Source organism: Cyrtonyx montezumae, unplaced genomic scaffold, assembly GCF_038088225.1.
Source record: "Cyrtonyx montezumae isolate F1298 unplaced genomic scaffold, pur_monq_1.0 scaffold_1, whole genome shotgun sequence".
Lineage (NCBI taxonomy): Eukaryota > Metazoa > Chordata > Aves > Galliformes > Odontophoridae > Cyrtonyx > Cyrtonyx montezumae.
The window spans coordinates 5,435,860-5,543,263 of record NW_027071825.1 but is presented as its reverse complement, the minus strand read 5'-3'; the positions used below and the strand labels follow the sequence as shown (position 1 = coordinate 5,543,263).

Below are 107,404 nucleotides of genomic sequence, written 5' to 3'. Positions count from 1 at the left end.
CAGGCTTAGTTTAAAACCAAACTGATCTTTCCCTGCTTCCCATGAGATAGACCAGTAGCTTGCCTGTGAGAACAGACAGAAGCAGATGCCAAATAAGAAATTAGTAGCAGGATAATCATACAGTGTAATTCGTAAGGAGTTCCCAGCTTCCAGCAATGTATGTCAGACTTCTCAACTGAGAAATGTTGTCTTTGGATATAATACACTTCAAAGAATTTGCCTTCTGTGAACAACTACACTCATTCCTTCAACTCGTGTAAACATTAGCATCCAGATTGCTGCTCCCATCATGTGCTCACAGACACATGATCTGTGTCAGATGATGCTGAAGAGGATGACAGGTTGCTTCTTCTTAGTGCCCAAGGAAATCAACTTCTGCACAGACTAGCAACAAGAATCCACAGCTAGGATCATGTAGTTGTGTCTCACAAGCACATCCTTTTGTTTTTAACATTCCCAGTGCAGGGAAATCTAACTTGTTCCTTCCTGAAGCGTCTCAGTAATTAATTCACTTGGTTAAAGATCTCATTGGGAAGGTGAATGAGGCTGCTTTTAGTCACTGAATTCTGGAAGTACTTAAAACATGTGACTGAGTCATCCCTTCACTTCCTTTTGATGTGGAAATAGATTTAATGTTTTCATTTTCAATCTGAAACTCTCTTACTGGTCTTCTCTGGACCACCTCTTTCTCAGCTTCTATTAGGGAATCTGGATATCAGATTTCAGGAGCAGTTGATCTTGTGCCAGCTGAAAATAAAGACATCATTCTATATTCTTCTGTCTATAAAACCAAGGATTATATTATCCTGCTGGCCACAGCACCGCACCACCTGCTCATCTGCTTCTGATTATTTGTGATGACTCTCGACGTTTCTGAGCATTAACTTGTTATAGCATAAATTCTCCCATCCTGTAATCTTGACCTCTGCTCTGTGGTGCACGTTTTTACATCTGTCTGTGTAGAAATGCATGTTACTTGCTATCAAGCTGTCTCAGATACTCTACGTTCTGACTTGTTTTCTGTTGATCTTTATTGTTTACATCACTTGCAGACTTGGTAAATGATGGTTTTATGCTCTCCTTAAAGCCATTACTAGAGATATAATAGCACAGAACCAATCACAGTGTGACACAGAAACACGTTCTTTGATGATGCCTTCTTATTTCCCCAATTTGTAACTGCCAGTTACCCAGAATTTAAACAGTTCATTATGTGCTGTAATGAGTCTGTATCATTCTGGTTTCTTAATTAAAATGTTTCAAGTTAAAACAAGTATTTTACAGACCTACTTACCTTGATTAACCGAACTTTTAATGCCATTAAAAGATCAAATTATTTTGGCAAGATTTGTTTTCCATTAAAAGATAAAATTATTTTGGCAAGATTTGATTTTTGTTTGTTGTTGATGATGGAATGTATCTCATTATCGTCGTACTGTATTTGTGTATCACCTGGCAGACCAGAAATACTTACTGAGCTCTTCCATCTTCCAGTGTTATTGTTCACATTTCTGCTGTTTCCATCCAGTAACACACTCAAACTATCGCTGAGCCTCCTTTTCCCCAAGTTTCTGCAAGTTTTCCCAGGTACTTTAAACATTCTCCTTAATTCTCCATAGCTGTTGCTCACAGATTATTCCTGCACCATTTTAATCCTGCATCAATTGCCCATAACTCCCAGCTCTCAGTGTATGTTCAATGCAACAAATCCCCATCTTTGCATTGACCCTGAAACTCTCAGCTGCCTCCCCACAACTATGGCACCTCATGGCTTCCCCTCAGCCTTCTAACCACGGTCTCCTCATCTTCTTTCCAGTTCCCCACCCTTGTGTGAGCTGGACTCTCAGTGTCCCCAGGCTGTCCTCTGTGCCTCTTCCTTGGCACCTTACCACAAGCAGCTTGTGATAAGGGCGAAGAAGGTGAAAAACTTAGGGAGGGAGATTGGTTAACTCAATGCCAAATGTCCATGCTACCACCTGGGGTATTATTAGGCATATTTTTCTTGTCACAGCACAGTAGATGCTCACTGACATGAGGCTGATGTGCTATTATTTATTTATTTATTTATTTAGGATAGTCGTACTGAGTGTGCCAAGTAAATGGTCCATGCTTTATAGCTTTGCTGGGACTCGGGGCTGAAATTACTGTTTGCACATGATGTTTTTCATTATTCATACTCAAATTCTTCCTGTTTGGGTGCTGGCGGAGGGAGCACACTGTGGAGATGAGAAGGATGCTTTCATTCCAGGTGTCTGGCAGCACAGCTGTACAAAACAGGACAAAATTCTGATAGTGATATGACACTGAGGCGTACGTAGCCGGGAAACCACACGCGTGCACTTGGCTGGAGGGTACGGAGCGTCAGATTTCTCGCCCTGCATTTCCTTTCGGTCTGTCAGACAGGCGGTGTGCTCAGCTGTGAGCTGCTGCACGACGAGCGTTTCGAGGGCAGTGACGGTGCGCTGGGTCAGAACTCATCAGCGCGTTACAAGCCCGACACCACTAATTGCCAGAGACGGCACGCCGGGGTTAACCAGGAATGCTCCAAGGGAGAAAACAAATTCCACTTCCATTAATGTGCTGCTACCAGATAGGATTAGCGTTTTTTTATCTCCCCACCTTTTAGCCCGTGGATTCAGTTGACGGGGCCGTGTTTTCTGGATTGAAAACACTCGAAAAGCGCATCGCCCTAGCAGAATCGATGACTAAACAGCAAGAGCATCCTTTTCGTTTCCAGCGGGACGGCCAAGCCGTCCCCGACTCGCTCACGGGGGCTCGCGGCAGCGCACGAAGCGGGCGGAGAAGCCTCAGCCGCCGTCGGTTCCCTCTGCGCTACCCGAGGCCCCCGAGAGACACGTCGGGCACACGCGGGGAGACGCTTAGGGACACGCGTATGGAGACGCCGACGCGTGCTCCCGGCTGCGACTCGGAGCCATTCGCGGGCGGCACCCGTCGGGTTCCCGTATGGGCGTGCGATCCGGAGCTGGCGGGGCGGGGGTGCGTCAGGCTCCGCACTGCCTCCCCGGCGGTGCCGCAGTGCCGTGCGCTGCCGCCGGGCCCGGGCAGGGGGCGCTGCCTGCCGGGAGCTGCGGCGGCCTTGGCCGCGGAGCCAGCGAGCGGAGCTCGGCCGGCGGGCGGTGAGGGCGGGCGCCGGCCTATCCAGCGCTCGCGGGGGCTGCGGGGCCCGCCCGGGAGCGGCGGCGGCGGCGGCGGCGGCGGCTGGAGGAGCGCGGCCCCGGGGGAGGTGGGGGATTCCCCTCGCCATGCAGAGCCGGCGGCGCCCGCGCCGCCCGCCGAGGTGAGTGAGCCCGGCCCTCCATCCCCAGGCCCGGGTACCCCGCTCCCCATTTCCCCGCTGCCCGGAGCGAGGCCCCGCGGGAGGCCGGGGAGGGCTCCGACGCGTGAGTGGGGGTGGGGGGAACGCGGAGGGGACGCGGAGGCTCCGGGTGCCCCCTCGCCCCGCCGCCCTTGGTCCCCCGCGTGCGGCCGCGGGGACGGGCGCCTGGCCGAGGGGAAGGAAAGCAGCGATCCCCTCTCAGCCCCGAGCCGCCGTTCATCGCCGTCCCTGGGTGCTGCTCGCCGGCCTATCCCTCCCCCGGCACGGCCCCCGGGGGAGAACCGCTCGGCGGGCTCCGCGAGGCTCGCAGCCTCCCCGGGACCCCCTCCTCGTGCCGCTGCGTTGCTCTCCCCCGCCGCCCCGGGCCTGGCCGAGCGCCCTGCAGCCGGCGGGCCGGGGAGGGAGGATCCCCGCCTGCATCTCGTGCCCTTTTTATGGCCGGAGCCGCTGCTCTGTCCCCGGGCGCCGATTGTGACTTGCTCATCGCGATGTGTAACAAGTCCCTCCTGCAATGGTGGTGGTGGTTGGGGGGGGGTGGGGGGGGATGGGGCCGGCGGGCGGGATGCGTTTTGTAACATCTCTAATTAAGCGAAACTGTGGTCACGTCTCACGCCAGGAATAACTGGCACTTGGGGCATGTCAGACTTTGTGCGGAGGTGGGTTAGGGACCGGCTCGTAAACGTTAGGGTTAAAGAGGTGCATGTGATGGAGGGCAGCTGGAGAACAGCTTTCATCTCCTAACTGTACCGAGAACCAAGGAGCAGATGGGAATGGATAGGCTTTCTGTTTTGGCGTTATTTTGTTTATTTATAGAGATATTACTGATTGTTTTGTGACAAAGCTTGTGCTGTTGTTTTTTTTTTTTAATTTATTTTACTTTATTTTTTAATCTGTCAGAGGGATTGTTACACATGCTTTCATTCAGCTCAAATATTTGAAGTTGACTGAATAAGTAATCTCAAAATCCGGCCACCTTCATGTTAAGGGTGGTTGGATTGGATTAGAATTGCAGAATGACACTGCCCTCAGTATTTTGGTCTAGACTGAACCCAGAACTGGAACGTACACTATAAGCAAATAAAATAAAAATATGATATTCTGCTTGAATAAAAGGTTTTATTTTCTGTGGACAGCATTTTAATGTCCATGTGACATCTTAAATCTTAATTGGCTTGTATTAGCAAGTCATTTTCAGCTGCATGGAATGAATCCTGACTTTAGATACACCTTCAGTGATTAAAATAACAAAATCTGCTGTTGCTATATTGAAGCCAGTGGTGCGTTTTCTTCCTTCTTTAAGTTATGGCATGTGATACAAAGCTGTAGAGCCATCTCCTTGACTCAAGAGACACAAAATTAAAAATCCAGAGGTTTGGGGAATCTGAAATGGAAGCTGGAAAAGGACCTGAAATCTCAGGCATGCCTCCCTGTGATTCAAGCTCTGATCTAAACCTAACAAGTTACCATTTTCAGACATATTGTGGTGGGTTCTGTAATTGTCCATCGCCTTCTTTGGTTTGTGAAGAGGGAAGAAAAGATGCCACAGAGCTGCAGTTCTGAGCCCTGATGTTAGATGTTAATTCTCTGTTAGCTTTATGTCAGTTATTAGGCAAGAGATTAAATACTTTCAAATGCACGTTTCGGGATCTGAGGCCTGGGGCTAAGGCTGACATGAAATAGAGTTTATTTTAGTGAGGGAAGTCTGACTGTGGCTGTCTCAGGGAACAAAGGTAGAGACTGAACAAAGGGGCAGTATTAAAACTTGTGGTCAAGGAATGATAAGCTTTTAATGGTTGTTGTTGTCAGTCCACTGCAAACCAGAGGAGAAAGCAGCTTGCTGTTTTTGTGCTTCTATGGACTCTTTATGTGATTATTTTGCAAAAGGATTGCAGGGATGTTTTGTTGTAGAATTAATGTGTCCAAAAATAAGTGGCTTTTGGAATAAATTGCGTATTAATATTTTGTTGATCAGAGTGATCTTTCTGATGCACTAAGAATCTTTCAAATAATTTTGAGCTTCTTGACAAAAAAGAAGAGGGATAATAATTTCATCATTAATATGTCTGCTGATGAGTATGGAATCGTATCCAGAACGTTGTTGGAAGATACCAATATATTAATAGAGTACTTTGACACTTCTATGCAAAAGCTGCTGTTTTTTGGTGTGATTGAGAATAGGTCGTTGAAAGAAATTAAGAGGTGCCTGTTTTAGAGCTCTGTTTGTGATTCCTCGTGAGAGCTGAGCTTTGAAATGAACAGAAATGTGAGCTGACACGCTCGGTTTTCCCTCCTGTTGTTTGTATTATGCATTGAGAAAAGTTTCATAAGTTCATAAGTTCATAAGTTCATAAGGTTGGAAAGGACCTATAAGATCATCTAGTCCAACCATCCTCCTATCACTATCTCTACCCAACTACTAAATTAAGTCCTTTAGCACCTCATCTAAACGCTTCTTGAACAGCGCTAGGGATGGTGCCTCAACCACCTCCCTAGGCAGGCCATTCCAGTGCCTGACCACTCTTTCAGAAAAGAAATGCTTCCTGAGGTCTAATCTAAATCTTCCCTGGCGCAACTTGTGGCCATTCCCTCAGACACTGTAAGTTCACAAAGCTTTTTTATTGGTAATAAATATATAAGCAAGCATAAAAGGATGAAACCAGTAAGAGTTTTAGGGGACACGAACAGCTATCACTTCTGTATTGACTTTAAGTGTTGGTTTCTTCTTGGACCACTGGGAAAATTACATCCATTGGTGTAAATGGACAGGAAGTTTGGAAAGATGCACAGAGAATCCTTCTGCTTCTCCCAAAGTAGAGTTCAGAATACCTACCCATACCAATGAGTTTGACTAGCAGCTAGAGCAAAGCATGCTGTATTGGTGTCAAAAGAATAAGTGTGACAAATCATGCTGGAAGAGATAAGTGTGTAACGTGGACGCCTGTTTTTCAGAAATAACAGCCCTCCTACTTGTCTGTCAGCATGAAGTAGGCTGAAGATGAGAGGTAGAGAAGAACTGTCAGTGGTCACTTAATAATGACCCTTCATAATAGTTTATTTGTTAGATGCCAGGCTGCACTTCCACTTGCAGTTGTTTTTCATTTTGTAGATGTTCTTGAGGAGCAGTTACCAGTCTTTGTATTGAGTCGTTTTCAGGTGATGCTAATGGCTGTGCTCTCTGTATGCCACCTCTGTGTTGCAAATCAAATGTATAAATATCTTTGTCTTGTTTGCTGTAAACAATGCTTATATTCTTAATACTTTGATGGCAACTGAAGTGATGAATCTGCCTAATGAGTCACAGGGGTCACTTTAATATCAGTTGTTTAAGGGAATGCATTGAAGATGCAGAAGCATCTTTGTTTTTCTATCAAGAGCTGTACTGCACACTGCTAGTTTATGTTTGTTTCTGTGTTCTATACTTTTCTCCCCCTCCTTCTAATATCAACAAAAAAAGAAATATTTTAAGGAATGAATTGCATAATAAAGTGAGTAGGACTTTACAATTGGTAATAGCATTGCAGTATTTTTTCTTAAAACTGTTTTGTTGGATTTCTGCTACTGGTTTGTTGCAGTGTACTAACAATGGTGGAAAGTTTTCTTGTGGAGGCTCGAGGCATCAACTGATCTCAGTGGTGCTGAGCTTTGTTTTAGGGTATGGCTTTATATAAAATAATGCAGTATTATGTTTTCCTGTTTGTTAGTCTGACTGGAGCTGAACTGCTTTTCTCAGTAGTTACAAAAAATGAGATGAACCCTGATGCAGACTAAGCTGTAACTGTTTTTTTTTCCTGCTATTATGTGCATATGAAAGTACTTCACTGTAGATTTCACACTGATAACTATTTTAGGACCGTTTCCCAGCAATTCATGATTAGTGACAGAGGAATTGGGTATGATCAGAGATACTGGAAATGGTTTGAACCTTTGCATGTGTTATGCAAATCTTTTGCCCTGTTAAGAGCTAGAAAACAGTCTACCAAACTGTGATTATGTTTACTGGCAATGTTTCATTATGAGTGTTACTTACTGACTTCTTGTGCTTTAGTTTTGGCAGGATAGGTCTGTGGGGATGCCTAAAAAGGCAGAATGTTCAATATTGGTCTCATGTGGTGCCTTCTTTGTTGTTGTTAGTGAAATGGTGGCTGGAAGGAACCTGTCCTTCCATCTTCCCAGCACTCAGATCAGAGGTCATTTCCTACCAGGTGATGATTGGCAATTAAGCCAGACTTGTGTCAGAGATTCACACGTGCTCTTTCAATTGTGGAAGTGCCATAGTTGCCCTAGTAATACTTAATCTGCCTTGCTTCTAGATTCTTGTAGTGTTTTACATTGCTGCGATGTGAAAGTTTTAGTTGATCTCTGTGATATACTGAAACACTTCTTATAAATAACTCAATCTTTTTACATGAATTCAGCGTAAATGTTTATATCTCACTCTGAGTTTACCATTTTATTTGAGGAAATAATAGACTGAAATACATTACCAAATTCGTAGAAGATTACCAGTGAAGAAATACATGCTGATACATTTCTCTAAAGAAGTAGTACAATGAACTTAAAAGGAGTTGGTGATGTTCAGTGTAAGAAGCACATCAAAGAGCCTTCTAAATCCTGTAATAGCTTCTGCATTTGTGAGTGACACTGACTATTAGAGGAGCTTTTCTGTTTCCAGATTCAGTTTTGTAGTGTCAAAACTCTGCTTTGAACTCAGTGCACATGTTGACTTGCCTGTTTGCACTCTACATGTGATCTGGATGGTTGATTTAGGATTGTTGAGATAAGGCTGAGCCATTTGTAAGTATGAATGTATAGTGAATATGTAGCTACAATACATTCAAATTGTCAGATGAAAATGCATAAAACATATTACTTGATAAGTCAGTCAGATTATTGGAAGTCTGGGAGATGTTACAGGACAAAAATTGCAGATCTGGAGCTTAGTTACTATCTAATGTACTTAATTTTTTTTCCTTTTCATCCTGGCCAGTGAAACTGTTGTCATTTTTAAATTCTTCAGCAGCTTTGCTCCTGGTTCATATTCTTTCATCACTTTCCCCACACCATGGGTCAGTGGTTCCAGTGGTATGTATTCCTTTGTCTGTGTTGTGCTCAGACCTCATGCTGATCCTGGTGTGCTTCACAAGCATCCACCTCTGAGAGGTGACTCTGTCCTTGGGGGTGACTTGAAAGATCCCTGTCCCAGTCACCTGCTGAAGATAAATGACGGAAGGAAATTTACAGTCCCTCATCAAATGCTTCAGTTCTGACCTTTGCATTTCAGTTTAAACGAAAACAAGTTTGTTTCCACACAAGTGCAGTGACTGAAGAGGCAGCACGTTTGCTTTTTCTGCTTGTGTGGTGAAGAAGGGCAAGGGGGCTTCAGTACTCAGTCACAGAAGTGGCATGGATATCTGGTGCTGGTGATTGCTTAAATAATCATGGTATAAAACAGAAGAACTTGTGTCTTAGAGCTCAAGTTGTATTTGCTCCACCAGATGTTGATTAGGGGCCATGATTCCCTGTCATAGGACATCATAGATTCAGGGAGCATGCTGCCTGATGTCTTAGAAGGGTGAGGACAGGTAACTGGGCTTGGCTAAGCTGATGCTCAGAGCTTAATGATTTTCTAGTTTGAGTCAGTGTATCGTGTTGGTCCAGTCTTGCAGACTAATAAAGGAGCAGGTATCGCTATAGTTGAAACAGTGGGAATCTAAATCCAGATTCATTTCTGATGGCCAATTTTTTTCTGCCCGTAGGTATTCAGAGAGATTTTGTGAGTAGCAGGGAAATTCTGATTTCTAAAATGATCTGGTAATGAAGAGAACTGTTTGATTTTAAATTAGGAGATGAGCTGAATTAGTTTTGTGGTGTAAACTGAATATTATGTTGTTTGTACCCAAGTTCTTGGAGGTGCTTTGTATGAGTGTTGTTCTACCATTATTGGTTTGAAATCCTGTGGATTTAAATAGCTTTTACTTCTTAGTCTTCCCTTCCTTTCCCCTCTGCTGTAATCCAAGCATTCTCATATGACACCGTAATTCTGTTATTTCCAGGACTGTTTGGGCATTGATTGCCCAGCAGGTTGCTCCCCAAAAATGTATAGAACAACTGAATCCTGCTTGCTTTTTCTTTGGAGAAGTGCCATTTGAATTTGTTATTACTGTGAAGATATTAATTTTCATGAATGTAGTTTGTGTTGTTTTTTTTTTTTAAGACTAGTACAAAGCTAGTAAGTGGACAGTGTGATTTCACAATCTTCATTTCCATAGGAAGTCAAATAAAAAAATACAACAGTTGATAAGCGATAGTACTGACCTCAGTATGTGAGTTCTCTTCAAATGTGTGTTACTGAAATTGTGAACGTTGAGTTTTCTTAATAGGATGGAGAAGACACAGAAATTACATGTTTAGAGTATACACAGAAATTACATGTTTAGAGTAGGCCATTTTAACTATCCCTAGTGAACCAGTCATGTCAGTGTAATTTTTTATTCCTTATCTGCTCTGTAATGTAGATAAATGAACTTTTAATATGAACTGAGATTGTGTAATGGGCAAGTTTCCTCCTTGCCTATTAGGTTTTTTTTTTGAAGCTATCTGACAATCTTTTTGAAACCACGTGTTTTTCCCTATTACAGTGTAAATGCGTGCTGTTGCCTGCATCTCAGACTTGTGTTGAAGAGGGTGCAGTTATCTCATCTATGCCCTTTCTGTGGTCTGTACTTAGGTAGATAGGCAGTTACTGTTTGCTGTCCCATTCTTCAGCAGAGCATGAGTACTTACTGCATTACAGAGTTGCATCGTGAGTGGAATATTGGTTAGTTCTTAATGAGTCTTATTTTTATTTTTATTTTTTAATTTGGTGAACTTGAATGTATGCATAAAACACAGTTACTGGACCATTAGGAAATTCCTTTAAATTGCCTATATGCTGGAATAGCCACTTAACTGAAGCAGCAAATTGCATTGATTCACACTGTAGCTTTGTATAAACGATGACAGATGAATAAAATCCCAGTATACTTCATGTATTGTTCTTTCTTGATTGTTCTTTTATTAATGTAATTTTGAAAGGTCGTTACTGTAAGTGTCAGTCTACCTAAATGCTTTTGTGCTTTCAAGAAGTTACGTTAGTGCGTTGGCATAATGTCCTTTATATTTTATTTACTTTACTTCTAGTTAACACGTCACCTGTAAAATGCATTTAAGTGTATAATAGATTTGCACATATATAGGTTTTTTTGGTATACTTCTGTAGAAAGAATGTGGGTTTCAGTGTGTTGGGAATGAGAACTTCCTTATTCAGATTGGTGGCTAATATATATGTGTATATTTAGTGTCTTTGTTCCCTCATTCTGTTCCTGTACTGTCCTTTGTGGTTGTATTTGTCCCTTTTAATTTTTTTGCCATTATGTGTCATTTACTGTAGGTGCAATTGTACTTTCATCCTTGAGGAAATATACAAAAAGTGGCACTTCTGTAGTTAACAACACTTGTCCAAACGAAGGATTTTGAACACAAGGATGCCTGAGGGAAGCAGGGGTCCGTGCAGATCTTGGGAGCTGGACACTCAGTGTATGTGTGTCAAAAATGGTTCTGTTGGTGAGCATTAATTCCCTTCAGCACTGTTAAAAGGATGTTAATGGCATGCAGTGTAAATGAGAATCACGCTCAGATACAGCAGAGCAGCAGTGTTGCCATGGTTGTATCGAGTTGTATTGAGTGAGTTACTAGTTCCAGATGCCTTGAGGACTAACCCACCGTGAGCATCAGTGGTGTAGTTAGATGGTGATCACAGACATAGGAATGAGCTTTCCTGCATCTCTTAAGACAAAAACAGTTCATAATGTGTTAGAGTTCATGTGTGTGTCTGTATCTCAGTTTAACCTCGGTGTGGTATAAATAGGTCAATACAATAGGAGAAATATAATTGCTTGCAGAAATTAAAAGTTGCTTCCTTGGGGATGATTTCACATTGAAGGGAGTGCAGGAGAAACATTCATGATCTTTGAATTTATTTTCAGAGACTCATGAGAATGTAGCTGTACAAAAGATTTGAGGAATAACAGCTGTTTGCTATCTGTTAAAATGATATTTCCTATTACAGGCCTGTGTGGGAATGATTTTAGAAAACTGTCATTCGATAGCTATCAAAAGAATAAACATGACCAGAGCAGCATTGGAAAGAGGAGTGTCCAACCGTGCTGATAGAGGTGGCTTTAGTGAACAACTAAGTGATGTTCAGTAAGAAGCGACTGCAGACTTTCAGACTTCTTTTCTGTACAGATTGGCCTTTCTCTAAAGAGCAGCTGAGTGCATAAATTGTGTCTCTTCTAGCAGCTTCTCTCCCCAGTGGGTACAAGTCAGAATTGATGGGCTGGTAAATGGTAGCAGAGTGGTTTCCCTCTTTGCCTGTTGTCCTCTTAATCTGTCCCATTCTGATCATGTGGCAGTTCTGGGTTTAATTATCATGTATGGATCCTGCTATCAAAGCCTGCAAGTATCAGTCCCCCATAGTTTTATAAAAAGGGCAGTTCCTTGGTATTTAATTAGTGATTCTGGGGGACCTTAGTCAGTTTTTCCTATATTGCCCAAATCTAGGAAATACCTGAAACAGATCCATGCAAAGGATAGGAGCTTGTAATGAGGAAGGGGTTGGCCTCTTCTCCCAGGTGACAGTGATAGGATGAGAGGTGATGGCTGAAGTTACACCAGGGTGGTTCAGGTTGGAAATCAGGGGAATGTTCTTCTCAGGAAGAGTGGTCACACTGGCACAGGCTGCCCAGGGAGGCAGTGAAGTCACTGTGCCTGGAAGTGCTGAAGAACCATAGAGCTGTGACACTGAGGGACAAGGTCAGTGGGCATGGCATGGTGGGGGTGGGTTGGGGTTGGACTAGGTGATCTTGGAAGTCTTTTCCAATCTTAATAATTCTGTGAATACAGGACTAATCTACTCTGAGATATGTAAAATATACTCTGTGTTTTGTTTTAATTTTCAGATGAGTAGAAGTTAGATGACAACCTCAGGTGTTTTTAAAATGTGCAGTTAGACACTACACAGAATCCACACACAAAGTAAGAAACATGACTTCATATTGATGTCTAATATGCTGCACTTGGATTCTTTCTAGTCCAAAGCATTTTAAAGTTGGAGTTTTTAACACTTCATTTTATACAACATAGGTTTATAAAACACTAAATTTTGAAGTGAGCTGTATGAACATGTGAATAAGTTCAGGAAAGGATTTTCTCTTTTTCCTAAATTCTTCTGGAAGAACTGGCATTGAAGGGAGCACTGCACTGCAAACCTATTTTATTCACTCTTCAGGAGAGCCAGTGAAGGATACTCCTGGAGCCAGTCAGAAGTAGTTATCCAAGAAGGACGTGTGGTTCTTGTCTGCAGGTGCTGATGGCCTGCCTCGTTAGTGTGCTGGGAAAGGGTAGGTTTTTTGGCAAGATGGTGTTTTGTGCTAAGAAAGCAAATCAATTGCTCATCAAAATAATCAAAAAAGGTAGGAATTGGGAATTATGTTCTAATCCGAGCTGTTATAAAGCAGGCATCCTTTTCAGTTGGGCTGCTTATTGGGCTGCTTATTTACTGGAGGGCAAAGGTTGGTAGTGTTGCTGTAATTTTTCTTGTCTCCCTTTTACTTCTGATGGTGATACTTTCTATAAGGCTTCTTTGAAGCTGCTGCTCTTTTCGCTGCCTTACTGCTGCTCTGGCACGTGTGAATGTCTCCTCACGGAAACTTGGCTGGAGACAAAAGTGAAAATAATAGCTTTAAAATAGCATGGGGGAAAGTAAAGGGAAAAAATGCAAACATCGGTGAAATAATTAGAGAAACCATACACTGCTTTAGGTTTTGTCCATTTCTATTTGTGAAATTTTCCGGGGGGAAAAAAAAAAGGACAAACCACTGCAACACTGAAATAATTTATCTTTTGTCAGCATTCATGGGTAGAGAACTGGGCTTGTATTGCACAGAAATAGCCTGCCATGCCCCAGTCTGCTCTTCGATTAATTGACGTTGACTGGAGGAGTGTCAGAGAATTGTGGTCATTAAAATGAAGGATAATTGGGCATCTTCAGTTTTCAGTGCAGGAGAAGGATTAGCGGGGACTGTCTTGTTTGTGTTTGTTATAATTTCATCTCTTGCTTCAGTTTTTAGTATTCCTCCTTGAGTGGATTTAAGGCAAGTTTTAATGGAATTTTTAAACCTTAGACAAGGTATTTTTGAAAAAATTCTTCTAGAATTTCGAAAACGTTTTTTTGTCACGTTGCATGCTGCTGGTTTAACTTACTGAGAGCGCAGTTCGTGTTTAATTCGTGGTCTAATCTGAAGCACTTGCCATTGCATCCATTTTCATGCATGTGACTCAGATACAGCTACTGCCACATCACAGGCATTTTCTTATGCCCACCCCTTCCTTCAGTATGGCACACACTAGCTGAAAACAGCCCAGTACTGTCTTTGTATAGGATGAATAGCTGTTTGAGAATTGATGAAGTTCAGGGAAGACAACAGCACAGGCGAATGAAGCTTCCATTCATTCCTTGGTCTGGACGTATGCTGTCCATATGGGTGCTGTTGTGACAGCATATCCTGAGACTGGTCTGGAGGACTGGTTTGCGGGAGGAATGGTCCTAGGCAGCAGTCTGTCTTTCTGTTTACATTAATTCTTAAAAAGTAATCAAACACATACGTGTGAAACTGGACGCTTCCAGTGTGAAAGGCCAAGAAGGAGCTGTTACAGTGATAAACTGCACAAGATAGTTTACCATTTTCTAAGCATTTCGTCACTTAAGTGAAGGAGAAACCCCACGTTTTCTACTTGTGAAGACTTAACATTCAGATTAACCTATTAGATAATTGAAAATAATTTGTATTAATTGACATGTGTCCTGAAGCTCACTACCTGTTTCTGCTCCTGCTCAAATTTACCACTTTACTGATGTTATCCCCTCCTGCAGTATTTCTTTCTTGTTGCAGTCTTTATTCTTGCAGTGTTTGAGACCTGAGTATATCCACTGCGTGTCATCCCTCTGGATCTCCCATATGATGGTTCCAGAGTATAGACAAGTAGGAATTTAAGATACCAGCACCGAAATGTGGGTTTGCATTTATGATAATACCTTATTCAATTAATCTTGCGAAAACAAAGTGCGTTAAAATGGCTGCAGATGAATTTCTGCCTACTCAAAGACATCTTCTCACTGGCAGCACGTTATAGAGGATCTGTAGTGTAGTTATGAGCTGGATCCTTGCCAGTAGATGGAAGCATTCTTTTAGCCTCTCTTCGTGCTTTGAGTTTTCTGTATTTTTTTGCATAGTATCAAAATTGCTGTTCTTTCAGTCTCTTTTCACTTGTTGTAAGCTATTCCAATTCCTATTAGTTCAGGTTACTTCCATTTGGTATTGTCAACATTTTTTACATTCCCTTTTGTTGAAGATATTTCTAACCCTATATTTTTAGAGCTTTCTTCTTCTGTTCTTCATCCTTTCTTTATTCTGGGCACGTCTCTGCTTGTCAAATTTCTCTTCAATTTCTGTTTTGCTTTTGCAGTAATTGGCAGACACCCTCTTGGAGCTCCTGAGGGAAATCATACATGTAGTATTATAACCAAGTAGCACCTGAGTGATATCACTGTAGGGCAGGAGACAAAAGTTCAGCCAACCACCAGCAGAACAGATAAGAAACTGTGAAATACACCAAGCAAGCAAGCTGGAGCAGCAGAGACACAGGGCCTCCTTTCTTTATGGTTTTATGTTTCAGTTGATATGCAGTTTTTAGGTGGAAATATATGGGGTTTTTTTTTAGTGCAATTGAACAATTTTTTTTAGCAGTGAGTAAGAAAAGCTTAATAATTACAAGTTTTTGCATTGTTGTAAATATTCTTGGCTTTCTTTTGTAGTTGTACTTGATTCTGTTTTAATATAATGTATTCTTGGAAAAAGAACATGACTTTGTCAACTTGTATTTCATTTTTCTTAAGAAACCCAAATGGTACAGTTTACTTTTTTTATTTCCCCTTCTAAATTGCTTTGTTTATAAGTATATTCATATCTGTATGTATGCTTTAATTTTTGTAAGGAGAAAGTGGTGATGAATTGTTGAATTGTAAACGAAAAACTCCAGGATCTCCAGGTAACAGCTCCTCAAAGCTCTCATCAGAGGCTGGTTATGATTGTCTGAATCTGTGTTCCTCTGTGTTATGGGCAGAAAGTTATTACATGGTAAGAACAGAACAAGGAAAACGAATTGGAATAAAAGCAGTGAATAGTAAAACTGTATTGCACCCTTGAATACCACCTTCCTGGTAGGCTTACTGGCTTAAAGCACTGGTAACAGCACAGCATGTTTAAGCTGCTGTTGCTAGGTCTGATCCATTTCTCATTGGTAGAAGTTGGAGCTTGTGGTTAATGTATGACTGACTGCTTAGTGGGAAATATGTTTGATGTTCCTGATGCAGTTGATAGGCCTTGTCATAAACTGCAAACAGAATTGTCATTAATTGATCCATCTTTGCAAAAGGGTCATGGAAGATGAATAATTTTCCTCTGTCTACAGACCAGGGAGGAACATGGTGATGATACCTTGCTCAGCTGCCATGTTGCTTCACATCTCATCATTCTGACGACTTTTAGCAGAACTGAATTTTTGCACATCAGTTCTGCATGCATAAGAAGCCCATCTGAACAACCTTGTCATATAATAATTGTTAATATTTCCCACATATCCACAACTCAGCTTATAGAGGTTGAAATGCACATGGCATGAGAATTTTTATTTTGCCTGCAGGAACGGTTCAGTTGGCAGGCAAAGCTGTGTGATTTGATTCTGAATTTGGAAACGGTACTACGAGGAGTGCTACTTTCAGTTCATTAGTTTCCTGGAATTATTACTGTTGCTTATTTCTGAAAAGAATAATAAACAACCCTGGGCAGTCTGTAGTGTAACACCGAATATCGTTTTAATGTGTGGAAAACTGCTTTTTTTTGTTGTTGCTGCTGTTGTTTATTTGTTTTTCCTCTATCTCTGTTCATTCGTTGGAGTTCTAAGATTTCATTTTTTTTCCCTAACATACATGTCAGAGTGCTGTAGTATTTGAGCTGCCCAACAGATCAAATACCAGTGCCATAACTTATTTTCGTCCTTATTTGTTTGGTTGTTGCAACTGCTTCCTTTTCTTCTTTGCTTATGGTTGTATTGGGTTCTTGAGCTACGTTGTATGCCAGGATGTGGTCCATGAAAATGATCACCTGACCTTGAAAAATGCTGCACTTAGGAGAACAAAGTACTTCTGAAGAATTTTCTACCTGGGTCTTCTCTGCTATTGTTGATGCCATGGTGTTGTTTGAGAGAATAAGCTGACTGGAAGTGAAGGGAGCCTAGGATTGTAGGAGGAATAATTGTAGACACAAACAGTTGAGCTACAGCAGAATCAGTGGGAAGCTGATAAATGCAGTTTTCAGAACTCAGAGGGTCATGAATTTTTGTCTAGTATCAAAGCTACTAGCTTTTTATTTTTGGAAGGCCTATTGCAATGTGGCATAATGAACTTTAGAGACTAGTTTTATAAATAAAACATTGCAGTCAAGGTCACCAGGGATACAGAACCGATTAGAGTTGCTGTCTCACTCTGTGAGTTTACGATGAAATGAAGAATACTTGTCAGTAGGTAGCAATGTGCTTTTTATTAGTGACTTTTTCCATCAGAATGTTGGGAGTACAATAGTGGCACAGTGCATAGATCCCTGAATTAAAAGCTGCATATGTAATCTAAGGCATTTAAAGGCTTGCAGCATTTGCCATATGTGACTGTGTTAGCGCTGAAAAAACCTGGTTTGTGTCAGAACTACCAGTTACAAAATGCATGTTTATATTTTCTTTTTAGGATCAAGTAGAACACACTGATTCAGCAGAACTGGCTGATTGTGCTGCAGTCATCATGAGTAGGCACAGGGTCATTCGTTTCTTAGCAAATGTGTAAGAGAAAAAGGTAAGAGGCAACTTCTCTTCGGCATATAATGATTTAAGGATATGTATGTGAAATGCTTATGTTCTTATGTACGTGTATGAATTTACCTTTCTATGCAGACCCATACATATGTATGTTATCTTGTACACAAGATGATGGAGTATTTTTAGCATTTTGTGATTTTGATCTTTATTGAGAGTAATTGTCTTGTTTTCGTTGGGGGTGGGGAGCAGGCAAAATCTTTCTTCCTCAGTCTGTGCTGTAGGCAGACCTTGTCACTTAAAAATGCAACTAATGCTGAAGTCTCTAAACAAGCAGTTCATTAAAATAGAGGTGCTTGACTTTGTATTCCCAGGGGCATACAATATAAAAGTCACTAAAGGGAGCTGCAAAAATATGTGGACATTTTTTCCTGAGATTGAAGATGGTCTTCGGGAGCATTAGATTAAACAAATTAATTTGTGCAGTTGATAGTTGGCATTTTCTGGACTCAAACTCAGGATGAATAAGCAATGCTTGTTTTCAGTCTGGTCATGACCCTTGTGACTTTCATTTTAGGAGACTTTCATATGTATTTTTCTTGATGGGTACAGTAAAATACTTGAGCATTTTGTTTGGTAGGAGTTTACTGAAATTTGTGTGTTTACAGTTTTGTATTGAAACAGAGAAGTCTGCACACAAGGCAGTGTGATAGAAAGTCCTGAGATCTTATTCTGCCTGTTTACATACAGCCTGATGTGGAGGCCTTTTCTGCAATGTTAACAGTTGTACGCTGGTATTATTTCATTTTGATGCATTTTTTATTATAGTGTGTTGATATGATCACGTGCTAGTCATGTACTGTTTGAATGGAGAAATTGAAATGCTGTCAGTTCTGGTGGTAAAGGATTCTTGAGGGTAATGTAAGACATCCAGCACAGAAAGAAAATCATAGGTTATGTAATTCCTCATTGTACAGTCCGAAACAGGAAAGTCTTGCCACTTTGCAGGTATAACACAAAGCCTATCTAGTTGTACACATGCCTTCCCAAGAAAAAGCAAACGTAGAACATCTGAGCTATCTTGAGAGGCAGCCTCCAAGGTTAAGCCTATTCAGAATACCAGTAACTATGAAATAAGATCTTTCTGTCCTTTTCTTTGGTGTCCTTCGTTCTCCAGTAAACTCTTCAAGTTTGTTTTAGGTCTAGATGCTCTCATGACTAGGATGGTAATTCTTGTTCTATATCAGATACAAACATCCTGGTATATTTAGATGCTAAGGGAGGGTAAAGCATACAATCTTGTTAAAACAAGATTGTTTTTAAGTTTTAGAGATGAAGATGTTCTTTTTGTGAAGAAATTGATAAGTAAAATGAAGAGTTTCTGAATTATCTGTGATCTGTGATCCAGCAGGAGCTTGAAGATAATCTGATTGGCAGATTGCATATTCCAGTTGTCTTATTCTGTGAGAGACAAAAGATGGCTCTGCAGTGGGTGAAAATTGGTACAAAGTTCTGGCCTTACTGTACCAGTGGGTAGTGGTAGCCAAGTAATTTTTTTTTCTTTTTTAAATAAAAAATTAAAATATTCTGCTGCTTGACTTTAGTTGCCTGTAATTAATCTTTTCTGCCAAATCTTTATATGGAGGACTTTGAAGTGTATTTTTGGAATATTTTATGCTTTTCACAGGATTGGGGGCTGATGTTTTTTTCTACTTGTGCTACCACAATATCCTGGTATTGTTCTTTCCAATATATACTAGTTTAAAAGGTCTCAGTTTTTGGCAGTGTACAGCTAAAATCACCATTGAAATTTCTTACTAATCTGTTCATGTCTTCATCCTTAGTTTTCCAGAGTTTGATTTATGTGTTTGCTCCTCAGCATCTCTCCATGGCATGCTTGAAAATAGTTGAGTAATCCTGAAGAGTTTCCCAGCTATGAATGATCCCTTAGGAAACATCGTTTTTACTTTTACACTAAGAGGAAGTTAGGGACTATTCTAGTCCCCAAACTGTCCCAAACTTTCATAATGCTACCTGTGAATTACAATCAAAGTTTCCAAAGACTTATAAAGGAATACGTTTGGTTTTATTTATGTTGGACAGTCAATAGAAATATTCAAAAAAAAATCTGAACCATGGAAACAACAGCTGCCAGATTATTGTAGTGTGCTGTTTTAGGGCGTTTTGTGTTCTCTCTTTTGATTTTGGGTTACTGGCTGTGCAGTTGAAGTATTAGATCCTCAGCTGGTAAATATTATATGAGATGTTGACAATGTATTGATCGAGGGGCATTATGGTTATATGTTAGGAACATGAGTACTTATGCTCCTTTTCTGTCGGAGGAGAGCAGTAAGAACTGTGGATTTCACTTTTTTTTTTTTTTACTTGGGCAGAACCCCAGGAAAAGTGTAGGGATTGGAGTGTTCTTTTGTATAGGAATTATAGTTTTAAATGTTAGACCTGAGGATTCACAACTGACCTTTTGGAGAAATACTGACTTGCATAGACAGTGAGGTCTCATTTGGAGTGGCTGTGAGTTTAAAAATAAAAGGTTCTCTGCGTATCCTGGTATGTAACTGCATGAAATAACAGTAATGTTTATTAAAGAAATGTTCTCCCTCTTTAGTTTGTGTTATGAGCATCCATCAGTCTGGATTTTGGCCCAGTGCATGCTTTGTGCACTAGCATTTCAGCTTCAGAATTCCAGTGGTTGTATGCAGTTGTTTACATTTAACAAGTGCAGAAAAAGTGTCTCTACCAAATTGGACCACAGTTACACTCACAAATATTAGATGTTCAGAGATTAGTACAGCTTTTAACAGTTCTGTGAAATGATAATTTTATTATGAAGTATTGACCCATTGGGACTGTGGGGGAGTGGGGACAAAATTCCAAGTCTTGTTTATATGCTTGTGTTATTGTTAGTCATGTGGTTTCTTAAGTCTGAATACTTGTGTTTTATGATGTTACAGTATCATGATACGAGATTTAAAAGCCAGACTTTGACTAAAATAAATAAAAATTGTAACATTTATTATGAGTATCTAACATTGCTGTCTTTGGTTAGGTGTGATTTGGTCAGGAGGCTGGAGCCACCTCTCCTACAATGAAAAGCAGAGAAAGCTGGGCTTGTTCAGCTTGGAGGAGAGAAGGCTCCAGGGAGATCTCATTGAGACCTTCCAGTACTTAAAAGGAGCTTACAAATAGGACAAAGACCAACTTTTTACATGGTCTGATTAGGACAAGGGGAAACAGTTTTAAACTGAAAGAAGATTTAGGTTAGATGTTAGAAGGAAACTATTTATTCAGAGAGTTGTGAGGCGGTCTTGCAGGTTGCCCAGAAAAGCTGTGGATGCCCCATCCCTAGAAGTGTTCAGGGCCAGGTTGGATGGGGGCCTTGGGCAGCCTGATCTGGTGGGAAGCAACCCTGCTCGTGGCAGGATGTTAAAACTGGGTGGTCTTTAAGGTCCCTTCCAACACAAAGCATTCTATGGTTGTACATGACAGTGATCTTGTTGATCTGTATGACAAGCAACAAACACTGAATTTAGGAAATGTCAGGACAAAAATGCCATGTATTCTGTTTGCTGTAGTGTACATAGATTAGAGTTGGTTTGGATTTTCAGTGTTTCAGTCAGATTTCAAAGCCGTATGAACGGTCAGCTGTGAATTTTTCTGAATGTCTATGGGATACACAAAGTCAAAAAGCAGTGGTCTGAAGAATTACTTTAAAGCATATTTCAGCAGCTATATAGTCAGCCCAGCATTTTTCCCCAGCAGTGTGCTCATCATTAATCATTACCTTCCCTAAAATAAACAAAACAGAAAGTTCACTGCTTGTAGCCTATTTTGGGGCCATGCATACTGTGGTTTCTGTTTATGTCCATTGAATGCCTTGACTGGATGTCCTTTTTGACAGTGGGAGAGCACTCTCTGAAAGCACCCGATTGTGGTGATTTCAGAGAGTGTCACAGTTTGACTGTTAAAACAAGAATTTTGTATGTTACTTGTCAGTCTTCCACTGACTAGTACTATTTGCAGCACTGACCTTCATAGTGGGGTTTTGGTAGATTGGAGTGTTATCATTGTAATATAAATTAAATCCATTATGACTGGATGTTAAATTGTATAGCATTTTGTATAAAAGGATCTTACTGTAGTGCATTAAATTAGGCTGATGATCAGAACTCTGAATGGAAAAAAAAAGAAGCAAAACATTTCTTGAAACAGATTCTAATTAACTTTTCAGTTTTGATATTTACAGAACTGGGCTAGATGCTTCTCATCAAGGTACTGAAAGGAGAAGAAGGGAAAGGTGCAAGAGAACCTACAAACAGTTGCAGTTTGGTTGTCTAAGTCTCTGTCTAAGGAGAAATATCTGCTTTTTAAAATTATTTTGACTTAATTGTATAGTAAATGTAATCGTTTTAGTTAAAGTGCTGTGGAAAATTCATATCACCTTGGCAGGTAGGATAGCTCAGGAGGACCATAAAAAATGGTGTCCATGGGATCAAAGAGTACACTACCACAGCTAGAGACCAGAACTTGTCTTTACCTTCTTCAGGAAAGCAAGCATGTTAAAGAATACAAAATTTAATGTTGTAGTAATTGAAATAAACCTTGTGATACTTTCCTCAAATTCTAGAAGTACAGAGATAACATTAAAACAATGTCTAGCATTGGATTGGAAAGTTATTCTGACTTGTTTCTTTGTCAGTATCTCTAGTGTAAAGGAGCTGGTTTTTAGTGGAGATGGAGTCTAGCTGTCAGGTCTAACACTGTTTCTTACTGTACAACAAGGTTCTCACCCCTTCCTCTTCCATTTCTATATTTCACGGCATTTGAAAGCCAGCTCTGGAGAGAATATTTTGGATAGTGTTCAAAGAACAGATCAAATCAAGGTCTCTCTTTATGGTATGTAGGTTATGACACACATTTCTCAGTGAAAATGCCTTCAGTGGTAGTGTTTTTAGGAAATGAATCACAGTGTCTTGTTGCTCTGAGTCTTTAGTAGCGCAACAACCATCTTCTTACTGATAAGATGAAAAGGTGAAAACGTTTATTGTATGGAGTTGTAGAAGGTTATTTAATGGCTTAGTTTTTTGGGTTTTTTTTTTCCTCTCTTGTCATCTTCATTTTTAACCTGAGAGTGTTGTATTTTGATGAAACTGCTTACTTCTTTGCCCTTGCTGGATTCTGGTGCTTGCCTATTATAGAAACAAGGATTATTAAAGCATTATTTTAAGAGCTAGCATAGTTCTATAAACACCGTTTACTGCCTCAACTACTTTACAAGTAGGAATCATTGAAGCATCTCTGAGAAATGAGTGAATCAGAATACTGCTAGCCTATGAGACATGACAAAAACAGAAACACAGAGTTTAGATTTCTTGTTCAATGCCATGTGAACTAGTCAGTAGTAGCATGAAGCCAGAAGCTGGATCTTCAGATTGATGCTTAGTTGTATTTCTGGACTAATGTAGGAGCAGTTTTGCTCTCATCATTATGGTAATCCTTACAGTTAGACAGTAATGTTGCAGTAGAAGAAAGGCTGCATTGACATCATCATTTGGCATCTGAAATGGCTTAGAAAGTATTGCTGGCTTTGACTGATCTGTTTAAATGCTCAGGTTGAGGTCAGTGTTTTATTTGAATGTAAAAAGTTGAGACAATGCTATCAGATGCTGAGGTAAGCATTGATGGTGAGCTGGGAGGGTAAAAGCACGTGACTGGCTTTGATGTTTTCAGGGCAGTATTGTTGAGTGTATTTTTGCCTCAGCAGTTATGGGAGCAGTTCTTTCAAAACTCCTCCTCTTCTCTTCCTCTTGTTTATTGCGATGGAAAGAAAATCTCAGTGATCTAAATAATGACAAAAATTGCAGTGATATGTAATGAAAAGAAAAGCTCGAAACGTGAGAAAAATAATGGGTTTTGGACATATGTTGCATTTTGCTGATCCTAGGTTAATGCTGCAAAAGAAAGAACTACATGATTCTCACTTTTATTATATTCCCCCAAAGTGAGGTTTCTAAACAGAGAATTTTAAAGTGCAGAAATCAATTTGACGTGCTTCCTGTGTATATTGTTCTCCCAAGTCTTGAAAAGAAAATCCCTTTATTTTGGCCTCTCAAAAAGATGTTAGCTGGAAAATGCACTGAGTGAAACACAGGGACACACGCACAGCATTTTGTAAGTACTGTGGTGTGGAATACATTCTGCTCTGAACTGACACAGATTTGCAAACCTGGTTTTGTTACTATTTTTTATTCGTCTGATGAGGATATTTTCTGTTCCTGTAACAGCCAGTGTGTAAAAATGAACCTGCATTCTTCAAATGTTGTTTCTGCAGACACCTGGTTCACATCAACACTTCTACTTTGTGTATGGCAAGATTTTAAAAAACATATTCTTCTGCAAATGTTCATAAATGCTATAAAAAATGAAAAGTTTGCTTGCATGGAAACATTTTAAAAAATACTTCTATAAATTTGGTGATAATATTAAAATATAAAGCAAGTTCGGGGAGGTTGTCAATCTGAATTATGCAAATTAAAACACATAATTTATATACTTTTGCTTTATGAGTGTAATATATTTAAAATTTGATCTTCTTCGCCTCTTAAAACAGAGGAACTGAAGTGTAGATAACTGATTGTAATTTGTTCTGTTTGTCAGGTTCAGACAGGAATCTGGTGGTTGTTCCCTGACAAATGGAGAACTATTTCCAAGCAGAGGCATATAACCTCGATAAGGTTTTAGATGAATTTGAACAAAACGAAGGTGAGTAGTTTTGAACAAGATCATAGATGTGTGATGTTCTGTGGGGAAAACCAAAGGAAAGCACAACAATTTGGAAAATAAATCTGTTGATTTGGTATGGAGTGTCTTCAGTACTTGTTAATAGCATTTTCTTCATCTTCTTTATTTGTTTAAAATTTGTTCCTTTCTCTTTTCATAGAAACGAATATAAATAAACTTTTTAAAGTAAGGTTTTGTGGAGCTTCATCTCTGTAGCTATATATATATTTTTTTGTGGTTCATTTTAAATATATCAGACAAAATGTCTATATTCTAAGCTGCTTTTGTAGTTCTGTGAGATTCAAGCATAGAAATGTTTTATTAGGTCACATAAGTTATGTAATGAGAGCTATCGTATTTGAAGTATTTGAGTTTTGCTTTGTCTAATTGCTACTTTTTTGCTGTCAAAGAGGCTGAACGTTTAATAGGAACGGGAGTCTTTCTAGGCATTTCAAGCTATGTAAAATATATTAATTGATACATTTAAAATTGTTTGTCCAAATTCATAATAGAATCATAGAATGGTTTGGATTGGGAGGGACCTTTTAAGATCATCCAGTTCCCCCCTGCTATAGGCAGGGTCACTTTCCACTAGACAGGGTTGCTCAAAGCCCAATCCAGCCTGGCTTTGGATGCTTCCAGAGACTGGAACCTCGCTGAGCAACCTGTTCCAGCGTCTCACCAACCTCACAGTAAAGAATTTCTCCCTAATATCTACTCTAAATCCACTCTCTTCCACTTTAAGGCCATTTCCCCTCGCCCTGTTTTTACCTGCCCTCAAGATAAGTCCCTCCCCAGCTTTCCTGTAGGCCCCCTCTAGGTACTGGAAGGCTGCTACAAGGTCCCCCTGAAGCCTTCTCTAGGCTGAAGAGCATCAACTCTCTCAGTCTGTCCCTGTAGGGAAGGTGTTTCAGCCTTCTGATCATCTTTGTGTCCCTTCTCTGGACCTGCCCCAACACCTCTATGTCCTTCTTGTGCTGGGGACCCAGAACCCAGTGCAGTACTCCAAGTGGGGTCTCACAAGAGCAGAGTAGGGGGCAGAATCACCTCCCTCAGCCATAGGGTCATGCTTTTCTTGATGCAAGCCAGGGTGCAATTGCTCTTTTGGGCTGCAAGTGCACATTGCTGGCTCATGTTGAGTCTTTCATTAACAGTCACCCCCAATTTCTCCTCAGGTCTGATCTCAAGCAGTTTTCCACTCAGCCTGAATTTATGCTTGGATTAATTGAGTAGATATAAAATCCTTCTGTTCCAGAAACATCACGCAACAAGACATCACGCAACAAGACATGTAACATCATGGTTATTAGGAGATGTTAGTGGTTGATCAAGGATGTTAATTTTACAATTCTGCTAATAGTTGAACATCTTTTCATTCATGTTTGGGATATTCTAATGCAACAGAGTTAATAGAATCTATTAGGACAGTAAGTTGTCTTATTCATTATGCAAACAATTTTTTCAGATGCCGCTGTTTCACCTACACTATTGGGTGCAAAGTGGAATCAGATTCTAGATCCTCCTTCATGCCATCTGACGTGTAACCCGACTGTGGCTCATGTGAATGAAGCTACAACTCCTAACGAATGTCAGCAGAGATTAAAGTCTTTCTCCTTGTCTCATTCAGTGACTACACCAACAGGAGGAGAGGATCACTGTGCTAATGGAAAGGATTTTAGCCTGAGCCCAGAGACTCCAGTCATGTGGATTGATGATCAGGCAGCAGCAGATGAGCAGTTAATTAAAAGAAATAGTAATCGGGATGATCAGTGTAACAGTGTGGAATCTGGAGAGAACAAATGTGGAAGTATAGCTTGCTTGCCAGAGGAGAAAAATGTACTAGTGGTGGCAGTTATGCATAACTGTGACAGAACACTGCAAAGTGGTGACTTGCTGGATTGTAAAAATTACAACAGTCAATCCCTGATGGACACTATTAACTTTACACTGGATAATGAAAACCAACAGAGTGACGAGTTCAGTGTTACTATAAATGGATCCACGGAAAAAGATACTGATACAGAAAAGCAAGTAAATTGGCTGTGTGCTGAAGATGACTCTAGAAGTAATTTGTTTAATGCTTCATCTGAAACCTTGACCGTTGCATGCCCCTCCTCTTGCTTAAAGGATGATTTTAATATGAGTAAAGATTCATGGCTTTCAGAAGCTACAGCTGCAGGGATTAACACAGTGACTCTCTGTAAGAGACCTGTTGATGGTATCATTAAAATGCAAGAAAACTGTGTGTCAGTTGAAAATTTTAGTAGTAAAGCCATTCCTCAGAGAACAGATCTAGAAGTTAAAAACTTTTCTTCTAGTTCAAGTAATGGAAGCTTAGGAGAAGACACAACCCAACAAATGTGTTGTAGGCTATCTGGGCTTGAAGAGACTTGTCAATCTAATGCGACTGGAAGTGGCAACTACAAGGAATGTGTTGCAGAACATTTTACCTCTGAGGATGGTAGTGCCGTTGAAAGTGAAGTTATTGAACATGATAAAAATCTTGGCACATCTGAAGTGCTCAGTATGGAAGAGTGTTACCCTGAATCTCAGGAGATGACTAATTGGGAATTGACTAGATTGAATGAGATTAATAATAAGCAAACTGTGGAAGAGAATGAACGACTTCTGCAGACAAACCAGCCTGATGAGACATGCAGTAGTAGCAAAGAAGGTGGAGATGGGAAGATGGAGATGGGCATAGACTTAAAAGGGACTGGTACAGATGAGCTTGAAGGGTCCAGTCTCTCTGATGCGATGGGTACATCAATGGCAAGCTCTCTGTCTAATGGTTGTGATTCCTATGGAATGCAGAACCCAATTGTTGCTCATGTTCCAAAGACTTTACCCTCCAAGGAAGACTCGGTAACAGAGGAAAAGGAAATAGAGGAGAGCAAGTCAGAATGTTATGCTAATGTTTATGAACAGAGAGGAAATGAGACCATAGAAGGGAGTGGTCTTATTTTAAACAGTGCTGGTGACCATGTAAAGAAGAACTATATACATAATCTGTGTAGTCAGGTGCCATCCCTGCAAGGGCAAGCTTCACCAAAACCAGTGACTAATCTGCAGTCTGTCAGTGTTCCTTTTGGTGGTGCAAGACCTAAACAACCTACAAATCTTAAATTGCAGATTCCAAAGCCATTATCGGACCACTTACAAAATGATCTTGTTCCCCCAAACTGTGGAGGTAATAGTAAAAACAAAAATGTCTTTGTTAAGACGCAGTTAGGGGATAACTTGACAGCAGATGTGTTTCCTGGTGAAACATCATTAAATGCCTCTGTTACTGATACTAATGGAGAACATTTAGAAGAGTACGAATCTGGAGTCTCTAGTAGTCCGTGCCTTGCAGTAGCCCCAGATAGTCCAGATAATGATCTCAGAGCTGGTCAGTTTGGAGCTCCAGCCAGAAAGCCTTTTACTACTTTGGGTGAGGTGGCTCCAGTTTGGGTTCCAGATTCTCAAGCACCAAACTGCATGAAATGTGAGGCGAGATTTACCTTCACGAAAAGAAGGCATCATTGCAGAGCTTGTGGGAAGGTGAGTTCATTACGAGTAAGTTCAGAGCATGCTTTCAGTTGCTGATATGGATAAAATCAAAACAGAACTTCCTGATCAGGCTGTCTGTACTTAACTGTGGCATCTCTTCCTAAAATGCTGTTTGATTTGTGATGGAAGAATAGAAATTTGTAAGTTTTAATCTCTTTGAGATTCTAGTAAGGAATAACTGTTTTTCTTAGCTGTGAGAATAATCCTGTATGAGCAGTATATGAGTTAATTGCTATAATCAACAAGCATTGAATTCATGTAAAACTAGTATAAAATGGCAAAGTGTGGGAAACTAGTTTGCAGAAATTACTTTGTCAATAATCCCATTAAAGATACACAAACTTATTGATGGGGATTGGAAGTGCAGTGTTTCTGGCATTCTTGGTGGACTGGATGGCTGTTCAGTTCTGTTCTTCTAAGCTTTCTGTAATATCTTCTATTTCTCATATCACATCTTCTCTTGAAAAGAATATACCTTTGTTCCTGAAAAAAAATCATACAGTAAGTTTTCTGTGATCTGATGGATGGATACATGATGAGAAATTCTGTATTGAAGATAATCAAAACATAACTTCTGTATTTCAGTGTTGGCTTTTTTATTTTTATTTTTATTTTTGGTAATTTGAGAAGTGCCATCTAGGCCAGCTCAAATTCTTATGTTGTGAGGTTATGAAATATTCTCAGTACCTTGTTACTGAAACTTAAGGCAGTGGCATGTGGGAAATAGAAACTTGGGATAAACTATTACTATTCAAAAGAGGTAACTTAACACTGATCAAACTGAATATTCATGAATAATTTTAAAATAAGAAGAAGCATGTAAATGGGGAAAATTTTACTTCATAAGTAACACTGGTTTATTTAGGATCCCGTTGTACTGTTTCTGAAGTTGATCAGAAGACCCCCTGAGTGCTATGGGCATATCTTTAGCTCCCAGAAGAGTCCAGGGGGTAAAACAACATGAACAAAGGACCTAAAAGAAGGCAATCGTATCTGGAAAGCTCAAACCCTTAAATCGCTTGTTTCTGGAAGCAGCTACTTGAAAATAGGCTTACTCTTCCATAATAGACTATGTATGTACCAGTTCTCTTATTTAGTAATGAAAAGGCATGTAGCATTCAGTTTCTTCATTGCATCATCATGTAATTAGACTTTAAACAAGTTTGACTTCAGGACCTGCTGAATTGTTGCCAGGAAGTTTTTGACTCCTACACAGATACTAGTTACGCACTGCTTAAGGACTTCCAGTTGCTTGCCTCTGCCATCCTGTTGCAGGTTGTTTGCAGTGCAAGTCCTGAGGGGGAGCTAGTAACCACAGAAGATCAATAAGCATCGTGAGAGGTGCTTGCCTGCACTCTGTGCACTTTCAGTTAGTATCAGAGGGCTCGATCTTGTTCTCATGGCAGTTAGGGAGCACTGTCAGTTAAAGGAATTGTTTAGCTTTTATATGTTAACTTACACTGTCAGTTATTTAGGTCCAATTTTTTATTTGATACAGTTACAATCTTTATGTACGGCAGTATTTTCTACCTTTTTTTTGGTATGTTGGTTTTAGATAACTTTATTACTGATATTTAATGACTTCTGTGTAACGGTTGAAGCCCTGAATTGCACAGATGAGAAAGCAGAAACTGAGAATAACCTTATGTGAAATGGGTGGAACGTAAGTAGTTTAAGGCCAAAATATGTGGTGTCTTTTTTTTTGTTTCTTTATTTTCCTTTAAAGATGATCATACTTGAGAAGCAGAGCAAACCTTGTGAAGAACAACCAGCCTTGCTTTGGATAGTACTTCAGAAATAGATGAAATAAAGGGTCCCTCTGCTCTGTAGACAAAATTATTTCTCAGTTATGAAAAATACATGTATTGGTATTTAATATTCTCAGAGTGTTCTTAGAATAATCCTCAGAAGGACTTGTTTCTAGAACTTGTGATAGCTAATATTGCTGAGCCTAATTTGCACATGTGCAGTCAAAAAATACTGCAGATAATTCTGTGAAGCTTCTTTTTTATGCCTTTTTACATTTTTTTTTCCCTAATGAAAACACTCATTTGTAAATGCTACACATTGGTGTGAATCAGATACTGCCTAGCACTTACTGCAGGTTGCTTCACAGCATTCAAGTCCTGTAACATTTCTGGGAGGAGAGGCACCAGAGGCCTTGAAAGGCAAGCTCTGATGAATCTAGCTGGAGTGGCTTGAGATGTGCTCAGCTGTCTGCTCTGTTCCCTGCTTAGGACAGCCAGGCCAAAGTAAACCATGTTGACAGTGTGCCTGTGGTGTGAGAAACTACTGCATCACAACTGCTTCTATTAAATGCATAAATCTCCATTAAGGAGTTGCAGTGATAACATCTTCATGTTTGACAATTTCTTGTTTCTGAGGGAATGGTCATGGGAATAAAGATTATTGAACTCAAGCTTTAGCACATCAACAACAAAAAAAGAGGCAAAATGTGGTAGAGGTGAATGTTTATTTCATTTGGAAGTGAAAATGGCATTTAAAAATCGAGTGGCACCTGGGAAGTCTGCCTCTGTTTTTAATTTCAGGATAATAATTGCAAGATTAATGGAAGAAAGCAATCTCAGGGGAATGATAAGAAGTAATATGCTTACAGGCAATTTTGAATTAAAATTAAGAGCCTGAAGAATGTGGGTTAACACATTCATAAATTTTGCCTTATATATTTATGTATTTTCCATTGGTGGGTGAAACAATCATCCATGATAGGAAAAACATAAAATTGTCATGTCATCTTTTTACAGACAAGTAATGTCAGTCATCTTTTTGCTGGCCAGAGGGACCCACAGGTCCCTGCCAACCTCAACCAGCCTGTGGTTCTGATTTCCTGCTGTCAGAAAGCTAATGGAGCATAGAAGAGGAGGTGTAGATGTCATCGTTATCTGTTTTCTTTCTTAATACTTATGTCTTGGGGACTGTTGCACTCATGAACTTTGCTGAGTGCATGGTGTGTTGTTTGATAAAAGGTCATAAATTTGATAACAATTTGTGTAATCATCTATTATTATGACATTTATTTTTCCATGTTCAATACTGAAACTTCAAGCAGAAGTTTCTCCCAGAGAACTGAAGTAAAATGTGTCTAAAATACGCTTTTATGTTATTGTTAATATCTCCTAGAAATCTTGTACACTGGATTAAGGTGTAAATACAGGAAAAAGGTTTTAAAAGTACATTTGCATTTTTTTTTAATCACATGTGGAAGGGAGGCATTTTATTTTTGCATGAAGAGACTAGCATAGGCATGCTTCTGTTTGCTTTCTGAAATGTTTACACTGGTGTAATTAGGGAATACTAAGATGAAGTGAAATGGATAAGGTGAGCTCTTGGTTCTTCACATTCAGTTTATGGCTCTCACATTGAAATGTGGAGCTTATTTTGTCTGAGCTTCTTTGAAACATCTGCCACTAAAAGTCTGCAATGGTGCCTGGAAAGTCGCTGTTATTTGGTGTCATCTTTAACTTGATTGAAGCTTAATTAGGCTGCATTATATGAGAATCTTCTGTAGTTGGTTGTTTGCATTACTCTAGTATTGCTGTTGAAGTGATAATGCAGCTATTTTTTTGGTTAAGAAAACATTTCAGATTGTAATAATGCCTTGTTAATGATACATTGAAAACCAACTAAAAGTAAGATTTGAAATTCTTGCTTGATGCCTGAACTCATTTGTGGTATAGCTGTTGCTGCTTCACGTTTCCCAAATGTGATGTCAGTGCTCTGTGTGTGTATTCATCAGTATCTTCATGTTACCTGAATAACACAGAACCCTGAGAAGATAATGTGATGTAGTTATTTTAACAGAAAATGTTACTTAAAAGCAAAGAAATCACCGAGACACCCTGATTTATTTGATCGGTGTGATTTTCATACTGCAAGTGCTGTTGTGGGAACGTGTCTGTATTTCTTTTGGTGCACAAGCTGTGCTTATGGATTTGCTTGGTAGGAAGAAGTCTCAGCACTGTTTCCTGCCCAGGACTTGGGAACTGTTAGGTGCAGCTCAGGTGAGACGTGCTGGCAATGAACTGCAAGCAGTTTTGCCTCCAGAGATTTTGCTCAGGGTCCCTCTTTGCAGCCAGAGTGTGCAAAATGCAGTTCATGATTTCTCTGAAGTGTGGTGGTGGTGTAGTGTCTGTAATTAAGTAAGTATGAGCTTTTTCTTCTTTTTTATTTTTTTTTGTCCTTAATAAATGAAACTGTTTTCCTGCAGTAAGATGTGTTATTCTATCCACTGAACACTTACAGCGTTTTCATACATCAGTACTCGCTTGGCTGATGAATACGTATGAAGAGATGAAATAGTTATGATAAAGATGAACCATCCTGCTGCAAGTAATAATGACTTGGCAGAGATTAATTCTAACACAGCAATCTCTTATGTAGAGAAAACTGGTGTATTTATAAAGAGTTGATTGTAGAAAGTAATCGTGCTTTAAGACTGATACTCACTTTCAAATTGTTAAATCAGTGAGGGATTGTAATGTGGTAGGAATTTAATAAGCTGTTGTCATCTGTGCAAAACATGTTCTAAAAAACACCACTGTACAACATGCATTTATGTGCTGCAGATACTGCTGCTTCATTGGGATTGGTAGGAAGGGTGTCTCAGGCAGATAATAGTCCCTGTGGCTTTAATGGGAAAATACTGATAATTTCCCTTCTTATTTTGCATGTCTAGAGCTTTACCAATATTCAATTCATTGCATATTTTTGAACAGCATTTAAGTTTTTTCCCTTTGGTTTCCAGGTTTTTTGTGCAGCATGCTGTAGCCTGAAGTGCAAGCTGCTGTACATGGATCGAAAGGAAGCTAGAGTGTGTGTAATCTGCCACTCAGTACTAATGAATGGTAAGTGGAGAGAGAATCTGAAATGCTGAGCTTTGTTGGCTTTGTGCTGAGCAGCAGTGATGATTTAAGAAAAAAAAATAATAAAAAGATATTTTTATTTGTATGGGTAAGTAGAGGAAGTCAAGGCTCTTGAGAAATCAGCTTGTAATCTCTGAGGAAAGTGGGAATTCCTCAACCAAACATGATTAACAAAAGACAAAGACCAGAAAGGTTGCCACGAGTTTGGGGAACTCTCCTTTGTGAATGCTGCAACAGGATTCCACATGCAGTGATCTGGGGGCCTGGGGGATCGACTGAACAAACCAGGTGACCTCAGCCATTCCTGATACGACTTGCCTTCCAGACCCTTGAGCATCTTCATAGCCCTCCTTTGGATGCTCTTAATTGGCTTTATATATGGTGGTGCCCAAACATGCACATGGTGCTGGAGGTGAGGCTGCATGGTGCAGAGCAGAGTGGGGCAGTCCCTTCCCTTGCCCAGCTGGCACTGCTGGGCCTGGTGCACCCCAGGACATGCTTGCTCCTTTTGGCTGTCTGGGCACGTAGTCAGCTTGCTGTTGACTGTACACTTTCTTTTTCCCCGAAAGCACTGTAAAAAGATCCATGCTCAGCCAATGTGGCCTTCTGCCTGCTCACGTGCTTTGGAATTGTCTGCTCCCGTGCTCTTAAGAGATGACTTAAAAAGTGAGCAGCACTGATAACGCACCCAGTTTCTTCAAAACCAAATTCCCAGGGAATCAGTACTAACTTGTGGGCCAAATATATGAAGTGACAGGAAATGCTGGCAGTACTATCTAGAAGTTAAGAGCAAGCCCCAGCAAATACAGTGTTAACATTTTGAGCACATTCCAAAGTATACAAGAACAAGTAAGTAGGTAACACCTGGCAGAAGAGAGCCAGCTCCTTTTAGTGGTGAGTAGGATTTGTTTTCAGCTTGGGGAAGGAAGAAATAAGAAAATATTTCAGTTGAAACCAGAAGTGTTCTTGTAAAAAGGCATAATAAAATTGATCATGTTATAACGATTTCCTTTTAAAAGCCTTTCTGTCCCGCTGCCAGGATGGAAACACATTAATGGCAGCAAAGAGTGACACCATTGCTTGGTTTATTGTAGGGAGAGAGCTACTTAGGTGTGCTGCCTCTCAGTTGCCTCTGTGTTGCTATCCCTGCTGCAGTGCTTTGTGGTGATGCTTTTAGTTACTGATTATTTTCCCTGTTGTGTGATCCTTTCTGATCTTTCCAGATTTCTTGCAGTTAGTTTTCCTGTAAGGATTTTTTTTCCAGCACATTGAGCATCTTTGCACAGTTTGGGATTTGGTGATAGGAATTGCTGTTTTAAAGTCATTAGTTCATTTGGTTGCTCAGTACCTGCTTTGTAAGATGTTGAGGGAGGGCTGTGTGGTTTTTTTTTCTGATGCTTCCTTATGGGCCGACTATGTACTAAAGAAGCTTCCAGTGCTGCTGTTGCTGTGTTTTTAGTTGGTAGATGATGCAGAGTTGGCACTTTGGTAGATCAAGAGAAGGCTTTAAAAATGCTCTTTTACTCTGCTGTGAATTCTCTAATTATGGGATCTTGGAGAAGTAATTTTTTTGTGGATCATTTACACTTCTTTCGGGAAATATATGCTAAATACATACAGAATTGCTGTTAAAAGTACTTATTTAATCTTTTTACTCAAATTTCCATTGATAGTATTTCAGTCAACTGGTCTTGCAGGTTGATGGGAAGAGAGAAGGGTTTATGTTCTCTTGTGTTTTTCTTTGTTTTTCTTTTCAGTTTTGTTGTTTTCATTTTTGATTTTATGACAATTCATAGCCAAAGGAACCCAAGGCTGAATAAATCACATACAGGGTTATAAGCTGCTTTGAGAATTCAGATGCTGTGATATTTATGCTTGGCTGGAGAATTGCATTTATTTGTAACTAATGTGGACGGGCTACAAACACACATTTGAATTTTCTGGTAACTTGCATGGCTACAAGCCTTCCTTACAGATGAAGAAGTTATAATTTGGAGGTATCGTCTACTCCTCTGGATAGAGATTTCCCAGTGGTGGTGATGTCAACAGGAGTTTTGTGCATTATTGGTTTGGCAGTTAAATTAAGGTTCAGATGATTCCTTCAACATCAATAGCATACGTTTGTTTGTTTGTTGTTGTTGTTTTGTTTTTTAATTGTGAAGAATGTAAGTTGATCTATAAATCATCTACCTTTAATGTAAAGAAATGTAAGGTGCTTTCTGGCATATACAGAAGATAAATCTACTGGGATGTCCTGTGGGTTGTTAAACATTTGTAGTAGGAATGGGGAATGTCCATTGAAGTCTAATGAAATACGGTATGATAAAGATACATATATATATATATATATATGTATGCATATGTATGATATATAAATATATATTTCAAAGTGCAGAGCGAGGCATGAATAACTAAGCATCAGTCAGTTCAAGTGTATTGTTAAAGCTTTCAGAAGATGCTTCTGTATAACCTGATATTTTTGTTGCATAGGATCAGTGACCTTTCTCCTAATGCCATGTGTCTCATTGTTCAATTACAGTCTCTTCAGGTTTTAAATGAAGAGAGGTTATCTTAGTGAGGTGCCAGGGGTCCAGAGTTACTCTAGCCAAGAACTTGACAGTGTTTTGCAATCTTAGTTAGTTTCCTCTGCTCATGCTTCTTGTTCTTTGTTTGCTTTAGCTCAAGCCTGGGAGAACATGATGAGTGCCTCAAGCCAGAGTCCTAACCCTAACAATCCTGCTGAATACTGTTCTACTATCCCTCCTTTGCAGCAGGCTCAGGCATCGGGTGCCCTGAGCTCTCCACCTCCCACTGTCATGGTACCCGTGGGAGTTTTAAAGCATCCTGGAGCAGAAGGTAAGAGTAATTCTCTTCTTTTTCCCTTTCAGTTTAGCTGTTGTAAGATGTTGTTGAGAATATCTGTACTTCATCTGCTTGGAGTTTTCTAGCTAATGCCAGTGTGGCATTCCTGCCCTTGCTAGAGACATAAGGTTTTTAAGGACATGTAAACCATTCCCAGCAGATTAGTGTTTAGTTTATATGTGATGCTGCTACAGAGAGTCAAAGTTGCTGTGAGATGTTAAATGCCATTTTTTTTCCTCTCTAGTGGCTCAACCTAGAGAACAAAGACGTGTTTGGTTTGCTGATGGGATATTACCCAATGGAGAAGTTGCTGATGCAGCAAAACTGACAGTAGCTGGAACAACTTCTACAGGAACCCTAGCAGTATCACACGATCCAGCAAAGCCCGTAACCAACAATGCTTTATCAGCAGAAGTAAGGAAACAATACACTAGTAACCATTCAAAACACAAGACTTACTTTGGTCATAGGTGTTAGTAGCTTCTGTGATTTCAGGAAGGCTAATGTGGGAAATCTGATGAAGCTTGTCTTTACATGTTACATAACAAGTGTCCTCGCTTACTTTCATGTTTGCAGAGTGCTGAAGCAGACACGTTTTGGCCTAAAATGAACTCTTAGGAGATAGAGTGTTTAAAGCGTTGTTTAAAGTTTATGTGCTCGTTGGCTTCCAAGGCTTGAGCTGTACAGGCTGTGTGTGAAGCACATTTATGTAACGTGTTTTTAAAAAGGCTGAGTCATTGTCAGGGAGGGTTTGTGTCAATAACATTGTCGTAGCACAGAATGGGAAAGTCTTTTGCTTGAGACTTCTCATAAAACAATTTATGCATGCAAACACAGATACAGTCCAACAGTACCAAGTGCACCTTGCTTCACGTGGACAGCACTGGGACTTTTCACAAAGTTCAGGTGTGCATGGGTATGTTTGCATGTACTGTTATAAAGGAGATTGGCATGTGTTGTGCTGGAGTAGGGAGTTGCAGTCTCTGAGCTGACTTTTTAATAGAAGTTCACATGTAGGAGTCCTCATCGTAATCTATTTTTAAAGAGACAGAGTACTTGATCCTTCTGTTTGTGCAGCAGACATAAAGTCCTTTACCTAGACATAGGTAATCTAATCAAGCAGCTCTTAAATTTCTTCTGTAATATTGTCTTTTCTTATTGTTTGCTTCTTATAGACTGATAATGCTTCTGTATTCTCGGGAAGTATAACTCAGGTTGGCAGTCCTGTTGGCAGTGCAATGAATCTAATTCCTGAAGATGGGCTTCCTCCAATTCTCATCTCCACTGGAGTAAAAGGAGGTGAGGGGATAAGTTGGCAGTTAGCTTTTATGCTTCACAGTTGCAATTAGCTCAATTGTTACTGCGTTTATTTTAAAAATAAGATGCTATCAGTATGGTGAGCATCTGAAGAAATTCACAGCTACTACTTCTCTCTAAATGTCATGACACTCATTTGCACTCCTGATCCCTGCTAGCAACCAGAACAACTCCATCTTGCAATGAAATTATGGTAAGAACTAAAACACAGAGCAAAAAGAAAATTAGCCTGGATTTCTGGACTAAAGTTCATTTCTTCACTAATCATGCTGTTGGGAATATTTTGCACAGAGATGCATTTTAATTAGCCTTCTGAATATTCATACTTCCCTTATCTGAAACTCTCTTGGGACATCTGCTCTGTCTGAGGCATCACAGAGCTCTGAATACGATGTCACCATTGACCATCTTGGCCTGCAGTGAAACTTGTAGTTATTGTGCTGTCCCATTCTGGAGCATCCAAACGCAGGAGAGGATTCAGAAAAGCTAATTTTCTAAAGGTTGAAAAAAAAGTGTGTTTGTTTATCTGACAGTTGCTTTCTGCTGTCTAGAAGATGATATCCTTTAAAATAGGTTTCTGGGATTAATTTATTTTTAATCTTTGATTTCTTTTTTTTTTTTTTTTTACATTCCTATTAAATATTTTGCTGCAATATTGCATTTCTAATATTAAGCCAGAAGTGACCCATGGCTGTAGGAAATTGTCAAAACCAAAATGTGAGCAGCATTTCTTTTCCGAACAAATCTGTCCCATCCTGTGTCTACTGTTCAAGTGGTTATTCTATTGCTTCCACAAAAGGAGGAAACCAACAGTATGGTTTTCAGTTTCTATAAGGATAACCTCATGTAAATTATATTTTGTGTGCTGAGTTGATTTTGTATCATAGGCTGTCATGTAAGGATTTTTTTTTGCAGTATTTTACTTTCAATATTCTATTTTTATTTAAAAATATTTACGTTATAAAACAAACATTACCTTTCCAGTTAGAAGTAACAAGAAAGAAGGGTAATACAATTCTGTGCAACTTTTTGTTGGTTTAAATGCACACATTATAATCACTTGGATGAGAAATTTTAATTCACTAGTCTTCAGATTCTTATCAGAGAGAGAAATGACAGGCATCTCTGAAATTTCATGTTGGAATCCATTTTGCAGTGAAGTTAGACCATCTACAGTCTGTGAAGAACACTTTTATGTAGTTGCATGTTGTTGTCTTCCCATTAGCTAATGCACTGGAAAAATAAGTCCTGTGGCATAGGGATAGACCGTGTGTTGTGTTTGGAGTTCAGAACTGCTGCTTCTGTGCTTTACTGTGATATAAATAACAGTGGCAAACTTTGTCGTTTGGGATTTCAGTTGACACCATGACACATTTCTACATCTGATTTCCCTTTTCTCCTCCAGTTGGTACAAAAAACCCCACGTTGGTCTATAAAACAAACAGTACTTTTCTTAAGGATCCACAGGGGTGATGAACATAAATGTTACTGAACTGGAAAATACCAGCCTAGAAAAGAGTCGATCAGATCAGAATGTATAAGTGTTTCTTTAAGTGTCAGAAAGCATCAGTCAGCTGATTACAGTGTACTTTGTGACTATGTGAAGGATTTCACTGTGTGCTTACTTGTTCCTTTATAGATTACGCTGTGGAAGAGAGACCCTCTCAGATCTCTGTCATGCAGCAGCTGGAGGACGGTGGCCCTGACCCTCTTGTATTTGTTTTAAATGCTAATTTGTTGTCCATGGTAAAAATTGTAAATTGTAAGTTTATACTTTCTGTGATTTTTTTTTAATTATTACAATTAAGTAAGGCTTGGTATATGGGGGAAATTTTCTATGTATTATTGTAGCTACAGCAGCAGTTTTATTTGGTAAGACAAGTCTCAGTGTGCACAGACTGAAAGTTTTGTACTTAACCGTATTAATTAAAATTACATAAGGATTTTGGCCAGTGCCTTAGACATTGATGAAGACATTTTTTTTCCCCTGAAAATATAAACTAGATTGATAGAACCACTGTTCTCAGTTTTGGAGGCAGGTATCTGCTGTCTGACTTGGGAGGGCAAAATATTATATTACTCAGTCTTCCTTTGGTCTCTTAACTCATTTCCTTGCCATCCTGTTCTGAGAAAAGTAGAAAGGATCCCATAGTAATACTCAGGTTCTGTGCCTCTGTGTGTCACTCGTAGCCTTTTCAGTACTGTGCAAGCATATGTGTGTGTGTGCTGAGCGAGGGAGGAGCTCATGGGGAGGCACATCGATGGCTTCTCACGTTTGTGCCTCAGTTTGTTTCTTGTGGATGAGGAAATAATATTTGAAAAATTCAGAAGGGCAGTTTTGCAGCTAAATGTTTTCTGTGAAGAGTTTTTACAATAAACTAGGAAGTTGTCTAAATCTGTAAGCATCTAGTTAGTGTTACATTTAGGTGCTTGTATTTTGATGCAAAAATGTTATTCTAGTAACTTAGTATCATCAACAAATGGATTTTGATACTTGTGTTATCATTAATATTCATATAAAGCAGAACACAGTTATTCAATGATCCATCTCAAGAGAGAGCTCTCTCTGAAACTTGTTTAGCTGTCAGGACTGCAATTCGCACAGCAAACAGCCTGGCCTTTTCTTAGCTTCCTTTATTCCCATTTATATCCTGTCCTTGAATTTGGACACAGAAGCTGCTAGAAGTCTGCTCTGGGGTGCTGATCCCAAAATGTGACTGGCAGCTGTAGTGCTCTGGCTGTTCTTCAGTTGCAGACTGCTATTACTGAGCTGGTTTTGGTTTGGATGTGTTTGCTGATTTGTTCCTGTGGCAGACGTCACAACCAAATATTCTGTGAAACTGAAGATTGGACAATCTTTCTGTAGTGAAATTAAGCCGTATTTTTGTGAAATGTTGGTTTTCTTTTCTCATACATCTTTCCTTTCTGCAGATGTGAACAGGAAGTGCTGGTGTTTCACTACGAAAGGAATGCATGCAGTGGGGCAGTCGGAGATAGTCATTCTCTTGCAGTGTTTGCCTGATGAGAAGTGTTTGCCCAAGGATATCTTTAACCATTTTGTGCAACTCTATCAGGATGCCTTAGCAGGTAGGAACACTATCTATCTCTTAAAAATGATTTCAATAGGTGAGATACGTTTCTGTCACTTAAAAAAATGTCTATTTTTGTACGAGATAATATGAAAAACAAGGATCAAAGCTGATAGGGTGCTGAGTTATAATTGGTTAATGGCATCCTTGTTAGCAGCTCTGAAGATCTTCCAGCTGAACTCTGGGTGCCAGCACGTGGGAAATAAAGGCCTATAAAGGCTTTACATAGGCTATTGCAGGAATGGAGCAGGGAGACTCCCCCTGTCACAATGTCCTGTTCAGCAGCCATTGCTTATTCTGTGCTCTGGCATTTCTGCTGGGTCTTGGGTTAAGTACTTAAGTAAAGCTAAAACATTCCCCAATTTATTGCTCGGCTTGGTTTATCAGTAAATGTAGTGAGATACCCAGCAGGGCTCCTGGGTGCAGTGATGGCATGGCTTCTAACAACTTTCATTTCTGCTTAAAGTCAGAAAGAAAATGTTGAGAACTGCTGTAGATAGTGTTAAATATCTTAAAACAAATAATTTAAAAATTTGGTTCCTATGTTTTTATATGTATGTTTTTGCCTTGCAGAAATTTCCCCTGAATTTTAATATCTCAGTCACAAGCTTGTATAATGTAAACCTTCACACATTTTGTAATTGCTGAGTAAGTGGGCTTCTGCTCTTAAGTGTCGATTGGACCTTATAATCCAAAACTGATAATGTCTTCTGGGGGGAGCACTTTGAATTTTAATAACCTCCCATAACTCAAAAACATTACAGTGCACTTATACAAAGAGTCTGACGAGAAGAAAAAGAAGGACAAAACCAATTTTTTGTAAAGAAAATCTCTTATTTGGTTTCTCTGATGAGAAAATAAAGCTAATTTTCCAGAGGTGAAATTGCATCACATTTAGGTCATACACTGACAATACATTTATGAGAGGTTCTGCAATCAACTATAATGCCTGTGCAGTGACAGAATCCAGTGCTGTAAGGAAATAATGGCAAAGATCTTTGTCTCCTGAAATGTCTTTACTCGACAAAAGTCATCTTGTCCAGAGAGGTTGCCAGGCTCAGAATGTCCTGTTATCACATGACATAATGGATTTAACATACACTGGAAACACATAACCTTCCAAATCTCACTTTACTGGCAGTGCTTTATCTTCTAATTAGGATGTTATTCAGATGGAGATGGTTAGAAAATGCTGTGTGTGTGTGTGTGTGCAAACACACTGGTACACACATATGCTACTAGGTGTGTATATTGCAATGATGTTTGTATGCTTATGTTACTGAAATAGATAACTCACAACTCCTACATAACATATTTGAAACTCTTTCTGGTGCTCTCATGGCAATAATTTAATATCCTATGACTGGAGTTGTGTGCAGGGCTGCTGATTTCTGTACAATTGTTCATTGGGAACCAAACTTCACAGCTTAAGAATTCCACTCTGCAATGTTCTTCTGGTAGTGTTTCCTCTGTGTTGTACTTCAGATGTGTAGTGGAAAGAGGTACACAGCTAGAGTTGCCATTTGGGATAGTACCAAGCAGCACTGAGACTTTCACAGATCATAGCAGCTGAGTAAATTCCTGTAGCACTTTGTAGTGCACACTCTCAGTGGGCATCCTTTTTTCTTTTCAAGTTATGGGTGCAGGAGAGGGAGAAGTATATATTTGCAGCTCCAGTCGTTTTCAAAATTAATCAGCCAGAGAGGCTGAAGGGATTTCAGTTTGGTGGTTGCAATCCCTTGGAGGTGGTTAGCAGTTTGTGTGCTGTTGCAGGTGCATCTGTGCTTCCTACTTTGTTCTTTTCAGAGGTATTGCACCTCTCTTAGAGCTTAAATGATAGATATTTAGAGCACATGAGAATTTCCAGTAGGATTTAGGGACCATTTGAAAACCTGTCTCACTGTTTCATTTTTCATTGTATAATATATTGGTTTAAATTTATTTTGCTGCGAGGGAACTGAAATAAACTCTGACGTTTTTTATTTTTCTCCTCTAGTAAATATTTAATAACAGTCATAAAGTAAAAAGACACAGTGAGTAATTTTTAATGGAATGGAAACAAGAATTGCATACAGTGATAATGATTTTGTTTTGGAAATGGTTGGGTTTTGCTGCTCTTTCTGTTTTGAACCGAAACATACAGCATTTCTCACCTTGATTACTTAATTAAAGCACATATCTGTAGTGATTCTTTTGTTTTTTTTTCCCATGAGTCACATTTATTTACCAGCTCTTCCTGATCAATTTTGAGTTCTGCATTCAAACCAAGAAGCACAAACCTGTGCTTACTCCAGTCCCCGCTGAGGTGCTTCTGCTCTCCTCAGAGGTTGGTTTGTTTCTTCAGGCCACGTCCCGTGCTTTCAGCCACTTGCAGAACATGATTTTAGCTGCAGCAGAGCTCAGCCCTCCAGCATGCTGGCAGGAGTGTGTATGCTTAATGCTTCATGATTTGTCCTTCTGCTGCATCTCCACTTTTAGTGTGGATAGGATGTCAGTCGGCTGCAGCACCGCTCTGAACCTTAACTGGGGGAAGTGCTCAACCACGAGCTTTAGTGTTGGGACTTTATAACTGTAAAGCAATTGTGAGATTTTGAAGTTAAGATACTGTTTTTCCTTGTGGGTTGTGTGTATGTGAGGTATAAATGGTAAATTTGTTAATTAAGACAAGTATTAACTGCTGTTGTTTCCCTTGTTTTATTTTTCCTTCGGCCCTTTCAAAGCTTCCTGCTTCCCATCAAGCTCCCTGCTGCGTTGCCTTTCTTGTTTTGAAATGGAAAGCTAATGATTTCTGTTGCAGTTGTAGAAGTACTGTTACAGCAGCAATCCCATGGTTAGCTTTGTTGGCTCTAAGCCTGAGAGGAGGTCTGGTGAATGGGGGAATGAGGACTTCAATTCCTCTGAGTGAGGACTTTGAAGCAGTTGGATATGTTACTATAGAGCTGTCAGATCCACCCTTAGTACGTGAACTCCTTGGTGACGTTACTTTTGTAATGAAGGGCAAGTTGGTAATTGCTTGAAGGGGAGTTGTGGTCTTTATGGTTCTGGAGGTTCTATCCCAATCACAGTTTTAGGTATTTTCTACTTAGCCTGGTTCTATTTAAATAATCTGGTAGCTAAAACATGATATCTATAGGGAAGTCCACATAGATACTCTAAGCAGAGAACAGCTTAACTATTGTGCTCTGCAAGTGTAGAATGGAGAACTGGATACAAAATTGAATGTGGTGTATGGGGTGAAAGTGATGGGAAGGCTGCTGAGCTTGGGCTGAGGAAGGTTTGAGTGCCCACTACTCACAGTGGTAGTGAGACATTGCACCTGTTGCCAAAATGAATAAGTTCTGTCCAAATTACTGTTGTTTTTCAATACAAAGATACTCAGAGTGATCAGAACTTTGAATTTTGTTTCCAATAACGACCTCTGCTGCGGATGTGTTAAATCCACAGTCCTGTCACTTCTCTGTCTGTTTGTGAGCCTTTGTGTTAACACTGTCTGGGGTTCTTTGTGTGCTCATTTGCTCTTGAAGAAAATCCACCTCGCAAGACTGATCCCAGGTGAGTCTCGCTTTGCATTTCTTGCTGCTGGAGCAGCATGTTTGATTTTTCAGGATGCTGGCATGGTGTTAGGTACTTGGCAGATCTTGGCTGTTACTGGTGATGGTGGGATGAGGTCAGACATGCAGCTTTCTCTCCTCCAAGTATGCTTTCCCTGAGGTTGGGTGTTAGTAGCAAGCAATACAAAACGTATTTCAGAAATTTAACCTCAGCTGCTTTTAGTAAAAGCACCAAGGTGGCGTCATCACGTACTGAGTGCAGTAAAGAAGCATGGGAATACTTTCTTCTTTACCTTTTCTGGTATAAACTGTTTTATTTGATCCCAGAAGAGACTGTCAAGCTGATACAGAGTTCATCAGAGGAAGGCATTTAAGCAAAGAATTCGGAATGCAGTATGGATTGTTACTGAAGGTAAAGCCGTATCAGTGGGTACAAACATGTTTGTTTTAAAGGAATTTGCAGAGCTGCTTAGGATTAAGGGTATATACAGGCTAACCCAGTATAACTGGGAAAAGAGTAAATACTGCAGAGCTGCTTTAGATGCATCGTGCACATGTATGGCACTTCCTAAATAATATTAATTCGTTGATGTAATGTGTTGGAACTTAAGATAAGAAAAGGCACCTTTCTCTTCATTTTCTATTCACAGTTACTTCTTTAGAAAGGAATTTGTGATATTTTGTAAATTAAATAAATGTTTTGCAGGAGTGTAGGTTTTTCTGAGGGTTCATCTGACAGGTACACTTTCTGTGCAAGCTTCAGAAATACAGTTCTGTGCTCCTGATGTGTAACGGTGCAGCAGGCTGGGTCTGACCTTGTCACACTGGTAATAGCTCCCTTTATTTAAGGTAGCAGTATGACAGGTTTAAGTGCTTTGTATCCACATAAATAAAAAATAAATGGGAATTTATTGAGAAATATAGGTATATATTAACTTCTCAGTGGGGCCTTGACTTGGAACCGCCTTCAGAGGAAAGGCAGACAGCCCCTAGACAGTGTGGAAAGATTTGTAGGAGTGGCTTTTTCACTTGGATTTGCTGGGTGAAAAGGACGCTTCCTTGATTCTTGCCACGCTCAGAGCAAGCTGTTGCATGCTCTCATAAATAATGACTTCCAGCACAACTGCCTGAGCTCAGTAGTTTGTCCTCTTAATAGCTGTAGCATCTTGGAGCTTGTACTGTATGAGGAGTAACGGTTAGTGCTGTGATTGTGGTAGCAAAGTGCTGAACACCAGAGTCAGATTTCACTCTGAGGGTTTTTTTGCATTGCTGCTAGCTGAAAAACTTGTTGTTAAGGCAGCTCAGGCGTGTGAGTATTGAAACTCCATCTCCTGAAACAGAAAGAAATAAGTGGTTGTCCTCTTTTGCTGCAGCACTTAGCATCAGTCACAAGTAGAAATGTCTGATTGCTTTGTCATCCCAATGGGCAATATCTCATGTCATGGAGGTGTATGGTATCCTCCTTGAGAATCACATGGCCTGGGTTGGGTTGGGACCTTAAAGCACAGCCAGTTGCAGCCTCCTGCCATGGGCAGGGCTGCCCCAGGCCCCATCCCGGGCTCAGATACCTCCAGGGGTGGAGCATTTGCAGTTCCTCTGGGCAGCCTGTGCCAGCACCTCCCCGTGCTTTGAGTAAAGAATTCCCTCCTCACATCTAACCTGAATCTCCCCTTTTTTTGGTGTAAAGCTGTTTCCCCTTGTTCTGTTGCTGTCAGACCATTTTGAAAGGCATTCTCCGTCCTGTTTGTAAGTTCCTTTGAAGTACTGATTATTCTGGTCACGTTGTTTGGAACCAAGAACTTCATCAACTAATTTTACTATCAGGTCTGTAGATTCTGTTTCCATAAGAACATATGGGAAGGAATAAAAAGGAAATATAAATGAAGAGGAAATTACTGAGGGTAGGTGGGAACTGCAAAAGCAGATGAATTGAGTGGAGATAGAAAGGTGCCAGAAGCTATTTTAGTTCAGAGAAAATTTTTTCATGGGCATGAGTTGATACATTAGGCTGCACTTGCACCAACTGCAGCATCTTGCTCACATTAGCAGTGTAGTCACTGTGCAGGATACAGCGTCACAGCGCAGGCTGACAGAAATGCACTTGCAGATGGGCAGGAGCAGTGCTTCTCAGAAGCTGACAACATTTGATGCAACTCTATCAATTGTGTTAATCATTCTGATTAATGAATGGCTGCTTTACGTCAGATGTGCTCAGCTGGGCATTGCAGAAGTTGTAACCACTGTAAGAATTCTGGACTTTGGTCCAGGTTGATGGCGTCAGCTCTGGTTTGCGTGTATCTGTAAAAGTAAAAAGCAACCACTCAGGATAGCAGCAAGCTATGACCCTGGCAGAGCTGCCTGCACTGCTGAAGCCTGATGCCCTTTAACAGAGAACTTAAGAGCTTAGTTTGTGCAGCACCTGATGGGCTCAGCATAAAAAAAAAAAACCCAAACACCACAAAACCCAACCAGAATAAAACTTGTGAGTGTATTTGTTGACTGGAGTATAAAATGAGCTGTTTGCTTAGAGATCTACCAGTAGTGTACATAAAGGAGAAGGTCCCTGCATGAGTCACGTGAAAGAAGGAAGACACAGAGGTGGTTGTGTTGTGGAGGGCTGCACAGCAGCGTGGCCCACGTCCCACGATGGATCAGTGTAAGGGTCAGGCTAGGAAGGACTCATTGGTTAAAGCTTTCCTTTGCTGGCCTAAACTGTGCCTGCTGTGTTTGTTTCATTGCCTTTATACGTGTCACTGTGTTATTTTTAGGCTGTTCTGAGTTATAGAATTTGAGAGGGCTTAACTTAATCATCGTTTTTGTCTTCCTGAGGATGTCACAGTTGTGTTGCTGTGAGCTCTGTTTTTGCTCAAGATGTAGTGTTTGTGTGTCTGTCATAGCATGTCTGAGAGGGAGAAATTGCACAGCTGATGTGCGTGTTGAAGAAGAGGAACAACACTTCTTCCTTCTCTGCCTTAAATTCAAATATAAATGCTCCATCACGAAGTGGTAGAGGAAGGAGCAGAACCTCCTGGCTAGCAGTCCCTCTGCCTACAGGCAGGGAAAGCCTAGGGTTTCTGCAGAGGCTCACAGGTCTGCATGGGAACCTCAGATCCACACGGTTCTTGAGGAATGCTGTGATCAAATAGTCAGCCACACCACGCTCCCTTTACTTAGCTGTGTTTTCCTTTGAGAGCAAGTCAGTACTATTAACATTCACATCTTCCTATGGGAACTGTGATCAGCTTTCCTGTTCGTTATTTGCATGCTGTTATTGGAATTACACCGTGGTTCTTTGCTGTGATGTTAAACATTGCATTGGATGCTATAATAATCTAATGAGCTTTCAGGTTCATTCAGTCATTCCAGCATAAACATTTTTGAAATTTAAGAGCATCAAAGAAGAAAAATTGAGTGAAAATTAGTGGTGCTTCTCCCCCGTGTTTGTCTGAGTTGCATTTTACATAAAATATACTAATTAAATAAATACTTCTATGTGCAATTCTTAAAGTGACCCAGATCTTCAGTATGACAGAGGCTCCCTGGTGGTTTGCCTCAATGAAAGGACAGCCACTGGGCATTCATATGTGACGAGGTGTGCACCTCCTCTAATCTCAGCTGGCTCTAAAAATTTGGTTCAGTCATCAGGAGCTTCTGCAGTGCAAATCTCTTGAGTGCCTGCGAGGCACTGAGTGAAGGCTTTCACTGAGGCAGCAGCACTGTCCTGAACTACCCTTCTTCTCCCTGGCTGTCCCTGGGATGCATTGTCCCCTCCATTTCACCTCTTCATCTTTGTGAAGCAGGCAGATGGCTGAAATGGTCAAGGCAGCTCTCCATTCTTTCCCCACCCTCCACACATTATTATTATTATTTTTAGCTTAGTTTAATTCACTGAGTCATTTTTAAGAGCCACGAAGAAGTTGCCAAATCATGCCAACCTCAGCTAGTTACAAAATAGAATGTATGCTCCTTTCTTAAATAAAATATGTGTCGCGATACTGCTATTTTCCTTGGAAAACTGTAGGCACTGTATATATTTTGCAATGTAATCCTTTAAATGTGTGTGTAGCTGAAGAAGAGGAGAAAGAAAGAGAAGTAAGTGAAGGATTGAAGGCTTTACGCACTGTCCTCTTAGCATTTAAGAGCACAGCTCTGCCAGTCCAGAGCAGAAATGAAGGTTTTTGTGCACGTTTTCCTACAGATCTGACTTCCTATCGGTGATAGTGAATAACTGTCACCACCAGAGGTGGATCAAGCAGAGCTGCTGTGGCTTTGGTTTCTTCAGTCTACACATTATTCCATAACAGATTTCACAGTTTTGCCCAAAGGGGCACCTGAGCCCCCTGTGCAGCACGTCATTGTTTCTTGTGTGGTTAATGGGCATTAATGCTTCAGGAAGCAAAGATGTGTTTCTTTCCCTCCATCCTGAAAAACTCTTTGAATTCTTGATGTAGCTCTCAATCCGGTGATGTAATGAGTGTTCTTATTCATAGGTAATGTTGTTGGCAACCTCGGACACTCCTTTTTCAGCAAGAGCTTTCTGGGAAGCAAAGAACACGGAGGGTTCTTGTACGTTGCAGCTACGTATCAATCCCTGCAGGACCTGGTGCTCCCAACCCCACCCTACTTGTTTGGCATCCTCATTCAGAAATGGGAGACACCCTGGGCTAAAGTGTTCCCCATTCGGCTGATGCTGAGACTTGGAGCTGAATACAGATGTAAGTATCGTGTGTTCTCTGAGCTGCAGTTATTCCTGGAGGATAATGTATTCTGGGGTAGAGCACACACACACACACACACACACACAGACCTGAATTGTTGCCTGTCAATGCAGTGTGAGCTTCAACAGGCTGTTGTTCCATACCCACGTTGTGTCCAGGTAACAGCCCAGCAGTCCTGGGGTCTTGTTAGGACCTACAGCCTTTATAAAGCTGTAATAGTTGAGCTTTTATGGAAACAAATCTAATTCTGAGCAGCTATCTGTCGTTCGCTTGGTGACCTGAAAAGGAGCAGTGTGCAGAACAAGGCTGATTTAGCTGGTGTACTTATGTCAAAGGTTCTCATTTGTCCTGGTAAGCTCTTTCCAAGCTGAGATAGAAGAGCCTTTAGTTTTATAAAAACTGTGCTCGTTATCCAGAGAATATACACGCAGGGGCATCTCATGTGGCAGCTTGTTAGGAAAATTCTGTTGCAGCTAATAAAAATAAAGCTGGAGAGAGTGTTTCAGCTAAATAACATCTTTGCAGCTAGAAAGGAATAAAATCTCCAAAGACATCAGTGATCACTGCAGACTGCTGGAAGTCTGTGCACCACGACAGGCCAGAAGTTTGCTGTCCTGGTCGTCTGCTGCCTTAATTGGCATGACATGTAAATCAGAATTACTGTGTTGTTGCCTGTCATTTTTTTGCAGATGCACCTCTTAATATTTCCATAAATTTAGCAAAGTAAGTTTTAGAACGTGTCCTACTGTGATTTGTGGTACAGTGCTCGTGCAGGAGCTGTGACACTTTCCATGTCAGTGTACAAAGACCAGAGCTGATACGGAGATCACGATTTCCTTCAAACCTGGAGAGCATTTTGCAGCTCCTTGTGACTCCAGTGGAAGCTGTGAGGGTGTGTGGCAATTTGGAAAATCAGAGGAGACTTCAGGAAACTTCCTTCAGATTTGTGTTCAGCACACCTTGCCGTTACGTACGACTGCTTGAGTCACGTTTCAAGCTTTGACTTCTGCTGCAACATAATGTAGTGTAGCCACATCCATACAGTGCACACTGAGTAGTGTCCTTGGTGTTGTACAAGCATGGCTAAGCCAGCCAAGGAATGCAGGTATTGTGCATTGTTGCCATACTGTACATATCCTCTCCATTCTTTCTGACACGCCTCTGGAGAGAATTTGCCATGTTTTAAAGAAGTTATGAAAACAGAAAATGAAATAATCTCAGTGTTGTCACTGATTGTCACGTACGTCAGCGACAAGCGGAAGGCTTAGGATGCTGGAGTGAAGGGAGGCAGGATGACCAAAGAAAAGGGAGGAATCATTCCCAAGAAGTGTCTTGAAAATAGATTTATACCTTTCTTCTCTTTGCTGTTTAAACTCTAGTCTTCTTCCCAATCTTTTCTTTAGCTGCTGGTTACTGCATTCAGCTGAGGCGATTGTATTTGAGTCTGTTTTTGCAGAATCTCAGTATGTAAATGGCATTTGACTTTTTCTGTTTTATCTTATCCTAGTTTATCCGTGCCCACTTTTTAGTGTCAGATTTCGTAAACCTTTGTTTGGAGAGACGGGACACACGATTATGAACCTCCTTGCGGTAAGTGCTGCGGCTGCTTCTGTGTTCCATTGCTGTGCATCCATCAGAGGGGTGAGAACTGACTCCTGTTGCACGTAGCTGGCATGCCTAGAGGACAGAAGGAAATCGTGGGCCCACTATTGCCTGCCACTGCTGCCATTGGGTGTTAGCTCCTGACAGCATGCGAACTGTAAAGGGGTTCCCAAAACAGCACCCCAACCTTGGCCAGTGGGGAACGTTTGGACCTGGCACTAAGTGCAGTAGCTGCTAGGATCACTTCCTCAGCAGAGCTGGGCTGTCACAGAGTTCAGCTGCAGCTCTCTGATAGTGCAGAGCTTCAGCTGAGATGGACTTGCTCCAGCGTTGCTAACATTTTCAATATTGAAAATTCTTTAATGTGTGACTTAATGTCAGTGCTAGAAAAAATTAATTATCCAGTAATGTAACACAACACAGAGAACAAATCTTATATATGGTGATGGCATTCAAGGATGGAGAATATTAATTTTGATGTAAGAAAATCAGCAGAATAACAGTGACTGACAGGCATGATGTTTTTTCATTTGTGTACATTGATTATGTAGGTTACAAGCTGTGATATTTCCCTCCCTGCTCTTCAAGTTACTGGTTACAATTACTTTAATGAGGTAGCTGACAGCCACTTAGGAGAGTTACGAAACCTGCAGTGTTAATGATGATTACCATGCATAACTTTAAAAACTTGTTTTAATTACCAGGATTTCAGAAATTATCAGTACACGCTGCCTGTGGTCCAAGGCTTAGTGGTTGATATGGAAGTCAGAAAAACCAGCATCAAAATTCCCAGCAACAGATACAACGAGGTAATGCTTAAAAGAATACTTGTTTGTGGTTTCTTTGTGATTGGAAGACCTGGTGTCTAAAGAAATTTTATTCTTGTCACTATCTCTATGGAAAACTGCCTCAAAGTCTCTATTTTGTACTTGATTTCTGGTGTGAGAAGATCAGTGTCTTCAAGACGTAGTGGGCTGAGAAAGCTGAGGGACAGGATATTTGAATGATGGAAGTGATGTATTCTGTGGTCTGTGTGGACAGGAGTGGTTAAACTTGGCATTTTGAAAGCAGTCAGCAGCTGAGAGAAGAGCAAAGCTCCTGAGCAAAATAGTGCTTTTCAAAGGTCTTGTAGAATTAGAGCAGAATCCAGCTTTATCTTATCAGAGATTGTTCTACTGGAAGTGTTCAAGTGAAATAATAGCAGGATTGAGGAAATAAAAAGAAAGGAAAAGCAGGTTTTTGTGTGAAGTTTGAAAAGAAGAATCTGATGAAGCAAGAAGATAAAGGGTCTATTTAAAAGACAAATTAGTTCTTGGTGCTGCTGTGAGAAAAGGGAAAAGGTCAGTGAAGCCTGCACACACTAAATACAGATTGCACTGGAGGTGGTTCAGTAAGAGCTGTGCCTGATGCTTGCAGGTGTTCTCAGTCAGTTCTGTGTTGCACGTTGCACTGAGCTGACTCTGATGAGTCCTGTGTTAGGCAGCATGCCACAGTCTGCACTGTGCCCAGGTTCTCTATCCAGTGTTAAGCAAGGACTCCTTTTCTATAAGGAGGAAGTGTTATTTATGTGACATCATGGCCTGCGACTCAGCTGAAAGGATGAATTGCTGGACATTTTTCATCTGAGAGTATTTTGAATTAAGATGAATTAAACCACAAGTCCTTTGCTCTTTCCCCATGTTAAGTGGTATTTCATTGGAAAAGAGTGTCACTCGAACTGCCTTGAAAATGAAAAACTCTTTCTCAGTCTCATGCGTGGACAATTCAGACTGGAATTAACAAATTAAATATTCATATATCATTTTTCTATTAAATATGTAGTTTTCTCTTCAAAATGATTTCACTTTTCTAAGACTTCTAGTGATACTCAGTTACAGGTGTAAGGCTATTCAGTCCCTCAGCAAAGATATCCCTGTTACTAAGTTGCCTTGCTGCAAAATGCAGTGACCCTCTCCCATTGTTTGTTGTCACAGCAAAGGCAACTGCTGGGCTCCCTAAAGGGGGCCGTTGTTGACTAAATTCAATGTTTCTGGAGCATGACATGATAAATAGATAATGAAATACACTGTCGTCTGATGGAAAATGAAGTTTCCTCCCTAAGCATTACACCTGTGCACATTTGTCAGCAGTGAACACCAGCTGATGTTCCTGACTCTCTAATTAAGGTATTATGTTGGACTGAGAAAGGAGGTCGTGTTGAGCAGGGCGAGCATGCAGGAAGGAGAGGACTGGAGTATGAGTGCTCTTAGGAGATGTCAGCTGTCATTTTCCTTCTCTTCAAGGTTTTCACTGGTGGAGGTGTAATTAAACCACCTTGGGCCCCTTCCCCCCTTTTTTTGTTCTTAAAATCAAATCAAATTTTTAGTTTTGAAATAAAATTGCAGATAGATGTCTCCTCAGTTTTTATTTTGGATAAAAATCTCACCTCTAAGACTGCGTGAAGAGAGGAGAAAATGAAAGGAATATAATTTACAGTAATGTTTTGCTGAGAATTAAAATGCTTCCTGGATGTCAGTGATTCAGATCTCTTTGAAAAGTCTTTGAAAGAGGAACACCGATCCTGATTTCAGCAATTTGTGGGGGTGAAGCACAGAGACACTGAGCTGAGAAGGCAGTATTTGTGATTTATGGTTTGTCATGCACAGCTCTAGGAGTGTAAACTAACTAGATTTTTCCTTCCTATATTTTTTCTAATATTTTTTCCCTCCAAGCAAAAGAGAGCAGCTTTTGTGGGTCATCTGTCCTTCGTACCAGTTACCTTAATTACATGAAAGGTGACACTGAAGCATCTAGATGAAATAAGACCTGAACCATCTTTTCAGATGCATAAGTTATGGTTCTGAGTACTAAAGTCTGTCTGACATGAGACTGTAGGCACTGTTAAACTTTCTCTGTGTCAATGAACTGTTCCAAGAATAACCTTTGTATGGTATTGCTTGACAGACGGGCTGAGAGTGGTATAAACCTTTTTGCTTGCAGATGATGAAAGCCATGAACAAATCCAACGAGCATGTTCTAGCAGGGGGAGCGTGCTTCAATGAGAAAGCAGACTCACATCTGGTGTGTGTTCAGAACGATGATGGGAATTACCAGACACAGGCCATCAGCATCCATAATCAGCCGAGGAAGGGTGAGAAAGGGGCTCACGAGGAGGCCGTTCCCTCATGGTGCTCTGTGTGACTTTTGTTTTGCCATTGTTCTGACCGTGCTGCAGCACGCTGTTCAGTGAAGCTGTCTGGATTAGGCTTGTCTATATTTCACTGTTTCTGCCAGAAGTTCAGAGAAAATAATTCTGACTATTGGCCTTCCTGAATGGGCAGCTTTGTGAGTTAGCAGAATATTGTGTTGCATTGATCTGTCTGCCTTCAGCCCCTCAGTGTTTTGTTCTCCTTGCAGAATGCAAAATCTCAGGCATCAAGGGACACACAGTACTGTTTGTGTCCTGTGTACAGTCCTCATCACACTTCCTAGGTCAGAAGTGCTGTTTTGAATTGGTATGAGAGGTGTTCTGGCAAGAGCCAGAAAATTAAGACCAAGCCAGCAGAAAATTAAGCACATTACAGCTTGCTCACTTGTAAACATGGTAATGCTGTTTGCACAGTACAGCCTGGGACATGCGAAGTTCTGGAGGTCACAGTGCTCTGACTGTCTTACACAACTCTACACTAATAAAGGCAGCAGTCTTTGGCATTACTGAAGGCTGTAGGTGAGTGTGCTTGCCTGTGCATGAGCTGCAGGCTGTGTGAAAGGAGGGAGATTAGGTTTAGTAGGGGGCAAGAGAGGTGAGCAGAAACAAGCAACATCAGCAGTGGTTAAATAATGTAACTTCAAAAATGCGTTCACCTCAGTCAGACAGTCTGGTTTCCAGGCTTTACTTGGCAAAGGCATTGACACTATTTCCAAATGAGGAGATAGAGGCCAACTTCTGTTGTTGAGCAGGTGGACGTGACTTCAGGGCTGCTGTTTTTATCTGAGTTTGGTTTGTTTTACACACACAATGGATAGAGGGACTTCCAGCAAGTGTTTCGTGATGGGTGGTGGACATTTAAGACAGTGTCGTTCAAACCAGCTGGCTTTGAGCTACATTCTTCCCACTGGGTTGGTGTTACAGTGTGAGCCACAGGCAGCTCACGCATCTTTTGCTGGCTGACAACTTCCAGAATTATGGAATTGGTTACTGTAAATTAGCAATCCTGAAACTTAAGTGCTGAAATAAAAGCATTTAGGCTGACAAAACTGCTGTCCAGTTCAGAAGATAACTGGATGATTTGCAGTTCTATGTCCAAGCATGTAACATGCATTAAAGTCACTTTAACTCTGAGCAGCACTCATTCTGAGATGAATCACCTCTTGGGATGATAGAGCTGTTGTGCCTGATTGCTGTGTGAGGCACTGCTTTCATGAAAACCTCACTTAATCACTCTTGCTGTTGTTGCAGTGACTGGTGCCAGCTTCTTTGTGTTCAGTGGAGCTTTAAAATCCTCTTCAGGCTACCTTGCCAAATCCAGTATAGTAGAAGGTAAGAACTGAACTGCTTGCTTAAAATGCACTGCTCAGCTGAGCCCTGAGAGTTTGAATGAAGCTGCTGCTTCAGCTTCATCGTACTTAGCAAAAAAACCAACAACCCTTGCTTCTTTTAATGAGAGGAATGTGTTATCCCTGTGCTTTTCCTAGACAGCACTCATCAGTGTTTCATCTTTTAGGGACTGGAGAGTTCAGGAATGGGATTGTGTAGTGCTGTGGTGGCCCTTCAGTATTCCTGTTGCTCATAAAGAGGAAGGATGTTTTTCTTTTTTATGGGGTCTGCTCATTGTGACTTATCTTGGCTCACAAGGATTTCTTGGTTTCCTAGATGGAGTAATGGTCCAGATAATTGCAGAGAACATGGACTCTCTGAGGCAGGCCTTGAGAGAGATGAAAGACTTCACCATCACTTGTGGCAAAGCAGATGCCGAAGATCCTCAGGAACACGTTCACATTCAGTGGGTGGAAGATGATAAAAACTTCAGTAAGGGGTAAGCAAGACGTATTTGACTTTGTTATGAATTTTAATAGATCTTAGGATTTGTAGGAATTGTAAACGTGTACCTCTATTGTGAGTGACAAGATGCAATGACATGTCATGAAAGTGGAGCTGAGACACCAGAGCTTTGGGTGTATCAATCAAGAAAGCTGTCAGTGCTATGGATTACTTTGCCATTGCTAACAACCAGTTACTGGAATCTCTCCCCAGCACTCAGTGCTGAACCTTGCCTGCTACGGTCACTTTGTGCTCCGGTTGCTTTGTTTTCATTAAATAGCTCTGGAAGAAAAGTTGCTGAACACCAGCAATATGTGTTGTACTTTGATAGTTAAGCCAAAAGAAAAGCATATATGGCAGTGCAAGTACTTAGTGGGGGAAAATGCTGTTATGATAGATACAGTCTTGTGATGAATCAGCATCTCCAAGGGATGGCGTTTCTGTGTGTACAGGCACTCTGGGTCAGCCTCAGCTTCCTGTAATTAAACGTTACAGGACACATTCTGTAGTGTGTAAGTAGTGTTTGAAGGTATCGCAGGCCTCCACCAAGGTTGCAGGTGAATGAAGACAAATCATTTGAAGCACGCTGTTGCTCTTCTATCACCTGACTTGGAGTTCAGCCCTGAGCTTAGCCATCCTGAACCCCATGTGTGTGGGTTTGGGGTTGCAGTGGTCAGCAGAGCACTGTGCTGCTGAGCTTTTCCCTCATGAGGGGCATCTTAGCATCAGTTGTGTGTGGGGTCACTTATCCTGGCACCCCTTGTTCAAGCAGTTCCCTTCTGAGGCTAGGTTTGGTCTGTGCCCCATTAAGTCAGTGTGGTAAGTTGCTTTGTTGTAGTGGTTCAAACTGCAGAGCACTCAGTTATGAAAATAACCTGTAGCAATTGTGTTGAAGGATTTTAGGTGTACTGGAGGCACTGTCCTTTGATCTATTAGGTACTTTTCCTTTGCAATATCCTCTATATCTCCTGCTGAGTAGGAATTTACCCTTTTCCCTCCACTTCTACAGTGTTGTAAGCCCTATTGATGGCAAATCAATGGAGTCTATAACAAGTGTGAAGATATTTCATGGCTCAGAGTACAAGGCAAATGGAAAGGTCATTCGATGGACAGAGGTAAGTCAGGCAAATGGAGCATTTGGGGACTGCAGCCACAGCAGTCTGTCTTCATCCTGCTCTGCCTACATTACCAACATTGTAGCAGCAGATTCCTCAGGACAAACCTGCAGTAGCTTTTCTGTGTGTGGGGAAAGGAGAGCAGTGTCCTGCCACAGCCTGCTTTGTGCTGGCCACCTCTTCTCATGCTCACTTGTTGAACATGGGAAGAACTAGAAAAGTGCTTGTTCACTGTGTTACCCAAGGTAACAGGGTTTTGGAAAACATGTCTGTATAAATATCTGTTGTTCGAGGGCTGGTTTGTCTTCAGACTATTTTACTGATGTTCCCCAGGAAGCTTTTCTTGAAGTCTTCTTTCATATAACGTTTTGATTGGCATTTCGTTCACTTTATTTTCTGTATCTTAATTCTTACCTTCAGGTGTTTTTCCTGGAAAATGATGAGCAACACAGTGGTCTGAGTGACCCAGCTGACCACAGCAGACTGACTGAAAACGTGGCAAAAGCTTTCTGTTTAGCTCTCTGTCCTCATCTTAAATTGTTAAAAGAAGATGGAATGACCAAGCTCGGTCTGCGTGTTACTCTCGACTCAGATCAGGTAAGTCAGTCTTGAATAGCTGCAGTTTAATAACTGGGTGGTTCATTGCTCCCCCCACCCCCCAGAAAAGCAAAAATACACTGCTGCAACCATTCTGTTGGTTGAAGTGCCACCAGCATCAAGACAGTGCTGCTGTTATGTGGTGCTTGGGGCATCTGCTGCTACTGGAGAGCCAGCACATAGCGTGCATGAACAGCAGCACTGCTCTGCAGGCAGACCTGGAACAGCCCCTGGAGGTGCAGGAAGGTCACCTGCTGAGAGATGCCTGTCCCCCAGCAGCTGAAGAAGGGAGCATAAAACATTGTTCAGAAGTGTGGCTGTTCTTAAAAGACCACGTTGCACGTGAGGCAGAGAAACAGATGGGAGCTTCCCTCGAGAGTGCTTTGCAGCAAACACTACAAGCAGACAGAGAAGGGCTTTTGGCACACCAGCTGGCCTTGCCTTGGAGTGAAGTGTGCTTAGCATCATCCAGCTCTTAAAGTACTGCAAGCCTTATTCTGACAGTGCAAGGTGTAGTTCCTGCTGGTCTGGAAGCTTTGCTTTGGTAGAACAGTGGTGGAAAAAGCTGCTTTTGTCTAGGCAGTCCCTGGGAACACAATGAAGACTGGACACGAGTGGGGAAGCTGATGCAGTACTGGCTGCACGCTGCTCACGGGCCTGGCATCCCCAGGCAGAGACTGGGGCATCTCCCACAGCTCACCCCAGTCCTGCACAGCACTTCCCTCACTGCGCACTGAGCCAGAGCCTGCTGTCCCCTCTGTGTAAAACCCACTTACTTTCTGTTTTTTTTTTTAGGTTGGTTATCAAGCTGGGAGTAATGGACAGCCACTGCCTTCTCAGTACATGAATGACCTGGACAATGCCTTAGTTCCAGTGATTCATGGAGGGGCGTGTCAGTTGAGCGAGGGGCCAGTCATAATGGAGCTCATCTTTTATATTCTGGAAAACATCTCATAAGAGGACTTCATTTTCTGTTCAGACCTGTTCCAGCAGCAGTTGTATCTGAATCATTTGCACTTTAAAACTGGAGAAATTAAGCTTTTGGTAACACTATTAAGGGGAGGTGGGGGGTGGTGGGAGGGACAGTTGTTCCATAATTCTAAATCTTCTATGCATTGTCAACGAACAGAGGATCAGGGCAGCTTCTATACTACAACATGGCTATGCTATCCTTGCAGCTAATAACTTCTGTTACTGTTTAGAAAAATGCTCATGTTTAAAGACTTAGAGTACACGACTGTAAATGCTCAACTGAGTGCAAAGATCACCGGGGCGTAAATAAAAAGTGAAACTCCTCTCTTGTACTGTTTGTAGATGGACAAGTAAGAAACAACAGTCGAGACCTCCATTCTGACCTCATCTTAATGCTGTTTGTGGTTATTCTGTAGACATTCAAAAGTAACGTTTACATTATTTTGACCAGATTATTGGTTGAAATGTGTTTGGGGTAGCCCTTGAGAGATGTGGGATGATTACCTAGCCATAACTACGTTTGTATATGAGCCTGAATGAGAAGGGCAAGCATCTCTCAGAAGCAGTATTACGTACGCTGCAGTTTTGTGTGTGAAATAGGCTAGTTTACTTTTATCCCCCACTCTATTTACTGTAAAAACAAAAAACAAACCAACAAACTTGTCACCTCAGCTGATTTCTGTAACCTCCTAGAACACTTCTGTTCTTCTATACTTTGTTTACAAATCTGTGTGAATTTCAGAGACCTGTCCCAAGCAGAGGAATAGTCCTAAAGTGCAGTTATTACCCTTTTCCCCGAGTAGGTCCTGCTTTTTAAGGAGAGTAACACCCAGGGCAGCTTTTAAGTCTCCTCCCTGCTGTACGCTGTAGTGTAACGCTAGTGTCATGTAATACAAGACAGCTTGCACTTATTAGCAGCACCATGTAAAAGCTTACCTGTGATAAAAGTATAGAGTGTCTGTTTCTGCATGTTCTGCTGAAAAGGCTTTCTGGTCAGCTCTGAAAACTTGCACTTGGCCCAATGCCCTTGGTCTCACCTGGGAGGGTGCTAGGGAAGCAGCTGCTCACAGCTGGCACAGCATGGTGAAGCTGGAATTGAGACCGCTACAAGAAATGGTTCCACGGTCTTCCCAAACGGAATTGTTTCATTGGAAAGCTGCTGCTGAGGTGAAAGCTCAAAGCAGGAGCAGGGCTCAAGCAGCTCCAAACCCCTCCCAGGAAGGCGGTAAGCATTTCCCCCTGCTGTCTATACAGCAAATTAGTGGGGAAAGGGAGACTACTTACAGTGCAGACAGTATCTCAGACCTTGCATTGTCCCTGCTTGCTGTCGGGTGCAGTGGGCAGCGTTCTGTTCCTGCTGTGTGTGAGTGATACAGGCGTCCTTTCAGCAGGAATGAGAAGTGTAAGGCTACTGTAAGGACAATGCTGTGCTTTTTAAACAAGTATACAACGTTAGCTGGGCAAAGGAAAAGGTAACTACACAGTGATGTGTTCTATGTAAAGCCAGCACCACATATGTACACAGTGCATTTGTGAATAAATGGCTACTGCTTTAAAAAAAAAAATCAAACAAGTTTCACAAATGTATAGCAAATTACAGCTGTTAGAGCCCAACATTTTGGAGAAGGAAAGGCCACGCTACTGGGGTCCCACTCCAGAGACAAAAGCTGGCCAGCAAGAGGTAGCACATCAGCAACACTTACCCCATTAAGCATCCACCAAGTACAGCCTTACCTCTGGCAATTGGGAAAAGGCAGCTTTGTGTTTCACAACGGCCAAACAACCCTTAAGCAGAGAAGCCTCCCTATGTATCTGTGCAGGGGAGTGGCACTGAGGTTGCTTTCAGCTGCCCTTCTGCACCCTGTGTGTGCACCTCTATGTGCTGTAGGCAAGGTTTGCTATCTTGTTCTGTAAACAAAGTTGAAAAATCTTCCCTCGAGAGCCTGCACTCCAGCTTTGCCACGGCAGCTGCTTCCCAGTTCCCTTAGTTGCATTGTTATGCTTAATAATGCAGTGAAAGAGGTGAAAAATCTTTTATCATCTTCTCTTCCTTTGCCCCAGAAGTCATTTACATTTGGGTTACATCTGTGCAAAACACTATCAACTGGTGACTGACATGTTTGCTTCAACCACAGCCTTTTAAATGACCTTAATTACCATGTTGTTAAGAAATAAGTACTTGTTTTAGAAAAAAATTGTACTTTTAAAATTCAGTTAGTTAACACTGCAAAAAACTGCATATTATATTTTTATTTTCAACATGTAGTTTTGTATATTAAATTTATTGAAATTAAAAACTAAATACTGTATTGTCTTCATCTGCTCAGGAAGACAGAGCAGCACTGCCTGACTGCTCTGGATTCCCTCCTGCCTTCAGCCATGCCCTCCCCACAGCCCCCTGCCCCCGCAGTGTGTGGCCCCACTTTGGGCACATCCTCTCCTCGAGGTCACTCAGAGCTGTTGGCTCGCAGGGATGTAAGCACACAAACTATCTGGTACCATCATTTTGTATGCTGCTAATTAAAAGCTTTCCTGAAAAATAGTCCTAGTCCAGTTTCCTACACACCACAGAGTGCTATCTCCCCATCACCTGGAAGAACTGCGAAAGCCTATTTAAAAAAAAAAAAGTATATAAAAAATACAACGACCCATTTGTGAAGCAGCAGTGTAACATAGATCTCTTTTAAATAAACAGACAGACAAAAAAAGGCACAGTGCCCCGGCTGCACTGGAAGAAGCAGTGCAGTAAGCATGGCACACAGCAGAGCCAGAACAGAAACGCAGAGCTGGAAGCACCTGCTGCCCAGGCTGAACTTCCTGAAGCAGTGGCACGCGTAGAGGAGGGGGATGCTGCTGCCAGATTTCTGCCTGAGTTTTCTCCCCTCTATTTTAAGGAAACTGCTACTGGGCAGAGGCTGGGGGGAACAAAGAGTCAGTGATCAACAGAGCTGGAGCAGACTGCTCCCTGTACCGCATCGGTGCTTGTACACTTAACAAAATGCATCTGCCTGTGGAAGGCCTTACCTGCAGCCTGACTGACAAGTTTCTGCACTGCCTCAGGGAATTTTGTTTTAAAGGGCTAAACCTTCCGCACACCACTCTGCATAGTTAATGTAACATTCATCCTGGTGCTACGTTAGTAGTCCCACATTAAGGCAATTCTGTCTATTTTGTGTAGACAAAATAACAACACCCTGCAGCAGCGAATTTTCAGAGCCTTACATTTGCCTTAAAGTTATTAATAAGCACTATGGCTGTTACCAAAAGAGACATTAGGTTCAGTAGTGCATTCGTGTAACGTCTTTGGTGCTTGCAGCTAGCAGCATCTCTCTTCATACACGTTCATCCCACACCTCAGCCTTCCTGTGGAGCTGGGGAAAGAAGGGAAAATGAAATGACTTGATGCAGTGCTAATGGATGATCACAATTCAAGGTCACATACTTAAAACACTGACAAGAAGTTTCAAGGTGGTCAAGTAGAAAAGTCAATGGAGCAAAATCATTGAGCTCTAGTGACAGAAAATGTCCACCCGGTGTACAAGGCCAAGGCACTGCCTCAGGGACCACCACCAACACGTCCCCCAGCCAACCTGAAGCTTGGGAGCAGCTCCTTCACCAGGAGCAAGGAATCACTTGCCCAACAGCTTCTTTGGGGCTTTGAATTCAGACTGCTGTATTGAAACAGGACCTTGTAAAATCTTAGACAATTCAGAAGCAGCAATGTGGCAAACAGGTGAAGCTCATGAGTATTAGTTTAACTGCCATCTATAAAAGCAGAGCTAAACTACACACTAAGGAACAGGGATCCCAGAGACTTCAGGAAGCTAAGAGAAAGATGAGTGATTGCTCATTAAAAAGTATTTATACATCATCTGTTGTCCGTGAGTTTTGTTCCATGCCTGTACAGAATGGTCATGGTCCAAAAGGACTCTACACACTGTAACAATAAAATGGCACATTCGATTTACAAACAAATCATAAAGGTTCTGTAACCTCATTTCTGAAATCACGTCAACTCACCCCCACAAATACACAGATGAAAGGTATCAAGGCCATGTAATTAGGTCAATGTCCTCACAAAATATTATTCCGTGCAGAATTAATCTGCAGCTCTGAATTTATCTGATGGCCAGACCATCTCCAGATGCTGTATTCATACCTTATATAGGAACTAGTGCTCAAGGACCAGCCAGTTTTCTGTAATTGTTTGAAGATCCTGACCGCTGAGGGGCTCCCTGAGTCTCACTTTTACTTCCAGTTTCCCTCCAGTGGGTTTTCTGCCATCAAAGATCTGAAAGAACCACAGGAAGAAGGGCAGTCAGTGCACACACACACACAGCACCATGCTACAGTGCCTCAGGCAACCACAGCAGATGACTGCAGCACTGGGAGGTGTCACAGCCACATGCTTCCCCAGATGCAACACCCCAGGTTCAGCAGAGCAAATCCTCCACTCGAGCCACTCAGGCAGCTTTCCCTCGGGCTGTGTTAGGTGCTCCTGCTAGCAGCAGGCAGCTCCAAGGACAGGAAGAGCAGCAGCATCCCGATGCAGTCTGTGATGCAGCCTGAGGGAGCTCTTCAGGCTCCGCTTACTGATCTCATGCTGGATTGTACAGCAGCATCCTATCCTCTCTGGCACTCCTTCCTTAGCCTTTGATCTGTTGCCTACTAACACAAGTATTTTTGGCAATCATCTGAATTTCTGGTCCCAGCCAAGAAAACGATCTTGATCAGAAAACATACAGAACAGAGTCCTCAAGAAGTTCCCAGTACCAGAACTGTCACAGCTAAGACAAGCTTCAAGAGGTTACACAAAGAACAGTCCATTGTTCAGCAAACTCATCCAATACAAATCTGTCCTCTGTGTGTGAGTCATTTATACGATGTGAATATTCGTTTTCCCTTCATGTTCAAATATTAGTAGAGCACACCTCACCCAGACAACATACCTCGATGATCTCTCTAACTTCACATTCTGATTCCAGCTTGTCCAGTTTCAGGTGTGCTGTTCCCACATGCTTGTCACTTCTGAAAAAGGACCTGTTACAAAGAAATCTGCATTAATGGAAAGTGGAAGGTTTCCCAGAGCATTAAGGAGAAAGGAAAGTAAGAGGTCATCACTGTTGGTACCACCAACACATCCAGGAAGGTCTCGAGGTGTGCTGCTAGAGCTGTAAAACCAGGGTGAAAGGGAAAACCTGTTGTGAACTGAAGCACAAGATATTCAAATACTCATTTTCTAATTATTCTCTTACAACCAAGTTAGGGAGAAGCATAGTGGTAACAGCTGAATCCTAAACTAGCACCTGGAATGGCAGAAATTTTGGCTTCCTCTTCTAAGTCATTCACTTTAGGAAAATAGCAGGAACAAAGCCAGGTCAGTATTCTCCATTGATATTCTCCATTTAACCAAGTTAGAACTGGTTGCCTCACATTCTGGACTATTTCCTTTCCTCCATATGCACCTTAAAACGAAGGATTATGTAACTGTACTGCAGTCTGTTGGATACTTTGTTCATAAACTTTAAAAAGAGAAGCAGTGATCCTCCTAGCTGCACTTTTTTGTTTTAAAGCATTTCTCCAAGTTCTAATCCAGGAAATAAAGACTGGTTCCCCCCTGATCAGTTCCAGGGAGCTCGCAGGGAAGAATGAGCTTGCTGTAGGCTATGGCTTCAGAAGCCTCTGGGGAAATCTCCTTTTTATCTTCAGAAGATTTTACCAGAGTTTTAAGTTAAGACTTTTCCTTTGGAAAAACGCATTGCTGAGTTTTCACTTCAAAGTGTTTTCTATAATAAAGTTTAACATATGACCTGAAACAAGTTTCCTTTGTTCACCAAGAGAAAAAATTAGCAGGAGACAGACAAAAAGCCATCAGAGACCCTGAATCTGTTACATCCATGAGCATTTCTGGAAGTATTATCTAGAAAGACAATGAGCTGACAGTCTTTAGAGAAGAGCCTGGAGAATTTAATCCTGTCCTTTCTGTACTGGCTGCAGGTATGCAGGCAAATCAAGAACTGCACGAGGCAGAGAACATACAAAGACAGTAGGAACTCCACTGTGAAGGGGAGGCAGCTGGGCCTGTTTGTTAGCTTAGGTATCACATACTACAGCAGGAACCATGTTCTTTAATTTGGCTTTGCATAAACTTAGGTCATGCAGCCCCGTTCTGCCCCAAGACGACCCCTGTAGGAACAGAAGATCACTGAGTATTTCTTATTTATTCCCTTCCCTGTCACCGTTTGTCATGAGGAACTGCCAGCCCCTGCCCCCATCCAGAAACAAGTATATATTCAACTTGTTAGATTCCTGTTCTAAGATAAAAAAAAAAAAATCCCTCAATGCCAGGAAAGAGAAAATTCACCCAGAGTCATTCACTGATCCTCAGAAAGCCTTCAAAGGACAATCTGGAGCTGGCACACAATTTCAGGAGCCACTGGAGAGTGTTTCCCAATGGGTGAACTTAAGCCTGAGCTCAGAACCTTGTGGTTCCAGATGTGAAAGCAGAGGATATGCCCCACATGTGCAATGGTATGCAAAAGACAGGGAAAAATGAGTTTACATTTTAAAACCTAACAGATATATGCCAAACAGCCAGGATCTCCAGCAGGGAAATGCTGAAAAACAGCAAACAGGACTGAAAGAGGAAGGAAGTCAGCTATTGCTTCAACGGAGATACTAAGGGGAAGATCTGGAATAGAAATAATGGGAGTTTACCTCATAAATTACACCACCTACAGCATGAAAATCACTTTAAAGAAACACTGGATCCTTAATGCATGCTTCAGTAATAGAAAGAAAGACCAGCACGAGGAGCCACCGACAGAACCAGGTTATCTGACATCTCTAACAGTGAGATGAGTAAGGCCATTTGGATTTTGAATACATCAGTGATAAGCTCAACCAAAGGACGATTCCCTGTGTGTTACCAATTGCTAACATCTGACTCATCCTGTTGGTCTCCAAGACAAGGGCAGTCAGGCTCTCTCAGAAAATATTTACTGAGTACTGCTGGCAAACTGCTAAGATCCTCAGAAGGTAAGCACAAAACGTTAACACTAGTTCTGCCATAGTCTGTCATCTGCTTTACTACTGTTAATGTTCTGCTCACTTGTATTCCATTATTCTACAATATGATCCCATATAATCTTCAAACCTTCTAATCCAGATGATTAAAAACTAACTGGACAAGAATCAAACAATGTAATGCTGAATCATTACCTTCCCTGTCATCAGTTTCTCTTAATGTACTAACCCTCCATAGATCTTCCTCTTATGAACCAACTACACTGAACTCCAGCTCTTCTTCCCTCATGGAGAAGATACAGAGCTCAGACATACTTCGAACGGAGTTCTCAGACACAAGAACTCAGCAGCTTTCATCACTAACTTAAAGATAAATCATACACTTGTGCTTCATAAATTTCAGCTGCAGCATTCTTTTCAACCCTTCCAACCGAAGCAATGAGAGGCAGCATGCTGAACTTACCCTTTATGAAATACTTCAAATTTAATTCCTTTGGACCGAATTGCTCGTCGGAAACCTCTGTGATTTCGGTTGATGTTCAGCTTGAACAACTGGTTGTACTCTACAGACAAGAAAAACAAAAGAAAGCTGCTGAAGTCCCTCAACGTGCAGTGCTCTTTTAAGTGCACGTTCTCATACCTCTGTTGATCTCTGCCCCATTTAAAGACACCTCACATCTGTATGGAGCCCCTTCTCAGTGAGTGCAGACCAAGTTATTGAAAGACACAGAGCAGAACCCTCAGTATGAGGGCATTAAGACTTCCACTCTCAAGAGAACGCATAGTTACATTAACAGCTAACAATTTCAATACTGAATTCAAGTTGTTTCAATACTAGATGGCTGCTTACTGAAACAATTAGAGAAAATAATGCAGGAATAAACCAAACTCGGGCTGTAAGATGACTAACACACAGCCAAGTCTAACAGTGGTGTTTGGTAGGTACAAAGGGACGTTTTTCCAAAGGTACAAAGAAGTATTTTAGTTGAAGATTCAGTCTTAGATACAAATTAAAAAACCCCTATTTCTACAATGACACTTTGTAAGGTTTAGAAACACTAGCAGATTAGTAAAAAATCATGATAGAATTGGCAATTTCACAGGGCACTGAAAACATCTGATCCCTGGACAGTTTGAAATGAATAATTTAACTTACTCAATAAAGAAAACGTATTTATCTGGCCCACCTCCCAGCAGGGCTGACAGCAACAGCTGGAACACGACAGGTCACTTGATCATCTCACTACTTCATGACACATCAGTACTGGGATGAAGGTGCAGAAATGCCACATCTGCACTTCACCTTCTATTATGCCCTTTCCTAACAAACACAGAAGTAGTACTAACCTGGAGAATTGTTATTGTTAACTACAGGCGTTTTACTCTTTTGAGGTTGCTCCTATTAAAAGAGAGAGACAGTGCATAAGAACATCAGGTACTGTTTGAAAATACAGAATTGTAAGCACTTTTATTACCAGCCTTTTCATGCCATACAAAAAAAACACATGAGGTTTATGCGGGTGTTGTCTGAATGATAGAGGCACAGTACATTCAAGACTAAAATATCTGGATATCATTGTGGTTGCAGCAAATACAGTGCTAGATAAAGAATAAGCCAAAGCATCGTATCCATACAAGTGCCACAGATAGAGCTACATGGTCACACTCAATTCAGTCCAGTCACCATGAAGTTCCTGACAGGAGCTGTTAAATCACATGATAAACTATGCTCGTTCCATGGCACAGTAATTCTGTTCCTTCAGCATTAGCTGGAATAATAAGCTACACAAGGAATCCATCACAAGTCACTCAGGGAATTGCCCTACTATTATTTTGCCTGACAATCAATCTGTCACCAAAATAAATTAACTTTTAACCTAAAGCAGAGTACAAACCGAATCTCTGGAGACTGAACAAGGACAATGTGACCTAATTATTGCAGCTACTTTGCAAAACCAATTTCAGCTATGAAGGAGAAAGGTGGCATATTTACTCATTGGCTAAGCAGTAGAGATCTGCCTTTTTCTTTCCCTTTTTAATAAGAAAAGTAGATTAAAAGCAACTTAGCTGATTCTTACTGCCCAGAACATGACTTGTACACACCAATTCTGTTTTCAGCCACCCCAACGGGGTGTGCTCCTCCACTGAAGTCTTGTGGAACTCAAACACCATCTGTCCACTGCCAATTTCCCACACGTAATTGAATTTATCTTAGCAGAATTATTGCAAAATGTATTAAGAGGGAAAAATTTAGGCTCTGGACTCTTGCTGAGCTGAGTACTAGCACTGCAAGAGTAGAAATTGTTTTCGCTCTACTGATGAAGTAACCAAAGTTACAGCACTTCAGCTGATAATCACAGTAGGTAGTAGCTCTCTTTATAAACACTTCTAGCTCAACTTTCAGAAATTTAAAAGTGAGAGGAACAGGATGACACTGGGGTGTTTTAGGGAAAGAAGCATTTTTTCTCTCTCTAAATATTACAAAAAGATGGAAGCTATATACATATTGGTTCTCATGAGGACTATCTATCTATACACATACACAAACACAGAGAAGGATAAATTTGTAAACACCAACAGAAACACATAGCAAAGCTCAAACCTACAGAAAGAAAGACTCAGAAGTCTTGTTTCTCAGGAAAAATAGGTTCTGTTTTAGTTTGTCTTCCTTATATACACTGACGCAGTATGTCTGAAAACACTAAAAGTGTTTCCCTTCTTAGAAGAAGGGCTGCACTCCCTCCCTGAAGTCCTTACAAGCTAATCCAATGGTAAAGGCCACAGACTGAGGGACAGAAGACTCAGGACACACACTCACTGTGCTCGGGTACTGAAATTCAAACTTCACAAACGCATCCAAATCTTTTGGTGCCACACCTGGAGGAGACAAGAGTCAGCCAATGCAGACAGCTAATATAAGTATTTTCACTGCCTCTGTAATCCAAGCAGGATCCACAAAAACACCTAACTGATTTTCATGATCTGCTTCTTAATTATAACTGAAGAACCTACCCATTGATCTGATGTCTATAGAAAGCTGACATCCAAAAGTAAAGATCTTTCTTAATGCTTTTGCTACTCCTGAGACAATCTAGCACAGGCTGTTTAAAAGCCACAGAAACGAGTTACTGAGAGCAGCTATGTCAGCAGGGACAGCTCCTTTCTGCTGAAGGGTCAGTACAGATGGTGCAGAGCTATGGAGGGCACTTGTAACATAATATAAGACACACATGAAATTTAAACTATGACCCACATAAAGTGAACCCACAACAATCTGAGTTCTTCTCTCTGTCCAGATTGAACCCGGATTCACTTTATTCTTCTGCTGCTGTTTTTTTTTTTCAGAGTTGTTTGCCTTTGAGCCTGAAACCTTGTTTATTTTTTAGGGTGCTGTTTACAAAGTTCTGATCCTCAAGTGGTCTTTAGAGTAGAAAATCTCATTCCTCACTACTTTTCCCTACCTACTTGAAGACCACACACCCTTCTAAGTTCATACCTGGCGGAGCTGGTAGGTTTATCCCCCTGACAATAAGAAGGTGCATTTCTGTGCTGTTGAGCTCAGAAAATATCCTGTGAAAAAAATAAAGACAAAAAGTGTATTCACCTCAGTATTGTAACACCACTGATCCACTGCCAGACCAGGATGCCACTGATATATCAGAATTTTTCCAACAGCATACTCCTACAAAGATGATCTTCAGAAATTACAGAAGAGTAAGGAAAGAACATGAACCAAAATAAAACCATCTCTGAGACATAGTGAAAAATGTCAAGAACAAAGCCAAGAGGCACCAGGATTGAGTGAGACAGAGGAAGGAAGAATCGCTGATGTAGCAGAACATGGAGATGGAGACAGCAGATAAAGCTGGAGATGGTCTGAAAACAAAAGGACACAGAACACCTCCTTAGTATTTTAAGTGGTTATGAGTGTCCTTTCAAGAACACTAAAACCCTGTGTGCCATCTGATTTTGCTGAAGCCAACAATACCCTAAGAGCTAGAAACCAGAGACTCATTCCAGCCTGCCTGAGAAATCCCTTTGTTTTTACATACCTTATCATCTTAAAGGTTCTCTCCTCAAAGTGATGGCTTGGGGGATCCATTCCTTGTGCTCGTGCAAGCTGTAGGATGTCCAAGTCCTTTTTACAGCCTTGTGCCAGTTTCTCAAACCTGTGAAAAAAAACAACAGAAAAGTCCCACATCTCTGGAAAATCAGAGCTTTCTGTCACACACAGGCCACAGAGCAATCCTCAGATCAGACAGCTGAGAGCAGCTTGGTGAAGCAGGCCTCACCACTACCACCCCTGTACAAGAGACTCCTGCAGGTCTCACAATTACTATCTCTTTCACATAATGAGAATCTTACCAACCCAATCGTTTTGAAGGAGGTCAGGCAGACTCAAGAAATGATCATGTTATAGGACAATTAGTAACAGCAAGTGGCTGGTCTTACCGGGTCGTTTCAGCTACATTTCCCAGATGCATGAACTGCTTGGAATACTGCAAACATTTCTGTCAACAGCAACAAACAAATACAGATGCACTTTAATGATCTTTACACACAAATTCATGTTTGGCAGCAAGATTTGAGGCTCATAAAACCTAATTTAAGCCAAGAATCCAGATTTTTTCCAAGTCACCCCAAAAAGATCTGCCCCCATCCTCTAAGCCCAAATTTGAGCACTCATTTGTTCACACTGCTCAGTCCTACTACTTTTAAACTACAAAATTTCTAGAGGTTCATCCAAGGGCTAGTCCTACCCAGTTGAGTATTGTCTTCAAACTTGAGTGCTCATATTTAACAATGATAACCTGATAGTTCTAAGCCTTCAAGCACACCCTCCAACTTCAGCTAGTTGAGAATCAAGCTCTGAAAATTTTTCACTCTCAGACATACAGAATACAACATATTTTACAAGAATATTAATAAAATCCTGGAAATGTCAAAAAAAGAGGAAAAACATTTTTTTACAAGGATAGAAGAGTTACCTCATGCTGGTCCTTCAGCAGTTTTATGAGCTGTGCGTATACTTCATCTGCCTTCTGGGATAGTCTGACATCTTCATGGTGTATGAAGATAAAACCACCCTCTTCATCTGTAGGGGGTGATGGCAGCTGCAAAACAAGAACACCACATTTCAGAGACCTTGTTAAAACAGTGAAGTAAACAAAAAGCAGTCAATGTATGGAAAGGTCAGTGAAGGAAGACAGGCTGTTCAGGTAATTCCAACTCAACCACTACTTACACCACTGTAGGACAAGTTGTAAGACCTTGCAAAATGCCTTACAGGTCTAGCTCCCTGATTATTCAGGTCAAGAGAGGTACTGCAGTACAGTGTGGTTTTCCCATCTACCCACACATCACCAGTAGCTAGGACATCACTGGATCACATTCACCTGATCCTCAGCCCAAAATGGAGTTAGGACATAACCACGAGGTGTACTCGCTCCACAGATCCAGGAAACATTTTCAAGCTGCATGGTTCAGGTGTGCCACTGTACATAAGGAGCAGTTTACAGAGACTGGATTTTTTCAGAATCTGGCACAACTTCAGGGCTCACTATCCACATCTGCTCTACCTGTGTGGCTTTAATTAGTTTTGTGTTGAGAGATATTATTAAACCATTCAGTGTTTTAAGTATGCAATTAAGATGTCTGAGAATACAATCAATAGCAGAACACGAGCAGTCCCACTAACCTTGGAAATATCAACAAGTTTGCCACATTTTGCTTCCTCAATCTTTAAGTCAAAGGTCTTAGCTGTTCTGAGATGCATCTTAGCCTGTTCAAGGTTATTTTCCTTCTTTGCTTTGATGGCTGCCCTCATGTATTGCTTCTTTCTGTTCTCCAGAAGTTCCAGCTGTTCCCTAGCTGAAAAACAGTCACATAAAAACCCTCACTCATCTGACACTGCCATGTCCCTGAAACAGCTTTATCATGTTAGGTTACAGTCAAGAGAAAGAGCAATAAAAGTACAGACATCGACTGAGGACGTTTCCTTACTGCACTTCATTGTTTCTTGGTTAGTTTCATTTTCATGTTATCAGGAAGAAAAACACTTCCTTACATCATGGCATCCTTCATAAAAAAAACCAAACAACTCACAGCACTTCACGAAGACACTTTAAAGTGTCACAACAGAAATTACAACAACTGACTGGTGAATAGCAAAAGCCAAATTCAAACTTTCAGCTAGATGTTTAAACTTCTCAAAGACAGTGAATATTATGAAGACATGAACCTTGAAAACACTTTCCTATACTCATTTCTCCTACTTGATCTGTCAGAGAAAACAGATAAGCCAGTGTATGCACGCACGCTCAGACACACCCATCTCTGCTTATCTGTAACTCCTTGCCATCTTGGTTTCTTCTCAATTCTTCAGTCTCCTCTTTCCTTCTCCAGGCAATAAGGACAATCACACAAGTTAGAAAAGACTGCTCTACAATATAGCAAGTCCCTTCGGTTTTTTGCCCCTTCTACTACCTCACTAGGAAAAGGGTACAGTGTGAGCTGATTACAGCCATCTCCAAAGATAATCATACCATATTCACCAATGCACTCCAGTTGTGATTACACAAGCTAAACAGCACTTGCAAGAGGTGCCTGTCTCAGCAAATAAATACACCAGTGACTCTTATGCTGTGTTCACTGCTGTCAAATGAATATCCCATCCTCACAAGAGAGCCTGCTACCCTGCTGCTGTGAGCAACTTGTCCCATCAGCCAAACCAAAGTAATTAGACAAGGTGGCCAGCCTAGTTTTCACTGAGACAATGCAGCCAGGACAGAGTACTCTGTGAGGCTGAGGTGCAGGACACAGCTGTTTTCAAAGAAAGTCCGTGGAGAACAGACTTAACAGAGCCACTGTTTGTACAGAGCTTGGCTCCTTTCCTGGTGTAGAACTTAAGTGTTTCACTGCATTCCCATACCTCTTTATGCCTCACAAAAATAAAAAGTTGATTATCAACTAAGCTGTACTTCATAATTCTGGGAGAGGGAAGGAAGTTACATTTGAGTCACAGAACATAGTTTGCCTAGTGAAATACAGCTGTATGGTAGCAAAGTGCTGGCATTTTGTTGTGAAGATGAAATCAGTATGAATCTGTGTTGGTACTTATTGCAACTACTCATCTCATTTTAAGATATTTGAAATGCCCAGGAGAGATTACAGACCAGGTAATGCCAGAGATGAGGTATTACCACTTTTTTCACAGTGTAAGTCCAGAGCAATTCATTTAAGAGATTAATGTGCCAGTTGAAATTACATGAATCCTCATGAATTAGGTTTGTGCATTTTCAAAGCTAGAACATACAACTTCTATGTTTTAGTGTTCTTTACAAATCAAGCCATAGAACTTCCAAGACAGATGAATTATCAGGCACCCTGAATACTTTTCCTTTCTGCAAAAGAACTCACATCAGCCAAGTTTGCTTTGTCCTGAGGAACTACACATGGCAAGACACGGTTATGGCCATGGCAGGACAATGGTATCAGTAAGAGCCTGGGAACTGCTGGTGCATGCCCAAATCACACAGTGGGGCAGTGGCTGTCCCATACTACCTGTACAATTAATCTTGTACAGACAGTTGTTCAGAGACCTTAGCAATAGGAGTACTAGAGATTGATGAATTACTGCCCATGTACTGGTTTGATATCCTTGGGTGAAACACGAGGCAGAAACAACTGTTTTGTGCAGGAAGCTGCATTACATCAATGAATAATTCACACTGGCAAGCCATCCACTCTAATGAGAGTAGAGTTCAACTGTGAGCAGTTAGATATTATGAATCCATATATTTGTTACATCAAAATTAATTAAAAACCCAATCAACCTTATAATTACACATGCTGCCTCTGTGAAATAAAAGCTATATGGGTGGTCTGCCCTCCGGCAAGCAAATATTCTGAGGCTCCTGACAGAGGAAATCTATACCATACGTTCACAAGCTCAGATCTAAACCATAATGAAAAGAAGTTTTCATCAAGGTATGAGTGCAAATGCCTTGCACGTGGGTCACTGGGAATGCTGATCCTGCCACCTTACCAGCTGGAGGAAGATGATCCATTGACTCTGCCTTGTCCAGGCTGGAGGGTGATGTAACCTGTTTCACACACTCAGGAGAGCTTTCCTCCTCAGCTACAGCAGATGGCACTGTAATTGGCTTAACAACTTGAGTCGGCTTTCCAGGCAGCTGAGCAGGCTTCTTGGCAACTGGGGCCTGCGTCAGAAGTTCATTCTACCATAACAGAAGTAATTTCATATTCAGTGCACAAAATCTAACCCACAGGACAGTATCTAAAGCATCAATAAACCTGGTTATCACCATACCAGCCCCCTAATACCGCTTTTGAGGGGAGTATAACACGCCAGACTGTGAAATCTAACTTCTGGGGCCACACCAGAAGGTAGCTGACCCACTGCAAGCTCCAAACCTCTGCTATAAAAGGGACATAGTCAATTCAAAAAGAGCAAGTGCATGCAGGAAAAACATCACCCAGGAATTTTGTCCATTAAAAGCTATTCTGGTTGAAAGCACAAGCATAATCAGCAACCAAATTTAGGTAGGGAAAGAAATGAAACCAAAGACTAAACGCAAGTGCTGCGTGACAAGACACAGTGAGTGCTGAACATCCTGGGGAAGCACAAACATAGGAACTATTGGGATGCAGGAGTGCCACATAGATCTAAGCACTTTTGAACAATGCAAAGGTATGGCCAAGACCTGATGTGTTCATTTTGAAACTAAAAAGTTATTTCTGCTTAACAGAAGAGACAATGTTTGAACTACAAAACATACTAAAGAAACACTAACCTCCTCCTCTTCATCATTCTCCTCCATGCCTGCCAGCTTGCTGGCATTTTCCAGAACAGCAGCTATAGTTTTGTCACTATCTGTTGCTGCAACACCAGGAAGAGGGGGAAATCCTACGGAAGAAAGAAAGAAAAAGTTGCACAAGGTGTATATTCTGTCTTCATCTTTCTTTTCTTTTTTCTGTGAAGTTATTTCCATCCAAGCATTAATTATACTTCAGAAGTCGGTATCACTAGACTGAGGCCACAAATCCTTGCTAGGTGGGCTTAAGAACAGACCTCTCACCAATATCCAAGCTAAAAAAGATGATGCTAAAATGGTGCAGTAGCAGAGCACGGTTTTCTAAGTTCAGCAACTGGCAGCCAGCTAAGGCACCTTACTACTTCAAAGAATTTGGTAAGAGATGCTCCCAGAAACAGCAAATAATTTAGCCTCTCTCCTTTACAAACAGAAGTGCAGTAGATTGTACAAACAGTTGCTTGCATTTTTTCTCCCTCTTTCACTCAGCCTCACTTTATTTGACAAATGGTCCATCAGAAAATCAGTACTATCCCATGCACTAATAACAAAGGCATAGCTGAAGTCCAGAAAATGCACTATAACATCAGCCACCAAAGGATGTTCTGATAGTTCTATCACAATGGAGAGATTGCAAGAAAAAAAAAAGGAAAAATACAGTAGCTAAACGTGAAGTATAAGAACAATCCTTTTGATCATTTTATTATCCTTTTAAGGGTGGGCAGAAGGCTGGATGATGGAAGATAAATTCTGATTTCCATGCTGCCAGTTCAGTGTCAGCTACAAACAGCAGAGATACAGAGACGTTACTGTTTTGCTAAATTAGTAAGATTTGCCTCATGAATATGTAGCAAGCATTCTTGCTGCCAGTGTCATCAGAAGTGCTAAGAAATAATGGCTGAACTGTTTTTGAGCCTAGAGATGGCTGCTGTGGGTACAGAACTAATCTGAGGTACACAGGAAGGCAGAACCATATGCTATCACCCCTGTGTTACACTAGATCCATTAGTAAGCAGCATTTCTGTCCCCAAGAAGGTCAAGGCTGCTACTTATCACCATCCAGATGCAATGAAATGCACTGTCAGCCCTGTATAATCTCCCTGCTGGTTTCAGTGACTGCCTGACCACTGTCCTCAATGTAAATCACATGGCTTCTAAATGCTGACTGGACAACATACAGCTGTGTAAGGAAATTGAGGAGTTATGCATATTTTCAGAAAGCTAAACCCAGAGTAGCACACTCTTACCACAACTGATAATGACTATGAATTAGATTGTGTTCTAGAGCAGGAGTTGCTGAACTGCTGCATCTCAGGAGCAGATTCAAAGCAGGAGCTGCTCAAAGCACAACACAACCCACTGACTCAGCAGTGCTTTACTTTACTGCTACATACTTTACTCCTGCTACAGAGCTTGCCATTGCCACATTTGACAGTGACAAAAAAGCCACAGAGATTTGGGTCCCTTTGAGTACTTCCCCCCCCTCCCTCCAATCTTAGAAATTCTAAGGACCATTTTGCAGTGCTTAGTGCATCTTATCAGAAGAACACATTAGGCACAAGGCAAAAGGAATGACGATTCCAAGAAGAGAAATGGTATCACACAAGCCAGAGATGAAGTATTCGTAGATGACCTTGCCCAAAGCTATACAGACAAAGCACTGTAAGTTCTGAAGAAGATAAAAAAACGAGACAGTGTCTCAAGAAGGAGGTTCAGTTTCTGCCTCTGCCACTCTCTGTGACACAAGCATGATTTGTTTCATTTCTTTACATTACTTTTACTAGTTTTGAGAATGCCAGTATTTGTCTGACTTGCCAAGTGTTGCAAGGAGATATTTAATTAAGCACGGAGATCTGAGGCTGTTACTGGGAAGAAACAGAATGGGAAACAACAGGTAAAAGTTTTCCAGTTTCAAAAATCTCCCTTATCCTACTCCAGAGAGACCATACATCCCAAGATTACTCTTTCTTCCACGGCTGGCAGAGTTGCTTTAACACCTGCTTGTGATTACGTGTTCCTTAACTCCCCAAACAGGGATGCGTTCAAGTTCTGGCACTGTCAAGCAATATTTACCAGTGTGAAAGTTCGGGACCATTTTGATAAGCAGTTTTAAAATGTATTCTTCAAAGACCCCCCCCCAAAAAAACAGTCAAATGAACTGAAAAAAAGGGGACTCGTTTTAGGCAATACTTGCACAACTCCTGCACAGCCCAGAGCACATACAGAAGTTGTTATTAGAGCACTTATGGTCACACTTACCAGGAGGAACAGGTAGCTCAGAAAAGTTAACTTTTCTCCCTGCTTTATGGGCTCTTATGGCATCCTGGTATTGCTGTAATCAAAGGTACTCAATAAGATATAAAATGGAGTTTTATGTTAACTTTAAGTTACCAATCATTTACATTTAACTACCATAACTACTGCAGAATGCATAGTATTTTGGTATTAAGTTGTTTATGTGTACCACCACACTCTAATTCTGAAGACAACGTTCCCACTATGATTATTTGTACCTCTTCCTGGAATAGTAGAAACTGTCAAAGGGAAGTAAAAATACTGCTCTGAAACCCAAGCTTAAATCTCTAAAGCTACCTCAATGACATATTACTGAGCAGAAATCTTGAAAGAGGAACTCAACTCTACAATTTCTACAGCTCAGAAATTGTCACCACATTCAATTCCTCTGGCACGAAAGCATGAAGAGCTTTAGCTCCTTCCTACTTATTTTCAGTATGTGCCCTGCCTCTGAATTAGTTTTATTTCAGTAGAGCTGAACACTTGTATTTTGTGTTTCGTTACTCTGAAGGTTTTAGAGTTTTTGCACTGAACTTCTTTCCAAATAAAAGGACCATACACAAATTATTTCATCCCCCAAAATTCTTCAACAAGAGAGTTATCTCCAACAGCTCTGCCAGATGCAAACAGCCCAGTACATTTGCATTTTACCTTGGCTATCCTCTCATGCATTCTGCCTTTCCGATCATCCCCACTTGCTTTAGCTTGTGCTGCTGCCGACTTGTACTTTTCAAGCCTTTGCTGCAATGCTTCCAGCACTGTTTTTGGCTCCTGCAGTGAAGCTTGAAATAAGAAAGACAGAGAAAAGCTATGCGATTCAGACTTCAAAACATAAAAGCTGCCTTTTTCCTACCCTTCCTTACCTTCTGCAGGGACAAAACTGCTGCTGAAAACTCTTATTATGAATACAACTCTTTTAAAGAAGTTTATGAATTTTTTTACTTTCATTATTGGTCTGAACAAAAATGCAGATGGGATCAGCAGCAAACAAAATTTAGGAACAAAGCTGGTTATACTCAGTCGTACTGTACTTCACTGGAAAATACAGACTTCAAAATGCCTTCCTGCCCTGCTATTTTTATAACTTCCTGCAGAATCCAGAAGTCCTACCTGAAGCTTCTTGGGTTTGGGATTCAAGCACTGCTAGATCCTGAGAACTTCCCACTGAAGTTGGTACCTTTTGTTTGCATGCATCTTGCACATTTCCTAAGCTTTCAAGATCTGCAAAGCAAGGAAAGCAGGATGATTCAAAGCACGTTTTATAAGCATCAAGTAAACTCCTTTTAGTAGAACCATGGACTGGTCAGATTAGCCTCAAAACAATATTTGGGTGGCTAGAGAAGTCTAAAGATCCCAGTATTCGGAGAAAGTGCTTTACAGTAGAAAAATCTAAAATACTGATTTAATTTAGGTTAGTGCTGCTTATAAAGAAGAAGAAAAAAAGTAAAAGCATTTCAGGTATTCTAAGAACTCTCTCCCAGAACATAGCTTGCCACCTTGGCAGATGGGAAGCATGAAAAAAACTGCTAACTTGACTAAATATCCTAGTAACAAAAGATGTGCTGAAAAGAGAAGGAAGTAATACCATCTATTCAGAAACCCACATTTCAAATAACAGTGGTTATTTTTAGAAAACAAGAAAAATATCCACTATATCCATGTTTAACATTGGAATACGTAATGGGTGAGGATTCTCTCTAATATTACTCTCTAACACACTGGTGATCAGTTTACAACTTAAGGAGACGTAAGATTCATGATGTATTGAAATAAAATAATCTGCCTTTTATTTTCTTTTAATATCATAGAATCACAAAATTGTAGGAGTTGGATCTCCAGAGATCATTTAGTCCAACGCCCAATAATATAATAATGATGTTACAGCCATTTTAGTAAGACCCTGACAATGATTCAAGTATCTTTAATATTTTACCTTCCTAAGATTTAGACTTTAATGCACTGAAATTTACCATCATTTGTACCCTTGTTAGTCTATCTGCTAATCTTTTAATCTGAAACCTTACGAACTTCAGCTGAATTATGTAACATCATTAAGAATTACAGTGAGCTTTGAGAATGTGCCCTCATCCCCTTTCTCTGCCACTTACTGTCTGCTGTTATCTGAAGTAACAAAAAAAAAAGGAAAATTGGACATCAACACATACACAAAGTTTGTAATTCACAGAGATGAATATAAATAATGATACCTCATTTTACTTGGATGGTTTTGATTAGAATTTGAATGTGCAGTAGATCAAAGACTAAGAGGTGTTCAATTCTTACAGTTGCACAATCAAATTCAGAACCATGTGACATTACAGCACCAACAGACTTTTAAAGGTTTCTGTAAGGTAAACCTTACCCTGAGGAGATGGAGGCATGTTCTGAAGGTCTATTGGCTGCCCATTGTCCAGAGCTTCCAAGACCACATTAAATTTCTAATGCACAGAAACAAAACAGAAGGTTTTCTAGTATGGCCAAGACTTGCTAGCTGACACAATGAACACGTGACATTCAATGAATGTATAAGCATGGTACGTGGTTACAGCATAGGGCATATTTAGCATTCAGGATTTTTTGTTTGCATACCTTGCCTATCTTCATGTATTCCTTTGCCTTCTCCAGGTCCCCTTGCTGCTTGGCTTTCAGAGCTGCTAATTTATACTCCCTCTGCCTCTTAAGTAGCATTGCTCGTGTGGTGCTGCTATGGAGATCTGTGAAAATAAAACAGTACTGAGATTTACACAGAACATGGAAGACATGCACCTCTTGTTACTTTCATCTACTTGCACCACTCTGAATCACACGTCCAGCGTTTCCTCTTAGTTTCCAGTCCTACCAGGTTGGACAATCCCACTTTTCCCAGTTAAAAAAAAAAAGAAAAAAAAAGAAAAAGAAAGAGTCTTTTAATCAGGATCTCAAATACTCTCTGAAGTATCTAATTTCAACATGTTACAATACTGGAAAAGCTGAGACACAGTAAAGGTTGAACACACACACTTCAGACCACAGCTCTATAACATGTGATTCCACTGCCAGAGATGCATTATCCCACTGCCAACTTTATCTGAAATGTTCAGCAGGGAAATGCAGACGTAAGTAGTACTCTGCAATACAATTTAAAAATGGAGAAAGATGTAGCATTACTATCATGCTTCAACTGCTTATCCTTTCAGATTATGGTACCTGTTTCCAGGGTAGGACTAGAAGCAGCACTACTCTGTAGAGATTCCAATTCCACATGCTGCTCTGCTTTATGTGAGGTCTTCTGCTCATCACTTGCACAAGACTCAGCTCTGCTCTCCGGTGGGACATTGACTGAATCTCCTGAATTTTTTTGCTCTGCTCCTGTGGCTTGAGATACTTGAGAAGAGCTTTTTCCTGTTGCAACAGGAGGTGGCACTTCTTCCTCATTGATCTTTTTGCCCCTCTTCACTGCAGCCAGCATGGTTTCTAGTGTCTGGGAGAGATGGAACACCGAAACCTGTAGGTATTTTCTTCAAAAATAATGCTAGCTTAAAATCATTAAAACATGAATTAATTCCCATGCTCATGGTGAGATCTATTACATTCCATCACTAGTGATGGATGTCCTTTAGCACTCCCTCTTTTTCTGCAAGGGCAACATCAGCATTAGCTAAAGGTGCCCAATTATCAGATCAATACAGTGAAAAGGACCTGCTACATGAACTAGGCAACTGAAAGCACCGCAGCATCTACAAGTACCAGACAGTTGATGTGGAACAGTCAGCTTTGTAACAGACAAACACCAGGGAAGTTATCTTACCAACTGCAAATATATTTTGTCCATAAAACAAGAAATCTACTGCACTGAAATGTCACTGCAAAATTGGATTTAGGGAAAGAAGGAGTTCACATGCATATTTTGTGGGGATGAGAGAAACCATTAAACACCAGCAATGAAATGGGACAGTTGGTGACTTACGGCAAGAAGCTCTCATTATCATTACCATGGGTTGACTGCTAGTTGCAGTTTCTACTTGTGGTGGAGAAAAGGTTGAAAAACCTAGTTGTTTTATTTTATTATTATTATTATTTAATTTTAACTTAAAGTTCAAACAAAAAAGCATCATGGTCTTAAAGCCAAAACAGAAATTTTTTACTTCATTCATCTTCCACAGAAACTGAAACACACAGGAGGACAATAACAACATCTCACCAGAGCCAAAATCACTGCTACTATCAGTTAGCTGTGGCATTGTTTGACCTAAGTAACAGTGGGATATATACTATGGCACAAGGAAACTCCCTACCCTGAAAATCAATGCAAAGGAAGAGACAAGCAGAGCACTAGGTTTCTGTATTTGATAAGCAAGCTGGTTTTGTGACTCCTCTTGTTCTCCTAAAGGTCGGGTGGTTATACACACATTCCGTTCAGAGGTGGCAGGGGACACACACAGAAATCTCCCTTCTTGTGCTCTTCCTTTTCTGGGTTTGGCCTCAGTTGCTCCCTCTGCACACCTTAGTAGCCAAAGAGACACTACACTTTTCCCTCACTGAGGGATAAAGCTTTGTTTAACTAGACAGTTTGCTGCTGTTTGAGACAATGCAGGAGATTGGAGAACAGGGAAATAAAGACAATGCACAGCAGCAATCACCAGGCACTACCAAACTAACTGCAAGCACGCCACCTGGCTGAAAACATGCAAAGCTAAAGCAACTGCTCCTTGCCGCAATCTGTAATTGTCCTGATGAAAAATCCTGATTGATTCATTTTCAAGCACACCCAGGGAAAGGTATCCTGCCTTTGTCTCACAGAACCAAGTGGAAGGCTAATTCCTGAGGGAGGCTACCAGTGATGAACAGGCAGGTGTATGTTTTAGGAAAGCTCCTAAACTGTGTGTTCAAGTAACAATTTACAGTTACTACAGGTAAAATTCAGATCTAGATGGGCAGGTTCAACATCAGCATTTTCCATACTCCCTGCCTCCAACTGCATTAGCTACATTCAACAAAAAAAGAGCTGATGCACAGACATACGAAGGTGCACTTTACCTGCGTGCTTACTATGCAGCAACACTAGTAAATGTTTCTGAAGTAGCTCGAAGCAGTATATTAGAATTTCTCTCCCATTTCAGCAATGTCATGCATCTGGAAAAACTGAACTACACCTCTGGGAACTGATTTTGCCACTCCTCATTCACATAACATGAATTTAACTTACCTTAAGGCCTCTTTCGTACCGGCGTAGTTTGGCACTCTCACCCAAGTCCTTTGCGTTAGAAATGGCTGTCCTATAGTTAACAATTCTCTCCTCAATTGTCTGTTGCAGCTCACTGGTAACAGCAGGAAGTGAGGTGGTCTCAGGAGAAATAAGACAAATCAAGAAAAATTACTTCATCAAACGATAGGAGCTTTCGCACAGCACTGAAAAGCAAGCATTCATCTTCTAAACACACATTAGCAGCAAACACAGGGACGGAGTAGTGTCTCTAAAACAGAGCAGCACTTGTACTATACACCACACTAACAGCTCCTGGATCCACCTCTGGGCTTCCTCTCAAAGGCGCAATAGAGAAGAATGGGTGGAGACATTTAGAAAATTCAGTCAACAGGGTGATGGGAGCCAAGTGGTTTAGAGAGTAGGTGAGGAGAACAGTAAAGTCTTTCAAACACCACATGGCAAAGGGTGTGAAGAAATATTTTGGCACAAATCTTTTCTCGTTTTCTAGACATGCTAGTTTGCTCCCCTCACAGGGGCTCTTCTACTTGGTTTTACTGTAAGAACTCTTCTTCCTCCTACAGCTTGAGATCAGTTCAGTGACAAAAGCAGCCTAAGCTGTGTTATGAGTAGCTACTTGCAAACACTCCACAGCTACAGAGGCATTTCAGATGGCTACTGATGCAATTACTGCTATTATCTCTACAGCAACTCTGACAGACTCATTAATGAGCACAATGCATGAGGGCATTAGAATCGGTAGCACACAACAGAAACAGGGCAATTACTGAATAAAGGATTTAACTGCATGAGGAGTGACAAACTGAACTGAGGAGGCTAATGCTACTGAGAAAAGAAATCCACCAAGATATCCAAGATGCTGAGTTATAACAGGTCTCACAACCTCAGCACACAGCTTAATGGTCAGAGGACTAAGTCACAAACTTTAGAAGTCTGAACTGCTGTTGGCATGCTCATATCCAAAACAAGGCATAAGGCATGCTGGATTCTGTTTATCTCCTTGATTCTATGCTTACAAAATAACTCAACCTTGGAACAAAACAAAAAATAATCATTCAGCTACATAAATACAGCACTGGTTCCCACAGTGAAGACTGCAACAGTGTAGTTTTTCCTTCTCTCCTACCTGTGGTTGCAATTCAGGTTGCTCATTTTCTGCTTCAGCTAAGGGTTGCTCCATTGTTATTGTTTCACCCTCACAGCTTCCTGTTTCATCTTCCATCCCCAGAACTTCTTGCAATTCTGCCTAAAGCAAAAGTCAACAGTTCTTCAACATTTTCTACTGTCTCAAAATACAAAACAACTCCAAGTTCCTCTGGATGGACTTTAAACACAAAAGTCTTAACATCTCATAACTCAGACATTTCTGTATTTATTTTAAAGAAACTGCTTCCATTAGTTCCAATTGCATCCACAAGAGAAAGACAGATACTAAAACAACAGACTGAAGCTCAAGGATCACCACACAAGGCTGTGGTTAGAGATCTGAAGCTACAGAAGTACCTTGAAAACACCATTAAAAACTATGAAACTTCAGAAACATCCTTTAACAACGGGTGTTAAAAATGGTGCCTAACACTCCTTTGCCAAAAGTTGATCACAAAGGAATTATTTGGGCCAAGCACAACCTCGAGCAGTAGCAAAATGGTCAGAGATATCACTTTAAGAACGTTTCATCCCTTATTTCACTAGCTGACACAGGATTGGATTCTCACTGTTCTCCAACTCCTCTCAGACTCTCATGCATTTGAATGTGTTGCAGTTTGAAGAATCTAGTGTCTTTTCCAGGAGGCCAGTTGGTGAGGGATGCCAATAAAAACTCACCTGGACTGACCCACTCTCTCCCCTCCTTTGGTTTATTTTCAGTTTCTTTGATTCTTACTTATTCTGTATTATCTCACATTCCTTTTAATAAATTACTTTCTCCTAACTCAATAGGAGAAGGTTTTCTTCCTCTTCCTTCTCCTGAGGGGAAGGAGGGGTGTCCTGTGATTAATTCTTCAAACAGAAGAGCAAAACAAGTGACAGAATGTAAGCTAGGAAACTCTCTCACTGTGTTGTGCAGTGGGTCAGATCCTGCAAAATCTTGTATCATTGTATAGAATATTCTGCATGCTAAGACTTCTTACTAACAAAGTTACACATACCAACAGGTCTGTATCTTTCTCCAAGTCCTCATCCTCTGCTTCCTCATCTTCATTCAGGTCCTTCATACACTCTGCAGCCATCTTTTCAATATGTTCCATGGGCAGAGGAGCTTCAAAAGGAACCACAAAGAGATATAAGCCCTAGACAACAGTTATGCAGTCATCAGATACAAATTCAAAAGGAGTATGTACTGGCTGAAAGATAGTGGTGACTTTGCCTCCTTTGTATCTTTGATGTCACAGGTAAATGAGGGTATACTCATAGACAAAGGACAAACACTGAAACGAGCACTTAAAAAAACAATAAAAGCTGTATCAGTGTTTCTGAAAGTGACAGCCAAGGTAGGCAATAACACAATGACTGCATCCAATAACCTAACTTGTCTGTAAAACAAGGAATTCGAAATGCAAAATTATGAGCATCGTGATAAAGTTGGTGGAACACAACAGTGCTCAGAGGACATAGCTGCAAAAGAGAATGGTGCTGTGCTAGGTTTGCACAGTAATAACATTTCTGACTGAGGAAGACAAACAGGTAGGTCTAGATGAAACAACTGGCTTAGGGAAAAATTGCTCAAGTCACTAGTTAAGTTCCTAGGCTGACTTAACATAAATATGATATTATTAAAGAAATAACTAGTAATAATTACTTTGTCATCATGTAAGACTAATTTTCCGTAGAAAAATCAGGAAATCATACTGGCTGTTCTTGGATGTTTTGTCAAAACTGTATTTCTCGGATAAGATAAAATACAATGGTGTCACAAGAACAAATTAATATAAACCATTCACAAATAAATTCAATACAAGTTTATATCCATGAAAGGAAATTACTGAAGCAGTCTTTGTTCCCAGTAGGAATAAACATCTGAACTAGTTTTAAGATCATGATAGATAGTTACAAAAAGTATTTATGACATGATTGTGCATATTAACAAAGGCTGGACTTAGCATCCTTGTCATATCTTTCTGTTCTTCATCCTTTGCCTCATGGCAGTTTATCCTAACAAGATGTAATTTATTCCCAGTATAATCTTTACTGAAAGATGAAATTCTGATTCTCTACAGAACAGCAGTGCTCCATAGCTATCCCAAAGTACTATCAAGCCGTTTTTCCCACTTCTTTCCCATTTCTGCTCTCACTCATATTGAACTCAGCAGAGGTAGAAGTACTCCAGCTCCCAAGGACCTGTACATATTGATTTGACCAAGTTAGCTCACAAAGCAGAGGCAGTTTCAACAGTTAGTTGGATGAGATGCAGACACTGAATCCCAGCACTCTTGCCCTGAAAGTTTTTGTAGACGTTCTCATAGAATACTCTGAGTTGGAGAGGACCCACCAGGATCACTGAGCCCGACCCCTGGCTCCGCTCAGAACTGCCCAAATCACAAACCCTATGTCTGATAGCACTGTCCAAACACTCCCTGAGCTCCAGCAGCTCAGAGCAGTGCCCACTGCCCTGGGGAGCCTGGTTCCATGCCCATTGCCTTCTGGTGCAGACTCTTTTCCTAAAGCCCAGCCTGGTCCTCCTCTGACACAGAATCAAGGCAACAAACTTATTCTTGGAGATTCCCCTCTTCAGTCCAAAAGCAGGCCAATGGCCCAGAGATCTGCTATAGAAATCAGGAAAAACACTTTCTTCCATCTTTCTAACTACACCTTAGCATTTTATGCTTGCCATCTCACTCCCTGAGATTTCCCTTCTTCCATATCTTTATTGTTACTTTGTGCTGCCATTTCCCTTCAGGCTTCTGGTCTTTGCCCTAGGAACTCTACTGAACTCTTCCTTGCCAAGTTCTCACTTTACTTCATACCATATCTAATTGCAATCTCCTTTAACTATCCACTTCCTCCACATATTCTCAAAAGTGGAGATATTTGCACACAAATACCAACTGTCCATGCAAATTACTCTGATACCTCCCTGCACAGCAGTGCTCAGGCAGGCAGGTGACCATACCAAGAAACTGTTTCAGCTGAAAATCTAGCACAAGAGAAGTTTGTTTTTACAGATGTGTTTTGTGAACCAGCTCACCCTGCACCTCCAACAACATACAAGAGACACTAAACCTCCTGAATAACATAAGTTACCAAATCCCAGTAACTCCAACACTTCTAGAATCTCTCCCCTAAATGAATATTTTGTTTTGGTTACAGTACCCAGGTAACCAAAGATATAATGCCTATTCAGTAAATGCACTCTAAACAAAACAGAACAACCAAACCACGCAGCCTCCACAAGAAACATGATTTCTATTTTAAACTCATCTAGCACCTACCACCACGTGTTTATGGCTCCACACTAAATTAACAAGCATGTCTTAGTTTAGTCATTATTCAATTAGCTAGCCACCACATGTATTTTCCCTATGTTAGTAAGAGCACAGACAAAAATTTCTCATGCTTTTTTGCAGTAACAACTATAACCTATTAAAGTGAAAATAGCTTCTATTGGTGAAAAAACTTCACAGATAAATCAATGATTCATAAATAAGTATCTTTAAAAAATTATTCATTTTGTCAGAAGGTAAAATCCTGAGACTTGGACTTACTTTTTCCTTTTGGTTTTGTTTTCCCTTCTTTCACCTTTACTCCTGTGATAGCAGCAAGCTCTGCTTCTAGGTCACCATCATCCCCACCTTCCTCTGCACCCAGCAGCATCTCTTCAGGATTGAAATCTACAAACAGCCCCAGCTGGAGCCAAGGGCAAGGAAAAAAAGTACTGCTGTGAGAACAGAAATGACACTCAAAAACATCACACTGCATTATTAAACTTCCTTCAACTTTTTTTTTTTTCAAGCCAACTTGTATTTTTCAACACCACTTGTATTACCAAAGCAACACACACAAGGCATCCATGACTGAAATGCAGTATGTAAATCTTAATAAGCAATGAATACTCGCTCAAGAAACTCTACATTATCCATAATTTCTAAAATTAAAATCAAAAATCTTGTCATAAGCAGGTAAAACCATGCCTGTTACACTGAGCCTCATTAAGCAGATATCAACAAGGAAGTTCAATAGGAAATTCTCCTGTAACAACTAAGATAAAAAAATACTTAATCACCATTCACACAGCACAGGTCTGACACGTACACATCCTTGTCTCCTGGAAGGAGCTATATTTACATACACAGAATTATTCTCCATTTCTGGCTATCTCAGCAGTCAAAAAAGGACAACACACAGAGAAATATGACCAATACAAACCCAGCAGTGTCTACATCACGCTCAAGTGTTCGAAACAGATTAGCACTATAGTTAAGTGACAGCACCTCAGGGAAGATTATTAACAGTACTCAGAATGCGACAGAAGATTGTCTCTAAATTTTGCAAAACACGCCAAGGGACATAAATATCAGAGAAATCTCTGAGGTCTTAAACGACTCCAAAATGTCATTCTGACATAACTGCTTTATTGCTGATGAGGTATCTAACTGACCCAGGAATAAAAGTGTTCTTGATGCAAAGAATGTTAATTATTTGTTTTTTAATAAACATGAATTAACTGAAGTCCATTCATCATATGAGGTATGCAGAGCAGCTTGTCTCAGATATTTTCAAGCACAAACCCCTTTTTGGTGTACTGATCCTCACATGGCCAAGCAGGTAGTAGTTCAGCTCCTTTCTAGCAGTAGAGTAAAAAAAAAAGTTACTGTTATTGAAAGAATTAACAATCTTCTCATGCCTTGGAGGATCTAAGCGTCACCAGCAGCTGAAGCTGACTGTTGTTCTGTCAACTACTGTTAAGAGTCAGTAATGACAACTTTTACTTTTTTTTTTTTTTTTTTTTAGCCCTGTAAGAACCAAGGTACTGGTGACTCTCTTATAACCCTGAAGAAGGTAAAACATAGCTGAGAATCACTGACTGCAAGGACTGGGAGCAACCTTCAAAGTGGCAGCCATAGGTCTGCTAGCCACAAGCCTGCCCCTGACATTCAGTAAGGCACTGAACTAGCAGGTGAACCACTCTACCTTCTTCCATCTTCTGTACAACAAAACTTAATACGTTTGAAGTCCTGCATAGAATGGAAAAGTCTAGACAAGATTTAATCAGGAAATGTCTATAACAGTGATACACAGACTTAAGTTCTACAGAGTAGGTATATATCTGTTATCAATACAGAAAGCTGACAACTACTATGCTACAAGCGTAGCAAGTAAGTCAAGAACAGAATCCAGCAGGTCCAGCTCTGAGTCCTCATCTGATCATCAAGGCACATTTCCAATGAAGTCACTGTATCAAGTGCACGGTTTTGGGTTTCTCCAACTTCTTCAAGCACCTCTTAGTACCATCATGTAACTGAGAAAAGTTTAAGTCAGATTCATTTGCAAGTGAACAAGCCCTTAGGGTATTCAAGGAATAACCCAAGCTGTAAGAGGGGCTGAATAACAAACCACACAGAACTAAAAACTGGTAAAATATCTTAATCAGATTCTTTTTCCTATTTTAGGGAGAAAGATACTTTGATTGCTTATGTTTTCCCTTCCTCAAAAAAATGAGATTACATACTACTCCTCCAACTGAGAAATACAAATGTTTGTATTAGGGCAATGGCGACTTCACAGATCTCTAATAGAACTGTTATGCCTTTGGTGTAAGAATACTGGTTCCACCAAAATGGAATAACTTGCCTATTTTTTCCATTTTAACGTATCTCATTTCAATATCTTCTTGTATTTCTCTATTTTTGCACCAGCTATTTCTCCAGAGCTTAATCAGTTTCCATTAACCATCAACCTCACTCATTCTCAAACTTTAACTAGTGCTCTCTCTCTTCCATCACTTCCATTCCCAGATCCAGAAATTTGCCTTGATCAGATTTCCATCTTTATGCATTTCTGGACTTCCTAAGCCTGCTAACCATTTACCAGATTCATGCCTCTCTCAAGACTTCTGAAACTACATCCAAATGTAATCAGTACAAACACAACCATCTTGCAGGCACACCTAAGCTCTCAAGGATTAAGCAACAGCCACTGAACAGTGACAGGAGCTTATCAGTCCATCTGTTAGAGGAAGAATAACCTTACAGAAGGAAGTAAAAAGAAACTGCAGCTTTACTGTTTTCTTATGTCTGCCCCAATATTTATTACTGAATATTCTAGTCCTACAACTGTCTACTTTTACAAGTGTAGGCAGAAATTCAATATAGCAACCGAGTGTACTACTAAACCTCAACAGGAGCGATTAGGAAACTACCCTGAGTCATGAGGTCTGATGCAAAGATGTGACAGCACCGTGGCTTCCCCGCAAGGCCTTACTCCATACGTACTGCCTGTCACTTGAAGCAGAACGCGTTAAAAGTAGGCAGCAAAAAAAAAACCCGAACCAAACCAAACCAACAAAAAAAAAAAACAATCGACAAGCAATTCGAAATAGCTCCGAGCCTCCCGCGGGACAGCAGCGAGGTCCGAGCGGGCAGCCCCACCCGCGGCAGCCCCGGCCCTTCGCCCTCCTCACCTGCTTCGCCACCGCGGCTCCCTGGCCCTTGGCCTGAGGGCTTTTCTTGTGCTTCCTGCCCAGCATGCCGCCGGCGGAGCTCAGCGCCGAGTCTGTAAGGGCTGAGCACAAACAAGGAGCACGGCGTCAGCGCGCCCGCCCGGCCCGAAGCAGCGCCAGCGGGACGGAGCAGGCCCCGTCCCCGAGCAAAGGCCGCCGGGGCCCCGCCCGCCCCATCCCGGCCCGGGAGGCGGGCAAAGCGGCGGGCTGCCCCGCTCCCCTCAGCGCAGGGAGGGGCCTGCGGAGGCGATAGGCTGAGCGCCGCCTAAATGACCGCCGCCTCCCGGCCCGGCTCAGCCCCCGGCCCACCTCCGCCTCGCACCGCCGAGCCGCCCGCCCGAGCAGCGCGGCCCGCCCGGCCCGGGGACGCCTGGGCAGCAGCGCGCCTGCGCGGTAGGCGGGGCCGGGAGCAGGGGGCAGTGCCGGCACAGCCACAGCGCGGCCCGCGGCGCAGGGCCCGGCTTCAGGCAGTTCTCGGAAACTAATCCTAGCAATCTAGTTCTGGTACGACGCGCAGAGGGCTCTGTTAGCTGCGGCTTAAGCCGCGGGGGCGTTTTATTCACTGGGCACACACAGCAGCGCTGCCAGAGCGGTTCTCAAACCGCCCCCCTCTCCAAAACCTTGGATGCAGTTCTGTGAACGGGTTTAGATTTTAAGCAGATGTCTCTACCTCAATCCCAATCCAAAAAGTACACAAAGTTGAGTAAAAATAACAAAAGCAATTTGTCATGCCAGTAGTTTTCCTGGTAGCAAAGAATCCTTTATGCAACCAATACAGCAAATGTAAAGTTCAGTTTCATAACTGAAATAGCAAAGGTTTAAGCACACTTGAAACATCTCTCGTACTCCACAAAACTCCAAGAGGAAAGCAAACTGCAATGCCACGATACACAGCTGGTCACAACAAAAGCAGCCCTGCAGTGATAAGCCCAGCAGCACTGATGCCAGTCATCAATTTCAGCTTGCACACACCTCAGCTGGAAGAGGACCAGATCCCTACAGCATTTTTGAAACACATCGTTTCATTTCAAGTATTTAAAATGCTTCCAAGCAAGTTCTTTATTTGTACAAAGTGCTCCGATACACCAAGCAATATTTAAAAATACAACCTACTATTTCAATTTCATCAATAATTAAAATAAACTATCTTTAAATATTTATACATATAAAAAAATCAAATCTCTATTGCCTTAGTCATCCTTGAGCGCGTACACGACATCATCCTGGCTGATGTTGAGCCGCACACGCATGTGAAGGTAGTTACTGCTGGACTCCAGCAGCAGCAGCCTGCAGGCACCGAGCCTGGCACAGATGGCCAAGATCCCTGACACTGTTGGGCTCTGCACACCCTCCATTCTGCACAGTGACACGTGTTGATGATAGACCTGTTCAAAAGAAAAATAGAGATGGAACTCCTGTTCACCTCCTGCTGCAGTCCAGCAGGATGAAGTGAGAAAGGGAAGTTTCCTTCCTTTCATATCTCTGGGAAGGAAGGTCTAGTTTCAGCCTATTCAGACACGAAGCACACACTGCTGTTGTAGCACTAGATATATGGAGTTCTACTGTGCCTTCCCTGGGCTTTGTGGAATTAAAGTGATCCAGCAGCCCAGATCCTTCCTGTCCACTCAAAAGCAACATGCAGGGCAAGTGACCAGAGAGCAGCAGCGTTGCTGACTGCAAACATCAACACAGCTTAGAAAGGCACAGTACACCTTGAAGCCTTGAAATCACGCAGAGTAAACCAGTAAGAAGGCACTGTTTGGGGCTTCCTGATTTTCTATTTTTGAAAAAGCAGAAGAAACACTTTTGTTGCTAGAGGAAAAACTAAGATCTTCTCTGCTTTTCCCTAACACAAGATATTCTTTGCTGTTCAAGAACAGATCGCCCATTGTACTTATGCAATCAACTGATTCAGGAAGCTGTAACAGAAAAAAATCTTATTTACAAAGCTGTAGAACCAAATTTAGTTAGCATGTTATTTCATAACATATATTGTTTCAAATATTTGTATTAAGTATTAGCATTTGCTCCCAATAACAAAAAGGACTCTCTATGTGGCTCTGCTGGTGTATGAGTCTATGTATCTGTCTCTAATACAAAAGAGAATGATACAGAAATTCAGTGTTCAGTTTCCATCCTTGAACTGTTACCCACTATTACCAACCTGGTAACATTTTATTTCTCAATGCACTGTGAGCCAAGCCACTGGTAATGTTAATCAGTGCAGGTGTTTCCAATTACAAGTGGTAGCACCAATTAGGCTTTACACCTGGGCTGGGCAGCCATGTCCCAGTTTACCTTATCATCAGATTCTAGGAATACAAATACAAAACATTTATGTTTTTGCCTGACAATTTTTACAGTGCACAGCCCCTCTTTAAATAAAAGTACCACAGATCACTAACATACCTGCTGAACTGTTGCCTCCTCAACTCCTGCTCTACGAAACTCTGCTAAAATTGCTTTAAAAAAGATCTGCTCATGCAGTGAGGCATTCCTGAATGTCAAAACAAAACAGACAAGAATTAGTCTGCAAGGTTTAGAATTTGTGTGTCCTTAAGAAGAAATCTGGAAGGGAAATCACATCATAACAATACTTAAATGCAGAGTATTTTTCTCCCTGGGAGTGGAAACGTGCAAGCCATTCTGTCAAACAGCCCATACTGCAACCTGGCAGCCTGACAGTACAGGGCACTGCATCCCACTCCTTTCACCATCTGAACAAGGCATTTAACTCTGTGCAGAATATGAAGCTTAATGGATCAAAGTGCCACATGGTTTGCTAATTGTATAGATCCTTGTTTCTTACAAGCATTTGCATGAGGAACATGAGAAAAAATATTAACGCAGTCAATATCTATGAATGGTGGCAGAACAAACCTGTAGCTCTTTTAATAATTATGAAACCAAACTGAGAATGACAGAATCCGTATCAGAGCACGAATGATGTTTGCAATGTGTTACAGTCAGTTTACACTTATGAATTAGCACAGTAACATTTTATAGATACCACACACCAGTAAACAGGGACAATCAGAACATCCCAAAAGCCCTGAGCAGAACCCTAATATGGAAGCATCCTATATAAATCAAACAAGAAATTTCTGCACCTTGTTTTACCATCTTTAATTCCTATTTTGTATCTCTTCCAGCTGGTGCTGTGAGATTGTTTTTCTTAAATCCTAATTTCACCAAAGTGTAATGCATCACATGCACTCCAAAAGGAACATTAAGGATAGACTGAAGGTTTGTGAAAAATGGCAAAGAACAAATGACACAAAAGCAAATAAATGCCTCTGAGAAATGTTTTTACCTGATTGCCTTTATATATGGTGATGAGAACATTTCATCTATGGCTTCTGTTACGTGGGTCATCCTGACTATTTCAGGAGTACCCTTTTGGCTAGAAAACTCACAGATCTCAGTGGCCCTTCTGCAGATATCAAGGCAACGCCTTGCATCACCAGACAACGCTGCTACCTGAAAGCAAACATGACAGGTTTGTAGCAACATTTCTTTTCTAAACACTTATCTCAGCTTGTAGAATCAACAGACCAGGAAACAAAAACAAAAAACAACAGGTGGACAACGTTATGCAAATCCAGATTTGAAATACTGGTCAAACTTCGACCTTATTGATCAGAAGCAACCTCCCTATACCCTCCTCAATCTAGCAATCACAAATTTAAGACTGAACTTTTATTCTATAAACACAAAAGGTTAAAAAAAATCTAGGAAATTCAGTATGAACAATTCACCTCACCAGCAAAATTTTTCAGCAATATTTTAAGCATCCATGCTCACACAAAAAAAGTGAAAAACTCATTTTTTCCAAACACAAAGGAGTATTATTTTAAGAGTACACATTCTTTTCAGATAATAAAAGTTTTTCAGACACTTGAAGTGTAAATTCAAGTTTACAAAATTCCTGATACTAAATACTTCTTAGAACCCTATTTGTGGCTTATAATCTTAATGAAGTTGACATTACACCATGCATTCATCTGAATGTGAGAAGCTACTGATCCCTAAGGCATTATTTGGTTTTTGTACTCTACAGTATACAAGATTGGAAATAGAACAGGTTACACTGAGGCTCTAAACATCTTGAGAAATAGAAAATTAATATAGATATTTCCACTGCTACTGACATACTGGATTTTTTTCCACCCCAGGATCCATCCAATGATTCATTATGCCAAACACCACAGAAAGCTGACACTGTATCGTTAAGCTACCTTCTCAAAGCTGATGGAATAAAACAAGGACACTGCTTTAGCCATGTTAACTGCAAAAATGCCATGTAGACTGTACAGAAAAAGCAGCATATGATCCACCCAGCATCTCACTTTGTCTCCAATGCAGAACATGTAACCACGGAACCAAGACAGACTACTGTTACAGAATTCTGCAGTGTCCCGCATCATTTTTACCTAGCTCAACACAGGGAATAATACTTGTACTATATTTACCTTTCTGGAAACTAGCTGAATTGCATCCTCTTCAAATGCCTTTGTGCTGTTCAGCCTAGATGAAATAATTTGCTGTAGCTGTTTGAAGGTGTAGGGCTGAAAGGACATTCTGGTGAGACCCTACAGTGAACAATAAAATACAGTGAGAAGTCCTTGTAGTATTTAAACTATTCAAGCATACTCTGCATAGTCATTAGTGTCAATTTCCCTGGTTGGAGCAATCTTTTTCACATTCTTTTCCCCCCTCCAAGCTTTGATAAGCTTTCACCGTTTATTTCTGCTTTGTATTTGTAAAATAAGCATGGACATCCATATATGAAACAGATTGAGTGCAGATACCAACCAAAGAAGGGTTGAACTAGTGGTGCATGCTATTAGAATCCAAGTTCTCTTATAAAACTTGTAAGTAAACCAGAGCCACCCAATAAACAGATCTTTTGATTACAACTGTTTACACTCAGTTTTAAGTACAGTATCAGCAGAACACACCAAAAATATCCATCTCTTCTTTAGCATATCTGTACATGTCATACTGTTGACTTGACACTAGGCCTGTAAGTCAGCAACCCACTAAGAACTACAAATCCACCTCTGCCTCAAGCTAATAGCAACTGATTTCAGATGAGAAGACCAACCTATGACTTATATATGATATACTGCCTTTCATATTCTACAGGTGGTAAAGCTTTACATCCCTTATGAAGAATTCCTTTCCCATGACTACATGGATTCTCAGATCTTCAGCTGATCTGAAGGTTTAGTGGGTGGGAGAAAGCAATTTGCAGTTATTGTGCAACTATTTTTAAGTCAGAGAATGGTGAAGGCAGAGCATTTTTTTTTTGCAAATCTCTTCTTATGGGAGTGCTGAAACAATGACCTAGAAAAATGTATTAAACATTTATAGAGTAAATCCAATTTCCTGATCAAAGGTATTCAACAAATAAAACCCACCATCTGATTATGGCAAACAGAGACAAGTAATTATGTTCCAGGAATGAAAGGGGAAATAGCAAGGGAAAACAGAGAAATTTCTCTGAACTCTGGAGTAAGCAGCTTCACAATGATGCATGGGATTCAATAATAGAAAAGTTAATATGTTTAAAAAGACATCTGCATTCTTTTTCTTAATTCTTACAAGAACAGAGTGTTCTTACTTAGCATAACATCTGATTAGTGAGCTGGCTCCTATACTTCGCTTATAACAACTGTCCTCTGGAGACAAGAGGGGGGATGATAACTGTTTATAATCTGTTAACTTCAGATGTAATCACCCACCCTATCTTTCCCTCCAAGATTACTTCTGATTGCATGCAATACTTAATATGCTTTTTTTTTTTTTTGCTTAGCAGCCCAATTTAGAGGACATACCAGCCTGCTGGATACTCTGTTCATCATTATTCTCTCTGGCAAGTCCATGGTGTTAGCAATGGCCAAGACAATTAACTTGGAGTGCTTTTGAGTTGGCCAGTCAAATAAGTTGTACATCACGTCCTGCTTTCGAGTCCACAGAAGATCAAGCTGAAGAAGGAAAAAGATAATCTGACTGAAAAAGAATGACTTTGTGTTTACAAGACAAGTTACAATGAGGTTTGAGAGTTCTGCCACAAAACACATCTTTCATTATTCTGAACAAGTTGTCTCTGTTGCATTTCCTTCACTAAGCTATTAATAATATTGCATTTTTTTAAATTAGAGCTCGAATCTCTCTTTGAAAGTATTCACCACGAAACTAAGCTGTAATTTTAAACATTAATGTGATATTAATACCACATCCAACAAGGTTAAACCACCTAGCCATGCAAGGACCTGAATCAGCTTATAGCAAAACAAAATAATAATGTTTATTACTGAAGACAGCATAATCTAGCTTTGAAACTCTGAAATTTCATTGTGACTTTTCTCTCCAGAGAAAGCAACAGCTTCCAGATAAAATACATACTCTAAACAGTTCAATCCCATGCTATTTAGAACTCGATGTTATCACTCTATGTCATAAAACATAAAACCAACATGAAAACAAAGGCAGAGAATTTTGGTGGTAGGAGACTCATCTATTTACATTCAGTTTCCTAGTAGGACTAAGAGGAGTTATTTGAGTGTCCTCTCTGCAGAGTCTACTCTTTTAGATCATGTGATATACTCAAAGCACGTATACTGTGTTTTTCCATTCTCTAAAATCCTGTCTTTATGATACTTTAGGAAAGATATTTAGGACAGAGAATGAAGTCTGGTCTCACCTCGTCCACTACCAGCACTGTGGTCTTTCTCTTTGGTCCAGGTGTGCAGAACAGTTTTGCCAACAGCGCTGCAGCGTGAGTTGCTGTCACCTTCTGACCTGTTAGTAACTGGACAAGAATTAAATTATGCTGCAGGTTAATTGCACCAAAGCTCTGGAAATAGGGAGTTTAACCCTTTTCAGTTTTAACTTTCAGAAGTATTAACTGTCAGTTGTCTTGAATCCCATAAAACACTGAGGATCTGAATTTCTTCTTTCAAAGCAGAGAAGGTGCTGAGGAGGCTTTTCTCACCTCTAGTATCCGCACATAAGCTTGGTGAGGATCAGTAAGCTTCATGCCATTGATCTCTATGAACTGGAATGATGGTAGGTCATCATCTTCTGTAGCTTGTTGAAGACAGCGAATCACCTCATGAACAGTTGCAGTTTTACCTGTTCCAGGCACTCCAGAAATATACATGCACCTACAAAAGTAGAAACCTTTTCAGCAGTCAGAGCAAAAGGATAACACTCCCAGGATCAAGAAGCTGGAGCTCCCAAGCTCTAACACCAGTGACTCTGTCACTTCAGGTGATTCCCAACAGTTACTTTATTGCAAACAAGGACGTGTCCCACAGAGGATCACAGGCTGTTGGCTTTTTTAAGTAACTAATAATCTAAAATCTTAAATTCTAATCCTGCTTTGTTAAAAAAAAAAGTTTTCCCAGACATCTAAAATGGACTAGGTATTTCTGACTTAAATTTGAATTTGTAAAACAAAGGAATTAACATTATATGCACAACTCCTCTTAAGGAAAAAAAATACAGGAAAACTCCACTAGGATCTTTACTTCAGTCAAATGAAGATAATCTTTTATAAAATAGGAGTCTTGATTAACTGTCATGGCACCGTAGGTATAAGTGATCTCAATTACACAGTCTCACCAACACACTCACCCTCCTGTACCATCAATAACTTTGCTTTCCACAAAGTTATAGATATCCTGGAATTCTTCCTCACGACAGGGCAGAGACTTTGGGACAGCAGAAACATGCAGCCTTTAGATTAAAGCAAACAAGAAAAACTGGAGGTCAGAGAGCTGGAATTTCACAGTGCTACCTGAAAGGCCTTATGGGGAAAAAGCAAATAGCAAGCCCCTCCCACCTCTCCACAGCTGTGTGTAGTTTTTTCAAGTCTGTCTCACATCTCTTAGATCTTAACACCAGTGTCAAGTATCCAAATGAATAGTGTAGTCTTTCTACAGTTTTTAAGCTTTTGAGTTTTAAGAAGGCTGATCATTTTCATAAGCAAACATTAACTATACAATAAAAATCTGTTGTCAAAAATAATTTGAGATATATGACAGCTTGTAGGAAGGTACTCATTGTACCATTACAATCTACAAGAGAGGATCACAGAAATGTAGAGGTTGGAAGGGACCTCTAGAGATCCTCACTTTTTTTTTTTTTGAGTGTTACACAGAATAAAGACGGATACCTAACTGCAGAAGTTAACAAGAGAACTAGTTAAAATAACTTGCAATTGTAAAAGTAGTACTGTAGCCACCTGAAACTATAGCATTTATTGTCAATTCATTAATACTCCTTGGGAATCAAAATATTACCCACTTTTACCAAACTCTTTCAATCTGGTAAAGGTGATGTTTACCTATTTCAGCTCATTCATCTCCCTGAAGCAAAAGAAGCATTTCCTGCTTTACCTCAGTCTGGCTTCTTCTAGAATACTGGTTGGCTTCTGTGCTGTATGGCTGCGCCTGGGAATTTCAGGAGTTGCATTCTGGGGTGTCCTGGGTGTTCCTAGTAAAGGCTGAGAAGAAAAAAAAAAAAATGAGAACCTCAAACAGATTTGTTACATAGAGGAATTTCTGCCATAAACAGATAATTCATACAAGCCTCCAAATCATTAATTACACATAACTTCCTAGGGATGTCAAAGTACAAGATGGCACAAGTCCTTAAGAATGGAATTAACAAATTAAGTCTCATGGCCTTTTCTTCCTGGAGGAGACAAAGAAACCAGCAGGGGGAAATAGTGACACAGACAACTCCACCTTCTGACTTGCTGAAAAAAGGTTAAGTTCTTTACATTCTTCTGAAATCCTGAATTACCAAGTGATCTGCTTCTTAAGAAACAGCAGTCAACTAGAAACTGTTGATCTGTATTTCACTGTCCAAACAAAAAGAACCACACAGTATATTATATATTCTTCCTCAGTGTGCTTCTCTCCCCTGCCCTTCCTCAAAGTAGGCCAAGGCATTATAGCCACATAAGAAAAAGAAAAAAACAAACCCAGCACATTCAGCAGTCCCTGGTGGGATCCAGCCTAATCCAACATTTTCTCAGCTTAGGCTGGAGAGCTTTCTGATAAATACTGCTGTATTTTCATAAGTTAGTCATACTGAAGATTATATGAATGTTTCAAAGGGGTTCAGATACTTAACTTTGTCATAGCAGCATTAAGCATTAAAAAAAAGGCTCAAACATTAAAAACCACTTTTTAAAATGTCAGTGGCTTACTGTTTTCCTTGGGGTCTTGGCAGGAGTATGAACTGAAGGCTTCCTTGAAGATTTTGGGGTGCTGAACATTCTGCTTGGTTTAGTTTTCTTTACTGGCGTACAGCTCACATCACTATCTTCCTCGCTACTTGAGGAGTAAGAACCATCTGAACTAGACAGAAAATCCTCTTCCTCTTTTGATTCTAGCATATTTAATAAGCTGTGAGAAAGAAATGACAAGAAATGACAGTTTTTTTTTAAAAACCTGCATACAACTTTGCTCACTACAGTGTTATTTGATACATTTCTGTGTTTCCTGTAGGTGCCTATAATCAGCAAGTCTACTTAATTCTCCTCTTGAGCTGTTAATTTTCCACAGCTAATTAACACACTGGATTAATGGAAGTCAGCTTAATGTTTCTTAACTAAGACAGTTTCCACTCACCCTGCAATCACTTGCACCTTACTGTTAAGCTATACGAACTCTCGAGGCTTCAAGCTGCTGAAAGCTATCTGAACAAGACACCATGAAAGCAGGCTCACCTGACTTGTTCTGCAATGCGAGCGCTTGCCTCCTGTGTACACCTTCTACGAGAACGAGGGGTCACCACGGGGCTCTGACTACCCAGCTCCTTACGTCCAGTTAAGCTGGAAAGAACACAAAACTACTTTCATCTGAATCACGCTCATAAAGATGGAGAGAAGGAGTTCCCTTAAACTTCAGGCTCGACTGTTAAGGCTCTTAGTGCAATGCAAATTCAAAATACAAATACAAAATTATAGAAATACTATGACTTACTCTATAGTGTCATCTTCCACGTTAAGATTCTTGACTTTCTCATTAAAGTCTTCAAACTTCGTATAAGAGGACAATCTTACTGTGTCACTAAACATCTCCTGATGCTCTGCAGTACCAAACACTGACTTCAGCTTATCATTGGCACAAGTTATTTTTGGTGGTGAGCCTAGAGCTTCAGTGAACGTCACTTTTCTTTTAAGAGCTAAAGGTTTTAACAGTAGAGAACCATAATCATAATCTAAAAGTTCCAAAACATCCTGGTCCTGGAGCTTGCTTCTAGGAGATCTTGTGGGACCTAGGATTTAAGAGCAAAAGAAATTTTAGTCACACTTTAACATGGATAGTTGGAGTTAGATGTTTCAGAGGACATGGTATGACTCAGTAGCTGAATTTAAATGAAATGTGATGGCATTAAGCTTTGTGGGTAGAAAATTGAATTACTGGAAAGCATGCAGTCCCCCTACGAACACAACAACATAATAGAAAACTGAAAAAAATCAGGCTCTACTATCACTTCTAACTTTATTCAACTTTCAGTTTGGATATATGGTCCAAACGTGCTCATTCAGTCAGTACAATGTAAATCTTCTAGTATACCATTAGCCAGAGAATTAAAGAAAATTAAGGCAGACATTCTGAAGTCAAGATGGAGTCACAACACCGCATTCAAAACTGCCAAATGGACAGAATACACATACTGACATATACGTACTGTCCAACTCCAACTTCTTTCTTGCTGTTGGATTTTTGGTGCCATTAGCTAGTCTTAGTGAATGTCTCTCCTTGGAAAGGGAAGACTTGGAAGCAGAATGTTTTGACTCTATTTCCATCTCAACATTTTTTGCTTTTGTGGCACTCTGAGCAACCTTCTTTGTTTCCTTTTTCACAGAGGAAATGATGTCCGAAGGAACAAAAGAATAGGAAGAGTTGGGGATGCTATCTCCTTTCTTGTTGGCTTCATTCAGCTTAGAGAATGTGTCAGGGGACAAAGCCCGAAAGCATTTCCCATCCCAAGACTGTTTTACGCAGAAGATTTTTTCCTTTTTTAATCTAGTAGGTAGTTCATCCCTCAGGCGCAGTGGTATTACCTGAAAAAGGAGAAAATACCAACACATGCATGCCTTAATATTTACTGTTAATTATCATTCAACTGTTTTCTATCCACATATCTTACAGCTGGAACTCATGGGACTTCATTATTGATGGCAATGCCTTCAGCCTACAGAAGAGCTAGCATAACATTACTCTGCTACAAGGCCTTGCCAAACCACGACAGGCCTCCATCACATTCCTTCCATGCAATCTTCTAAATGGGCCGGCTGCCAAAAGCCAAAATCATTTTGGGATGGAGGGAAGGAGGAGTATTAAGTTTTCAGCCATCCTATAAAACTGCATTAACAATCAAATACACATTGCACACTCAGTTCAGGAGGAAGTAAGGCAGCTGCACTGTTCTGTTATGCTTTTCAAATTGTTTCAGTTTCTTTTTTCCTTCAGCACGTAGATGAGCTGCAGTACATACCTGCACACTTTCAATAATAGTCTCCACAGCTATGTCAGTGTCATAGCCAGAAACTTGATCAAAAAACACTTCCTGGGAAGAAATTCTTCTTTTAAGCAGTTTCTGCTTATTCTTAGGTATCTCTGTAATATGAGAGAACCACTGTACAACTGCATGTTTCATCTGTGCACCTACAAATGAAAAGAAAATGAACACTAAGAATTCTCTCATACCACAAATAGTTATTACCAGACCTTGGTGACTGAAATATTGCACGACAGACTTGGCATACATGCGCTGAAAGGCAGTGTTCTTCCTTAACTTCTAATTTAGAAAAAATAAATATTTTTTGAAAAAGAGGATGAAAAATATCCTTCTTCCAGACAAATGAGGGAGATAAGTTAGATCAGGATCAAACAGAATTAAGACCAGAACTAGAAACTGAGGGATGATGCAGAAGGTGACAGCTCTCATAGCAATTGGTACAGAATTGTCTGTATCCTTACTTGCCAAAGCTATGTAATTTAATTAGAAAGCAGGCACTTTGCTCAGAAGATCAGGAAAACTTAAATATCCATTCCCTTCTCACAGACTTGAGAAATTCAAAAAGAAAATGCATGGAAGTGATCTAGCCTTCAGCTGATCTAGCCATTCACTGTCACAAATGAAGAGGTTCCTGATTGGCGTGCACGCGACCTAGCTGAACTCCACTAACTGAGGGCGGTGGCATAAAAGGAGAACTGAGAAATTTCAGAACATTACTGCTAATTTTTGGGGTTATTTTAGAGATAAACCAGACATGTTTGCTCACTGCCCAGCGAACCAGAGAACCCCACTGAAAAAAAAACAGAAAAAAGTCTGAATAAGCAGCACGAGCAGGTTCACAGTTGGTACAGTTAAAAGACATTTGGAACATAATACAACTGTTATACTCCGATTTATACTTTAAGGTCTTTACTATATTATATAACTACTATTAGTAGTTCTACAAGGGACAGAAGTGCTGCGCCCATCTATTCTGCTCCGTGCCTTATGCTGAAAGCCCTGGTGTCTAATATCATGCAAGTCTCAGGGCTGCAGTACAGCTGTTCCAGTGGGATTCTCCAATATCTAAAGAAAGCAGGAGCTCACATTGCCTTCCTCAAGGACTGTTTCTTTTACAAGTAAACAACTAAGCAAAAGATTGTGCCTTTTAAAACCTTTCAACTGCCTTTAGCTATGCAGTTTAGATGAAATCAGCACCAAACACTTAGAACATGCATACAGAAGCAGTGACTACCACAGTCTAATTTCATTAATAACTTAGAGCAGTGATACAGTGTTAATGCTAACCACATCCCCATTACATAATTATCTTTAAAACATTTTTAAGATCCCTCGCACAGGAGGTGAGTTTTTCTCTTACCATCTTCATACAAATCCAAGAGCTGTGCCACAAAAGGTTGATCTGCATTCTCCCCTTCTACTAGAACAAAGTTGCCAAGTTGTATGCATCTTTCCCTTTTGCTTCTCTCTGATTTGATAAGGATTCCTCTAGAAAACAATGCAGACACAGGTCAGTGTCCTTTACAATTCATGAGGTGTTAAAGCTGACCTCCTGCCCACCTTAAAGACAGTTATCTCCCCTCTTACAAAGCCTAAAACTCCAGTTTTTCGATTAAAAACTTTCACTCAAATTTTGAATAGGTAGTTAACATTTACTCACAAATATCATACAACACCCTTGTTCAGGCATACAATTTACATTTCAAGAGTTTTATAACGCCTTGTTCTGTGGTGCACATATGCTATCACAACACATACGGCAAAACTACTGCTACTTCACAATATATTCACTGCCAAATTAACCTAAATGATGTCAGAAAGGCAAAACAAGAGTCACTGTTCACATCCCCCAGGGATAATGAGAAATAAACGTTATTTACTTGTACTGCAGAGTCCTCAACTTTCTGTCTGAGCTCACGGGCTCTCCATACCAGGAGTAAAGCATTTCGCTCTGCTGATGGGTGTTCACGACTCCTGAGGAAAAGCTAAAGAACATAAACAAGCAGCTTTCGCTTACGGCTTAAAAATAAAAGGGGAAAAACACTCAGGATCACCAGAACGCAGGACTGGCCGTCAGTTCCCGATTCCCCCAAGCAGTGCAGGTGGGACACAGCCCCATTCCCACCCAGCCCCCGGCCGAGCCCTGAGGGCCGCGCCTCCTCGGGACAGTGCTCGAGCGCACCGAGAGCTGTTTGAGTGCTTCTCCTCGCTGGTTTTCGCCCGGTTCCCACACACGCAGGGGTGAAACAGTCGCGCACGCTTCACCTCCATCCCAACCCTACGCCCCCACTCCTTTCCTGCCGCCAGACAGCCCGCGTGGCCATGGCGCCGGACGGGGTCGAGCCCACAGAGACCCCGAAGCGCCCTCGAGGTGCGGGCGAGAGAACGACCCGCCCGCCGCCCTTAGGGACCGCGTGGCCCCGCTCACCAAAACGCCTCAGCGGATTCCCACACGCGACAGCACCCACAGCAGCGGCGCGAACTCCTGCTGCCCCGCGATAGAATTTCGCGCCAAAGCCCACCCGCAGCCCCGCCCTCCCCGCTGCGCGCGCGCACAGAGCGGAGAGGGCGGGAGAAGGCAGCCGCGCGGTGCCGCCATATTTGAATCTGGAAAGGGTACCGGAAGCGATGCGGTGCCCGAACAGAACGTGGTGAGATGGGGGACGGAGACCGGAAGCGGAAGTTGTTGTTCCTGCCGGAAGTGGGCTGTGTTCGCCGCTGTGCTGAGCGGGGCCGGAGGAGGCCGCCATGGCGAACCGGACGGTGAAGGACGCGCACAGCATCCACGGCACCAACCCGCAGTACCTCGTGGAGAAGATCATTCGCACCCGCATTTACGAGTCCAAGTATTGGAAGGAGGAATGTTTCGGCCTCACGGGTATGGCGCGCTGGGTCGGGCGGGCAGTTGGAGGGGGAGGCCGGCTTTAACGGCCGTCCCTCTCGCAGCCGAGCTGGTGGTGGATAAGGCCATGGAGCTGAAGTACGTGGGGGGCGTGTACGGCGGGAACATCAAGCCCACGCCTTTCTTGTGCCTGACGCTAAAGATGCTGCAGATCCAGCCCGAGAAGGACATCATTGTGGAGTTCATAAAAAATGAGGACTTCAAGTAAGTCTGGAGGGCCTTTCCTCGCTTTTCTCTTTTGCTTGTCGAAATGTGGATGTCCCTAATTGCCAGGGAAGCTTCAGGGCAGGACTCAGCTTCTTGCTAAGGCTTTCTGAAGGCTTGTTCCTCTTGTCACTGAGCTGCTGAAATTAGTGGCCTTTGTGGCGTGTGTTCTGTGCCAAAAAGCCTGAAGTACTGTTGAGTGAGGTACATTAATGGAGCTGTAATCACCTACTTTCTCTTTAGTCTTTCTTTAATCTCTGGGAATGATAATGAATCCCCGTACCGAGATGATGCATGTGCTTGAGTATCTGAAGGAGAAAATCAGTAGTCACTCATTAATACAAGATACTGTTGTTCCTCATAAAATTCCATTTTTCTTTACCTGAAGTGCTGACTATGCAGATAGCTCAGATATGTGCACTGATTTACTTTCCAGGTATGTCCGAATGCTTGGTGCGCTGTACATGAGATTGACAGGCACTGCTATTGACTGCTACAAGTATCTAGAACCACTGTACAACGACTATAGAAAAATAAAAAGTCAGAACAGAAACGGGGGTAAGCAGCCTTATGTGGTTATGGCTTCTCAGTGCCTCACTGATGGTCTCTATCAAATGTTTTTCTTAGAAAGATACTCTCTTTTACTAATGTGTAAGTTACAAAATGGGACACAACTGTCTTTTTGAAACACCACTTTTACTAACTCATGCTTTTGATATTGTGTTGCAAGTCTTTTGCAAATTTGAGCTGCTTTGTTTATTTTGCATTCCCGGAGTGCTTGTGTTTTCCATATCTACCAAAGAAACACTACTTGAGTGAGTTTAAGCACTGGACATTACTAATCCTAGCTGTGCTGCAGTTTCTCGTTTCTTAACATCAAGAACAATTTTAAAGCTATTGTTTGTACAGCTCTTTCAACAAAGTCTGAAGTGCCTTATTTATATAGTGTTAACTTTGTTTTTAAAACGCTATTTCTTTCCCTCTAGAATTTGAACTGATGCATGTGGATGAATTTATTGATGAATTACTCCATGAGGAACGTGTGTGCGATATAATTCTGCCTCGATTGCAGGTTGGGAGAAGTGGATGGTCTTAGTGCCATCTTAGTCAATAGTTGTATCAGCTACTGCTTGCTGCATAAAGCTATGATTGAGACTCTTGGGGCACGTCAAATGCCTCTTAGGTGCTTATCTTATATAGTTCAAGAACAAAGTTGTAATTTCTCCTAGAAACGATATGTTCTGGAAGAAGCTGAGCAACTTGAACCTCGTGTGAGTGCTCTGGAAGAAGATATGGATGATGTAGAATCTAGTGAGGAGGAAGAAGAGGAAGATGAAAAGGTTGGTGACATACTGTGCAGAGAAATAGTTAAAGGTAGTGGTGGAACCACCGCAAACTGTATGGGAGTTTGAGAGATGTTTGAGAGATCTCAGAAAGCTGTTTGCAGCACCAGCTCCTCCCTTAATGGATTTTCACAGTAAGCTGCCTGTGAGAACACTTTACATCCTGAAGGAATTCTGAAGTGCTGTTTGTCAAGCTTTCCTGTCTGCTGAAAATCACGGCTCTGAATCTGTTCTACATAAACATATTTCAGATATATGATATACATAGCCCAGAAGTAACAATGATGTTGAAGGTCGTGACGACAACCGTAGTCAATTTTGCTGTACTATTTAAGAATCAACAGTATGAAAGTGGCCATTTTAATTTCCAGTTAGCAAATTGGGAAGTACTGATCATATATGAATTTTAAATATCTGAAGAAAAAAAAAGCTTGGTTGGATGACTTATATCCTCTTTTTTTTCACTTAGATTTACCATTCAGAAATCCTTATTGATAAATAAAACCTTGGTGAAAGACTTACAGGACCTTTTGTTCCCACTGTTCCCAGCTGGAGCGAGTACCCTCTCCTGATCACCGCAGAAGAGGCTACAGAGATCTTGACAAACCTCGCAGATCTCCAGCTATACGATACAGGCGGAGCCGAAGCAGATCTCCACGGAGGTGAGACATGGCTCCTTTTCAGCAGTACTTAAACCTACTGCACTGCAGAGGGCTGGAGCAGAGCATGAAGGGGAAGATGACAGTTCAGCCCCAGAATCTCTTAGGCTTTTCAATTCCTTTAGCCACTTCCTAAAGTAAGGAGCAGTACATGGTCACAGTTGATGTCTGCTTGTCTGTTTCCCTTTTTCTTCATCAACTCTTGAACTTGATGGCCAACATTAGCTAAATATAATAGAATGAAGATGGTAAAGGGAACCAAGTGCTCATTTTCACGTAAACCAAAGTTTGAAGAGAAAATCCAATTAATATTCTTACTGGTAGTAAGCCAGGAAAAAAAATCATCACTTAACCCTTCTGCTCATTGTATGGCCCAGACCAAAGCATGTACTGCCTCTTGTGCATGGAGCCCATCAACTGCTACTGCAAGCTATAGGAGAGTGTGAGGTGCAGATGCTAAGTGTATATAGGAAATGAAACTATAATTTTTTAATGCCTCTTTTCTCCCCCCAATACAGGCGAAGCCGCTCTCCGAAGAGAAGAAGGTAATCTTTTATTCTATTACTTCCTGTTAAAATGTATGCTTTTAGTATGGCTGTCTTAAAAGCTTCTTTTCTCTCAGTCCATCACCACGCCGGGAGAGGCATCGCAGCAAAAGCCCGAGACGACATCGGAGCAGATCCAGGGAGAGGCGCCACAGATCAAGATCTAAATCTCCAGGTATCTCTGTAGTTTACAAATTTAGTCTGCCTTTTTTTTTTAACCAGCACAACATCTAATAAAAGAAAAATCAGTTTCATAGTATCAAGAAGGTAGTTCACGTGCTTAATCTGGTTTATAAAGTGGTTAATTGTCTGAAAGTGTGGAGAACTGCTTCAATACACACAAAATTCCCTATGTTTTTCAGACACTTGGCAGGAGGTTAATTTGAGTGCCTCATTAAGCTTGGAATTCTCCCATTAGCTAGGAGACATAGTCACCAGAAGCAAAGTGCAACAGCAAAACAAAAAAGACCTCCATGGTCTATGGAAGTAACTGTTTTTGGGTTTTCTTTTTTTTCTGTCTTGTAGGGCATCACCGTAGTCACAGACACAGAAGTCATTCCAAATCACCTGAAAGGTAATATTTCTTGGCACATGTCTTTAGGATCTCTGTTTGATTGTAGGAGCTTATGCTTGTCACTGAATCTTGGGGACTGAAGGTCTTCTTAAAATGTAGTAAATGAAGTATTTCACATGGTACCTCAGTCAGTGTTTTCTATTTACGCTATCCACACGTGGCTGTATAAAACACCACCTACTGCTATACTTCATGTTGTTTTGTTTAAAACAGTTACCAGCAGCGTGACACAACTGTTTTCTGTTTCAGATCTAAGAAAAGTCACAAGAAGAGTCGTCGAGGGAATGAATAATGAACTAATTTCAGCACACAGTTCAGTGACCTCGAACTGTATTCTAGTACTGTCCTGCCTGCTTAATGGACAGCTAAATATACACTGGCTGCTTTAGCAGTCAATTTTTAATCCTTCTCCTCTTGTACAAGTGTTGTTTTTGTGTTTTGGGGTTTGTTTGTTTTTTTATAGTTAAAAGAAAGCTAAAGTTCCTTCTACTTTCTAATCCTTATGATAAAATTTGAAGGTGGTTTATAGATTGTTTTTCTCAAGGCCTGTAAAAAACAGTGAAGAGTAATAAAAAAAAGGGGTTTGTCTTTAAACTCTTTCCTGTTTCTTTTGTAATTTTTCATTGTGACTTTTAACTGAAACTGGCTTTATTCTCAAATCAAAGCTTTGTTTTGACCAACAGGTGCCACATTCAGTTGCTGAAGTGTGAATATGCTTAAGTCATAAACACTGAAGAACTACAAGCTTAAACTGTGTCAATAAACCCCCGGTACGGGAAAGGGAGCAACACCACAAAAATCTATAGCAAGGGTTTGAGTAAACTCAGATTTCATTAAGTAATCTCCAATATATAGCTGACAGTTGTTTGTTCTTTTTTAAGGGATCATCTTGAGTCTTCTGAGGCCAGCAGTAGCTGGGTCAAAAGATTCAAGTAGAGGAAAATACCCTTTTTTGCCTGAAACACTGTTATTTAGTAAACGTAAAACAGTAAACCACTACTTTGAAGACAGATCACTTGTGGTCTACCTGTGGCTGGGAAGAAAATGACTCACTAGCTCAGCTCTAGCTTCTCTTATCGGAGTTAGCATTTGGCAAGACCCTGTTTTTCAAATTAAGAACATTCAGGTTCTTATTCAACTCACAATTCTTACCTCAGTACATTTAATATAATTGAATTAATATAATATCACAGGAATATAGTTGTATTAAACTCATTTTCTACTACCCCTTTATTCATAG

At 40.9% G+C, this 107,404-nt stretch overlaps 4 protein-coding genes across 5 annotated transcripts; 2 read left to right on the top strand and 2 right to left on the bottom strand.

Annotated features, from left to right (window-relative positions):
- The first annotated feature begins 3,254 nt into the window (after window positions 1-3,254).
- On the top strand, window positions 3,255-57,757 carry ZFYVE9 (zinc finger FYVE-type containing 9). 2 transcript variants are annotated; one of them, XM_065738934.1, is made up of 18 exons: window positions 3,255-3,298; window positions 23,975-24,079; window positions 25,563-27,640; window positions 32,415-32,514; window positions 35,212-35,388; window positions 35,639-35,808; window positions 36,570-36,693; window positions 38,351-38,473; window positions 39,643-39,798; window positions 47,842-48,066; window positions 49,577-49,659; window positions 50,376-50,480; window positions 52,651-52,801; window positions 54,110-54,190; window positions 54,524-54,686; window positions 55,701-55,806; window positions 56,227-56,403; window positions 57,199-57,757. In XM_065738934.1, exons 2-18 carry the CDS (start codon window positions 24,010-24,012, stop codon window positions 57,358-57,360), a joined length of 4,251 nt encoding a protein of 1,416 aa, XP_065595006.1. In that variant the 5' UTR covers window positions 3,255-3,298; window positions 23,975-24,009; the 3' UTR covers window positions 57,361-57,757. The 2 variants fall into 2 exon arrangements, with proteins under 2 accessions (XP_065595006.1, XP_065594998.1); XM_065738926.1 differs by lacking the exon at window positions 3,255-3,298 and adding an exon at window positions 17,235-17,339.
- Window positions 57,758-60,340: 2,583 nt separating this feature from the next.
- CC2D1B (coiled-coil and C2 domain containing 1B) lies at window positions 60,341-88,569 on the bottom strand. Its single transcript, XM_065738959.1, has 24 exons — window positions 88,349-88,569; window positions 85,434-85,575; window positions 82,881-82,990; window positions 81,860-81,979; window positions 80,716-80,853; window positions 78,717-78,990; window positions 78,120-78,244; window positions 77,893-77,968; window positions 76,641-76,751; window positions 76,182-76,312; window positions 75,495-75,567; window positions 73,218-73,330; window positions 72,449-72,641; window positions 70,100-70,272; window positions 69,390-69,515; window positions 68,854-68,912; window positions 68,454-68,570; window positions 67,898-67,971; window positions 67,220-67,278; window positions 65,749-65,800; window positions 64,865-64,964; window positions 62,325-62,415; window positions 61,535-61,666; window positions 60,341-60,746 (listed from the first exon to the last, which is right to left on the bottom strand). The coding sequence occupies exons 1-23, from the start codon at window positions 88,412-88,414 to the stop codon at window positions 61,547-61,549; spliced, it is 2,643 nt and encodes an 880-aa protein (XP_065595031.1). The 5' UTR covers window positions 88,415-88,569; the 3' UTR covers window positions 60,341-60,746; window positions 61,535-61,546.
- Window positions 88,570-89,561: 992 nt separating this feature from the next.
- On the bottom strand, window positions 89,562-102,397 carry ORC1 (origin recognition complex subunit 1). The gene is made up of 17 exons (XM_065738732.1): window positions 102,366-102,397; window positions 101,818-101,922; window positions 101,298-101,425; window positions 99,914-100,083; window positions 99,104-99,479; window positions 98,392-98,686; window positions 98,136-98,240; window positions 97,614-97,812; window positions 96,796-96,902; window positions 96,032-96,133; window positions 95,388-95,559; window positions 95,097-95,204; window positions 94,228-94,377; window positions 92,860-92,979; window positions 91,701-91,867; window positions 90,797-90,884; window positions 89,562-89,772 (listed from the first exon to the last, which is right to left on the bottom strand). The coding sequence occupies exons 2-17, from the start codon at window positions 101,880-101,882 to the stop codon at window positions 89,578-89,580; spliced, it is 2,547 nt and encodes an 848-aa protein (XP_065594804.1). The 5' UTR covers window positions 101,883-101,922; window positions 102,366-102,397; the 3' UTR covers window positions 89,562-89,577.
- A 288-nt stretch (window positions 102,398-102,685) lies between these two features.
- On the top strand, window positions 102,686-106,624 carry PRPF38A (pre-mRNA processing factor 38A). The gene is made up of 10 exons (XM_065738720.1): window positions 102,686-102,815; window positions 102,884-103,043; window positions 103,480-103,601; window positions 104,030-104,115; window positions 104,273-104,383; window positions 104,936-105,048; window positions 105,564-105,590; window positions 105,668-105,765; window positions 106,116-106,164; window positions 106,414-106,624. Exons 1-10 carry the CDS (start codon window positions 102,686-102,688, stop codon window positions 106,454-106,456), a joined length of 939 nt encoding a protein of 312 aa, XP_065594792.1. The 3' UTR covers window positions 106,457-106,624.
- The last annotated feature ends 780 nt before the right edge of the window (window positions 106,625-107,404 follow it).

Excerpts from the sequence above, each read along its gene's own strand:
- ZFYVE9 (XM_065738934.1), top strand. The coding sequence starts at position 24,010 with ATGGAGAACTATTTCCAAGCAGAGGCATATAACCTCGATAAGGTTTTA. Across the intron at positions 38,474-39,642 it reads CATGGTAAAAATTGTAAATT|ATGTGAACAGGAAGTGCTGG; the intron begins GTAAGTTTATAC and ends TCCTTTCTGCAG. Across the intron at positions 39,799-47,841 it reads CTATCAGGATGCCTTAGCAG|GTAATGTTGTTGGCAACCTC; the intron begins GTAGGAACACTA and ends TCTTATTCATAG.
- CC2D1B (XM_065738959.1), bottom strand. The coding sequence starts at position 88,414 with ATGCTGGGCAGGAAGCACAAGAAAAGCCCTCAGGCCAAGGGCCAGGGA. Across the intron at positions 76,752-77,892 it reads CATGCCTCCATCTCCTCAGG|ATCTTGAAAGCTTAGGAAAT; the intron begins GTAAGGTTTACC and ends CTTGCTTTGCAG. Across the intron at positions 64,965-65,748 it reads TAACAATAACAATTCTCCAG|AGTACAACCAGTTGTTCAAG; the intron begins GTTAGTACTACT and ends TCTTGTCTGTAG.
- ORC1 (XM_065738732.1), bottom strand. The coding sequence starts at position 101,882 with ATGCTTTACTCCTGGTATGGAGAGCCCGTGAGCTCAGACAGAAAGTTG. Across the intron at positions 95,205-95,387 it reads CTTATGTGCGGATACTAGAG|TTACTAACAGGTCAGAAGGT; the intron begins GTGAGAAAAGCC and ends ATTCTTGTCCAG. Across the intron at positions 91,868-92,859 it reads TTCAGCTAGTTTCCAGAAAG|GTAGCAGCGTTGTCTGGTGA; the intron begins GTAAATATAGTA and ends GTTTGCTTTCAG.
- PRPF38A (XM_065738720.1), top strand. The coding sequence starts at position 102,686 with ATGGCGAACCGGACGGTGAAGGACGCGCACAGCATCCACGGCACCAAC. Across the intron at positions 105,591-105,667 it reads CGCTCTCCGAAGAGAAGAAG|TCCATCACCACGCCGGGAGA; the intron begins GTAATCTTTTAT and ends CTTTTCTCTCAG. Across the intron at positions 105,766-106,115 it reads ATCAAGATCTAAATCTCCAG|GGCATCACCGTAGTCACAGA; the intron begins GTATCTCTGTAG and ends TCTGTCTTGTAG.